This window comes from Oncorhynchus tshawytscha, linkage group LG01 (genome assembly GCF_018296145.1).
Source record: "Oncorhynchus tshawytscha isolate Ot180627B linkage group LG01, Otsh_v2.0, whole genome shotgun sequence".
NCBI classification, from domain to species: Eukaryota; Metazoa; Chordata; class Actinopteri; order Salmoniformes; family Salmonidae; genus Oncorhynchus; species Oncorhynchus tshawytscha.
In genome coordinates this window covers 20,198,123-20,329,287 of record NC_056429.1, presented here as the reverse complement: position 1 = coordinate 20,329,287, position 131,165 = coordinate 20,198,123, and the positions used below count along the sequence as shown (strand labels likewise).

Here is a 131,165-nt window from a genome sequence, read left to right as displayed (position 1 = left end):
CCTGAGGGATCTCCTCTCAGACCTGGACTAAAGCATCCGCCAACTCCTGGACAGTCTGTGGTGCAACTTGGCGTTGGTGGATGGAGCGAGACATGATGTCCCAGATGTGCTCAATTGGATTCAGGTCTGGGGAACGGGCGGGCCAGTCCATAGCATCAATGCCTTCCTCTTGCAGGAACTGCTGACACACTCCAGCCACATGAGGTCTAGCATTGTCTTGCATTAGGAGGAACCCAGGGCCAACCGCACCAGCATATGGTCTCACAAGGGGTCTGAGGATCTCATCTCGGGTACCTAATGGCAGTCAGGCTACCTCTGGCGAGCACATGGAGGGCTGTGCGGCCCCCCAAAGAAATGCCACCCCACACCATGACTGACCCACCGCCAAACCGGTCATGCTGGAGGATGTTGCAGGCAGCAGAACGTTCTCCATGGTGTCTCCAGACTCTGTCACGTCTGTCACATGTGCTCAGTGTGAACCTGCTTTCATCTGTGAAGAGCACAGGGCGCCAGTGGCGAATTTGCCAATCTTGGTGTTCTCTGGCAAATGCCAAACGTCCTGCACGGTGTTGGGCTGTAAGCACAACCCCCACCTGTGGACGTCGGGCCCTCATACCACCCTCATGGAGTCTGTTTCTGATCGTTTGAGCTGACACATGCACATTTGTGGCCTGCTGGAGGTCATTTTGCAGGGCTCTGGCAGTGCTCCTCCTGCTCCTCCTTGCACAAAGGCAGAGGTAGCGGTCCTGCTGCTGGGTTGTTGTCGTCCTACGGCCTCCTCCACGTCTCCTGATATACTGGCCTGTCTCCTGGTAGTGCCTCCATGCTCTGGACACTACGCTGACAGACACAGCAAACCTTCTTGCCACAGCTCGCATCGATGTGCCATCCTGGATGAGCTGCACTACCTGAGCCACTTGTGTGGGTTGTAGACTCCGTCTCATGCTACCACTAGAGTGAAAGCACCACCAGCATTCAAAAGTGACCAAAACATCAGCCAGGAGGCATAGGAACTGAGAAGTGGTCTGTGGTCACCACCTGCAGAACCACTCCTTTATTGGGGTTGTCTTGCTAATTGCCTATAATTTCAACCTGTTGTCTATTCCATTTGCACAACAGCATGTGAAATTTATTGTCAATCAGTGTTGCTTCCTAAGTGGACAGTTTGATTTCACAGAAGTGTGATTGACTTGGAGTTACATTGTGTTGTTTAAGTGTTCCCTTTGCTAAAAAAATTGTGTATATACTCAGTGTCCAGTTTATTAGGTATACCCATCTAAATCCCTGTCGGACACCCCTTTGCCTCCAGAACAGCCTGAATTATTTGGGGCATGGAAACGTTGCTCAATTGGTATCAAGGGACTTAATATGTGCCAGGAATACACTAGTCACACCATTACAACCCTGCCATGTTTGGTGCCTCCTAAGAAGAGGTAGGTGCAGGAGTCAGGAGCAGGAGAGCAAGGAATTTCCAGTGGCACAGTCGTTTATTATAAAGTCCCAAAACAACAACAGGTGGGGAAACACACCCCAACGAAGTCGCCACACATAGGGAAAATCACGAAGCACATGGAGGAGAAACCTCTACTCCTAATACAGTACCAACGGTACAACGACTGTGAGATACAAAAAGCCTGTGGCGCAAACACGCACCCCTAACAAAGCAAACACAGCAAAATAATCCCACACAAAGACTAGCAGGCAGCGGAGGTTAATAAACCCACCGAAAATGAACTAATAGGACACAGGTGTAAACCAAAACAGACAGACACAAACGAAAAGGAAAAATAGATCGATGGCAGCTAGTAGGCCGGCGACGATGACCGCCGAGCACCGCCGAACAGGAAGAGGAGCCACCTTCGGTGGGAGCTAGTAGACCAGGCGACGACGACCGCCGAGCACCGCCGAACAGGAAGAGGAGCCACCTTCGGTGGGAGCTAGTAGACCAGGCGACGACGACTGCCGAGCACCGGCGAACAGGAAGAGGAGCCACCTTCGGTGGGAGCTAGTAGACCAGGCGACGACGACCGCCGAGCACCGCCGAACAGGGAGAGGAGCCACCTTCGGTGGGAGCTAGTAGACCAGGCGACGACGACTGCTGAGCACCGGCGAACAGGAAGAGGAGCCACCTTCGGGGGGAGCTAGTAGACCAGGCGACGACGACCGCCGAGCACTGGCGAACAGGGAGAGGAGCCACCTTCGGTGAGAGCTAGTAGACCAGGCGACGACGACCGCAGAACAGGGAGAGGAGCCACCTTCGGTGGAAGTCGTGACATGCCACCAGTTATTACCGTTGACACCAGGCAGGATGGACTCACGCAGCTTATGCAAAATCCTGTCTCAACAGGAACTGGGATTTGTCCGACCAGGTGATGCTTTTCCACTCCTCAGATGTCCTGTGTTGGTGATCGCTTGTCCACTGGAGCCTCTTCTTCTTGTTTTTAGCTGATAGGAGTGGAACCCATTGTGGTCGTCTGCTGCCCATCTGTGACAAGGTCTGACGAGTTGTGAGTTTTGATATGTCGTTCTGCACACCACTGTTGTAATGTGCCGTTATTTGCCTGTTTGTGGCCCGCCTGTTAGCTTGCAAGATTCTTGCCAGCTGTTTTTGCCCACAGGACTGCCGCTGACTGGATGTTTTTTGTTTGTCGCACCATTCTCGGTAACCCCTGGACACTGTCTTGTGTGATAAGCCCAGGAGGCCGGCCGTTTCTGAGATATTCAAACCGTTTTACCCATTCTAATGTTCAATTGAATAGTAACTGAATGCTTCAATGCCTGTCTGCCTGCTTTATATAGCAAGCCACGGCCACGTGACCCACTCTCTGTAGGGGCGAACCATTTTCGTGAATGGGTGGTATACCTAATAAGCTGTCCACTGAGTGTATACAGTACACACATAAAATAAGATGTGCATGCATATTATACGTACAAGTACATTGACATGCAGAGAAACAGTGGGTCCCTAGGTCAAAGTCCCTCAGATCATTCTATAACACCAATAATGTCAGTCGCTTTCAACCTAAGATGCATTTATGTCATGTGCATGTCCATCAGGAGTGTTGCTGCTTTGTACTGTAGTTTGAAGGCAGGATGTGTTTCATGTGTGAGCCAACCCAGTCTCCGGAACAGTAGTTCCATATCCCCAGCCTGTTCTATCCCCTACTGCAGCAGCCAGCATCCCATTAATAACTGCATGTTTCCAGTCACCACATACCCGCCGTCACTGACACCGCGTTGGGTTTGAAAATCAATAACTCCACCGCTGAAAGGCCTGCCAATTTGTGAGCACGGGCATAGCAAATCCATACACTGCCAGTGTTTTAATGAAGAGAATCTTAACTATTGTGGCTTTTCATTATGCCGGCCTACTCCGAGCCAGGGTCCATGGGGGGAAGAGAGGGAGAGAGGGCAGGAGGGAGCGAGAGAGGAGATGGAAGGTGGAGGAATGAAGGGAAGGAATCAGAGGGATATCTCTGGAGATGCAGAGAGAGACAGGGGAAGATTAACGGACATGCCACTGGAATGGAGGAGGAGAGAGGAAGAGCAGATCAGGGAAGCGAGGGAATAGAATACGGGGCTGCAGATGAATGGAGAGATATGGGGAAGATTAACGGCAACATAGAAATGAAAGAATGTGAGCCCTGTAGCTTGGTGAATACACAGAAAAAAACAAAAACAAATAGATGGCAGTTAGTTAGTCGGCCTCCGTAGCTCAATTTCCCTCCGCTTGGCCCATTTCTCCCTACCTCCAGCTCTAACTAGGCTTCTCCTGCCTCCGCGCTTGTTCTCCTGTAATTGGAGCTGGAAGCCCAAGACGTGCTCAGCGTTCGTCAGGCTGACAGTCAGGGCGGCTTCCATTAAGGTTTAATAAGTGAGTCGGCGAGGAGAGGGTTGCTGTCAGCCTGGTGGGGCAGAGAGAGACCTGCCCCCCTCCCCTCTCTTCCCTCCTCACCCCTCCCTGCTCCAGCTGCTTTGTCTCCCCCAGCCACGGCCACAAAGCAGAGTGGCCCCAAAAGCGACACTCACTAATGGCCTTTCAGACTGCGATGTGCATCGTCTCTCTGTGAGGAGAAAGAGAGAGACACATTGGGGCTGAAGGGGAGGAGAACGTGCTGCTCCAGATATGGAAGATGCATTTCAATGGTGGTTCATTCTCATTACCAGGAAAGGGCAACCCTCATTGCAACATTCTCCAGCTGAGCCATGGAAACACAGACACTCATCGGGACCACTCCCTCACACCGAGACCACAGCATATTATTGCACCGTACACAATTTAATGTGAAGCGCCATAGTGAACTCCGGACATGCATTGGTAGGACCCAACTTGCTAACAACCGTCAGGTCACTAATGGTCTGGTACTCAGGGCTCTACTGTCCCTCCATCAGGTCCTAACTGTCTGGTACTCAAGGCTCTACTGTCCCTCCATCAGGCCATAATGACCTGGTACTCAGGGCTCTATTGTCCCTCCATCAGGTCCTAATGGCCTGGTACTCAGGGCTCTATTGTCCCTCCATCAGGTCCTAATGGCCTGGTACTCAGGGCTCTATTGTCCCTCCATCAGGTCCTAATGGCCTGGTACTCAGGGCTCTATTGTCCCTCCATCAGGTCCTTATGGCCTGGTACTTAGGGCTCTAATATCACTCTATCGGGTCCTAATGGCCTGGTACTCAGGGCTCTATTGTCCCTCCATCAGGTCCTAATGGCCTGGTACTCAGGGCTCTGTTGTCTCTCCATCAGGTCCTAATGGCCTGGTACTCAGGGCTCTATTGTCCCTCCATCATGTCCTTATGGCCTGGTACTCAGGGCTTTATTGTCCCTCTAACCACTCTGATATCAATGAAAATGCAATTCAAAATCACATCAAACACTTATCTTCAACACAGTATCATCATTTTAAAACTAAGCTTGCTGTGATGATCAATTTGAAGAAGTTCAACAACAGGTTGAAACTGAGTGGAAAACATGGTTGTTGTGGATGTTGTTTCAAAGCCTGAACCCAAAGAAATACACATATTAGGGCTTATACATATGCATAGACCGATATATATATATATTTTTTAAATTATTATTATTAGATTAGAACCTATAACCTACTATTATAGAACCTATAACCTATTATAACCTACTGCATATTACGCACAGTAGAAAAACATTTATTAAACTGTTTAAAGATGTCTTTGATACATAATTGGTCTAGCCTATACTCAAAAATTAAACAAATTCTTGTAATCGAGTGTGGACTGTATTATTATGCATACTGGATTGACAGGTTTCCTTCTACTATACTCCAGACTTTCTATCCATGAGTCTGGGAGAGAACGTCTAGGCCTAGGCCATGCTGTTGGTTGTGCAGGGCGGCTGACAGAGTTAGTCTACAATAGTGAATTACCATTTGATTTTGAATAGTCTAGTTATAGGGCATATTCTATACATTCATAATGAATAGGCTGACACATTACCTTTAGCTACAGAATATCTCACCATCGGGAGTTTCCATTTCTCTCTCCTTCCTTCCTTTCTCCAGCGTGCAGAGAGAGGTGCTGTCAACAGTTCAATGAAATATGTTTCGTTGCGAAAACATTTTACTCTCGATTTTCCCGAACTGATTTCACTTGCTCCCAAATTAAGCCCTGGGTAGCTGCAGGACCAGGGTTGGAGAGCCCATGGCGTACAGAGATTGGGCGGAATATCCCCTGTCGCACAGCGAGAGGCTGTATATGCTCCTCGAACAGTGGTTGATGCGTGAAATAAGTGTTTTCTTTAAGCCCAGACATTTCTACGTGCAATAAAGTTTATCACTTGATGAGACATCAGCATGTGCAGACTGAGGCAAGGAACAGAGCGTGAGCTTTTTTTGCAACTTTCTCAAATCATCAATAGCCTATAATCACATCATGCAGCCCATATACACTGTGTGTACATAACATTAGGGACATCTTCCTAATAATGAGTTGCACGGCCTTTTGCCCTCAGAGGAGCATCATTTCGTTGGGGCATGCTTTTGACACTCTACAAGGTGTCGAAAGCATTCCACAGAAATGCTGGCACATGTGGACTCCAATGCTTCCCACAGTTGTGTCAAGTTGGCTGGATGTCCTTTGGGTGTTGGAACATTATTGATACACACCGGAAACTGTTGAACATGAAAAACCCAGCAGCATTGACGTTCTTGACACACTCACACTAGTGCGCCTGGCACCTACTACCATACCGCTTTCAAAGGCACGTCATTCTTTTGTCTTGCCCATTCACCCTCTGAATGGCACTCAAACACAATCCATGCCTCAATTGTCTCAAGGCTTTTAATATCCTTCTTTAACCTGTCTTCTCCCCTTCATCTACACTGATTGAATTGGATTTAACAGGTGACATCAATAAGGGATCATAGCTTTCATCTGGATTCACCTGGTCAGTCTATGTTCTGGAATGAGCAGGTGTTCCTAATATTTTGTTCACTCAGTGTATGTTATGGAATGAGCAGGTGTTCCTAATATTTTGTACACTCAGTGTATGTTATGGAATGAGCAGGTGTTCCTAATATTTTGTTCACTCAGTCTATGTTATGGAATGAGCAGGTGTTCCTAATATTTTGTACACTCAGTGTATGTTATGGAATGAGCAGGTGTTCCTAATATTTTGTTCACTCAGTCTATGTTATGGAATGAGCAGGTGTTCCTAATATTTTGTACACTCAGTGTATGTTTGGATTTCTAAGACATTCCAAGGTTTGTATCATTCACAAATAACTCTAAATCAAGCATACAGTATTATCACTTTTGCGCTCAACATACAGTAGCCACTTCATATGCTTACTCACTCCGGAATGGGAAAAATATCCATTATATTTTATTCAGCTAAGTTCAAATATATTCTTCTTACTATAAAATCATATAAAATAATGTCACGGGACTTATAAGCATATCCTGTCAGCTAAATGAACAAGCCTACAGCCTATGGCATGGAGCATAGCCAGATAACATACAGAAGGCCAAATCATATTCTGTTCTTCTGAAATACATTTCCTTCATATTACAATGTTTCTTTAGACCTGCCTAAAATAAATAATGGATTGGTGTATATTAAATGAACTTACTAGACTTTTTAAAATTCCAAAGGCGTGCATCAGCGGCTTATATGTGGCTTGTATGTGTGGAGGCGTGGAGATGCTAAACATGTTTATGTTAATAAATGGTCAATTATTGTGAGACTTGCAGTCTTTTGCTTGACAATAACTGGCTGACAAAATTTCATGACCACCAAGTATGAACATTTCCAGATGTGAATGAAATGATGGTCCAACGTTGTTTAGAGAGCCATCAAGGCTTGTGGTTTTTAGGAATTACCAAACCCAAGAACCAATTCATTACCTTATTGTTTTATTCCTAAACTAGAGGCCTCAGTAAATAATATGAGAGCAGCAGCACCATAGCCTGAGAATGACATTTATTCCACTGTCTCCTCTGCTGCCTGGCTGCCACTGAACATTGAGGAGCACAGTACTTTCCAGAGTTATGTAATAGATACTGCCCGTGAATCCAAGTTGAAAATTGTCCCGAAAAGGGAAAATAAATAGTGCATGAATCAGGGATATGTTTAGGCTGGCCAAGTGGTGATGCCAACAATGTGTTTATCTCTGCCTAAGGAGAGAGAGAGAGAGAGAGAGAGAGCCAATTAGCAAATGCCAGATTCAATATAAATATCACAGAATATGGGTGTTTAGCCGAATACACAAACACAATGGTAGGGACTGTGCTTAGCCAGCAGAACTATGAGCTCCCTATGTGACAGTTAGAGGGAAGGAAAGAGAAGAAAGAAATAGGAGGGAAAATCAGTCACGTTAATATGAAACCAAAAACACATACATCCACATTTACTATTTAGTATTTATTAGGATCCCTATTAGCTGTTGCCAAGGCAGCAGCTACTCTTCCTGGAGTCCAAACAGGAATAAAACAATTACATCACAACAAAACAATAGCCTACATCATAAATAAAACAGTACATAATACAAGACATTGTTACATTATTACTCTATTATTACAAATGTATAATATACAATTTACAATACTACAATAATACTATCTATATTGTGGATTTTAGTTTTTTAGTTTAGTTTATTAATTCAACCATTTAAAAAAAACAAGCACACATAAAACTTGAAAAAGCCATACTGTACATGAGTTAAATCATGGAGGATAACACACAAAGTCTGGGACTTTCCTTTGTGGTCCTCTTGAAACAAGATGGCTAGACAAGATCCAACACGGCTGAACACAGTGTGGCATTGAGATAATAAAACGTACAAACAAAGAAGAAGAACATCTATCTCATCATTGCAGTGACATCATAGGGGTCATTCATATGGGCACAGAGGACATCAAACTGTTTTTTACTTTATATTTAAAGCTGCCTAGATATGACGTCATTTCATGGGCAGAGGCAACTCATTCCACTCTGAGGCTCCAGTATACAAAAGGGTACCTTTCCTTTCCCAGCATTCCTCCTGAACATGTATAAGAACACATTAGCAACATCTGGTGCTGTGATTGTGTGCATCCCAAACATGGGGAAAGTAATCACTTAAATATCTGGGTGCAGAACCATAAAAACTCCTGGAACCCAAACTCAGTCTAATCTGGGACACCCTATCTTCAACAGGCAGCCATGTGAGTATGTGGACTCATCTTCAATACTACCCTGATTAGCTTATTCTGGGCTATCTGGAGCTTCCCCTTCATAAGCTTAGATAAGCTCCAAAACCAGGAAGTACTAGCGTAGTCAAAATGGCATTGAATGAGGACAGTGGCTAGCACTTTCATGGAGTCCTTATCAAACAGCTTGGACTTTCTAGCCAAAAACGTAGTCCTGGCATTAACCTTCCCTAGCACTTTAGTGGCCATGCTCATACCTTCCAAACTTCCATCAAGGATACATCCCAGGTAGCTAACAGAGGTTTTAGTAGTCAGCACCTCACCTCCTAACTCCACTCTGATTTCAGAGGACCTACACATTTTAGGTCTGGACCCCAAAATAATTGCTTCAGTTTTCCCTAAGTGCAGAGATAGCTTAATATCTCCAAGCCATTTGCTAATGTTAGTAAGCTCTGTGTTAAGTATGCTCTACAACATAGTTGTCCTATTGTGAGACACCAGAAGTGTATAGTCATTTGCATAAATGAAAAGACGGCAAGAACCAGCATCTTTCATGTCGTATATATACAGAACAATAGAGGCCCAAGCACACTCCCCTGGGTGTCCAATCTATGTCCAAAGTTGAAGATGGAAGAGACACACAAGCACATAATTCACTCACTGTAACTATGCTACCCAGCCATGCTCCATGTAACTCCAGGCTCTATTGGATAAGTGATAAAACACTAATTAGAGTAGAAAAAGACATTGATTGACCAAGATAGCATCTTGATTAGTACTAAATCATTTTCACTGTGGCCTGTTGAGTGACCCCTTCTATTGTTGTGGTGTTTAATATAGGCCGTCGCCATTCCCCTGCCTCGTGTCAACGCATGGAGAATAATACTCTGTCTCGCCAAGCCCCAAAACCCAGTCATTAACTACTAGCTAGTTTCTTCTACCTGCTCCTAATTCTTGCCATTTGTCTCCATTAAAATAAATGAGTCCGACGATAACGTTCTGTTAGTTTAAAGTAGACCGCTGCTCCTTGCATTTTGGAATGTTCTTTCTCTTTTTTCTGGGCCGGGTGAATAAGTGACTCTCAACACCGATTAATGACATCTATCTATTTCCTGTGGGGCCCGCTTTTATTTATCTGGTCCTCTTCTCTCCCAGACACACGCATCACCATCCCTTTGCTGTTGGAGTAATTTAAGAAACATTTACTGTGTTTGTCTGGAGCCTCAGTAGTCTGCTGTAGGCCTTTTCCCTTCCCTTCTCTCTCTGTCTCTCTCTTTTTTCCCACATTTCTTCCTCTGGCTGGGAGTAAGCTCTTTGTTTTCTATTGGTGTTGTCCCTGGTGCTTGCACTGCAAAGAACATGTTTTCTCCTGACATTTTCTTAATTGATCCATGGCAGCAGCTTTGTGCTCTCCTGTTTTTCACTGCTTTAATAATTCATATATTCCGTTCTCCAGAGGAGCTTCTCTCATGTTCTTTGGGGGAAAAGAAACATATTGTCTTAGGCCTTTTTTCAGATGTGCTGTCAGTGATTGTAAACATTGTGAATAATTTCTCATACCGTTAGAAGAAATAACTTTGTGAAGTTCATTTGTAAATACAGTAAGGAACTTAAAGCAATTATTCACTATTAATTCCAGAGTGTACAGACATTCTTCCGCTGCAAAATTAATGTTCCGCATCGCTTCGGGGTTGGGAGATATTCTCAATCAGGAAGACAGTTATTATAGCCATTAAAATAACCATCCACTTTAGGTAATGAACACAATTAGCCGTTACACCAATAGCATACCTTTGCAGGAGAGCATTCCTCCCCACCCACTGAGGCACAGATAAATAGGCCACTTTGTCAAGCTGTAAACTCCCACATGTTTACTAAGGCCAGGGCAGAGATGCTTTGTCTAGCGACTTTAGAACACTAATGAAGGCTAAAAACAGAAATGGATTGTTGTTTTATAATGTATATTTCTTTTCAACATCCATTGTCCTACAAGAGTGTCTGAACACTCTCACATATCCACTGTATCCAATTACTTACTGACATCCTTGTCTGTCTGTCTGTCTGTCTGTCTGTCTGTCTGTCTGTCTGTCTGTCTGTCTGTCTGTCTGTCTGTCTGTCTGTCTGTCTGTCTGTCTGTGTCTGTCTGTCTCTCTGTCTCTCTGTCTCTCTGTCTCTCTGTCTCTGTCTCTGTCTGTAGGTCTTCTTCAGGAGTCTTTCATTGACGAACCAGACGGTCTGGTATCCGTCAACCTGCTGGTCGTGTCTGCAGTCTCAGCCTTCGCCACAGGGGCGGTGCTGTCTGGCCTGGCTGTCTGCTGGATCATGAGTCATCGCCACCGCCACCGCACGCGAGGGGCAGGAGCCAACAATAGGAGCCGTAAAGGGGACAAAGAGCAGAACATGCTAGGTCAGGGGCGGAGTGGCTCGGTGATGAGTGTGACCCGTACCAGTGGCAGCGAGAGGACCCGGTCACATTCCCAGGCAGACAACCCGTTCGTAACGCCCAATGGCTGGCCTAAAGGAGAGATAGACCCAGGCCTACCTACTCCAGAACAGACTCCCCTGCAGCAGAAACGGCCTCCACCCAGTATGAGGCTTCCAGACGGAGACTGGGACCAGAGCCAGACCTTCCTCAACTCAGTGGGCATGCCCTGCCCAGCCAACTCAGTCATCTACCTGAGCTCCAAGTTCCTGCAGGAGAGAGGGGGCAGGCACGAGGACCCAGGGAACGTGGGGCCCCCCAACACGGAGCGAACACGTTACCTGGTCCTGGCCAACCACAGGGAGCCCCACGGAGGACAACCCAGGACCACCCTGAGGAACTCTGCGGGCGAGTACAACTATCCAGCCACACCGCAGGACTCCCCAGACCGCAGGAGGGTGGTCTCAGCCCCCAGCAACCAGATGGACTTTGGGGACGCCCCCCGCTGGACCCATGAGGGGCTCAACTATAACAGCAACAACGGAGTGCCCTACCACTCCCAGCGCCCGGGGCTGATCCGGGCCAACCACCATGGCCTGGCCGACTTCAATCACCTGATGGGAAAGAGTGTGGGCGAGCATACCCATAGTGGCCAGTGAGAAGAAGAGTGCCATGAACCCCCCTCTCTGAAACCCATTTCCCCTCAGCAACTGGAATACCCCTCAGACTCTCCCATCCCAAATCCTGCCCTGTCTGTTCTCTCTCACTGTCATTCAATGTTCTGACATCCCCTGGCGCGTAGCCTGGCTGCCTGACTGACTGACGGAAGAGACTGGGCCACCAGAATCCAGCAGCTTAGAGAGAGAAAGAAAGAGAGAGAGTTAAAGAGAGGAGGTTATTCTCCTCATGGCTACTGCTCTGCTCTCGCCCTGAGAGGTGCACCCCTCTGCTCCGTAAGTGGTTTAACCTGTGGAGCTGGGGCTGGACACAATGAGACCAATCTCAAGGACTAGTAAGCGGTGCAAGGGAAGGAACATTTTGTGAAAAAGGAATTTAAAAAACGGACAACCACTTCACTGATAATTTAGCATTCAGCTTCAGTTGTGAAAGGTCTCCTTCTACTATCTTGTGCTCTGCAAGTCATTCATGTTGTGTGACATTTTTATTTCTGCTTTACTTTTGTGCCAGCATCCAGGAGACAACCATGTGTTTGTCCTTGGTTTTCAGGCCAACTCTATCACTCAGCTCTATCCGTCAGCTTGAGTTTGGTAGGTATTAGCAATGCCAGAGAACACTGAATCACACATTAAAGGAGAGGCTTCCTGTCTTAATGTGAGCATACAACACACTGGAGCTTCTTATAGGAATCAGCTTGATAATGATGTCAATGATTATTCCCATTGTGTTAACCATCATGGAAAAAACACACATTTCTAGTGTTTCTGAAGCTCTATTAAGTGTTTATAAATCAGACCGTGTAATGATTATATCCCCACCCAAATCTTCAGCTCAGAACTATCAACGACAGCACTGGACTTGAACATGTCAAAAACCAGGAGGGAGGAGATATGAAGATGGTACCTTCTCATTTGATAAAAAGTGGAGGGAACAAGGAAAGAGGGCAGAGAATGGTATGAGAACTCCCTCCCCCTCCCTCTCTCCTTCTCTGTCTCCCTCCCCCTGGGTCTGTGTGACCTGACCTGAAGCCTAGGCTGCCCGACCTGGTGGAGAGGAGAACACACAGCCCATGTAGGGGAATGTGAGCATGGCTGTGGGAGATAGCGGGTCCTGGACCCTGCCACTGGGGAGTTCCATCCAGGCTCCTCTCCCTGACACTGAGTCTCTTTGTGTCCTGGAGCAGGAGGAGATGGCTACAACAAATAGCGGTTAAGAGTCAGGGCAGGCAGGACAAACCCAGCTTCTTAGCCCAGCGGAATATCAATGAGGAAAGCAGCACTCCCCTGCCCGTCCCTCCGGCCCCCTCACAGACACGGGCACCGTTTGGGACTGGGGCTGGGACCAGGCAGGGTGGTGGGCGCACGGATGGGTTGATAGGGCTGGGACCAGGCAGGGTGGTGGGCCGACGGATGGGTTGATAGGACTGGGGCTGGGACCAGGCAGGGTGGTGGGCCCACGGATGGGTTGATAGGACTGGGGCTGGGACCAGGCAGGGTGGTGGGCCCACGGATGGGTTGATAGGACTGGGGCTGGGACCAGGCAGGGTGGTGGGCCCACGGATGGGTTGATAGGACTGGGGCTGGGACCAGGCAGGGTGGTGGGCCCACGGATGGGTTGATAGGACTGGGGCTGGGACCAGGCAGGGTGGTGGGCCCACGGATGGGTTGATAGGACTGGGGCTGGGACCAGGCAGGGTGGTGGGCCCACGGATGGGTTGATAGGACTGGGGCTGGGACCAGGCAGGGTGGTGGGCCCACGGATGGGTTGATAGGACTGGGGCTGGGACCAGGCAGGGTGGTGGGCCCACGGATGGGTCGATAGGGCTGGGCCTGTCAGACTGGCATCATTCAGACTGCAGATCACTATATCCCTGCCTTTCAGCGTCTCCCATTAGATCTCTGGCCCAGCCGCCATTATCAATCCCCAAACATTTACAAATCCGTGTAAACTGCATCCCTGCGCTGGGCGCCGGGTGGCAACATGCATGGGAGCGCATAGACTGGCTTCATTAGTGGGTCTGTGGGCTGGGAGGAGCAGAGGAGTAGAACTGGAGAGAGATGTACTGAGGCTGGAGGGGCATAGGAGGAGCAGGGGCTGGGCTTTGTATGACTGGCAGAGAGTGGAGCAGCACCAGTGCACAGCAGCACCAGTGCACACATGTAGATATGTACAGGGCTTAAATACCGAGTTATGCTGACCTGCAGGGGGAGCAGATGGCGAGGGAACCTGGCCTGTATAGAGCCAGCTGTGTGGTGGGCTGAGGAGAGGAGCCAGGCTGGGCGGTGGGTTTGTTTGTCTTAATGTGAAGGGCTAACCCACTGAGGTAGAATACTAAATGAGATTAATGTAGTGTAAGCACATGATCTAGCTGGGTAGAAATGCCAACACATGGCTGGGTTCAGGGAAACAGCTCAACAACTGAAAACGAGTGTGTGTGTGTGTGTGTGTGTGTGTGTGTGTGTGTGTGTGTGTGTGTGTGTGTGTGTGTGTGTGTGTGTGTGTGTGTGTGTGTGTGTGTGTGTGTGTGTGTGTGTGTGTGTGTTTGAGTGCGTGTGTCTGTGCGTGTGTGCTTGAGTGCGTGGGTGTTTGTTTCTGTACTTGTATTACAGTAGTAACGAGTGTTGCCATGAATGAGTAATGTAGTGGGCTGGGGAGAGGGGGGGTTATAGCATTAGCACAGTGAAGACATTCTTTACATATTCCATACTATAGTAGACAACCCCTCCTCCTCCTCCCATCTCCATTGTAGCCCTGAGAGGACTGTTGGTTGAGAATATGGGGCCTTGACAAAGTTTTGACCCCCTGTTGCCCCCTCTCCTCTCTGTCACCCCGCTAGTTGCGTCCCCTAAGTGCAGTGTGTGATTGAGTCCTGCTCTGCCTGCCCAGCCAGCCGTGCTCCAGCTCCCTCTCTTACACTGTTTCACTAAACATGCTTGATTAGGCAAAGTACATCCCATCCCCTAATGGTGTGATGAGCCCCTGAGAAGATTACTACAGACACATCGAGAGGGAGACGAGCACCCACTCTCATCTCCAGAAATCACCCCTGCATACACACACACACACACACACACTCACTCGCACACGTGCACACACACACACACACACACACACAGCACCCTAACCAAATTCAGGATGTAATTTAATTACGATCCGCTGTCATCACCAGGCCAGGGAGGAGGGAGGCTTGTGGCTCAGACCCAGAGATGTGCTCTTTGGAAGAGCCACATGATAATATGATTCTCTTAGTCCCCCATGACTATATATTAAAGAATCTAGGGTTCCCCTTTCTATAGCGCTTCAGGCTTGCACACAGACGGACACACACACACACACACACACACACACACACACACACACACACACACACACACACACACACACACACACATACGTGTTTCACACACACAATCAGTCTCTTCTTCTCTACCCCATGATGTATAATCATGCTGTGTCCTTCTGCTGTTTAGCTGCTACAATCAAACAGAGGCAGTTTTTAAATGTGTCAACACCAGAATGAGAAATCTATGTAATTTACTGTGAAGTGCTCCAAAATCTTTGCTCTTTGAAAATCAGATTTGAAATGTTTTAACCATTTTTTCATACATTAGCAATCCTCTGATGCAGTAAATTGTTTTCTTTGGCAGCCATTTCTTTCTGCTGGGAGATTTTTGTTTGGTTCTGTTTGATATGTAGCTCACACAGTGCCGCCCCCTCCCTCCCCCTCTCCCACATGACCCGATCTGTGTGTATAAATATCATGGACTGTGTGTGTGTGCCTGAGGCCATGCCATTGTCTGTTGTTGGCTCGTTTTCCTCGGTAACCCAGTGATTAGCTAATGGCCCCCGGCCAGGAACTGCCATGTCGGGATGGGACACCCTAGAAAGAGCCAAACCAAATAAGGAGACATGTAACCCAGTCTGCTGAGGAATTAACACAGGCAGCAGACATTTTACTCATCCAGCGAAACACATCGAAGGATAAGCACAAAAACGTTTGCATTTTTGTAAAGTTGTAGAGAACATTCTATTTAGCCCGCACTGATCATTCTTGTCATGTTTTCATTATTTTTAATTTTTTTTGTCTCTATGGTAATATTTGTTTGGGTTTTTGGGGTTTTGTTGTATTGGATTTTGATTTGCTCTCTGGTGTGTGAGTTTGATGATGATGATGATGATGAAGAAGATGATGATGATATTGATTAGGAGGAAGATGATGGTGATGATGATTAGGAGGAAGATGATGATGAAGATGTGTATGACGAAGAGGATGAGGATAATGAGGATTCTGTACTGTGAACAGCATCTCAGTATTTGCTCCCACTCTGATGCCTGAGTCGTGTCTGAGAGGTGGAGAAGAGGAGAGGAGAGGAGAGGAGAGGAGAGGAGAGGAGAGGAGAGGAGAGGAGAGGAGGGAGAGGAGAGGAGAGGAGAGAGGAGAGGAGAGAGAGGAGCTGGCAATACAGACTGGCGATCACGATGAAGTGAACTTTCCCACAAAGAGAACTTTCCCACTCGAGTCTCCTGCTACTGTGACAGTCCTGTGGCTCTCACCAGAGGCTGTCTGTCCCTGTCTGTGACCAGGGACACTGTCATTAAAAAACACCACGTGTCCCTGTGTGTACATAATCTCAATGCTTAAATGTAATTTAAGTGCAGTAGCTGCATGACACAGCCTCTGTGTGTACATATGTAGAGACATGTGAATTTGTACAGTACATGCAAGTGTGTGTGCTTGTGTCCGCAAATGTCCATCAGACAAACACATGCATGCACCCTCAAGCAACTGCACAAGACACACACACACCCTTCAGCAGTTGAACACCATTTCCACATCATCCTCAGCGCTGCCTGTCACTTAGCATGGAGACTTTGCTCTCTGTCAACTTTCTTATTCTAATAAACCACTCAGACATTGACCATCTATCTACCTGTGACAGTTTTTGCTCTGGTAATTACTTTTTCTTCTCCTCCTAAGGGGATGACAGTATATATATAGGCAGTATATAACTAATTACTTGTCTGTGCTTCAACTTTATTTGTAAGATACACATTTAGTACTTTGCTATCAATTGAGTGTCAAATGCATTAGTACACTTCTGTTTAGCCATGGTGTAGTTAGAAAATACCACCACTGTCCAACAGAGAGTGCTGTTTCTCCAACAATGGCCTGGGACAGTCGTAAAATAAGGTCTGAAACCATGCCTCTCCCTCTGCCATGGCAGTCCAGTGCGGTCCTCCGCTTTGCCATAATGAGTAATACCGCATTTGACTATTGTGAGCATTAACCATCCAAAAGCATCAAAATGAACAATATAAATTAACTCAAATAGTGTTTTTTTTTCTCTCTCTCTCTCTCTCTCTCTCTCTCTCTCTCTCTCTCTGTGTATAAGGCAGTAACACATCTGTTGACAGGTAAAGGAGTTGTGAGGCCTGTCAGTGCTTGATGGGTCCTCATAACTGGCAGTGAGGTGCTGGAGCCACGCACCCCTCCCTCACTCAGCCACCTCATCCCTTGCTGGTGTCACCTGTTTTCATACATTTTCAGAATCAATCAGCCGAGCCATGGGTACATTCATGTGATGAATCTAATTCATGAATGGATTGGACCAATGCCAGCCCAGCAGACACTGTCAGGTTGACTTACATCTAAGCTCACTGCAGGCTAACAGTGAGACACAGCCCTGTTATGTGTATTCAGATTCCAGCCACAACTTGTCTTTTGGCATTAATTACAGGGCTGAATTGTGTAAACATCCTGAATATAATATAAGACACAGGGTGTAATTTGAGGGCCCTCTAGCCGACATATTCATCAGGCACCTCAGAGAGAGAGAAGGAGAAGGTAATTCTATTTAATGCTCTGTCTGTTTGCTTTCAGGCACCAACACAGACACGGGGGCTGCCTACGCAGCACACAGACATACAGATCACACACACTCAAGCACAGAGGGCGCAAATGACTGTAAAATTATACAATCACTATCAGTATGGACATTGATCAGGTCTCTATTTAACTACCACAGTAGTCTCCTGGGACAGAGACCATCCATATAATATTACTCTCTACAATGTTGACCGTATATGATTTCTATAATAGGGCATTTCTATTCTGATTTTAGATGCCTTTTCAATATCAATTTTCCAATACAAACACGGTCAATATTGATTATTCAATATAAACATTGTCAATATCTATCATCCAACGATGGGCGGCAGGTAGCCTAGTGGTTAGAGTGTTGTGACAGTAACTAAATGGTTGCTAGATCAAATCCTTAAGGTAAAAATCTGTTCTGGCCCTGAACAAAGCAGTTAACCCACTCTTTCTAGGCTGTCATTGTAAATAAGAATCTGTTCTTAACTGACTTGCCTGGTTAAATAATGGAAATGTACTCTATTTTAGCATAAAGAACCGAGCAGGGTGTGATGACCAGCCTGAACACATGGGGGAGACATTAGCTTGCCAAAAAGTTAGGTCCAGAAAAGAACCACATTTTACGCTTCCTTTCAGTTGTTAGAAAAGACGACACCAGACACCTAGACAGTAGGAAAATATCTATATAATTTATATATCGTATAACCATCCGAATATTTTTATGATACTTCAAGTGACAGCATTCACTAGGCCAAAACAGAATATAGAGTAGCTGAAAATTCCTCTCCATTCCTACCTATACAGTTCTAGAGAGAGCAGTTCTCTCTGAAGAGGCTTCTTGGTTCTCTCTTTTGTTAACCTCCCTGGAATCAGTTCCTTGCGGAACTCCTTCACTAAGAAGAAATATCCAATAGCATCTAAACAGCAGCTTGTTGTGGCAATCCCTTCTGAGACATGATAGAAGTTACGCATTAAATTATACTGTTGGCAGTCAAGGGGGACTTCGGAAGCAACATAGAATTTCATGAAAAATGCAATATGGATAGGAGTGTAACAGATGAAAAAGACAACCAAATTGGCTGATATTATTCTAATACTTTTCCTGTTGTGCTTATATGAGTGCGTGTCCTTGTAGGCCAGCAGAGTGCAGATCATCTGACATGAACAAAGCAGCATTGTGAGAAGAGGAACCACATATCCCAGTATCTCCAGAGTCACAATAAAGTCCAGTGGAAAGGGACGGGTGTCTTTCTCAAAGCAGGCCAGTCTGTGCTCAGGCCCATTGGGCTCCCTGAATATCACACATAGGACCACAATAGTCACCCATATCATCACACACACTACAACAGCCACTTGTTTTTTGGAGACACTTCTCCTGGAGTGGAAGGGAAACTGAATGGCAATGAATCTCTGGACACTTACAGCTGTAACAGTGAAGATGCTAGCGTACATGTTGGTGAAGTGGATCAGAACAAGAACAGCACAGAGGCCTGGAGGGTCCAGGGTGAAGAAAGTGTGGTAGATCCTGAAGGGCAAGAAGGTGATGAGGACACAGTCGGCCACGGCCAGGTTGAACATGTAGACGTGTGTGTCTGTCCAGCTGGCTCTCTTCCGATAGAACATCCTCAGTGCAGAGAGATTCAGGACCAGACCCAGAACAAACACAGGGCTGTACACAACCCTCTGGAACAGCCGTACCTCCTCCGTCATGTTGAGGTTACAGAGGTGCTGTCCGTGTGAATGGTTGGACATCCTTCTCACTAAAATGGAGAGTATGAACATGATCATGATGTTTGTACTGATTACATCAAAAATTAGGAACATTACATTCTTATGAAGTTGGTAATGTCTTACTATTTCAAGTGTGTATTACTAAAAGTGAATCTACTAAAAGTTACAATCAGTTAGTAGCAATCAATTGCTGTTTTAGGGCTCAGAGGCTAAAGTTTGTATAGTGACATACTGTACCTCCTCATTGTACCCATCATTGTGACACTTTTAACTTGGTCTATACATCCTGTTCAATTGAACACACATCGTTCTTTCTTTTGGTTTTGACAGTTTATAAATGTCTTACCTTAAATTGAGAGGAGCTCTGACAAAGGCAGTCTTTTTAATGTGATTGCCACCCACCAAGCCTGCAGATGTTTTTCACCTGTAAATGAAGTCTCCACTTTTACTTTCTACTTCTTGAAGCTGCATGAGAAGCTTGACATTTCTCCTTGACAACAGAAAAATAAATCTGCCTTTGATAGGCTGCGGTCTATTTGCATTTCAAAGTGTAAAACTGGGAGTAACAGTTTGACACGATGACATTAAAGCGTAAAAACATCTCAACAATAAAGAGAGAACAGGAAAATAATCCTGCAGCAACATGAAATGTCAATTATTTTATGGATAATAATTCATTCCTATTTTTGTACTGGTTTTGTAGGGGTTGATACATTAGAAACGGCAAATCAAGTCTGACGTTTTAAAGTGGAAATTACAGAAATTTTAGAAGCCTTTTTAAACCTTGAATACATGACATGTTTGCCTTTCCTGCTGTACAGGGCATTTCCTGCAATAACAAAGTGATCAAATTAAGATCCTTCACTTGTATATGCTACGTTATGCACGTACATGTCTATTTGCACATTCTCAAACCACATACAGTGCCTTCAGAAAGTATTCACACCCTTTGTTTTTTTCCACATTTTGTTGCATTACAGCCTGAATTTAAAATGGATTAAATTGACATTTTGTGTCACTGGCCTACACACAATACCCCATAATGTCAAAGTGGAAATGCGTTTTTAGAAACATTTATAAATTAATACAAATGAAAAAGCTCAAATGTCATAAGTAATAAGTCTTCAGACCCTTTGTTATGGCAAGCCTAAATAAATTCAGGAATAAAAATTTGCTTAACAAGTAGCATAAGTTGCATGGACTCACTCTGTGTGCAGTAATACTGTTTAACATGATTTTTGAATAACTACTTAATCTCTGTACCCCACACATGCAATTATTTGTAAGGTCACTCAGTCGAGCAGTGAATTTCAAACACAGATTCAACCACAAAGACCAGGGTTTTCCAATGCCTCGCAAAGAAGGGCACCCATTGATGTGTAAAAAAAAGCAGACATTGAATATCCCTTTGAACATGGTAAAGTTATTAATTTGCCGGAGAGTTGCCGGAGAGGAAGGAAACTGCTCAGGGATTTCACCATGAGGCCAGTTACAGAGTTTAAAAACAGTTACAGAGTTTAATGGTCATGATAGGAGAAAACTGAGGATGGATCAACAACATTGTAGTTAAGCCACTATACTAACCTAAATGTCAGAGTGAAAAGAAGCAAGCCAGTACAGAATACAAATATTCCTAAACATCTATCCTGTTTGCAGTAAGGCACTAAAGTAAAACTGCAAAACAATGTGGCAAAGAAATATACTATATGTCCTGAATACAAAGCTTTATGTTTGGGGAAAATCCAACACAACACATCACTAAGTACCACTCATATATTCATCTTTCAAGCATGGTGGTGTCTGCATCATGTTATGGGTATGCCTTTCATTGGCAAGGACTATGGAGGTTTTTAGGATAAATATATACAAAATAGAGATAAGCACAGGCAAAATCCTGGAGGAAAACCTGGTTGTCTGCTTTCCAAATTTCCCTTTCAGCAGAACAATAACCTAAAACACAAAATATACTGTACACTGGAGTTGTTTACCAATATGACTTTGAATGTTCCTAAGTGGCCTAGTTACAGTTTGGACTTAAATTCACTTGAAAATGTATGGTAAGACTTGAAAATGGCTGTCTAGCGATGATCAATAACCAACTTGATGGACCTTGAAGAATTTAAAAAATAATAATGTGCAAATGTTGTACAATCCAGGTGTGCAAAGCTCTTTGATACTTACACAAAAAGACTCACAGCTGTAATCGCTGCCAAAGGTGATTGTAACATGTAATGACTCAGGGGTGTGAATACTTGTGTAAATTAGATATTTCTGTATTTCATTTTCGATAAATTTGCAATTTAATCCATTTTGAATTCAGACTGTAACACAACAAAATCTGGAAAAAGTTAAGGGGTATGAATACTTTCTGAAGGCACTGTAGGTCTACAGCTGTCCTTTGCTGATACAGTTTCAGTTTCAGTTTCACGGACACAAATTGTTTACTGCTATTCATCCCTCAATCCTCTAGATCATTTGAAATAGTGAGATTTTGGTTAAAATCACTGATTAGGGCTCCCGAGCGGCGCAACGGTCTAAGGCACTGCATCTCAGTGCTAGAGGCATCACTACAGACCCTGGTGTGATTCCAGGCTGTATCACAACCGGTCGTGATTGTGAGTCCCATAGTTCGGCGCACAATTGGCCCTGCGTCGTCCGAGTTAGGGTTTGCCGGGTTAGGCCGTCACTGTAAATAAGAATTTGTTCTTAACAGACTTGCCTCGTTATTATATTATTTCAAATAAAATAGGCTTACTGTACCTTTCATAGAAAAGGACAGACAGAAAAGTACCAGACTGTTGATTTGAAACATAATCTATTCATTGGGCATAGATACTGGAGATACAGTATATGCACATGTTATGTCCTGATGTCTTGTTTTGACACTCTTTGTCCCTCTGTTACATGAGTTGTACTTCAACCTCTTATGTTGTACTGACAATGCTTGTAGCATGGGCGTCAAACCGACAAACATTTTGTGGTGAAAGGGCCCCGAGGGGAAGAAGAAAGCACGCTCCCTAAAGGGGCTTTGACGGACTTCATCTTTGTTCTTTTCAGAGCCTCTAATCCCTCACCATTTCCAATTTTCAAAGAAAATGATTGTCCTCATTTTTACATCCAGTCACACTAAGGTGTTTATCTGTTATGTGACAAACTGTGCTTACTGGCAGCATCTGCCTTTGTCTGGCCAAGCAGGTTGGTGTGGAAACCAAGAATCGTCATGGAGACTGGGTTCAAAGGTCAGGTTATTTCAGAAGTGTGACACAGGAGAGAGAAAATGGGAGAAAAAATAGTCTGTTTCTGAAATTATTTGGAGCAAAGTTAGATCATTCACTATTCTCGCAAGCGTAATGCTCATGAGGCCCACTTTGTTTGACATTTTTCCTGGCTTCTTCTTATAATTTTGTGCTATCAACTCAATTGCACGGCCCCTCTAATCAATCTAAAGACCACAGAACCACACTTCTGACCATAGGCTACAAACAATATTTTTCTGACCAGGTAGTTCTTTGTTTCAATAGATGTTCTAGACTGCTGCTGCCCTGCCCTTTCTGTTCCCGGTTTGTCTGGTTTACTGTACATCTGTCTTAATTCTATTCCAACTACACTCATTGATATTCATGGACACACACACATAATGACTCACTCACTCACTCACAATAGAGTTAATTAAAGATCAGTGGTGTTAAGGCTGCTGTAAATGTGTGTCAAGGCTTGTGAATAGCACTGAGTGCTGTCGTGTTGTAACCTAATGAGGGTTAGAGTAATTGAAAAGCAATCCCTCCGATTCATCAGGATCATGAGATGTGGTGCACCACGGTTTCCACATAAAATGTAGGAAAGAACATTCAGAGGCCAAAGACTTTAAAGGGGGAAAAACTATTGTGAGAAACACTTCGTTTTTTCTCAGAACTCAATCTCCCATTGATCAGTATTTGATTGAGTGTTTGCTGTTGTAAAGCATCCTCTCAGAAAAAATATATAAAAATACAGACTTTCGGACATTTAGATTCATTCAGATAAAGTTTTAACCGGCAATAGCAAACACCCACATAGAAGATGTTTTGGTAGCGTCGGAGGTGGAACTGCATTGGAGCCGTCAAAACGGTGATCATTGAGGGAATTTGATTAATCTGGCCGGGGTGCCCGGGTTGGCGTGTTTTGCGCCGTGTGAAGGTTCATTGCATTTGTTTTGGAACCGGGCTGCCTCCTAGGAGTGAGCCATGTGCTCCATTCAAAGCCCAGGTGAAGTCAGCTCAAAACAAAAGTGATGTCATTAAACAAGTGGAGTAGGCCTAATGAGTATGCTTCTGTGTTTTTACATGCAAAGGTGATTGCTTTGATGAAAAAGCTTTGTCTGCCAACCCATGAACACTAGTTAGAAAATGCAAACATACAGTATATTTCATGGAAAGATATGTCGTACAGTTGAAGTCAGAAGTATACATACACCTTAGCCAAATACATTTCAACTCAGTTTTTCACAATTCCTGACATTTAATCTTAGTAAAAATTCCCTGTTTTAGGTCAGTTAGGATCACCGCTTTATTTTAAGAATGTGAAATGTCAGAATAATAGTAGAGAGAATGATTTATTTCACCTTTTATTTCTTTCATCACATTCTCAGTGGGTAAGAATGTTACATACACTCAATTAATATTTGGTAGCATTGCCTTTAAATTGTTTAACTTGGGTCAAACGTTTCGGGTAGCCTTCCACAAGCTTCCCACAATAAGTTGGGTGAATTTTGACCCATTCCTCCTGACAAAGCTGGTGTAACTGAGTCAGGTTTGTAGGCCTCCTTGCTGGAACACACTTTTTCAGTTCTGCCCACAAATTCTCAATGGGATTGAGGTCAGGGCTTTGTGATAGCCACTCCAATATCTTGACTTTGTTGTCCTTAAGCCATTTTGCCACAACTTTGGAAGTATGCTTGAGGTCATTGTTCATTTGGAAGACCCATTTGCGACCAAGCTTGAACTTCCTTACTGATGTCTTGAGATGTTTCTTCAATAAATCCACGTAATTTTCTTCCCTCATGATGCCATCTATTTTGTGAAGTGCCCCAGTCCCTCCTGCAGCAAAGCACTCCCACAACATGATGCTGCCACCCCCGTGCTTCACGGTTGGGATGGTGTTCTTCGGCTTGCAAGCCTACCCCTTTATCCTAACATAATAATGGTCATTATGGCCAAACAGTTGTATTTTTGTTACATCAGACCAGAGGACATTTCTCCAAAAAGTACGATCTTTGTCACCATGTGCAGTTGCAAACCGTAGTCTGGCTTTTTTTATGCCGGTTTTGGAGCAGTGTTCTTCCTTGCTGAGCGGGTTTCAGGTTATGTCGATATAGGACTCGTTTTACTGTGGATATAGATACTTTTGTACCTGTTTCCTCCAGCATCTTCACAAGGTCCTTTGCTGTTGTTCTGGGATTGATTTGCACTTTTCGCACCAAAGTACGTTCATCTCTAGAAGACAGAACACGTCTCCTTTCTGAGCAGTATAATGGCTGCGGGTCCCATGGTGTTTATACTTGCATACTATTGTTTGTACAGATGAACGTGGTACCTTCAGGAGTTTGGAAATTGCTCCCAAGGATGAACCAGACTTGTGGAGGGCTACAATTTTTCTTCTGAGGTCTTGGCTGATTTCTTTTGATTTTCCCATGATGTCAAGCAAAGAGGCACTGAGTTTGAAGATAGGCCTTGAAATACATCCAGAGGTACACCTCCATTTCACTCAAATTATGTCAATTAGCCAATCAGAAGCTTCTAAAGCCATGACATCATTTTCTGGAATTTTCCAAGCTGTGAATTATAAGTGAAATAATCTGTCGCCCATTGAACAGATGAGCCACTCTCTAAGACAACTGCTGGAAGTTGAACCAAAAGCTGACAGGGGGATTCACACGCACACAAAATTGATAGATGTTGGAATCAAAGGTCTTACTTAGGTCATGTAGTTCATTCACAATTCACAAGATCATCAAAATGTTTTTTTTTAATTCAATGAACTATTAAGCAAATCTTTATAATGGGTCTTCAAACATTTGGCTGTCATTCAAAAACCATGTGTACTCTAAATACCATGCATTTAGTCTGGGCTGTGGAGAGACATATCATCAATGATTGAAGAACCCCAGTGGAGAGTCAGCAGAACAGGACTGCAGCCAGCCAGCAAGTTCATAGTCCCATCTTGTTGAGGTGTGAATCGGAGTCATTCTACCTGCATGCTCCTGAAGACCGTGTGAGGGAGCCTTGGCTCTCCTCCAAGGTAGTTTTATGAGCTGGCCTGTAGCACTGTTCAGTGTTAGCTGTCATTTCATTAAAAGCTACTCTCAGTGTCTGGTTACCACAGGGGTAAAAATGCCTGCTCATGATCCTCTGGTGTTCCTTAAAGGCGTTCACCAGAGGTCTGAATGATAATGCTAGCCTGGCCCCATTTCTGGGAAATTACAAATGAACATGACTCAAGTGTTTTGTCACTATAACATAACATTACATACAGTAGAGTGCAGAGGACGCTGGTGGGAGGAGCCATAGGAGGACAGACTCATTGTAATGGCTGGTATGGATTTAATGGAACAGAGTCAAACAGGTGGTTTCCATATGTTTGATGTGTTTGATGCCCTTCTATTTATTGCATTCCAACCATTACATTAAACCCATCCTCATATAGCTCCTCCCACCAGCATGCTAGCAGATACCCATAGACTTCCAGTTATTGCACTAAAGCTAGTCAGCATTGGCTCGCTAAACTACCTCTAAAGCCTTGTTCACACTGCAGGCCTTAATGCTCAAATTAGTTTTGTTTTTCAAATCCGTTTCGATTACTGACTGTCCAAACATGTTACAAGTGACCAACTCGGATTTGTGTGTGTTCAGACAGCAGCCATTTGCTGACAAGGCTACACTAGTTGTCATAATAACAACGGGTATGTGCAGTGGTGTGGGCTGATTGGTGGTGGTGCTTGTGCTTCCTCAGAAGTTATGTAGCAAGCTAAGTTGACAACAATGCCTGACATGGGCATTTCCCAGTTGCTTTGAGTGTTCAAAATCACAGAGTAAGAACACTTTTAAAGCCTCAAAAGATAACATGATCCAACTTGTAAAACAAGTTATTTTTACCTATAGCAGTCAACTAGCTAGCTAGGTAGCTGTTTAGCTTTCAAGCACATTCACTAATTTGTTTGTAAACATTTAACAAGCTAGTTAGCTACCACATGTTCTTGTCAAACTGTCAGCAGAGTAGCTAGCAAGCAACAAGATATGCTAAATAACAGTCTAAAAAACACTTGAGGGCAAACCTCCTACAAAGGTGATTTGAAATGTGACTTGAAATATCTGATTCCATGTGCTTTTTTAATGTTCAGGCTGCAGGAAAAAGAACAGATTTGAATCAGACATGCAAATAAATAGGATTTGAGTCACTTCAAACTGTCAATGTGAACAGGGCTTAACTTCCTTCATACAGGACACAGGCACATAAAAATGGTATCCACTAGTTCATCTGACTCTGGGGAAGTAGATAAAGGGCATCATTACCAGAATCCCGAAGTATCCATTTAAAGCAGCTTCTATTGATACACACCTAGAAGATAAAGAAAATATGTTTTATTTTCACATACACCAGATAGGTGCAGTGAAATGTGTGGTTCTACAGGGTCAGCCATAGTAGTACAGCACCCCTGAAGCAAATTAGGGTTAAGTGCCTTGCTCACGGGCACATCAACACATGTTTAACCTTGTCAGTTCAGGTATTCGAACCAGCAACCTTTCAATTTATATTTGTTTTTATTATGGATCCCCATTAGCTGTTGATAAGGCAGCAGCTACTCTTCCTGGGGGGTCCAGCAAAATTAAGGTAGTTTATACAATTTAAAAAACATTATGATACATAAACAGATTTCATAACCAACTGTGTGCCCTCAGGCCCCTACTCCACCACTACTACATATCTACAGTACAAAATCCATGTGTAGGTGTGTGTATAGTGTGTATGTTATCATGTGAGTGTATGCATGTGTCTGTGCCTATGTTTGTGCTACTTCACAGTCCATAAATTTGATCATCTTGCCAAATAAAAAATCATTAAAAGTAGTGAGCAATATCAGTTGGTTTTGTGATGAATGAGCCATCTGATTCAATGAATGATGGAGCTGAGTTTGCCTTTTTTCCCCAAAGTATTTTAATTGCTCCAATGCTTTTTACTATCATTCTTTATGTCATTTATCTTTGTTTCTTAGTGTAGTTTCTTAATATTTTTATTCAGTTTAGTCACATGATTTCTCAATTTCCATTACATTTGCCAATCGGTTGTGCAGCCAGACTAATTTGCCATTCCATTTGCCTCATCGCTCACAACCACACATTTTTTAAATTCCTTATCAATCCACTGGGATTCAACAGTTTTTACAGTAATTTTCTTAAAAGGTGCATGCTTATTAGTAACTGGAATAAGCAATTTCATAAATGTGTCAAGTGCAGTGTCTGTTGCTCAATTACTGACTCAATTACTGGCCCAATGCTCTAACCGCTAGGCTACCTGCCGGCTGACCTGTCAGTCTGGGAGGGAACTGATGCCATTTTCCCTCACTAGCGAGTGTGTATGAGAGTAAGTGAGAAAAACTGTTGAAACACTCCCAATCATCCAAAACAAGTGAAACTCAATACTGTGAAACAATTTGCATTTATTTTATGAAATTGACTTTGAAAGGAAAAGCATGCAGCAATTCCTCTTGTCAAATCACTCATTCTTCATCTTGTTGGAGGTGTGTTTGAATGGGTTCCTTCTGCCTTTGGTCATGGCTGAGAAGACCCTGACAATGAGGGGGAGTTTTTTAGTCTTCTCCTCCGACTGAGAGATGGAGGGAGAAATGTCTCCAACTGAAGACAGCACCATGAGGCTCAATGTTTTTTATTTATTTAACTAGGCAGTTAAGAACAAACTCTTATTAACAAATTTACAATGATGGCCTAGCCCGGCCAAATGCGGATGATGCTGGGCCAATTGTGCGCCACCCTATGGGACTCCCAATCACTGCTGGATTTGATACAGCCTGGATTCGAACCAGGGACTGTAGTGACACATCTTGCACTGAGATGCAGTGCCTTAGACCGCTGTGCCACTTGGGAGGAATGAAGGCATGAGAGAGGGGGTGGTGGGGGATAGAGGAGAAAGTGACGGGAGTTGGGGGGGGGCAGAGAGTAAATTCATGAGAGCGATGTATTCATTCATTATGCTATGTTGTAGTTTTAAGGTCTGTTTACATGTTCCACACACTTCAACAAAACTACAACTCTAGCTACAGTAGAGCTCTGAAATATCCTTACAGTGGCAATGTCCACCAGCAGAGGAAATCATAGTCTGCTCCTGGATGGACTGGCAGTCCTGCTTGTTTACTCTTTTGCGACGCTAGCAGTTGAAAGAGAAAGAAAATTACAAAGAGAATATGTAAATGACCTAAAAGCTATTGAGGATGGTAGCTGGCTCTATAGCCACTCCTGTCATATCTTTAATCTGAGCCTAGAGGAAAGTCTTTGTCCTCAGGCCTGGAGGGAAGCCAAAGTCATTCTGCTACCCAAGAGTGGTAAAGCGGCCTTTGCTGGTTCTAACAGCAGACCTATCAGCTTGCTGCCAGCTCTTAGCAGACTGTTGGAAGAAATGGTGTTTGACCAAATACAATGCTATTTCTCTGTAAACAAATTAACAACATACTTTCAGCATGCATACTGCCCTGACACAAATGACTGATAAGTAGTTGAATGAAATTGATAATAAGAAGATTGTGGGAGCTGTATTGTTAGATTTCAGTGCAACCTTTGATATTATTGACCATGACCTGTTGTTAAGAAAACATATATGTGTTATGGCTTTTCAATCTCTGCCATATCGTGGATTCAGAACTACAGTATTTATCTAATAGAAATCAGAGTTTTCTTTAAATGGAAGCTAAAGTGTGGTGTACAGCAGGGCAGCTCTCTAGGCCCTCTACTCTTTTCTATTTTTACCATTGACCTACCACTGGCATTGAACAAAGCATGTGTGTCCATGTATGCTGATGATTCAACAATATACACATCTGCAACCGAAGTCACTGAAACCCTTAACAAAGAGTTGCAGTCTGTTTTAGAATGGGTGAGCAGTAAAAAAAACTGGTCCTGAACATCTCTAAAACTAAGAGCATTGTATTTGGTACAAATAATTCCCTAAGCTCTAGACCTTAGCTGAATTTAGTAATGAATGGTGTGGCTGTTGAACAAGTTGAGGAGACTAAATTAGTTGGTGTTACCTTAGATTGTAAACTTTCACGGTCAAAACATAAAGATTTAATGGTTGTATAGCTGGGGAGAGGTCTGTCCGTAATAAAGAGATGCTCTGCTTTTTTGACACCACACTTGACAAAGCTAGTCCTGCAGGCTCTAGTTTTGTCTTATCTCGATTACTGTCCAGTCATATGGTCAACTGCTGCAAAGAACGGCCTAGTGTCAGTTCTTTGTCAGTTGGCCCAGAACATAACGGCATGTTTTGCTCTTCATTATAATCAGGGGGCTAGCATTAATACTATGCATGCCAGTCTCTCTTAGCTGAGAGTTGAGGAAAGACTGACTGCATCACTTCTTGTTTTTATAAGAAACGATGTTGTTGGAAATTCCAAATTGTTTAGATAGTCAATTTACACAAAGTACTGACACACACTTACTCCACCAGACATACTACCAGGGGTCATTTCACAGTCCCCAGGTCCAGAACAAATTCAAAGAAATGTACAGTATTATACAGAGCAATGAGTGCATGGTACTCCCATCTTATATAGTGCAACTGACTAGCAAACCTGGTTTGAAAAAACAATAAAGCAACACCTCAAGGCCTCTCCCCCATGTGACCTACTTGTTGTGTGTATGTACTGACATGTAACTGATAGATGCACACACACACACACACAACATGTTCATGTTTTTGAATGTACAGAAATTGTAAAGTCTTTTGTGTGTAATGTATTTTTCGTTATGTGCCGGACCACAGACTAGCTGTCGCTATTGGCGTTGGCTAATGGGGATCCTAATAAATCAAATAAAACAATTATCTGAACCCCAAAGCAACAATTTGGTGTTGAATAACAGATATATTGTAATGAACACGAGGGAAGACAGAGAGCTGGTTTCAAGCGCAGGGCACAGCAGGTGTTTATTGCAAAGGACCACAGGAGGAGGCAGGTAGCTGGGTCCAGGGTCAGGCAGAAGGTCATACACAGGAGGAGGCAGGTAGCTGGGTCCAGGGGCAGGCAGAAGGTCATACACAGGAGGAGGCAGGTAGCTGGGTCCAGGGGCAGGCAGAAGGTCATACACAGGGGGTCCAAAAGAGCAACAGTACAGGCAGGGAAAAGGCTAGTAACGTAGTCCGGGAGATCAGGCAATAGTTAGATAACGGGAAATCCAATAGGCTAAAGTACAGGCAGGGTACAGGCAAAAGGCGTCGTTGGTGAGGCAGGAAAAAACTATCATACACGGGAGGAGAAACTCACGGGTCACAAAACAAACAATACCTCACAGTGATGGGGTGCAAAGAACTGAACTAAATAGTGTGTGATAGTGACATATATGTGTGTGAACAGGTGATTAGAATTCAGGTGATTGGGATCTGGAGAGTGAGCTGCGTTCAGGGGATCTAGGTGTTTGAGAGTGTGAGCTGGAAAGTGGGCTGGAAAGTGAGCTGCATTCAGGAGATCTACGTATTTGAGAGTATGAGTTGGAAACAGACGTTACATACATCTCATGTATTTGTCTCATCCATACCCACATCAATAACACCAATATCATAATAACATCAATAACAACATCAATATCACCCCCTAATTGAAACAAAAATACAACAAATCTCTCTGCTGTACCTTGAAGTTGATCCTAATTTTGGTAATTGGAAAACAAAGGATGCTCCCTCGTTTCTGCTGAGCCTCCATCTTGCATTAGTCTGGGTGGCTACAGGAGGCTGGTCTGCTGGGTCAGTTGCAGAAGATCTCGAGGCCTCAATGTATTCCCAGGTATTTTACCAGAACTCTCTCGAAAGCACGGTCCTGGGCGGCCATGGCTGCTTGGAGGGGCTTACAAGATCCACATTCTTCCAGTAGGTCCTTATTTTACAGCCCTGAACACCCTGTGGATACTCATGTCCTGGGGATGTGCCTGAGACATGGAGCAGCTGGATGCAGAGCAGAACTCAGACAGGACTTGTCTGACAAGATGCTGAGATGTAGCTGTCATGTCTGATGCCTGTTGGGAGGGTCCATCTAGGGCTGATGGCCTAATTTTGGATAGTAGCCAGTATGCTGACCAGGCAGATTAAATCATGTTGGCCAGACTCTATAAGGACTTCAGAAGGAATACAGTGGCAGTGCTGACGTCTGGGGTGGTTGAGACTTCCCTCAGGTGGCCAGAGCTGCTGTCAGTATCAACTCCTGTTAGTACTCCAGAGGTCCCCATGCTGCCAGAAGGAGTGGAGGATCGAGGCGAGGCTTTGGCACTCGATGGTCGGCTGCTGTTTGTGTGTGACAACACCTCGTCATGTTCTCCATAGTCTACATCCTGGGCTGCTGAAGTGGTCTACATGACCTGTTTCAACATCACCCTAGTGAAAAGGCTGACTGTATCTTTGTAGGGAAACGAAAAGGGGATACCTAGTCAACTGAATGCATTCAATCGAAATGTGTCTTCTGAATTTAACCCAACCCCTCTGAATCAGAGAGGTGCGGGGAGCTGCCTTAAGCTAATAGGCATCCATGTGATCAGCACCCATGATGAGCTGAAAGAGCTGGTAGTGGTGCTCTGCTCCAAGGCAGTTGAAGAGTAAAAGGAATTACCTGGGATGATTGACATGCTAGTGAACGATCCTTCCTGATCCAACCCCCATGATGAGGGGAGAATTAGCGAAGCAGCAAATGGCGCTTCACAGACACTTCTGACACTTCTGTGAAGGATTATACAGTGTATTCGGAAAGTTTTCACACCCCTTGACTTTTTCCACATTTTGTTACGTTACAGTCTTATTCTAAAATGGATTCAAAATCTTTTTGCTTTGTCATTATGGGGTATTGTGTGTAGATTGTTGAAGGGGACGACGACTATTTAATCCATTTTAGAATAAAGCTTTAACATAACAAAATGTGGAAAAAGTCAAGTGGTCTGAATACTTTCCCGAATTCACTATATACCAATAGGTCTAGATAGTAGATTTGAAAAGTTTTACTGTCAATTGCAAATTGCCTTGGCGTACTGCATGATAGTTTGCCAGCAGTTGTTTGTGTGATACTGTATTACAGGCTCTATTTCTACAGAAACTACTGATAATCATGTCCCTCATCAAGAGACTGGTGTGGTATACAGGCTCTAACTACTGATGATCTGTTGATGATCATGTCCCTCATCAAGAGACTGGTGCGGTATACAGGCTCTAACTACTGATGATCATGTCCCTCATCAAGAGACTGGTGCGGTATACAGGCTCTAACTACTGACTACCGTAAGATCTGCACTGCCATCTCTGGGTGGACAGCCTCCATTAGGGTGTCCGCGATTGTCATCATGTTCTTTCTCTTGTCATTGATGGATGTTCGTGGAATGATAAAGTCCCTGGTGTCAATGATAGAACTCCTTACGATGGGAAACTTCACATCAGGCACCTCATTGGGGATGGGAGTGTCAGGGAGGTTGATCTCTAACTGTGTCTCTGTCACCCTTTAGATCTGGACAAGCAACTATGACCCCTTGAAGATGTGGACAATGATGATTGGGTTCTGGGTGTTTCTTGAACTTGTTAACTGTCACCCTCACTTCTCTCTTCCTCCTTCAACATCATTCCCACCATGTCGTTGATCTGAAGAAGCTCCCTGGGTGTATTCATCAACCATTCTCTGGATAGTGACCAGGAATTGTATAAGTCTCTTTGGAAGAGGCCTTTGAAGCCTTTGCTGTTTGTTTAGGACCTGATGGCTTCAGCCCTGTGAGGAAATCATTATGTTTATTCTGCACATTGGTGCAGATGGTCTTAGTCATTAACCAAAGCTTTTCCTTTGATGTTCTCACAGTAAATCCCCATGAGACCACTGTTGAGGTCTTGAAACTCCATCACTGTTTTCCAGTAATACAGACTCTGTCCATAGTCTCCACAGTAGCATTAAGGACCTCATTGGTCAAAGGGTCCATTAGGGGCTTAATTATGTTCACGCTGCATGGTGTGACTGAGTATTGAACCTGGCTCATCCGTGATTCTGAAGACCAAAATGAGCACACTGATGGTTTATCATGCCAGTGTAGTTAACCAAACAACCTCCACTACATACAGTGCATTCAGAAAGTATTCGGACCCCTTGACTTTTTCCACATTTTGTTACATTACAGCGTTATTCTAACATGCATTAAATAGTTTTTTTCCTTCATTAATCTACACAAAATAGCCCTTAATGATGAAGCAAAAACAGAATTTTAGACATTTCTGCAAATGAATTAAAAAAATACAAAAATGAAATATCACATTTACATAAGTATTCAGACCATTTACTCAGTACTTTGTTGAAGCACCATTGGCAGTGACTACAGTCTCGAGTCTTCTTGGGTATGAGACTACAAGCTTGGCACACCTGTATTTGGGGTGTTTTTCCCATTCATCTCTGCAGATCCTCTCAGGCTCTGTCAGGTGGGATGGGGAGAGTCGCTGCACAGCTATTTTCAGGTCTCTCCAGAGATGCTCGATCAGGTTCAAGTCCAGGCTCTGGTTGGGCCACTCAAGGACATTCAGAGACTTGTTCCGAAGCCACTCCTGCATTGTCTTGGCTGTGTGCTTAGGGTCGTTGTCCTGTTGGAAGGTGAACCTTCGCCCCAGTCTGAGGTCCTGAGCGCTCTGGAGCAGATTTTCTTTTAGGATCTTTCTGTACTTTGCTTCGTTCATCTTTGCCTCGATCCTGACTAGTCTCCCAGTTCCTACCGCTAAAAAACATCCCCAGAGCATGACGCTGCCACCATCATCCTTCACCGTAGGGATGGTGCCAGGTTTCCTCCAGACGTGAAGCTTGGAATTCAAGCCAAAGAGTTCAATCTTGGTTTCATCAGACCAGAGAATCATGGTCTGAGAGTCACCTCCCTGACCAAGGACCTTCTCCCCTGACTGCTCAGTTTGGCCAGGTGGCCAGCTCTAGGAAGGGTCTGGTGGTTCCAAACTTCTTCCATTTAAGAATGATGGAGGTCACTGTGTTATTGGGGATCTTCAATGCTGCAGAAATGTTTTGGTACCCTTCCCCAGATCTGTGCCTCTATACAATCATGTCTCGGAGCTTTACGGACAATTCCTTCGACCTCATGGCTTGGTTTTTGCTCTGACATGCACTGTCAATTGTGGGACCTTATATAGACTGCTGTGTGCCTTTCCAAATCATGTCCAATCAATTGAATTTACCACAGGTGGACTCCAATTAAGTTGTAGAAACATCTCAAGGATGATCAATTGAAGCAGGATGCACCTAGCTTAATTTCGAATCTCATATCAAAGGATCTGAATACTTATGTAATAAGGTACTTATTTATTATTATTTTATTTTTTGGGATGCTAGGATCGTAAAATAATGTAGAATGCGATGTAGAAACATTACTGTGAACATACCTCTTACGGGAGTAACATGGTGATGTGGATTTATGAAAGGATCTTGAGCGACGCCCTCCGCTGCCGTTCCTCATTATCTCATTAGACCAGTTTTTCATCTCACGAGCCAGCAGCCTTCCATCCTCTAGGCTGAGGACAGAGGAGGTGTCAGACCCTGCCAGAGAGCACTGGAACTCTGGGGAGGTCTCCCCGCTCCTCAGATTCATCCCAAGGATACAAGCCAGCACCGGCAACAGAATCTTGAGGGCCGTCTGGGTCACTTTTCTTAACTATCTTCAGGCACAGCATGGAGAGCTGCTTGAATGCCAGCTGTGCCCAACAAACAGTGTTGTGTTTTGTCAGTATCTCAAATAAGTCTAGCCTCTCAGATAAAATCCTATTCCCCATATAATGCATTACTTTTTCCCAGAACACTATGTGAAGAGACTTACACTGAGTTTACAAAATATTAAGGACACCTTCCTAATATTGAGTTGTACTCTACAAGTTGACTCCATAAAGTTGTCGAAAGAATTCCACAGAGGCGCTGGCCCATGTTGACTCCAATGCTTCCCACAGTTGTGTCAAGTTGGTTGGATGTCCTTTGGGTGGTGGACCATTCTTGATACACCCAGGAAACTGTTCAACATGAACAATCCAGCAGTGTTGCAGTTCTTGACACAAATCGGTGCGCCTGGCACCTACTACCATTCAAAGGTACTTAAATCTTTTGTCTTGCCCATTCACCCTCTGAATGGTACACATACGCAATCCATGTCTCAATTGTCTCAAGGCTTAAAAGTCCTTATTTATCCTGATTTAACAAGTGACATCAATTAGAGATCATAGCTTTCACCTGGATTCACCTGGTCAGCCTATGTTATGTCCTTAATGTTTTGTACACTCAGTGTACATTATTCTTCATGACATGCTGGGAAACGCTCCATTGGCTGGATAAGAAAATAAACATATTTAAGTTAGTGTTCACTGGTGTTAATGAAGTTACGGAGTCACCAGATAGCCATTATGTAAACAAATAAATTATAATAAGTAGAACAAATGTGTCTATTCCATTAAAAGTGATTACCAAGTACACAGTTTGTTTTTGGTTAGTGTTAGAGCTGGTATGTTGTTTTATGTAAGGTTAGTGAAAGACATGGGACATACTCATCAGTTAGACTCGGGAAGTTGAGGAGGACTGGAGCGCAGCCTCTCTCTATATTAAGAGAAGGCATTACAGTCCTCTGAGCCTCCTTCTCCAGCTGCTCAATGATAGACCTCAGGTCCACGAAACCACACCTGGGTACCTGAGAGGACTCTGGGGAACCACAAAGAGAAATGTAAAGTTGAATCTTAACTAATTTGACTTATTGGTGTGACTTCCACCATATTGCTTTCACTTATCATATCTTCTCTGATCAGTGCAGATGAAGGGAAGGAGACAAAGACATTGAGACTCACACATTTATCCTCTTTTTACCTACTGTGCATTTCAACACAACCTGCACCCAACATAAAACAACCATCTGACCTGCACCAGTGGTGCTGTCCTGCTCCACTGAAGTCTTCTTGGCTCGGCCACTGGTCTTCCTTTTGGCCTAGAAGACAATAGATTACAGGTCTCATAGCAGATCTAAGGTTAGTTTAGTGAAGGTACTGTAGGCTTATCCTAGATCTGTGCCTAAGGGGGCAGGCAGACAATGTGTCAAGTATAATTGAAGAGTATCATTCCAAAACGCTATACCCACCAATTTTTCACATTTCTGTTTTTTCTCATAAAAGGTTATTGCTACTAGGTACCTTCATGTGTGTGTAAAATATGACTGTTCTCAGATTTGTATTAATAGATTAGACATGTATTAAAATGGATTTAGTTGCAAAATACTATAAATCCATTGTTTCGCTCGAATGGAATGTTTCTATCCTATATATTTGACTGTGATATGTGGTTGTCTCATCTAGCTATCGGAAGATGAATGGACTAACTCTAACTCTCTCTGGATAAGACCATCTGCTAAATGACAATACTGTCAAATGTAAATATTTTACATACAGATCTCATACTACTGTATTGATTCATATAAAAAAGAAAATATTATATTGATGTCACAAATGTATCATTTGTACAGTTCTTTATTAAAAATGTAGTTATTTATCACGTTTGACTGAGTACAACCTAGCAGTACTACTTATTTGAGAGTGAGGCAGATATACAGCAATCAAATGTATTTATAAAACCATTTTTACATCAGCAGATGTAAAGATCCACAAGCAGCAAACAATGCAGATATAGAAGCACGGTGGCTAGGAAAAACACCCTAGAAAGGCTGGGACTTAGGAAGAAACCTAGAGAGGAACCAGGCTCTGAGGGGTGGCCAGTCCTCTTCTGGCTGTGCCAGTTGGAGGTTAAAAGAGTACATGGCCATTAAGGCTAGATCGTTCTTCAAGATGTTCAAATGTTCATAGATGACCAGCAAGGTCAAATAATAACCACAGTGGTTGTAGAGGGCGCAACAAGTAAGCACCTCAGGAGTAAATGTCAGTTGGCTTTTCATAGCTGAGCATTCAGTGGTCGCGCCAGTAGGTGCGGTAGAGAGTGAGAGTGTGAGAGCGAGAGAGTCGAAAACAGTAGGTCTAGGACAAGGTGGCACATCTGGTGAACAGGTCAGGGTTCCATAGCCGCGGGCAGAACAGTTGAAACTGGAGCAGCAGCACATCCAGGTGGACTGCGGACAGCCAGGAGTAATCAGGCCAGGTAGTCCTGAGGCATGGTGCTAGGGTTGAGGTCCTCTGGGAGGGGAGGGAGAGAGGGAGAGAGAATTAGAGCATACTTTGCAACCAAACATTATTAGTTAACTCTCTGAAATCAAGTGATAGATGTCTAACAAATACATGTCCCAATGTCATGATTAGATAAACAATAAAAGCTCATTTACAAAAATGTCAGAAAATGTATTGTGACGGTCCCTCCCTGCTCTGTCTACTGGATTTTGCAGTGCTTACTTCCTGCAGGAGATTTGTGGGCGGAGTAGGAGAGGTGGGCGGAGCTGGGAGGGTCATCAGTGCTGATGGGTCACACCTGTGAAAGCTCAGCTGTGGCATAAAGCCACTGTTTCCCCATTCAGCAAGTGATTCCGCTCTCCATGCATACCTTTGGTTGTTTTGTTGTGGCTTTGGCAGTTGATACCTAATTTACTGACCTTCGTGCCTCATCTGATTACTGTTGTGTGTTTACTTTATTTATGGAATAAATTAATTTTGTTATTATGTTACTCAGTGTGTGGTTTCCCATTGTTTGTTACAATCTTGAGCCAGGTTGTAACAGTATACATAGCTTTCTGGATCTTTTTGGTATCTTACTGTCTTGGTTTTCTTGGCCTCATTCTTTGTCTCTGTCTCATCCTTAATCATCATATCCTCCATCGGGTTCATTTGACAATAAGGAGAATCCTCCCCTCTCAAGCTCTGGTGGACAAATGGTAGGGCTTAGTTTGTGACTATTAAAAAATAAAATGTACAATATCTAATTTACACCAAAAGGTAACAGCAGTCAGCATGCAGTCCATTGGTTAGCCTATACCAGTCAGTAGCCTAGGCCCTAGGCCTATTGGCCTAAAATATTATCACAGTAACATGCTGACACACTGCTTGCACGCGCGTCTGCGTTGCCAAGCGCTAAAATAGAAGTTAGTCCTAATTGTGACGCGGTGCAAGTCCTGCCTCTCCCATCTCCTCATTGGTTTATAGAAGCAGATACCCATATGCCACCATTGGTTATACCCACGTGGGTGATTGAAAGATGAACTGAGGTCGGTCGGTCATGGTAATATACCTTATTATGAAAGTAGATGCCAATCTCCATATGAAGTCCAAAGAAGAAAAAGCCTGGAAGGAGGAAAGATGACGAGAAACGGTTCTATTTACCGTTTTACGTGTGGATTAATTGTCGGAGTAGGGGACCTTGTGCATTTCAGGTAAAACAACAACTCAACGTTTATATCCCAGGACAAATTAGCTAGCAACAGCAAGCTAGCTAAATAGGACAAATTAGCTAGCAACTGCAAGCTATCTAGCTAAGTTACCATAAATGTTTAATGCTTTTTGACCTGTCCCCAAATTAATAGAATTGGTTCAGAGTTTGTTTCGATATTTCAACCTGCGTGTCGTGATCACGTTTGGTGTGGGGGGACTAAATCAATTTGCGCACGATGGCTCACGATGGTGCACATGCTCTTCCGGTTTGGGCATGGTGTAACTCAATCGGCTTAAAAAAACGAACCCTATCTTGATGTCCTCTGACATTATGTGTCACCTACTGTAGGCTATTTAGACTCCTATTAATTATGGTATTACAAATAGCTACGTTCAAAACTCATCTGCGAACTGTCCCCAGGCTCAATAAACTTAACTAAGACATAACAACATTTTACACATGACATCACAATTAAAATATGTCTAGATTCATTGTCAACATCATCAGAAAAATAGTATTTGATTTTGAGAGCCTGATTCTAAAGTGTACTGTTTATGCACTTGTTTAGGTTATGGTTATCAGGCACTGTTCTCCTCCTCTTTAACGTTGCTACTTGGTCATTCTGTGACTGCATTGGCCGTGCAACATTTACGGTCTCTGCAGAAGTCAGGGTATTCATACTTCTGGCACTTCTCGAAGCAGCACAGAGCTGTTGTGAAGGAAGTTGTCAAGGAAGTGTGTTTGTGTTTATACAGGACTTCCCGCCCTCATCTACCGTCAACCAATAAACGTCAATAATAATGTCAGAGCCCTCCGCATTGTTACAAAATGTGAGAGGCGCACTGCGATGTGGTACAGAGCTCAATTTGGCCTTTGCCTGCAATTGAGTCACACCATCCATCCATATGGCACCTCCGACCACATATTCGGATCAAGCCTAAATAGTCTCTTACCTATCATCATTATCATTATCAGCAGCATCATGCTCCCTCACGCTCGTCATCTTTTGACACAAAAAAGTGACAAGCACAACTCTGCATGGCTGGCTCCCTACCAAATCACCGATCTAATCACTGGCCTACCTAGTTTATCACGTTTTAAAGGCCGACACCTTCATTCAAAAGACACCCGAAGGGCAGCCCCCCAGTTGGTTTAGCCTACTATAGGCCTAACGCTGTGGGGTGGAGCTGGAGAAATGTAGCATGGAATTTAGCATTTAGCATTATTTAAATGATAAAAATGTCTGTAAATATCATAGAGTGGGCCATCTGTAGCAAGATCAGAAAAGGACCTGCCCCTTTAGGGCACAAAATAGGCTATTTGTTTGGGGCGCCTGCCCACAGCCCCTTTGATTAGGTCGGTGAAACCCGGATAGTAGCAAACTCAGATACTCTTCTCAGGTGTGGTCTACTCACTCAGTTGTAAGCACTTTATATTAAGTTTTAGTTCCCTTTGCGATGTTATACCAATTCTTTATAGACCCTAGGCCTACTGAAGATTTAAATCCCTTTATAGTGGCGGTTAGGATGTTCCCAGAGCAGGTATTCCTATGTGTTTGAAGCCTACATGGAATAACGTGGCTCTTTTAGGCCTAGCTATGGTAAATAAATAATCATCTTTTTCAAAAGTGGAATTATGTTTTGTTTTTTTTACATTAAAAAAAATATTGAATATTCGAAACAAACAATATACTTGCAGTGATGCCACTCAACAACTACATCATACCAGTCATTCAACAGATTCCCATTCAGAGTGACACAGAAGCATCCAGGGTCAATGCCCTGGTCAAGGGCACGTTGACAGATCTCCCACCAGGCCAAAAAACGTGAACCCGTACCCTCCAAGATCCCCCCACAGTTACCCAATAGCTGTCCCTCAACCATTCGAGACCCCTCCCACATTCCCCCCACCATAAGAATAAAAATAAAAAATACAATTATTCAATTCCCCACCCCTAGGGACCCCCCAATGCACCAACAACCAAGAGAATAAACTAAAGAGAAAAAATAAAAAAGACAGAAGAAAACAGCAAACAATGCAACAAAATGTTATTTTAATTTTAAAAAGGACAATTAAAATCATAACAGCAATGCCAACTGTATATGTTTGTGTGCCTTCTGGCACTATTACATGTATGTGTATGTTGTTGTATGCATTTATTTGAACAAGAGTGTGTGTATATGCATGTGTACAAACACCTGCATGGCATCAGCCTCAGGCAAAATGGCATTTGCTGTAAAAACACTGCCACTCAGTGTCATTCAAACATACTTTTTATTATGTTTTATTTTGACTTTATTTTTTACTTTTATCTTTGACCATCATTCTATCTCCCGCACATTAACTCCACTCCCACTTGGCTCCAATTATGTTTATACATTTTTTTTTAAACAAATTGATTAAAAATGAAAAGCTGAAATGTCTTGAGTCAATAAGTATTCAACCCCATTGTTATGGCAAGCCTAAATAAGTTCAGGAGTAAAAATGTGCTTAACAAGTCACATACTAAGTTGCATGGACTCACTCTGTGTGCAATAATAGTGCTTACCATGATTTTTAATTACTACCTCATCTCAGTACCCCACACATACAATTAAGTGACAATGCCCTCGAAGCCGGTGTTAGCAAACCGTGCCAATATATCCACCAAACACTGGCTTTGAGGGAATTATCACTTTTATAAAACGGGTTACCAACATATTCAAATCATTATTGACATATTTTCATAAAAAACGTTATTTTGATGTATTTAATCATACTATTTCATACTTCCACAAGATATAGTCCTGACACAAGTCTAAGGTTGCTTCCCAAGCCGGCTGGTCGTTCGTTCTATTGGTTCAGTTTCTAGAGATGCGACCCAGTCGTTCCGTCTTTTTGTTCTGTATCTATGGACGTGACCCAATCGTTTGTTCTAAATGTTCCATTACCATATAGTTGCTGGCAATGTTCTTATCCTTTGTTTGCTAGCTAGCCAACTACGGCTAACGTACAGTCACCTCAATATGTGCAGCCAGAATAACATCAAAATAGCTGCATTTGCATTTGTTTATTTGGACACATCCATAACAATGAGCTAATGGGGCGCGATTTCGCCTGGCATAGAAAATGTCAGGAAACTGTTGTTCAGAGGAGCTAACCAAAAACACAGCTAACACAATCACATAAATGGAAACTGGAGAGACTGCAAACTAGCTGCACTTTGTTTCGTTTGACCTTTTTTCAATTGACATTTCTTTGTATAAAAATTATGCTGATTCATGATTTCAACTGGTTGAGAAACGCTACCTGCCTGTCTGTCTCGTCCTGACTCCCGACACGTTCATTACTATGGGACAGCTGGAAATCGAATTTGAATATTCAAACTATGTTTCAAATGTCAGAGAGACAGACAGCAAGGTTTGTATAAATCTCTGCTGTTGAAAACTAAATGTTAGTCTTAAAGAATGTGAGACAATGTCTAAATGCTTTTTATAGTGGAGATCAAGTTTATAAATTGCTTAGCTGGGCTGATGAGATGGTGCATTGCGCAGTCAGATGGAACAGAGTAAATAGGCATTTTAACATCATAGATTTAGCCGCTGGTAACTTGTGGAATAGACACCGCCTGGAATGCGGTTTTAACCCATCCGTTGTATAATTATCTGTACAGTCCCTCAGTCGAGCAGTGCACTTCAAACATGGATTCAACCACAAAGACCAGGGAGGTTTTCCAATGCCTCGCAAATAAGGGCACCTATTGGTAGATGGGTAAAAATAACTTCCTAACTTAATTGAGGAAGGAAACCGCTCAGGGATGTCACCATGAGGCCAATGGTGACTTTAAAACAGTTACAGAGTTTAATGGCTGTGATAGGAGAAAACTGAGGATGGATCAACAACATTGGAGTTACTCCACAATACTAACCTAAATTACAGTGTGAAAAGAAGGAAGTCTGTACAGAATAAAAATATTTGTATGTTTGTAATAAGGCACTAAAGTATAACTGAAAAAAATGTGGCAAAAATGTTTACTTTAAGTCCTCAATCCAACACAACAAATCACTGAGTACCACACTTCATATTTTCAATAATGATGGTGACTGCATCATGTTATGGGTATGGTGGCATTGGCAAGGACTATTTTTTGGGGATAAAAAGAAGTGGAATAGAGCTAAGCACAAAATCCTAGAGTAAAAGCTGTCTCAGTCTGCTTTGCTGGTGTGTTTACGGACATATTCAATTTCTCCCATATCCCAGTCTGCTGTCCCCAAATGCTTCAAGATGGTCACCATTGTTCCTGTACCCAAGAAAGCAAAGGTAACTGAACTAAATGACTATCGCCCCATAGTACTCACTTCTGTCATCATGAAGTGCTTTGAGAGACTAGTCAAGGATCATATCACCTCCACCTTACCTGTCACCCTAGACCCACTTCAATTTGCTTACTGCCCCAATCGGTCCGCAGACGATGCAATCACCATCATACTGCACACTGCTCTGTCCCATCTGGACAAGAGGGATACCTGTGTAAGAATGCTGTTCATTGACTATAATTCAGCATTCAACACCATAGTAACCTCAAAGCCAATCATTAAGCTTGAGGCCCTGGGTCTCGACCCCGCCCTGTGTAATTGGGTCCTGGACTTCCTGATTGGCTGCACCCAGGTGGTGAAGATAGGAAACAACATCTCCACTTCACAGATCTTCAACATTAGGGCCCCACAAGGCTGCGTGCTCAGCCCCCTCCTGTACTCCCTGTTCACCCATGACTGCGTGGCCATGCACGCCTCCAACTCAATCAAGTTTGCAGATGACACAACAGTAGTAGGCTTGATAACCAACAACGACGAGACAGCCTACAGGGAGGAGGTGAGGGCTCTTGGAGTGTGGTGTCAGGAAAATAACCTCTCACTCAACGTCAACAAAACAAAGGAGATTATCATGAACTTCAGGAAACAGCAGAGGGAGCACCCCCCTATCCACATTGACAGGAGTGGAGAAGGAGTGGACAGCAGTGGAGAAGGTGGAAAGTTTTAAGTTCCTCGGTGTACATATCATTGACAAACTGAAATGGTCCACCCACACAGACAGTGTGGTGAAGAAGGCGCAACAGAGCCTCTTCAACCTCAGGAGGCTGAAGAAATGTGGCTTGTCACCTAAAACCCTCACAAACTTTTATAGATGCACAATTGAGAGCATCCTGTTGGGCTGTATCACCGCCTGGTACGGCAACTGCACCGCCCACAACTGCAGGGCTCTCCAGAGAGTGGCAAACTACATGCCCTCCAGGACACCTACAGCACCCGATCATCAAGAACATCAAGGCCAAAAGGATCATGAAGGACAATAACCACCCAAGCCACTGCGTGTTTACCACCCAGAAGGCGGGGGCAGTACAGGTGCATCAAAGCTGGGACCGAGAGACAGCTTCTCTCAAGCTTCTATCTCAAGGCCATCAGACTGTTAAATAGCCATCACTAGCACAGAGAGGCTGCTGCCTTCGTGCAGACGTAAAATCATTGGCCATTTTAATAAATGGAACGCTAGTCATGTCACGTTCTGACCTTTATTTATTTTGTTTTGTATTTATTTAGTATGGTCAGGGCGTGAGTTGGATGGGCAGTCTGTTTGATTTTCTATGATTTGGGATTTCTATGTTTCGGCCTAGTATGGTTCTCAATCAGAGGCAGGTGTCATTAGTTGTCTCTGATTGAGAATCATACTAAGGTAGCCTGGGTTGCACTGTTTGTTTGTGGGTGATTGTCTACGTTAGTGGCTTGTGTCAGCACAGGTGTCATTTGTAGCTTCAAGGTCGTATTTGGTTTATTGTTTTTTTGTTACTCTTTTGTATAGTGTTCAGTGTTCTCTTTATTAAAATTCACAATGAACACATACCACGCCGCATATTGGTCCTCTGATCCTTCTCGCCTCTCCTCTTCAGATGAAGAGGAGGAAGGCCGTGACAAGTCACTAATAACGGCACTTTAATAATGTTTACATATCTTGCATTACTCATCTCATATGTATATACTGTATTCTTTACTATCTATTGCATCTTAACCTATGCCGCTCTGACATTGCTCATCCATATATTTATATATAATCACTTATTCCATTCCTTTACTTATATTTGTGTGTATTAGGTATTTGTTGTGGAATTATTAGATATTACTTGTTAGATATTGCTGCACTGTCGGAACTAGAAGCACAAGCATTTCACTACACTCGCAATAGCATCTGCTAACCATGTGTATGTGACCAATACAATTTGATTTGATTTCCAGTAACAGTTGTACCCTCTATTGAAAACCTTCTTCTTGAGCAGCTGTTGAACAAACTAGACACCAGGGATCAGTTAATGATGGGCTTTGTTATCTCATTGGTAAGCACAGCTACCCAGAAGCACTTGGCCAATTAGTGAAGTATTGTGTCATTGATCCTCATGTTACTTCTAATTACCCGGACCACCATTGACTGCATAAGGCGCAGGCTGAATGACCTAGTAACAGGTGTATTGTATAAGACAGTGCAGAGGAGGTCAGAGAGAGAGAAGGGGAGAAAGAGGGGGAGGGAGGGAGGGGGGGAAGAAAGAGAGAATGGGAGAGGGAGTGGAAAGAAGAGTGAGTGTGAGAGAAAGAGAGAGGTACAAAGAGAGGGAGAAAAGCGAATGGATACCCTGTTGCTCTGAAGACAATACTGAGAGAAGATGACTTGTAGTAATACGGGAAGTTTGAGTGTAGGGCTGTGACGGGGTCCTCTGTTTTATCTAATGTAAACCAATTATTACCTTCTTTCCTCTGTTCATCCCCACTTCGTTGCACTTTTTATAAGAAACTCACTGATGCCTTTTTCACTTGTCTAAAACTGTTCTATGGGAACATAGAGTACATTCTGTTTCCTGTGCTTGTGGTTTGGGTGTGTGTGCTGTAGGTTCATGACCTTCTCGCCTCTGAGCCGAGGAAGCCGTTGAGGTTTGCCCTTTCACACCCCCACTCCCCTCTCCTCTTTCACTGAAGATGAATGACATAGTCTGCAGTGATTAGTACATTCAACGCTACGTGCATTTAGTCACAGACAGTAAAACTGATCACAAGGTCTGATCACAAGATTCCTCTAAACACAACATAACTGACACAACAGTGCAGCCTTTGCTGTCTTGTGTATTCTCATTGCTCAGTGCCAGCCTGTCAGGACTGTGCTACATTTCACATAATATTGGATATGATCTATTTTATGACATACATTGTAGAGGAACTAAAAGGGAATGAGAGTGCATGGTGTTATTTTAGGACCTCAGGATGATCCAGAGGCCTTGACAAATAAGGAAATCCTGGTTATACGAGCCATTCTTTGACCGCACCAATGTATTATTCAGAGCTTTTGGCAAGGTGTGTGTCGAGCCACACTAATTAATCTATTGTTTATTTAGACGCTGTTGCGTGAGCGGAAATTTTACACTAATAATGTAAATAATGCTTACATCCGCTAGAAGCTCAACGCACCAGTGCTCTGGAAAATGTCCCTATGTCCCTTGACTACACAAAAGTGTAAACTACACAGCACAGTGTGTGTTTCTCGATAAAAGGCAAGTGGAAAGGATAGATCACATAAAAGTGAAAATACAAAATTAGTGTCACACAGTGAAGTAAATAAAAGTATCTCTTGGTTTTCTGTGTCAGAAAGACAGATACAGTATATATATACAGGTGTCTGTTAGCTGCAGATAGTGAATGAAAAAGACAATGAAGGGTCTGAAGTATCACACAAAAGGGGAGCATTAAGTATGCTTATTACAGAATGGGAGCATTGCGTTCAAGGGACATAAGAGATACCCAGATCCCCCTAGTCTACAGTTTCCTGTTGGCTGTTAACCAGTTGCTAAGCAGTTGCTAGGGACTCTAAAATAAGCTAGTTGGCGAACTGAAAAAGACAATAAAGTGGACATAGTGTCACTGGGGATCTAATCTCGTTCTAAATTACATTTCCCCATTGAGGATTAGATGAATCCCTCTGGGGACATTTCTGACGTTAACCAAAGGATTCATGAGCAGGAAATTACATACCCGACACAATTGTTTTTGTATCAAATGTTCTCTTTAACAGACAGAAAAAAGCATCTAGAAAAAAGAGAAGCAGCTCAGGTGGGACTTTTTATTAATAGCATTATTACCACAATTGAATGCAGAAACAAATGTATTAATAAGCTATAAATGGGGTATGGAAAGAAGGGGTAACCTAGCTTTTTCAGTTGTCCAATAATGATGATTTCACAACAGCACATCTAGAATTGCTTTTGCAGCTGGACAAGTATAAATCCTGAAACAACAGAGTTGGAAAAGTATTTTGCAGAAGTCTATTGAGGCCATCCATTGACCAGTGTGGGTGTGTGTGTGTGTGTGTGTCTGTCTGTGGGGCGGTTGGGGGGGGTAGGTTTAGGTCCCCACAAGGACAAAAGTTATTTTAAGTTTAGGGGTTAGGTTTAGAGTTAAATTTAGGGTTAGGTGTTAGGGGTTAGGACTAAGGTTAGGGTAAGGGATAGGGAAAATAAGTTTTTTTATGGAAATTAATTTTAGGTTAGTAAAATATATGGTGTGTGTGTGTGCGTGTGTGTGTGTGCAGGGACGGGCACAGAAAGGGCTCAACCTGTCCAGAGCACATCCCCCTTCCAGTCTCTAAAGCTCCATTTTGGCTGGTGGTATAATTTCCCCAAAATGTTTTGTCATTGTTCTTTGGAACCCACTGCCTGCAAGTCGTTGTCAAGTTCTCCACCCCCCACCCTGCACCTGTTGATTTGCCCTCTACGAGCATGTGCACACCCGGTTGCACCTTTTTCCCAGTCTGCCCTCTACTGAGCGTGTGCACGCCCGTTTGCACCTTTTTCCCAGTCTGCCCTCTACTGAGCGTGTGCACACCCGGTTGCACCTTTTTCCCAGTCTGCCCTCTACTGAGCGTGTGCACGCCCGTTTGCACCTTTTTCCCAGTCTGCCCTCTACGGAGCGCGTGCACGCCCGGTTGCACCTTTTCCCAGTCTGCCCTGTACAGAGATTGCACATGCCTAGTATCCAAATATGCATGGCTTGAGAGATGTGGTCACTGGTGGAGTGTGTGTAGCTAGATACCTAGTTTAAATATCAACAGTACTGACACCGCAGCATAACATGATTAACACAGGATCGTGTTTTGGAAGATGCAGCAAAAAACTAAAAAGACTTCAAACATGAAGTGTCCTTTAGAATTATACACATATCAGTTATGCAAGCAAACAACCTGCATAGATAACAAGCTAAAACTACCTAGCTAACTAGCTAGCTCACAAGACTAGCCAAGTTAGCTGCGTTGTTCCTTGAATGCGATTGGCCCTGGTCTTGGGGGCGACACACAGCCTGAAAGACAGTGCTGCCTGTCAGACGTCATTCAGGGGTTAAATTCCCCATGAGCACATTCCGTTCAATGCCACAGGGCTCCTTCATGAGGTAATTAGCTTGCATCTGAACAAATTAATGATTAGCTCGGGATCTCGACAAAACTTTCTTATGTAGTGATAACAAGAAAATTCTCTTGATCTCGACAAAACAACTTTTGTTATGTAGTGATCATGAGATATAAAATAAGACATTATTATTCATGTCCTCTCTGTAATAAAGATATAGAGAGGTAAATCACAATCAGTAAAAGAAATCGAACTAACAGATTTACATCAATCATCAACATCAATGATCAGCTGATAGCCCTCGCTCTTTTCCCCATGCCAGTCGTGTCTTTAGGAGGCACTGTAACTAGCTTTTTTACAATTGGTGATGATGAGTGTGTTGATGCAGAAATAAATAGACACAAAAAATACTACAGAGGCATTTGGTATGTTATGAATTTCGAGATATGAGATATGAAAGTAAAAATGAAAAATAGGGCGCAGTGGTCTAGGGCACTGCATCGTAGTGCTAGCGGTGCCACCAGAGACTCTGGGTTCGCGCCCAGGCTCTGTCGCAGCCGGCCGCGACCGGGAGGTCCATGGGGCGATGCACAATTGGCCCTAGCGTCGTCCGGGTTAGGGAGGGTTTGGACGGTATGGATATCCTTGTCTCATCGCGCACTAGCGACTCCCGTGGCGGGTCGGGCGCAGTGCGCGCTAAACAGGTCGCCAGGTGAACGGTGTTTCGGAAGCGCGCTGTGTTAAGAAGCAGTGTGGCTTGGTTGGGTTGTGTGTTCGGAGGATGCATGGCTTTCGACCTTTGTCTCTCCCGAGCCCGTACGGGAGTTGTAGCGAGGAGACAAGATAGTAACTACTAACAATTGGATACCACGAAATTGGGGAGAAAAAGGGGGTCAAATTAAAAAAATTAAATCCATTTTGAGCACCTGCCGCCTGAAAGGCCTTTGCACAGCTCTGTGTGTGTGTGTGTGGGATGGTGCAGCAGTGTGGTAAGTTTCCCCTTATTGTGTTGTAAGTAGGTCAGAGCAGAGCTCCCCCTCCCCCCTCTTCCTGTCCCCTCCCTCCCTGTGTGATGTGTGAGACCATACTTCCACTCCATTTCACACTTTTCCACTGAGTTTGGGAAGCAGGACATGGTGTCTCCTGAAGTGCACCAGCACTTGTCTCCTGTATCTCTCATAGCAAACCCCATTACACCCACTTTAAACATGCAGACCTATTTACTGAAGCAAACAGTGAAGTTTAACACACTAAATCAACCTCTCAGTACAGTACATGTATTTCCATCTGGTAAAGTTTGCTCAAGTCTACAATCTGTTTCATATTACTGGGAGTCTGTGTTTTCTCCTGTCATACATGCTGTGTATACATTATTGAGAGGAATGACATTGTAACTATTGCCTGAACAATTGTGCTGACTGGTGATTCTGAAATTATTTTGAAAATTCGAGTTGACATTAACAAATGAGCTCTTGCCCCCAAAACCCCTAACCGATGCTTGAGTTTCTGTTTTGAAAAAAAGAGTGCAAATCAAAGCCAAAACTAAATTTATACAGCTGGCTCCCACAGAATGTATGTTGCATAATCAGACACATTTTTTATCATGCCTAGAGACTAGATAAATCAAGCCAGGAGAGTACATTAAGTCACTATTTTTTTGAATATTCTATAGCTTTAATGGTCTCATTTGAATCATGAGTCTCATATCATATGATCTCATTTTATGTCTCGCAGTGTGTCTGCACAGACAGGCTGCTGGGGAGGACTGGACTGGTTAAATGTCTAATTAGAGGAAAGTGCATCACAAGACTCACCACCAGGGGTCTTTGTTTCCCCATTTTTCATTGGTTATCAAAACACCACCACATGATTCTAATAAAACTAGAGAAAAAGCCAGAACATAAACAGAGCTATGCAAGCACCTTGTATGAGCCAGAGAGGCAAGAAGGGTTGAAACAGCTTACTGAAAATACTGTGAAGTCTATGACAATCCTTGAGCCACAGAGTATGACAGAAGTGGAGACATACCAACTAAGAAACAGAACAATTATAATGAAAATAGAAAGTGTGTATGGAGTTAGAAAACTAAACTATAAATCAGGCGAGACATTTTACAATGATATGACATTGCTGCAGTCTAATTGGCTCACTTGACAGGACAACTTTGTTGTTTGGGTACCACATTGTAATTACAGGGATTTGAATAGCCAGGTAAACACATAAACTGATAGAGTAATTTGATTGCTACAGTAATTGTCACCAAGGGCCGATATGGAGGTCAGTAAACAGATAAAGTAGTAAGTGGAGAGTATATGGCTGCTTTGTGGGGAGAGAGGGAGAGCGCAGGCAGCTGAACAAAATGGAAGGCCAATTATTGAGAATGATAAGGGATGAAAAGAGAGGTAAAGGGAAATCGAGACCAGATCTATAGATGAAAAGAGTTTGTTTCACCCCATGGTGCCTCCTCCGAGGCGGAGCGGGTAGGAGGGATAGAAGAAATAGGCCACCAGGCCAGAGAAGGCGAGGGATAGAAGAACTAGGCCACCAGGCCAGAGAAGGCGAGGGATAGAAGAACTAGGCTACCAGGCCAGAGAAGGCGAGGGATAGAAGAACTAGGCTACCAGGCCAGAGAAGGCGAGGGATAGAAGAACTAGGCTACCAGGCCAGAGAAGGCGAGGGATAGAAGAACTAGGCTACCAGGCCAGAGAAGGCGAGGGATAGCAAAATGTAGGGATGAAAGGAGAGGAACTGAGGAGGGGGCAGAGAAGCCCCTAGTGATATGAAAGTGAAAAATCCACATCTATTTTTTCTTTCTCTTAAACCGCTTTGCCCATTGGCTCTCCTCAGTTTCCCTTTTAATCTCTGCATCTATGTACGCCTATCTCTCATTTCCATCCCTAGATCAGTTTTTTATCCATGTCTATGTGTGTGTGTTTTGTGAGAGTGTGTGAGCGTGTGAGCGTGTGTACATTTGTATATATGAGCATGTAACAGTAAGCCACTAGGCTGACTAACATTGACTACTGAGAGAGTGCTATTGTTTTTAGTGTCTGAGCGAAGGTGTGTCAGTATGTTAATGAGAATATGTGTTTGTCTGCGTATGTTCCATAGTGAGTATGTTTGTCATCTTGGTAAGTAGGTCAGCCGTACATGTCATATCATGCTGATTCATCTGAGATAAACAAATCCCTATCACCATGGCAGCGCCCCCGCTGCCCACCTTGGTCATGGATGGATCAGGACAAGCCGCCATTTAACAACAACAAAAACTGTGCTAAAGTGCTGAGAAATCATACTGTGGCCTACTCTCTGACCAGGTGAATCCAGGTGAAAGCTATGATCCTTTATTGATGTCACCTGTTAAATCCACTTCAATCAGTGCAGATGAAGTCAGGTTAAAGAAGGATTTTTAAGCCTTGAGACAATTGAGAAATGGATTGTGTATGTGTGCCATTCAGAAGGTGAATGGGCAAGACAAAATATTTTGTGCCTTTGAACGGGGTATGATACTAGGTGCCAGGCGCACCGGTTGGAGTGTGTCAAGAATAGTTGAGCCAGTGTTCCTGTGTGTTAATGCAGTGAGTCAATAGCAAGCGTGTGATTTACTCTTTATCAGTCAGTGTAGTTATTGTTCTCAGCTGTAGCTGGCAGAGAGGAGGATTAATGGCATTCCATACAAGACTCCAACAGGATTAGACCTGGTAAGCCTAGGGTGTATAGGGGGAACGGCCTCACCAGTACCTCTGTACAACGCTGTTTCAATGATATTGTAGAGGAACTATAGGGCTACAAAGACAGTGAGAATGAAGTCAGCACATACTAAACAAAAAGGACAACAAGCATGTAAGGAATATAAAACAGTATTTTTGTGAGAAGGACTAAAACCAATGACGGTCTTACATAACTTCAGCCTTCCACTTTGTAATATTTACTTACACACAGCATATGGCTGTTCCCTTTCTCTACCAAGAAAGCAGCTAAGCAGCATGCTTGTGTTCCACCCTATATGCTCTAAACGCCCAAAGAATGAAATCTAATATGTTCTGAGGAGAGGAGAACAAGCATGGCCGTCTCAGCTAGATTACCTTCAAGCCAGATTATTCATTACTGCCAGACCACAGGACGGCCGATGTCATGGAAGCCTGCTGGAAAGAGATATCCCATCAGTATCATCTTCAGAGCAACAAGCTGTCGACTCGGTTCTCCCTCCCTCTCTCACTCTTTCTCCACAGTACTCTATCGCAGAACCAACTCCCTTGCCCCCTGCATGACCTCTGACCCCTGCAATGGCTGACATGTTTCCTGGTACTTGTCCATTCCATTCTACCCCTTGAACTTGACCTCCTCACTGACTTGTCCTATCTGGTTGTTGACAGAGTGGATGCCTGGTGAACTTGATGGATGTTAGGCAATGTTATCCATTGAGGGAACCCAGAGGTAGGAGTAAGGAGAATAGCAGCCAATGTAAAGGACGTCACGCTGCTTGCTTAGTGAGTACCACTTCCTCCTGATTCGGCTCATATTGAGGTTCACACCCAGGATCTCTGGCTTGCTAGCACACGTGACCGCGCTCCTGAAGCATATTACCAGTCAGCGTCACGCGAACATCTAGCTATTCGCTGGCGCAAGTAGGGACACTTTAGGCTGAGAAGTAAGCTTCACACATCCCAATGTGCTACACCAAGAAGGACTTCAATTTACAATGGAAGTTGTGTGTCCAATGTCTCTATGAAATGCTATATCAATACTGTAGGTTGATAGCTCATCATTTGTTTATTAATGACGTGGCCATTAAATAGGAATGTACAGAAAGAAAGGAAGAAATTAAGGAAGTGGTTAGCCAATTCAAATCAAAATGTATTGTTCACATACATGTGTTCAGCAGATGTTATTGCGGGTGTAGCGAAATGCTTGTGTTCCTAGCTCCAACAGTGCAGTAATATCTAACAATACACAACAATAAACACAAATCTAAAAGTAAAAGAAGGAATTAACAAATATAGAAATATTAGGACGAGCAATGTTGGAGTTCGGAGTATTATTATACTGTATATATACACTACCGGTCCAAAGTGTGGACACACCTACTCATTCAAAGGTTTTTCTTTATTTTACCATTTTCTACATTGTAGAATAATAGTGAAGACATCAAAACTATGAAATAACACATATAGAATCATGTAGTAAACAAAAAAGTGTTAAACAAATCAAAATATATTTTATATTTGAGATTCTTCAAAGTAGCCACCCTTTGCCTTGATGACAGCTTTGCACACTCTTGGCATTCTCTCAACCAGCTTCACCTGGAATGCTTTTCCAACAGTCTTGAAGGGGTTCCCACATATGCTTTTTGAGCACTTTTTGACTGCTTTTCCTTCACTCTGCGGTCCAACTCATCCCAAACCATCTCAATTGGGTTGAGGTCGGGTGATTGTGGAGGCCAGGTCATCTGATGCAGCCCTCCATCACTCTCCTTCTTGGTCAAATAGCCCTTACACAGCCTGGAGGTGTGTTGGGTCATTGTCCTGTTGAAAAACAAATTATAGTCTGACTAAATGCAAACCAGATGGGATGGCATATCGCTGCAGAATACTGTGGTAGCCATGCTGGTTAAGTGTGCCTTGAATTCTAAATAAATCACTGACAGTGTCACCAGAAAAGCACCCCCACACCATCACAGCTCCTCCTCCATGCTTCACGGTGGGTGCTTCACCTACTCTGCTTCTCACAAAGACACGGGGGTGGGAATCAAATTCTCAAATTTGGACTCATCAGACCAAAGGACAGATTTCCACTGGTCTAGTGTCCATTGCTCTTGTTTCTTGGCCCAAGCAAGTCTCTTCTTCTTATTGGTGTCCTTTAGTAGTGGTTTCTTTGCAGCAATTCGACCATGAAGGCCTGATTCACGCAGTCTCCTGCGAACAATTGATGTTGAGATAGGTTAGTTACTTGAACTCTGGGAAGCATTTATTTGGGCTGCAATCGGAGGTGCAGTTAACTGTATTGAACTTATCCTCTGCAGCAAAGGTAACTCTGGGTCTACCATTCCTGTGGCGGTCCTCATGAGAGCCAGTTTCATCATAGCGCTTGATTGTGTTTGCGACTGCACTTGAAGAAACTTTGAAAGTTCTTGAAATGTTCGGGATTGACTAACCTTCATGTCTTAAAGTAATGATGGACTGTCGTTTCTCTTTGCTTATTTGAGCTGTTCTTGCCATAATATGGACTTTGTCTTTTACCGAATAGGGCTATCTCTGTATACCACCCCTACCTTGTCACAACACAACTGATTGGCTCAAACGCATTAAGAAGGAAAGAAATTCCACAAATTTAATTTTAACAAGACACACCTGTTAATTGAAATGCATTCCAGATGACTACCTCATGATGTCACGCCCTGACCTTAGAGAGCCGTTTTATTTCTCTATTTGGTGAGGTCGGGGTGTGATGTGGGGTGGGCATTCTATGTTTTGTATTTCTTTGTGTTTGGCCGAGTGTGGTTCCCAATCAGAGGAAGCTGTCTATCGTTGTCTCTGATTGGGAGTCATACTTAGGTAGACTTTTTCCCACCTATGTTGTGGGATCTTGTTTTTGTACAGCTCTTGTAGCCTACAGAACGGAATGTTCGTTTTGGTTTCACTTTGTTATTTTGTTGCTGGTTCTCATTTAATGAATATGATGACCACAAATTACACAGCGCCTTGTTCTCCTTCAAACAACGCACGTTACAGAAGATCCCACCACAAAAAGACCAAGCAGCGTTTTCTGGACGAGTGGACATGGGAGGAGGTACTGGAAGGAAAAGGTCCCTGGGCGCAGGCTGGAGAGTATCACCGTCCAAGGGAGGAGATAGAAGCAGCTAGAGCGGAACGGCGAGGATACGAGGAATTAGAGGAACAGCAACTGTACAAGGGGTCAAGGCTGCCAAGGAAGACCGGGAAGCCACTCAAACATTTTTTTGCGGGGGCACAAGGGGAGGTTGGTGTGGTTCCGAGTGTGGTTCCCAATCAGAGGAAGCTGTCTATCGTTGTCTCTGATTGGGAGTCATACTTAGGTAGACTTTTTCCCACCTATGTTGTGGGATCTTGTTTTTGTACAGCTCTTGTAGCCTACAGAACGGAACGTTTGTTTTGGTTTCACTTTGTTATTTTGTTGCTGGTTCTCATTTAATGAATATGATGACCACAAATTACACAGCGCCTTGTTCTCCTTCAAACAACGCATGTTACACATGAAGCTGGTTGAGAGAATGCCAGGAGTGTGCAAAGCTGTCAAGGCAAAATGTGGCTACGTTGAAGAATCTATAATATCAAATATATTTTCATTTGTTTAACACTTTTTTGGTTGTGTTATTTCATAGTTTTGATGTCTTCACTATTATTCTACAATGTAGAAAATAGTCAAATTAAAGAAAAACCCTGGAATGTGTGGGTGTGTCCAAACTTCTGAGTGGTACTGTACATATGAAATGGGTAAAACAGTATGTAAACATTATCAAGTGACCAGTGTTCCATGTCTATGTACATAGGGCAGCAGCCTCTAAGGTGCAGGGATGAGTAACCGGGTGGTAGTTGGCTAGTGACAGTGACTACATTCAGGGCAGGGTACTGGGTGGAGGCTGGCTAGTGATGGCTATTTAACAGTGATGGCCTTGAGATAGAAGCTGTTTTTCAGTCTCTCGGTCCAAGCTTTGATATACCTGTACTGGCCTCGCCGTCTGGATGATAGACTACTTCTCCATTACTTCACCCATTTCAACCAACAAATAATGGACATTTACAACCAATCTCATCACCAATTTAGGAAATGGAAGAATTCACAGACCCTCAAAGGATTTGTATTTTTCATTCCTTATCTTTCCTATTACTAATTGGCTCTTTTTTTAGGTTATTTTCATAGCAAACAGTAAGTTCCATGTATAGTAACTGTCAGTTTTGATGTTGATCAAGATGGAGCAGAAACAGACTGACACAGCCTGCCACACAAATTAGCCTGGTCCCCCGTGTTGGCGAGCAGCTGCTTTCCATCCCAATATGCCTGTGCCAGACGAGCTCATCAAGATGAAAACAATATGGATTGTTTTGACAAGGATAAAACCCATATTGATCTCAGGATAACTCGTTGCTGATATCTCAGACACCGACAGCTTTTAGCAAGATGGATGGATATCAGGTTTCAATCAGTCTGAAAGCTTCAGGATGTTTATGGCTGATTGTTACTCAACGTCTGTGACGTCCAACCTTTTCTCTTCTGGCCATGGAAGAGACAGGCTGTGGCAAAAACATGTCACTTCTGAGATAAACCTGCTCCTAGTCAAACGAACAGCCCCCCGTTTGGAAGAGATTAATAACAAACTGCCAAAGCATATTCTCTTGTAGACGACCCACGACCCACAAACCCTTTGGTTGTGGAGGAGTGACATGAGGTGCTCCGAGTTGCTGGAGTTTGGCCCACTGACCTATTGGTGTGAATTGAGAGCAGGATCTTAAAATAATCCTGTGCTTCATCCACTGTGGAGTGGTGGGTAGCACTCTAGTCCCCCTCCAAACTCATTTCATCCTCTGTCCTCTGTCGAAGCCTGCATCTAACCTTTTGCACTGTTTGATGTCCACTATTTTCGCCTTTGCATTGAAATCACTCTCTCGTGCTGCAATCTCCTCTCTCTTTCTTTATCTCTACAGTGTATATGCTGTAATCTTTCTCCCTATCTTTTCGCTTTCTCTCCCTCTGTTGTAATCTCTCTCGCTCTCATTTTTCTCTGTGCTGTAATTTCTCTCCATCTATCCCTCTTACCCTGTCTATATGCTGTAATCTTTCTCCCTCTATTTTTTCTCTGTGCTGTAATCTCCCTCACTCTCTCTATCCGTTTTTCTATGCTGTAATAATCTGGAGAGTTTTGGCCTATGCGCCTGTGTGTTGTTAAACTCCTCCCTCCTCTCTCCCACTCTACTTAGGTATCACCATGGTTATATAAGATTCAGGGTCAATGGGTCAATGACATCGCCTGTGAATGCAGGATAGAGACTGTCTCTGTGGCTGCCTGCATAGGAAAGAGAGTCAAGAGTCTAAGGATACGTAACCGAGGAAGCAGGATAAAGAGGACTAAACATTCGGCCAGAAAGGAAAACATAACCAGACAAGAAAAATAGGAGGAAGGAGAGGTTTAGAAAGAGCAGAATTAAGAAATTCTCCAGTGCTTTTGTTTTCACAACTGTGTTTGCAAATGTTGCAAAGGAAGCACTCTATGCTAATAAAAACCAGTGGTGTAAACTACTTACGTATAAATACTTTAAAGTACTACTTAAGTAGTTTTTGGGGTGTGTGTGTCACGGCCGTCATGGGAAGAAGTGGATCAAAGCGCAGCGTGGTGAGCGTACATTTTCTTTTATTTGTAAAAAATGTCGCCAACAAAACAAGAAATAACAAAAACGACCGTGAAGCTTACAAAGGCTATAGTGCCCTTAACAAAGACAACTTCCCACAATGACTAAAGGGGAAGTTGCCTAAGTATGATTCCCAATCAGAGACAATGATAGACAGCTGTCCCTGATTGAGAACCATACCAGGCCAAAACATAGAAACACAAACATAGAAATCAGAACATAGAATGCCCACCCAAATCACACCCTGACCAAACCAAATAGAGACATAAAAAGTCTCTAAGGTCAGGGCGTGACAATATGTACGTTACTATTTATATTTTTGACAACTTTTACTTTTACTTCACAACATTCCGAAAGAAAATAATGTGCAAATGGGTAACCATTTGATTACCTGTTCAGGAGTCTTATGGCTTGGGGGTAAAAACTGTTGAGAAGCCTGTTTGTCCTAGACTTGGCACTCCGGTACCGCTTGCCATGCGGTAGTAGAGAGAACTGTCTATGACTGGGGTGGCTGGGGTCTTTGAAAATTTTTAGGCCCTTCCTGACACCGCCTGGTATAGAGGTCCTGGATGGCAGGAAGCTTGGCCCCAGTGATGTACTGGGCCGCACGCACTACCTACTGTAGTGCCTTGCGGTCTGAGAATTAGTTCTTATCAAGACAACACGTGGTCATCCCTACTGCCTCTGATCTGGCAGACTCACTAAACACAAATGCAGCTTTTGTAAATTATGTCTGAGTGTTGGAGTGTGCCTCAGAGGATGCGCAGACCAGCTGGCTGGTGTGTTTACGGACATATTCAATCAATCCTTATCCCAGTCTGCTGTCCCCACATGCTTCAAGAGGGCCACCATTGTTCCTGTTCCCAAGAAAGCTAAGGTAACTGAGCTAAACGACTACCCCGTAGCACTCACTTCCTTCATCATGAAGTGCTTTGAGAGACTAGTCAAGGACCATATCACCTCCACCCTACCTGACACCCTAGACCCACTCCAATTTGCTTACCGCCCAAATAGGTCCACAGACAATGCAATCGCAATCACACTGCACACTGCCCTAACCCATCATGACAAGAGGAATACCTATGTGAGAATGCTGTTCATCGACTACAGCTCAGCATTTAACACCATAGTACCCTCCAAACTCGTCATCAAGCTTGAGACCCTGGGTCTCGACCCGCCCTGTGCAACTGGGTCCTGGACTTCCTGACGGGCCGCCCCCAGGTGGTGAGGGTAGGTAACAACATCTCCACCCTGCTGATCCTCAACACTGGGGCCCCACAAGGGTGTGTTCTCAGCCCTCTCCTGTACTCCCTGTTCACCCACGACTGCGTGGACATGCACGCCTCCAACTCAATCATCAAGTTTGCAGATGACACTACAGTGGTAGGCTTGATTACCAACAACGACGAGCCTGCCTACAGGGAGGAGGTGAGAGCCCTCGGAGTGTGGTGTCAGGAAAATAACCTCACACTCAACGTCAACAAAACAAAGGAGATGATCGTGGACTTCAGGAAACAGCAGAGGGAGCACCCCCCTATCCACATCGACGGGACAGTAGTGGAGAGGGTAGAACGTTTTAAGTTCCTCGGCGTACACATCACGGACAAACTGAAATGGTCCAATCACACAGACAACGTGGTGAAGGTGCAGCAGTGCCTCTTCAACCTCAGGAGGCTGAAGAAATTTGGCTTGTCACCAAAAACACTCAAACTTTTACAGATGCACAATCGAGAGCATCCTGTTGGGCTGTATCACCGCCTGGTACGGCAACTGCTCCGCGCATAACTGTAAGGCTCTCCAGAGGGTAGTGAGGTATGCACAACGCATCACCGGGGGCAAACTACCTTCCCTCCAGGACACCTACACCACCCGATGTCACAGGAAGGCCAAAAAGATCATCAAGGACAACAACCACCCGAACCACTGCCTGTTCACCGCGCTATCATCCAGAAGGCGAGGTCAGTACAGGTGCATCAAAGCAGGGACCGAGAGACTGAAAAACAGCTTCTATCTCAAGGCCATCAGACTGTTAAACAGCCATCAGTAACATTGAGTGGCTGCTGCCAACATACTGACTCAACTCCAGCCACTTTAATAATGGAAAAATGTATGTAATAAATGTATCACTAGCCACTTTAAACAGTGCCACTTTTATATGTTTACATACCCTACATTACTAATCTCATATATGTATATACTGTACTCTATACCATATACTGCATCTTGCCATCTTGATGTAATGTATCACTAGCCACTTTAAACAATGCCACTTTTATATGTTTACATACCCTACATTACTCATCTCATATGTATATACTGTACTCTATACCATCCATTGCATCTTGCCTATGCCATTCGGCCATCACTCGTTCATATATTTTCTTATGTACATATTCTTATTCATTCCTTTACACTTGTGTGTATAAGGTAATTGTTGTGAAATTGTTAGGTTAGATTACTCGTTGGATATTATTGCATTGTTGGAACTAGAAGCACAAATATTTCGCTACACTCGCATTAACATCTGCTAACCATGTGTATGTGACAAATAAAATATGATTTGATTTGATGTATGTATAGGTAAATGCAGATATTGAAAAGGAGCAACTCAATAGGTCCTTGTAAAAACAAAAGTGGAGTATAAAAGACAGGAACTGAGAGAAAAGGGTGGCGAGGAACTGAGAGAAAAGGGTGGCGAGGAACTGAGAGAAAAGGGTGGCGAGGAACTAAGAGAAAAGAGTGGCCAGGAACTGAGAGAAAAGGGTGGTGAGGAACTAAGAGAAAAGGGTGGTGAGGAACTGAGAGAAAATGGTGGTGAGGAACTGAGAGAAAAGGGTGGTGAGGAACTGAGAGAAAATGGTGGTGAGGAACTGAGAGAAAATGGTGGCGAGGAACTGAGAGAAAAGGGTGGCGAGGAACTGAGAGAAAAGGGTGGCGAGGAACTGAGAGAAAAGGGTGGAGAGGAACTGAGAGAAAAGGCTGTATGGAGAGAGGGAATGCCGGACTTTGTGGTTCACTATGAGCAATCAAACACACAGGAAGTTGAAACTTTACAATTCTACCAGTGAAATTAAAATGTGCTAGTTCTAGCTTGTGATCTGGATAAAAATAAAAACATCATGTTGTTAATATAGTAGTGACTATTTGCTGTGGCAGAGCCCGGGTAAAATTCCCCTTTAAGTAGGTCTAGAAGTTACATCATAGCACTTTAGTCTTAACCACGCTCACCACATTTCTATTTTCATCACCCGTATTAGCATTGTTTTTGGCTTGATTAGCCTGCTGAACAGACATTAGCTCATTGTAAGGAGCTCCCACACATACACACAAATAAAATAAAATGTTCTTGGTGACATTAACATATTTAACATACACACATACATTTCGAATGAGCATGTATTAGGTTGTGTGCCGATTGTGCTCTGAGCTAATTGACATAAGGACTCCCACCCCTGAGTCAATACAGAGTCACCTTTGACAGAGATTACAGCTGTCTTTCTGGGTAAATCTCTAAGAGATTTGCACACCTGGATTTTACAATATTTGTATAGTATTCTTTTGGAAATTATTCAAGTTCTGTCAAGTTGGTTGTTGATCATTGCTAGACAGACATTTTCAAGTCTTGCCATGGATGTTCAATCCGATTTAAGTCAAACTATAACCAGTCCACTAAAGAACATTCAATGTTGTCTTGGTAAGCAACTCCAGTGTATATTTGGCCTTCTGTTTTAATACTTCTTGCGACTCTCAAACCCGGATCCGGGAGCGTAATCATCGCCTCAAACTAATTAGCATAACGCAGCGGACATAAATATCCCTAGAAAATCTTCCTATTCATGAAAATCACAAATGAAATATATTGAGAGACAGCTTAGCCTTTTGTTAATCACACTGTCATCTCAGATTTTCAAAATATGCTTTACAGCCAACGCTAGACAAGCATTTGTGTAAGTTTATCATAGCCTAGCATAGCATTATGCCCTGCTAGTAGCAGGTAACATTTTCACAAAAATAAGAAAAGCAATCAAATTAAATAATTTACCTTTGAAGAACTTTGGATGTTTTCACTCAGGAGACTCCCAGTGTCACACCCTGACCATAGTTTGCTTTTTATGTTTCTATGTTTTGGTTGGTCAGGGTGTGATCTGAGTGGGCATTCTATGTTGGATGTCTTGTTTGTCTCTTTCTATGTCTGGCCTGATATGGTTCTCAATCAGAGGCAGGTGTTAGTCATTGTCTCGGATTGGGAACCATATTTAGGTAGCCTGGGTTTCCCTGTGTGTTTGTGGGTGATTGTTCCTGTCTCTGTGTTTTGCACCAGATAGGACTGTTTTAGGTTTTTGCACGTTTGTTGTTTTGTTAGTTATTTCATGTCTAGTCCCTTTATTAAAGTACAATGAATAACAACCACGCTGCATTTTGGTCCGCCTCTACTTCACCTAAAGAAAACCGTTACACCCAGTTAGATAGCAAATGTTCCTTTTTTCCAAAAATATTATTGAGAAATCTACCGGAAAATGCGGTCACTACAATGCAGAACTTTTTTCCAAATTAGCTCCATAATATCGACAGAAACATGGCAAACGTTGTTTAGAATCAATCCTCAAGGTGTTTTTCACATATCTATTCAATAATATATCCACCGGGACAATTGGTTTCTCATTAGAAGCGATTGGAATAATGGCTACTTCTGTACTTTACGCAAGATTTTCTGCGGGAGCCATCATGTGACCACTTGCTCAATGTGGTCCCTTACGGCTATTCTTCAACATAAATGCGTAGAAAGACGTCACAATGCTGTAGACACCTTGGGGAATACGTAGAAAGCGTAGCTCATTCGTAGCCCATTCACTGCCATATAAGGAGTCATTGGCATGCAGCGCTTTCAAAATATGGGGCACTTCCTGATTGGATTTTTATCTGGGTTTCATCTGTAACATCAGTTCTGTTGCACTCACAGACAATATCTTTGCAGTTTTGGAAACGTTAGAGTGTTTTCTATCCAAAGCTGTCAAATATATGCATAGTCGAGCATCTTGTCGTGACAAAATATCCCATTTAAAACGGGAACGTTTTTTATCCAAAAATGAAATACCGCCCCCAGAGTTCCTTAAGTTATTGTCCTGCTGAGGGGAATTTGTCTCCCAGTGTCTGTTGGAAAGTTTTTTTCGGTTTTCCTTCAGGATTTTGCCTGTGCTGAGCTCTATTCCGTTTCTTTTCATCCTAAAAAACTCATAAGTCCTTGCCGATGACAAGCATAACCATAACATGATGCAGCCACCACCATGCTTGAAAATATGAAGAGTGGTACTCAGTGATGTGTTGTGCTGGATTTGCCCTGAACACAATGCTTTCTATTCAGGAAATAAAGTTAATTTCTTTGCCACATTTTTTTGCAGTTTTACTTTAGTACCTTGTTGCAAACAGGATGCATGTTTTGGAATATTTGTATTTTGTACAGACTTCCTTCTTTTCACTGTCATTTAGGTTACTTTTGTGGAGTAACTACAATGTTGTTGATCCATCCTCAGTTTTCTCCTATCACAGCCATTGAACTCTGTAACTGTTTTAAAGTCACCATTGACCTCATGGTGACATCCCTGAGCGGTTTCTGTCACTACAGACACCCTGGTTCGAATCCAGGCTCTATCACAACCGGCTGTGATTGGGAGTCCCATAGGGCAGGCGCATAACTGGCCCATTGTCGTCCGGGTTTGGCCCGGTGTAGGCCATTATCATTGTAAATAAGAATTTGTTCTTAACTGCCTTGCATAGCTAAATAAAGTTTACAAAAAAATGCATATAAAGGTTCATAGCCTACATATTTTCTCTCCAAGACATGCTGTTTTGTATTTCTTTACTTGTGTTACATGATGGATGCATATTGCTGCTTTATAATTAATAGTTGTTATGCTCATAGGTTCTCACTGAAGAAAAATGTCAATGAATTAATGATTTCAAGTCTGATAATAAAACATTTTTAAAAATTGATGCAACAAGATACGTTTGATATTAGACAGGTTTGATTTTTGAATACAGAACTATCAATGTACATATAGCCTATGTAATAAAGCGCTTATTATTTGATCACAAAATAGCCTTGTAGTGGGAGAAGAGAAAAAAGCAAAACGCACAATCAGAGCACCGCTATGCTTACGTCTACTTGAGACAGCCTACTTTTTAAGAATGTATTTTAACGAGGAAAAGAAAAGCCTCGTAGGAATATTTCCCACGATGTTGCTCCTGTGACACACTGCCACACTTTCCCACGCAAGTGAAAGCCCGATCCTCCTTAAGCGCGCGGGGCCGCGCGCTGTTTCGCGGGAAAAAGGCAGGCCAGTCGAGCAAGATCATGTGAGAGCCCACGCGCCGAAAGAAGGTTACAGCAGCGATCGATAAGAGACAGTGAGCACCAGTACAGGAACGAAGTGGGAAGACCAGGAGTTCGACACAATATCTCATTGTGAACAGTCACAGGAAGAATACTTGTGCTACACGGAGTAAATACGTTAACAAACTTAACCTATTCGTTTGATATTTTGTTTGTTTCACATACCAGCTATTAGAAAACATATTAGGATTTGTTGTTTTTACTTTCAACAGCTCCTTTTCGGTGTGAAAAAGCGTATATAATCTTTATATTCTTTCGTTTTATTTTCTTTACGTTGAGTTTTGCGACTCAAAAATAATAACAGCAAGAATATGAGAGGTACGTTCTACATTCTAATAATTACAAACATGTATAGCATATATGTCTATGTCTGTGTTTTGCTCATTAAAGTGACAGTTTTGTATGGGAGTAATGTAAACTGTGATAGACGCATTACTTTGAAATAGTCTACTGAACTGTCGGACCGGGGTGCATGTGTTGAAACTGGGCGCGCTTGAGAATGAACGACGACATAGGTCTCAAATAACTCATGTTTGGCCATGAGATATGACAAATAATCAAGTAACCCACTCTATGTGCTTCGTCAGGATGTTTTACAAAGTTAATTTAGAAGAATAAAAACACTGCACTTTTAAATCTGCACATTTAAAAAGTACACCAAACTCAAGTAAAAATGTCCCATAGGCTATTAGCAGATGAATGTAGATGGTGATTTGTTTGTCTTTGCCAGCAATTGGCAGCAAGCATTTTTTGTTATGTAAGAAAAGGGAGGTGGGAGAGTGATTGAAAGACTTATTAGGCCTACATATGATCTTTGTTCAGCTCTGTTTTTCATTCTGGACGTTTGGTTGTATTTGCATTAGTACTGTTGGCCATAATTAACTTGATCATATAAAATATATTATTAATATTATATTACATTATATTTTTCCCCAAATGCTCAAAACTAATGCTAATTTCGTTTCATTCCTACTCGTGGTGCGTGGGCGGGTGTTGTTGTTGTTTTCTGCATCCAGTCATGGCGGGCTGTGTGAGGTAGAGTCCGCTGTTCCATTGACCTAGTTCTGTCATTGAGGATTACACCGCGTTCAGAGAGGGTGGAGGATGGGCGGGTGGGGAGGCATGGTTTCTGAGGGTTCTCGTCATTAACATTAACAGCAACCCATTAACATATATATATATTTTTTTTTTAACCAGGCAAGTCAGTTAAGAACATATTCTTATTTTCAATGACGGCGTAGGAACAGTGGGTTAACTGCCTGTTCAGGGGGAGAACGACAGATTTGTACCTTGTCAGCTCGGGGGTTTGAACTCGCAACCTTCCGGTTATTAGTCCAACGCTCTAACCACTAGGCTACGCTGCCGCCCCAACATGAGCCTATTATTACTTCAATCTGAGGACATTATCAGTGAAAAAATAACCAGTGGTTACTAGGGGATGGCAGAGCAGAGGTTTCATGGCATGTGCAAACCCATGCGGTTGACTGTCAAAAACAGAGCCTTTTCTGGTGTACAAGCAACCTTCTTTACCTACAAGGCATATTAAACCATTTATTGTAGGCCAGTTATTATTTGGTATGATTTTTTTTGCATCATATGGCAAATCATTTATTTACAAAAGCCAAAAGACCACATGTTGGTCTTTCATACTTTACCAGACAGCTGACTGTGATTTTAGATTTTTTTTCTGCAAATAATTGTAGGCCTTCATTGTAAATAGGAATTTGTTCTTAACTGACTTGCCTAGTTAAATAAAGGTTAAATATTTTTTTTAATGTAAAATCTTTTATCCAAAATATTCATCCGGATTTTACATTTATTATGCAATTTCTATGCGGAGTCGCAGCAGGATATGGGGACCAACAACCAGTAGCCTACATTCACCTCTCAGCAGGACACCTTAAGCCCTCACTCAGTTTCCATTGTGAGTTTAGCTACTTGATTACATTAACCATAATCTATGTCACCCATTTGTTTTCAAGTACGGCTTGCATCAATATATAGTAGAATCGATTATATAGGGTAGGGTATAGTTTTAGGGTATAGTTTTAGCAAGGAATCAAAGACAAAGTAGAGCAGTGATGGCAGCTCTCTGCTCCCAAGGGCACTGTCGATCAAGCGCAAAGTCACTATCTGTCAGGAGATGTTCACAGTGGGGCTACAGTATGTGTGAAGGTGCCTATCTTTGACAACTAACTGCTAACTTTCCACTCCCTGAGCTTTAACTCCCTGCTGGATGGCATCATCCTTTGATTCCCTATACAGTATGGAAATCCTCTGGGCCCCAGATAAAGCCTATAGGCTACAATGGAAAAACTGCTGACCCAAAGCACTATTTGTCTGGAAGCAGAGCCAAATAGACATGGATTTATATATGATGTTGTGTGGAACTGTGGTTGTAGCACAACCCTAAATGTGTTTCAGTGGTTGGGATGAGCACCCCATACCATATGGTTTATTTCAGGACTGATATATAGCAGTGGAGTAAAATACATAAAGCGCAAAAGAGAAATTGATGTTTCATATGCCAAAAATAAAGACACTAATGAAACAGAAAAACAGTACCATATTTATTAGAAACACAGTAACTAACACAGATTGTTAACCTAATGTAACTAGGTTAGATCATCAGTCACCATCATTGGTGACTGAGGGCGTTCTGCATTAGCATCGAATAGCCCCCGTGATATGAAACTTTTCTTTGATAAATATTTTTGTTGTATTTTACCCCGTTTTCTCCCCAATTTCGTGGTATCCGATTGTTTAGTAGCTACTATCTTGCCTCATCGCTACAACTCCCGTACGGGCTCGGGAGAGACGAAGGTTGAAAGTCATTCGTCCTCCGATACATCACCCAACCAAGCCGCACTGCTTCTTAACACAGCGCGCATCCAACCCGGAAGCCAGCCGCACCAATGTGTCGGAGGAAACACCGTGCACCTGGCAACCTTGGTTAGCGCGCACTGCGCCCGGCCCGCCACAGGAGTCGCAGGTGCCCGATGAGACAAGGATATCCCTACCGGCAAACCCCTCCCTAACCCGGACGACGCTAGGCCAATTGTGCGTCGCCCCACGGACCTCCCGGTCGGGGCCGGTTACGTCAGAGCCTAGGCACGAAACCAGAGTCTCTGGTGGCACAGCTGGCGCTGCAGTACAGCGCCCTTAACAACTGCGCCACCCGAGAGGCCCTGATATGCAACTTTTCAGGGAAGTTAGGAACCAATATACACCGGCAGTTAGGAAAGCTAAGGCTAGCTTTTTCAAACAGAAATTTGCATCCTGTAGTACAAACTCAAAAAAGTTCTGGAGAATAAGAGCACCTCCTCCCAGCTGCCCACTGCACTGAGGCTAGGAAACACTGTCACTACCAATAAATCCACAATAATTGAGAATTTCAATTTCATTTTTTCTATGGCTGGCCATGCTTTCCACCTGGCTACCCCTACCCCGGTCAACAGCCCTGCGCTCCCCACAGCAAATCGCCAAAACCTCCCTCACTTCTCCTTCACCCAAATCCAGATAGCTGATGTTCTGAAAGAGCTGCAAAATCTGGACGCCTACCAATCAGCCGTGCTAGACAATCTGGACCCTCTCTTTCTTAAATTATCTGCCGAAATTGTTGCAACCCCTATTACTAGCCTGTTCAACCTCTTTCGTATCGTCTGAGATTCCCTTAGATTGGAAAGCTGCCGTGGTCATCCCCCTCTTCAAAGGGGGAGACACTCTAGACCCAAACTGCTACAGACCAATATCTATTCTACCCTGCCTTTCTCAGGTCTTTGAAAGCCAAGTTAACATACAGATTACCGACCATTTTGAATCTCACCGTACCTTCTCCGCTATGCAATCTGGTTTCAGAGCTCAAGGTCCTAAACGATATCATAACCGCCATTGATAAGAGACATTACTGTGCAGCTGTATTCATTGACCTGGCTAAGGCTTTCGATTCTGTCAATCACAACATTCTTATTGGCAGACTCAACAGCCTTGGTTTCTCAAATGATTGCCCTGCTTGGTTCACCAACTACTTCTCCGATAGATTTTAGTATGTCAAATCGAAAAGCCTGTTGTCCGGACCTCTGGCAGTCTCTATGGGGGTGCCACAGGGTTAAATTCTCGACTCTCTTCTCTGTATACATCAATGATGTCGCTCTCGCTGCTGGTGATTCTTTGATCCACCTCTACGCAGATGACACCATTCTGTATACCTCTGGCCCTTCTTTGGACACTGTGTTAACTAACCTCCAGATGAGCTTCAATGCCATACAACTCTCCTTCCGTGGCCTCCAACTGCTCTTAAATGCAAGTAAAGCTAAATGCATGCTCTTCAACCGTTCGCTGCCCGCACCTGCCCGCCTGTCCAGCATCACTACTCTGGATGGTTCTGACTTATAATATGTGTACAACTACAAATACCTAGGTGTCTGGTTAGACTAAACTCTCCTTCCAGACTCGCATTAAGCATCTCCAATCCAAAATTAAATCTAGAATTGGCTTCCTATTTCGCAACAAAGCATCCTTCACTCATGCTGCCAAACATACCCTCGTAAAACTGACCATCCTACCGATCCTCGACTTCGGCGATGTCATTTACAAAATAGCCTCAAACACTCTACTCAACAAATTGGATGCGGTCTATCACAGTGACATCCGTTTTGTCACCAAAGCCCCATATACTACCCACCACTGCGACCTGTATGCTCTCGTTGGCTGGCCCTCGCTTCATACTCATCGCCAAACCCACTGGCTCCAGGTCGTCTACAAGTCTCTGCTAGGTAAAGCCCTGCCTTATCTCAGCTCACTGGTCACCATAGCAGCACCTACCCGTAGCACGTGCTCCAGCAGGTATATCTCACTGGTCACCCCCAAAGCCAATTCTTCCTTTGGCCGCCTCTCCTTCCAGTTCTCTGCTGCCAATGACTGGAATGAACTGCAAAAATCTCTGAAGCTGGAGACTCATATCTCCCTCACTAGCTTTAAGCACCAGCTGTCAGAGCAGCTTACAGATCACTGCACCTGTACATAACTCATCTGTAAATAGCCCATCCAATCTACCTCATCCCCATACTGTATTTATTTATTTATCTTGCTCCTTTGCACCCCAGTATCCCTACTTGCACATTCATCTTCTGCACACCCTACCATTCCAGTGTTGAATTGATATATTGTAATTACTTCACCACCATGGCCTATTTATTGCCTTACCTCTCTTATCCTACCTCATTTGCACATGTTGTTTATCTATTTTACTACTGTATTATTGATTGTATGTTTGTTTATTCCATGTGTAACTCTGTGTTGTTGTATGTGTCGAACTGCTTTGCTTTATCTTGGCCAGGTCACAGTTGCAAATGAGAACTTGTTCTCAACTAGCCTACCTGGTTAAATAAAGGTCAAATAAATAAAAACAATTTTTGCACCATCCACTCCTGCCTTAGGGCCTCTCAGTCAACTCCTGTTACTCCTACAGAGGAATTACTCTCTCCTTCTGGCATATTTAAAGAGTGGGGCTCTGTATCAGCCATACCCTCTCACAGAGTACTTTGTGTCTGTAGGTCACACTGAAGTGGAGAGAGAGAGGGATAAGTTATCACTATCCACACAACTGTTTAGAAAACAGGTGCAAGCTAGGTACTGTAGTTGAAGGCCCCATCAGCAGCCCAGCCTAGAGAGAGGGTTATGTTTTAAGAACTAAATGTCCCCTTAACCCTGCAATTAAGCTCTAGGACAAGAGGACCATATTATATATACCTTAAAGCACCCTTATCGCATATGCAATGTAGGTTAAACGCTCTGGCTGTAGCGTTTGTGCTAAAGTATATCGCTATGCGGTACTACTTCGAGGTTAAACATACAGCGTGTCAAGTAAATACAAAGTAGAAGGTAAATAGGACCTTCGGACTCCCTGTGAGCTGTTTGGTTAGGTAAGATAAGAGAGAAAAGTCTCTGTGACTGCAGGCTTTACTGCTGGGACAAGCAAACTGGCTGACAGAGACAGACAGTTTGCTTGTCCCAGCAGTAAAACCTGCAGTAAAGCCTGCACCTTTCAAACCAAGACGTTTTGCCAGCAACTTTTTGCTGACTTATTGCAGGCGACAAAGCCTGTACTTTTGTTTCCACCAACTGACCTAGTATGCCCCAAGGTTCCAAGGTTCACCAAAGTATACGTTGTCTGGTCTTTGGTGCCCAAATGTAAATAGCGTAGCCGGCAATACACTCCTAATCCCCTGCGACCAGTGACTACATAAAACCAGGGGCTAGTACCGGTTCATGGAACAGAACTGAAGTCTAGAAAATAACAACATCTTTCAAGGAACATAATCAGAACCCGAGAACTAAAGTGATCTAAACTGTTCCTGAACAGAACCATTGTTTTAAAAGCATGGGAACTGGTTAATAACGCTATTTTATGTTCCGGGCATTTTATTCCAGTCACACAAAAAAAAAACACAGCAAGCACCTATGCAAAGCCCTACCTCTGTCAATCAGAAACTTCTTCCAGTGTCTGCCGGCCAGCTGAACATCTTTGCCAGTGTGTGTGTGTAGGCTACCTGCCCCTCCCCCTCTGAAGCATAGCTGTAGCCTACTGAAGTTACAAGTGTGATTCAGATGAGAGAGATTTGTAATTAGAATGGATTAACTTTTTCACTGCTAGTTAGGGACACTATAGTTATCACATTTCACACTGGATTTATTAAAAGTAAGATGTTTTTTTTCATTCGGGTGCCACTGTGCACACACAGCTAGCTTCTCTGGTCCAAAGTTAAGCCAACTGTGAAGTTAAAAGACCTTCAAAGATCCTCCATAGAAGCCGCTCCTCCGTAGGTATAATTCTGTGGTCCAAATTCAAATACCCCCATATGTACTGTAAAATTTGGTGGTGCATCTTCCATTTGAAAATCGTTGCCAGTGTGTGATTTTAGGCTACCTGTCCCTCCCTCTCCACTACTGTCTTGGGTGGCTATGTGTTATGTACCGCATTCAGCCAAACAGGTTGCACCAGTCTGTTGTTTACCCCTGCTAGACTAAACGTCCAAAAGAATCTAGCCACCATAGCATGGGGGAGGAAAAGGTTGTTTTATTAAGACAGTATGCATATTTTTCCAGATTTTTTTGTGGGGAGTTAAGTAGGAAATTGACGCCTTTGCAGCCTGCAACAAGTATGTCGAACTGCTAACTTACTGTTGTGAATGTGAAGAAATGAAAGCAGTGCACTCTCTTCTGTCCTATCGGAGGAATTTAGAACTTGATGATGCTGCTTTCTGTCATGTCAGGTTACCATGACAATGATCGAAACAACAGGGTCAAAGTTGAATTTCTCTTGCTCAGTTGTGAGTTGCAAGGCACCATACCCTGATAGGGTATTTTTTACCCCTTAATCATATAACAATAAACTTTTACCAGACTTTTCTAAGACTTTTTTGTATTAACATGTTCTAGAAGTGTGTTGTAAAAGTATGCAAATTAGGCAATATCGCATTAAATATGCACATATTTGCATATCGCACAAAAAGTTTTGGGGGGGACACTGGATGAAGTCAGCCTAAAGTTTCATTTTGTTAAAATACTCCAGGATCTGAGTTGTCCAGAGCAGATTTTGATAAATACATTTTTCATCTTTCTATCTGTAGAATACTAAAGACATTTTTGGTTCATTTTTCCAAAGAAAATGTTATCTAGAATAACATATCAACAATTTTCTCTGTGCAAGTCTGGAGAATATATCTTAGGATAACCACAGAAAATTTGGTGAATGCAAATGCTTTTGAACCTGAGAAAAATACATTTGTGTGTGGGAAGAGTCTGACTTTTGGGAAATAGCAGTTAAAGACAAGTACACTGTATTTAGGCTACCAAACAACTATTTAGACCCAATCATCATCTCTTCAAAGTAAGTTACTGAATATAGTCCAGTTTGTAACATTCTCTATGAAATATGCTTTTAAATTATGTGTAATTTAATGTAGTGAGATTGCAATTATTGATTTATGTCCATTTTAAAGTGGTTAAAATTCATAAAAATGTTGATGACGGTAGTATGATAAACTAAATTTAAAAAAATACATTTTATTCAAGTTTGACATTTTTATGTTTACTCCTTGAAAATACTGATATTAATGGACGAACATACGAACAAATCTTAAAATTGATAAGTACAGTTGAAGTCGGAAGTTTACACCTTACCCAAATACATTTAAACTCAGTTTTTCACAATTCCTGACATTTAATCCAAGTAAAAATTCCCTGTCTTAGGTCAGTTAGGATCACCACTTTATTATAAGAATGTGAAATGTCAGAATAATAGTAGAGAGAAGGATTTATTTCAGCTTTTATTTCTTTCATCACATTCCCAGTGGATCAGAAGGTTACATACACTCAATTAGTATTTGGTAGCGTTGCCTTTATATTGTTTAACTTGGGTCAAACATTTCAGGTTTAAGCTTCCCACAATCATTTAGGTGAATTTTGGCCCATTCCTCCTGACAGAGATGGTGTAACTGAGTCAGGTTTGTAGGCCTCGCACATGATTTGCTCGCACACGTTTTTCAGTTCTGTCCACAAATGTTCTATGGGATTGAGGTCAGGGCTTTGTGATGGCCACTCCAATAGCTTAACTTTGTTGTCCTTAAGCCATTTAGCCATTTTGCCAAAACTTTAGAATTATGCTTCGGGTCATTGTCCATTAGGAAGACCCATTTGCGACCAAGCTTGAACTTCCTGCAGCAAAGCACCCCCACAACATGATGCTGCCACCCCCATGCTTCACGGTTGGGATGGTGTTCTTCGGCTTGCAAGCCTCTCCAACATAACAATGGTCATTATGGCCAAACAGTTCTATTTGTGTTTCATCAGACCAGAGGACATTTCTCCAATAAGTATGATCTTCGTCCCCATGTGCAGGTGCAAACCATAGTCTGGCTGTCTCCTTCCTGAGCGGGGTGACGGCTGTATGGTCCCATGGTGTTTATACTTGCACACTATTGTTTGTACACCTGAACGTGGTACCTTCAGGCATTTGAAAAATGCTCCCAAGGATGAACCAGACTTGTGGAGGTCTACACATTTTTTTCTGAGGTCTTGGCTGATTTCTTTTCATTTCCCCATAATGTCAAGCAAAGAGGCACTGAGTTTGAAGGTAGGCCTGAAATACATCCACAGGTACACCTCCAATTTATTCAAATGATGTCAATTAGCCAATCAGAAGCTTTTAAAGCCATGACATAATTTTCTGAAAATTTCCAAGCTGTTTAAAGGCACAGTCAACTTAGTGTATGTATACTTCTGACCCACTGGAATTGTGATACAGTGAATTATAAGTGAAATAATCTGTCTGTAAACAATTGTTGGAAAAATTACTTGTATCATACATAAAGTAGACGTCCTAACCGACTTGCCAAAACTATAGTTTGTTAACAAACAATTTGTGGAGTGGTTGAAAAAGGAGTTTTAATGACTCCAACCTAAGTGTATGTAAACTTCCGACTTCAACTGTACATAATAAAAATGTCACTTCAGCCTGTGGTGCCAGCCTTAAGCAATGGCTATATAAAAGTTGAATGGCCTGTTTGTAAGGGGGTCATATAAACATTGCCCTTTTTTTTACAGGCAACATATCGTAAATCCTATGTGAAAGATGTCTGACAGTTCCACTAACTGCTTCACTACTAACTGCAAAATATTTCCCACCTTCAATCACAATTGTCTGCATATTAAATAAAGCATGAATGTTGTCAGCACTTTTTGAAGCAGTGTGAATTTGCTAGCTAGTATTGTACGTTATTATCGCCAGTTGTGTGTCCAGAACATTTTGAATGGGGTGGCCAAGGTGGTGCACAGACCCAGTTTAGGGGGATTTTTTCAATATAATAACTGCGCGTACGCAACATTTTTTTTAAAAATGTGTCATGAACTCATCCAGTCATGATGTTTTCATCTGATTGTCAAACAAATCACTTCAAAAGTAGGTTAAGTAGGTTACCTGTGCACATTTAATGGAAAGGGACATATATTACAACCACCATAAGTGTAATGACATTCAACCTAGTTCATGTTTCAAGTTTTTTGAGTCATATGTACTGGATACACATGGTATATACTCTCCAACAAAATGCTTACATGCAGGTTCCTTCTTGACAATGCAGCAACAATAAGAAATAATTAAAGATAAGAATATGTGTCAGCGATTAGTTGAATGGATAAGGCGGAGTCAGGCACAGGACACAGGTATTAGTAATAATCAGAGAATTTACTCAAAATTAAGCAATGTTCCAACAAGGAAAAACACAAATATCCAGAGCACAGGGGATGAAAACCGCCCACTCCCCCGGCTGGTCCTGGCAATAGGACCGCAGAAACCTACCCACATCCTGGTTGACTCTCTCCACCTGCCCGTTACTCTCGGGTTGAAAACCTGAGGTGAGGCTGACCGACACCCCCAGGCGTTCCATAAACGCCCTCCAGACTTTAGACGTGAATTGTGGACCCCGATCAGAAACTATATCCTCAGGCACCCCGTAGTGCCGAAATACGTGGGTGAACAGGGCCTCCGCAGTCTGTAGAGCCGTAGGGAAAGGAAGGAGACGGCAGGACTTAGAAAACCGATCCACAACGACCAGGATCGTGGTGTTGTCCCGTGACGGGGGAAGATCCGTCAAGAAATCCACCGATAGGTGTGACTACGGTCGTTGTGGAACGGGAAGGGGTTGTAATTTCCCTCTGGGCAGGTGTCTAGGTGCCTTGCACTATGCGCACACCGAGCAGGAGGAAACATAAACCCTCACGTCCTTAGCTAACGTGGGCCACCAGTACTTCCCAGCAAGACAGCGCAGTGTCCATCTGATCTGGCCCAACAGATCAAACGAACGTGCCCAGCCCCCTCAAGCCAATGTATCCACGCCTTCAGAGCCCCGACAACAGCCAATAGCTCCCGGTCCCCCACATCATAATTTCGCTCCGCCGGGCTGAGCTTCTTTGAAAAGAAAGCACAGGGGCAGAGTTTTAGTGGCGTATCCGAGCGCTGAGACAGCACAGCTCCTATCCCAGCCTCGGACATGTCCACCTCTACTATGAACGCTAAGGAGGGATCCGGATGAGCCAGCACGGGAGCCGGGGTAAACAGAGCCTTCAGGTGACTAAAAGCCCTGTCCGCCCCAGCTGACCACTGCAGTCGCACCGGTCCCCCCTTCAGCAAGGAGGTAATGGAAGCCGCTACCTGACCAAAACCCTGGATAAACCTCCGGTAGTAGTTGGCAAACCCTAAGAACCGCTGCACCTCCTTTACCGGGGTTGGAGTCGGCCAATTACACACAGCTGAAATGTGGTAATTTTCCATCTCCAACCCTGATACGGAAAGGCGGTACCCTAGGAAGGACTGTTGGAAGAACAGACATTTCTCAGCCTTGACGTACAGGTCATGCTCCAACAGTCAACCAAGCACCCTGCGTACAAGGGACACATGCTCGGCACGTGAAGCGGAGTATATTAGAATGTCATCTATATACACCACTACACCCTGCCCGTGCAGGTCCCTGAAAATATAATCTACAAAGGATTGGAAGACTGATGGAGCATTCAATAACCCGTACGGCATGACGAGGTACTCATAGTGCCCAGAAGTGGTGCAAAACGCCATCTTCCACTCATCCCCCGCCCGGATACGCACAAGGTTGTAAGCGCTCCTGAGATCCAATTTTGTGAAGAAGCGCGCCCCATGCAATGACTCTGTCATACTGGCTATGAGCGGTAGCGGGTAACTGTATTTTACCGTGATCTGATTTAAACCTCGATAGTCAATACACGAGCGCAAACCTCCATCCTTCTTCTTCACAAAAAATAACCTAGAGGAGACAGGTGAAGTGGAAGGCCGAATGTATCCCTGTCCCAGAGATTCGGTGACATATGTTTCCATATCCGTCGTCTCCTCCTGTGACAGAGGATACACGTGACTCCTGGGAAGTGCAGCATCTACCAGGAGATTTATCGCACAATCCCTGCGTCGATGGGGTGGTAATTGAGTCGCCTTCTTTTTACAGAAGGCGAGTGCCAAATCGGCATATTCGGGAGGAATGAGCATGGTGGTGACCTGGTTTGGACTTTCCACCGTAGTTGCACCTAAGGAAACACCTACACACCTCACTGAACACTGACGGGACCATCCCTTGAGAGCCCTCTGTTGCCACAAAATAGTGGGGTCATGAGAAGCCAACCAGGGAAGGCCCAACACAACAGGAAACGCAGGAAAGTCGATCAGGAAGAGACTAATTCTCTCCTCATGACTGCGTTATCATACAGAGTTGAGTTGTGACCTCCCTAATTAGCCCCGACCCCAAAGGACGACTATCTAAGGTATGTACAGGGAAGGGAACTTCAACAGGAGCAATAGGGATCCCTAATCAAAGTGCAAAGGAACGGTCAATAAAGTTCCCAGCTGCGCCTGAATCAAATACTGCCTGGGAACGCGGGGAAAACTCAGGAAATCCTATATGCAACCACATGTGTGCAACAGGGAGCTCTGGGTGAGTTGTGTGCCTACTCACCTGGGATGATCCACCAGTGCTCCGCCTGCTACCTCGACCCCCGGGGAACCTCCCCAGCACCGACCAGCAGTGTGCCCTCTGTGGCCACAGGTGGTGCAGGGAATGGTCCCCCCTCCGGTCCCCCTCATAGCAGCACCTCCCACCTCCATTGGTGTTTGATCAGAGGTGCTGGGGGATGGAACTGACGGACCCCGATCCGGACGTCCGTGGGAGGCCAACAGGTTATCCAGCCAGATGGATAGGTCCACCAGCTGGTCAAGGTTAAGGGTGGTGTCCCTGCATTCTAGCTCCCTATGAACGTCCTCGTGTAAACTACACCTGTAGTGGTCGATCAGGGCCCGCTCATACCATCCCACGCCAGCGGCCAGAGCTCTAAAGTCCAGCACGAACTCTTGAGCGCTCCTCATCCCCTGTCTTAGATGATACAAGCGTTCCCCCGCTGCTCTCCCTTCAGGTGGATGATCGAAAACCGCCCGGAAGCGGCAGGTGAAATCCTCGTAATTGTCCAACGTCGGGCCTTCCCTTTCCCAGATGGTGTTGGCCATTCCAGTGCTTTACCCATCAGACAAGAGATGAGGGCGCTCACTCTCTCGGGTCCTGAAGGGGCCGGCTGGACGGCTGCTAGGTAGAGCTAGCACCCGGCAGCTGTTCCGTCATACGCTCCCGGGAGCGAGAGCCGAATCCGACTGGATCCTGATGAATCATTGGTGGACATCAGTGTAGGTTGTTATGGGAGCTGGGGTGATGATGATGGGTTAACCGGAAAACCCCCTTTCTCCCATCGGTCCATGGTTTGCAGCACGCGATCCACGGCTGTACCGAGACTCTGTAACATAGTCGCATGCTGCTGGACGCGCTCCTCCACTGGAGAGGAGGGCTGGTTGCACCTGCTGACTCCATTCTATGGTGCGTGATTCTGTCAGCAATTAGGTGAATGGATAAGGCGGAGTAAGGCGCAGGACACAGGTATGAGTAATAATCAGAGAATTTACTCAAAATTAAGCAATGTTCCAACAAGGAAAAACACAAATATCCAGAGCACAAAATAACGAAACCACATGACAACGACAATCACGCACAAAACAGAAAGGGAAGCCAGAGGGTTAAATAAGGAACATTGATTATGGAATGGAAACCAGGTGTGTATAATGAAGACAAAATAAAACGAAAATGAAACATGGATCGGTGGTGACTAGAAAGCCGGTGACGTCGACCGCCGAACGCCGCCTGAACAAGGAGAGGGACAAACTTCGGCGGAAGTCGTGACAATATGAACATAAAGTAAATAGCTCAGTAGAATAGAATCAACATTTTAGCATAAGTATGATACATTAAGGCACACTTTCTAGTCTAATATTTACACGTGTTTTGGGCAAGTGTTTAAATTGTGCAGTATTTAGCAATCATCATTTTTCTACAAGGTGGCGTGTGTTCATGGATACCAAGGGAAGCCAGGCTTCCTCCAAAATGTTAACAATAAAAAAAGAAACAAACTTATAAAATATTTCAAGTTCGTGTCCATCCGTGTTTCACAATGTCCCTTCAATTCACAAGAGGCTGAATCTATTTCACCAGAGAAAGCATCCGAGCAAGGCAAACAGGACCCCTCTGTCTTAGTATCTGTAGCCCATGTATCTGATGCTGTCTGGCCAAAAATAAACATGTCATACTATTTTATCCAGACAGCATCAGATACATAGGCTACACATACTAAAACACAGGGGCGCGGTTTTGCTCGCTCCGATTCTTTCTCCAGTGAGCTTGATGAGTCTTACTGTCGGTGCGCATCTTGTTCGAAATAATCAATATATTCATAGACGACCTATCAGATTTCAGAATTTCTAGGTGTGGGCAATCAGATTTCAGGGGAGGCTGTGGCCACCCTGGGCCACCCCCTGGACACGCCACTGAGTATCGCGGTGCTTGTTTTAAATTAGAGTATCGCCGTGCTTGGTTTGAATTAGATTATACATGAAGAGTTATTTGTCAACAATTTCACAACACTCCTCTCCCACTTAGTAAAAGGCTATTGCAACATAAAGACCCTCCCTTAATATGAATACTTTTTAAACTGGTTCCTCTATATGTAGACTATATCATCTTATCTTACTCATATTGGTTACACTTTATTTTCTGCCCACTAATTACCTAGTATTTACCATGGGACAATGGCTATTACATAGTTATTACTTGTTGTTTTCCATGAGATAAGTCTTCCTAGAGAGAGTTAATTTATGAGTGTAAAGGACTAAGTCCTTTGCTTAAACTTGTTGGCAGAGGAAGACTTCAGGTCAAACATCCCTGATCCACTGACCAAACCAGAAAAGTAAGGCACACGAGAACTTGTCATTCTTGAAACGATGTCCAGGAACTTTGCTGACATTCTGCAGTGCTCCTTAGTGCTACATACTGCGTGGTACTTTGTGTACTTTAAATGCCATATTCTTTCACGTGATTAAAATGTCCTGAAATGAATTAGAGTTGTGTAAAAAGGGTTCAGGTGTTGAAGCCATGACCCATTATGTAACTGACTTGTCCAGACAGCCCATAACACTCCTGCAGGACTCAGTGGTTATGCTAGGGGTAGAACTAGTTTTATGAACTGCTCCGAGACAGCTGAAACTGCAAAAATACCTGACATGCTTCCACAAGTTGAGCACCAGTGTAAGTTACAATCAGGGCCCCTTCAGAATATACTGCAGACATGTTTAAAATACTCTCACACTCCCTGGTGTTACATAAGTGGAACATGGATGTCGATACACTTGTATTTACTCTACAGATTCTAAAGTGATAATCAATCTTTCACTAATCAAACATGGACTGTTTTTTTTAGCCTGTGAACATTTCCATTCCCCTGTCAGTGATTGAGTCAGATTTGGTTCCACCTTAAAACAGGAAAGAAAGAAATCAGATGAATTGCCAGGGATGCCAACCAAAGCGCCTCCCCTTGCTGAATTGGAAAGTGTGTCAGTAGAACAGCTCCTCCTCTCTCATAGCCTGACTGTTCCACACAGCTGAGCAGCATGTCAGTTAACATATCAGAGACAAAGCTATGCTCCCAGGAACCTATGGGAGCGATAAGAGAGGGAAGGGGTAGGCTCGTCACGGCGTTGCTAGGGTCACCTCCCCTGAATGAGTGTGTTCGTGAAACTCGGCCAGACAGCAGTTATATAACAGGGAGAGGGTGGGGGCCAGGGGCGCTAGATGGGGTAGAGAGAGAGAGCGGTTTTTTTCCACTGCCTTTATATATTTATTTCCCTATTTGCTTTTTGTAGGTCAGTAGGAATTATATCTGGGAAGCCACTCAAATATCTCACTCACATTATGCAAAAGACTCCCACTCACAAAGCAGTTATAGTTGAGCATTCTCCCTTCCTATCTATGATGCTGAGATTTCAACTTTATAGTTTAGTCATTTGCTTTGCTCCCCGTGTGTGACGCACTTACTGTATCTAGACACAGGCTCACTCGGGTGATTGGTTGGGCTGGTAAAGGGCCGTTAATACAGTTGCTACCTGCAAAGTAAATGTTACATAACGCCTTGCGTCACTGTAATACAAAATAGTTTTGAGAAAAAAAGATTTAACACACCCAGCAGTCAAAGCGAACACAGAAAAACAACCATTTGTTTTTGAGCGTAGCCATTTTATCTTGTGTAGCAGAGGAGGCTTTCCTGAAGCAGGGGCTTTTGTTAACCTCTTCTAACATTTAATTCACCCTGGAGGAGGAACAGTGAAACGTTATTACCCCAGGCCCAGTAAATGCAATTAACCTGCTACTCTGGTATGATGTAAATAATAGCCTGTTCCAGGGAGAGAGGGCTCAGGGCTTTACACACACTGTTGCACATACTGTTAAATGTTCTGTTCATATGAATAAATTCTATATTCGTATCACCAGTATGGAGTTTTTTTTCCTGCAAAATGCTGCAAATTGGCTTTTGACTCTGATAGTGCCAGTCGGTATTAGATGAAACGTCACGTCCCCGCACGTCTGTGGGGAAAACAACCTGTGGTTTACCCCATTGGCTCACAGCAAAAACTTAACCTTTTTCTTGTTGTTTGTTTGTTTCAGTCAATTACAAAACTACATTCAAGAAAAGTACAACATGTCTAAAGGATACTTTTCAACATTGCCTGCTTCTGCCCAAGCGTTCTCACTACTTAGAAAAACATCATATTGTATGGCTTCCCTCATGCCCCTTTTCATGACAGTGCTAGAACATTAAGCTAGCCAAGACCAACAACAAAAACAAATGGACTATACAGCTACAAGTAGTGAGTGGCGATACAAACAGACTATACTAAACAAGTTAAATGTCTTACCTGTGATTACATTTTTTCCACAGGTATAGTACCAGTCAAACGCTTGGACACACCTACTCATTTTATTTTTACTATTTTCTACATTGTAGAATAGTAGTGAAGACATCAAAAGTATGAAATAACACATGGAATCATGTAGTAACCAAACCAATCAAAATATATTTCATATTTGAGATTCTTCAAAGTAGTAGCCTACTTGGGCACTGGTTCCCCACATTTCCCACTCTCCCACGCCAAATAGCCTGAAGCCACAGGACTCATCTCGCAGGCTCTATTTCTCTATGTGGGAACATTGCGAACCGTAGATCAGGATTTTTGGGCTGGTTAAACAACACAGCAGTTTTTCTGCATGTAATTCATATATAACAAAACATTGACGATGAAGTTGGCTCATATACAATGGGGGTCAATGGGAAAGAATGTTTGTTTTCCCCAATTTGTGGGTGTTGTCAAGGGAAATTCCTTCGTATGACGTGGATACCGACTCGGAGTATAGTGTTTCTGTTGAGTTCAAAATCAGGGCAGTTGGGAGCAAAGATTGAGCAGATGTTTCTATCCCTTCTTATTTGATAGGGTAGGTATATCTACACCTGTCTTGCACTTTCTCAGACAGTTCTGGCACAGTTTCTAAGGACCATATCATGAAGAGTTCAAAACCCAAGTCACCATCAAGTTATATTGTATTATCTAGTCTAGTGAGTCTTTAGTGTTTAGTATGCAATGTACTAAATGTTCCTCCTCTCTCTCTACTTCCAGCACAAATTGAAGTAATACCCTGCAAGATCTGTGGGGACAAGTCATCAGGGATCCACTATGGTGTAATCACCTGTGAAGGCTGCAAGGTGAGCTACCTCAATCTCAGAGATATACTTACTCTTAGTGTTCTATTTTAGTTCTGCCTACTGTCATCCCTCTAGAATACCCACAGCAAATTCAATCAGTTTAGACTATTTATATATTGTATGCCCTTGCCCAGTGCCCATCCATCCCTGCACCTGTATTCATGGTCAAATAGCTCAAGCTTATGTGTCCTGTTTCACACTTGTGTAACCTGTACAATTGTGGAACCTGTATAAGTGTTTGGTATGAAATTGAAATGTGTTATTTGCAATTCCCACTCCCCCTGAGAGTGGGATCACGGCCAGGGATCAGCCATTATTGATGGCAACCCTGGAGCAATTATGTTTAAGTGCCTTGCTCAAGGGCAGCGCAACAGATTTTTCACCTAGTCGTCTCGTGGATTCGAACTAGCAACCTTTCAGTTACTGGCCAAACGCTCTAACCGCTAGGTTACCTGCCTCCCTGATGGTGTTTGTGCTTGTGTGTGTGTTTGCAGGGCTTCTTCCGACGCAGCCAGCAGAACAATGCTATATACTCCTGTTCCCGGCAGAGGAACTGTCTGATTGACCGCACCAATCGGAATCGCTGCCAACACTGCCGGCTGCAGAAGTGCCTGGCCCTAGGCATGAGCCGTGATGGTGAGTGTGAAACACACACACACATACACACACACAGCAAGGTCAGTCCAGAGGGGACCCCTGTCTGTCTCTTCACCGGACGCTAGAGCTCTCTGGGTCTTATTGAAAGGCCAAATGTGGAGTTGTGTTACACTGTGTAAAATCACTCCTGGAGTCATGCCTGAGAGACAGCAGTGATGCCATGAAATGAAATTATCAGTGGATTTTCTTCTATATTTGCAATTGTTCAAGTTCCATATTGGCTCCATATGGACTTACTATATGAGCTCATAATTCATTCCCTGATTATTTACTGACTCTATCCCCTTTCCTGGTACAGCGGTGAAGTTTGGCCGCATGTCCAAAAAGCAGAGAGACAGCCTGTATGCTGAGGTCCAGAAGCACCAGGCGTCCCAGGAGTTAACTGCCGCCCGTGAGGAGGGAGGCGAGGTCGGAGGTCACAGCCGGGCATACAGCAGAGGCTCCAGTGCCGCTCTCAGCGACCTTGATGACATCACCCTGCCAGACGGCCTGCTGTGTGACCTGCCCCTGACACCAGAGGGCGCTGAAAGAGAGTTCTGCAATCTGGAAATGATGGGGGGAAGCGGGGGTAGCAGCTCCTCCTCTCAAAGCTCACCAGAACAGAACAGACTGGACTTCGGAGACAGCAACCACCACATCAAGCACGAGTACCAGCTGCTGCACGAGTCCGGCCTGTTCACACACGCGCTGCTCAACCCTCTACCCGAGGGATTCTCCATGCTCGAGATTGGTAAGTGGAACAGTCACTCTATCACCATCTGCTGTATGTCACTATAACCAACACTAGATCATTTTTTCATTGAGTGTGGTTGATAGCTAAACCATACATGTCTTGTCCATTTCCAGAACGTATAACTGCTAGTGTAGTAAAGTCTCACATAGAGACCAGTCAGCATGGCAGTGAGGAGCTGAAGAGGCTTATCTGGTCCCTGTACACCCCTGAGGAGACACGCAGCTTCCAGAGCAAGGTAAACATCAATGTCCTGTACCAAGATTAACTCAGTGACCTGTGACCTATTTACTCTTACACGACTATGTGCTATTCCCAATGTTATATCTAACATGGGCATCCCTTTGTTCTCTCTTTCAGTCTGCGGAGGTCATGTGGCAGCAGTGTGCCATCCACCTCACCAATGCCATCCAGTACGTGGTGGAGTTTGCCAAGCGCATCACTGGATTCCTGGATCTCTGTCAGAACGACCAGGTCATTCTTCTCAAAGCAGGTCAGTACCTATTGTTAGGACATAAGATGAGTGCATTTCACAACTCTATTCCATGGCCTCATACACCAGCTTTCTCTGACCTCAAAGCACACAGTGGGGTCTGATATTAATCACACCCTTGATAAAGATGAGCAAAAATTATTGTATAAAATAAATAATTCAAATACTGAGCTATATTGTATGCAAGAAACATTGGGGAAATGATATTATTTTATACTAATACAATTTCTCAGAGAAAGAGATTTTGTTAAACAAGTAACCATTATTTTTCTCAAAAAGGTAGAGGTCAAAATGATTGACATCCCTGATTTCACCTTACGAGAATAACGTCCCTGTGCCTTTTTCTAAAATGTTTTATGAGTTGGAGAACGCATTGGGAGAGATCTTAGACCATTCCGCCATACAGAATCCTTCCAGATCCTTGATATTCTTTATCTGCGCTTATGGACTGCCCTCTTCAATATAAACCACAGGTTTTCAATGGGGTTCAAGTTTAGAGACAGAGATGGCCATTGCAACATGTAGATTTTGTGGCCAATCAACCATTTCCATGTGGATATTGATGTGTGTGAAACAGTTAATTGGCCACAAAAATCTACATTCGCAATGGACATCTCAGTCTCCGGACTTGAAACCAATTGTAAACCCTGTGGTTTGAATTGAAGACGGAAGTCCAAAAGCGCAGACAAAGGATATCAAGGATCTTGAAGGATTCTCCAATCTCGTCTCATTGATTGGACTCCAGGTTAGCTGACTCCTGATTCCAATTAGCTGTTGGAGAAGTCATTAATCTAGGGGTTCAAACCTACACTGTAAATGTTTAAATTATGTATAAATGATGTATTCAATATAGACAATATAGATGAAGATCAGATCTAAATGTATGACCAATTTATGCAGAAATACAGGTAATTCCAAAGGGTTCTCACATACTTTTTCTTGCCACTGTATTATATACAGTCATTTTTGCTCATCTTTATCAAGGGTGTGAACAATTTCGGAGCCCACTGTAGTTCCTGTTCAGACAACCTGAGCATGTAAGCATTAACTGCATTTCCATGTGTCAGTACTACAGCATTCATACACAATAGTATATTTGACAAACATGTGTGTCTGCAGACAAACAAACTTCGCCACTTAGGACTACATTTTAGAATATACAATCAATTTAACCTTATGTGGCAAAGACCACATTCTGTTTCCAACGATGTTCAAGAAAAAAGTTATTATTCTAATGATGGCTCTTCTTGTTTTTCTTCTCGCTCACCTTTTCTTTTATGTGCTGTTTGTTCATCATCTTTGTTTGAATTGTAACAAATTGTATTGTAAAAATTATTTAATTTATAATTAATTGAAATACATTTGATGTTGTGATATGAAATGGATGTATTCTATTGACTGACAACATGGAATTCATGTTTTATTTCATATTGTTTGTGTGTACGTGTTGGAGCATCCTTTGTCCCCCTTTTCTCCCTTTTCCTCTTCCTCTCTCTCCCCCTCTCCATCTTTACGGTCTCTTTACGGTCTCCTCTTCAGGATGTCTGGATGTGCTTCTGATTCGCATGTGTCGTGCCTACAACCCCATCAACAACACTATTCTGTTTGATAGCAAGTTTGCTAGCGCACAGACCTTCAAAGCTCTTGGTGAGTCCCCTCTTTATGAAACCAAAGCATTAATATTTCATCAGAGTATATTCACACACACAAAAAAAAGTATATAAATATATTCACCCACCCACATAGTCGAAAAATGCTAGGTCAACCCTTTTTTATAGCTTACTTTTTAAAAAAGTGAACCAAGTCAGACGTTTCTGTTTTGAAGACACGTGTTTTTCCCCCCTCTTTCCTTGAAGGTTGTGATGACCTTGTGGGTGCTGTGTTTGACCTGGCCAAGAGCCTGAGTCGTATGCAGCTCTCTGAAGAGGAGATGGCTCTGTTCAGTGCTTCTGTTCTCCTGTCACCAGGTAATCCTCTCACACTGTCTCCCGTTGACTGGGGTGATGTCTCAGCTCTGAAACAGACACTAAGTAATATGTAAGAAGGAAAACCAGCAGACTGACTGTGGTTGTTGCTCTTTTTTCCCTCCAGACCGACCATGGTTGACAGACAGGCAACAGGTACAGAAGCTTCAAGAGAAAGTATATCTGGCTCTGCAACATTGTCTACACAGAGGTGGCTCATCAGAGGAGAAACTGGCAAAGGTACATATTGGCAGACGATGATATATTCCTTTATTCCTCAAACAGGCTTTTGTTAAAGGATTTGGGGTGGAATGTGAAAGATACAAATGTTCTATCCTGCTTTTTCCTTTCTCTGTGTCTCTTCTTCTACCTCTAAGATGGTGTCCAAGCTTCCCATGATGAAGTCCATCTGTAATCTACACATTGACAAGCTCGAGTTTTTCCGTCTGCTCCACCCGGAGACTGCATTCAATTTCCCCCCTCTGTACCGTGAGGTGTTCAGCAGTGAAATCACCTTCCCAGACTCCACAATGGACTAAAAATCTGTTTAGATATGAAAGTGATTCATATAGAGACAAAAAGATGTAGGGAACGAGAGGTAGGGAGAGGAATGTGGCAACAGCGAAGTAACCAGCAGCTCTGTGACAACCCTGCACGCTACACTTTAGGACATACTACTCTCACCTCAGACCTCCACCTTATGGAGTTGCTTGGACTGTAAGCCAGTGACAGGCTACAAAATTCAACACTAGGTGCTGGGTACTATATGCATGCTGCCTATTTTGGGGGGAGTAAAACGGTTCTGAGAATGTATTTTTGCAATCTCAGATGGTTTTTCTAAGAGCTTGAGAGCTTGAGATCTCCCTTAAGCTGAAGTCCTCTGTAAAAACAGTTTAACTTATTTTCCAGGTCTCAGTGTAAGTCCTTGTAAGATAATCTTGAATGTACCCCACAGACATGCAGCACAGCTCAAGGCACGAGACTGAATGTACTATACAATCCTGCCCCATTGGAGGAGATGGTGTGTAGTCTCTTTTTTATCTTATTGCAGTTTGACAGCTCAATTGTTTTTCTCCAGTTTCTTATTTGGTAGTGCCCATACTTTGCAGTTTTGTATCCCATGAACAAACTGTTTAAAGGGACCAAGATCAAATGGATAAGTGGGCACATTTTTTTGCATGCAAGACATGGACGATGCAACTATTACCATGCATGCAGACTTGCACACACAGCACTAAGACAAAGCACTTATGCTGACCTATACATGTATTTTTACAGGCACACATTCAGACACTGATATTTTTCAGCTCGACTTACATTTTTTAGGTGCAATCAAAGACCTCAGTCCCACTACATTTTCCCTTGCAAATGCCACTTAGAGAGAGAGCAAGAGAGAAGAATCACATAAGTATTTTTAAATGTTCTTTACCTATACACTTATATTTACTCATGTAAAAATAAAATTAGACAGGGATTTAAATATATATATACATTGAGAGGGAGGGAGAGGGGGAGATGTATAATACGTAAAAATGATTCAGGTTGTTATTGTAAAAGAGAATGTGTTATCAATGACTCAGCTGGTTAAATAAAGGCAAATAAATAAATAGATTCGCCAGGACTGCGTCTTTCAAAATATTTCTGGTCATATTCTGGGGTACTGGGATGGAAAATGATTAAATGAATAGCACTTACCGACAATGAGCCCTCCCTCACCCAATCTGGACACTTTTCTCGTGCTACAAATAATCTCAGGGTTCCAGCTCAGAGACTGACGAACGTCCTCCTGAAACTGACAGAAGTGGGACATCCTCCTGCCTCAGACAGGCAGGACTAAAGCAAATGAGATAGAGAGTTCCCCAGGAGATGAAGGATCCCTCAAACCAGGGGTCTGTAGGTCCAATACAATACTTTGTTCAAGAGGGAAAGGAAGCAGATGATAAGAAGAAAACAAATAGGTAGTGAAAACACTTTCCAGTGCTCCCAGCTCGGCACCAACAACAATTTGGAAGGGGTGTTTAGAGTTTGAGCTTTGACCAGTATGGGGAAGGTGGGGACTCAGGCTCCCTCTGTATGTTTTTAGGCAGTCAACTGTTTCAGACTGAACTGAAAGTGTGATGATTTGTTAATGATGCCTTCTCTCCCTAACCCTCCCCCGTTTACCTCACCCTCTCAAAAAACACTCACGGCATAATGAAGGGTTAACAGAGCCATCAGCTACCCCCCAGAGTTAGGGATTTCAACATTTAGATTATAGAGTATTTAAGATGTCAGAATTTATAATGCAATTTGAAGGATGATGATAGTGTACAAAAATATGTATTTTATGTTTATATATTTTTCCACACTGTTTATTTGGGAGCATTAAATCTGCCCCTCTGTCTTCAATGAGAGCACAGATTTTTATTAATCTATACCAGGAAGTTAAAGTTAGATTAATATCTCTTTTTATGGAGAGGGACATTGGGTGTGGCAGGATATTACTTTTGAACTATTCTTAAAGGGGCTTTTGGGATTTCAAAAAACTCTCAACACCCTCAGTACAAAGCTTGTACATAGACAAGCTGCAGTGTGAAAGGTTTGGTCAGAGCAGAATACTTGTATTTCTTTTACCACAATAAGAGAGAATCACTTACGGGCCTTGAATATTTTCTGTCTAATTATATTTCAATAATCACATGTTTCACTTTGCAATGCTGGAACAGTGCGGTTCTTCATACTGTATATATAAAAGTAGTTGGTATTTAGGGGGATACACTTTTCTGGGAGCTTACCACTGTGTCATATTGGGACTGTGCAATAATGTCTTTCCCGATTTCAGTTAGGAAGGTCTTAACAGCCCTGGTTAGATGTCTCAGTAGACTTCATAAGCAATCCAGCCTGAGACCCCTTAAAAGTACAGCACAAGAGGTTTTTAATTCTCTCAACATAACAACACTCAACTTTTACACAGAACTAGTTTAACTGACTTGAGTTTATGGTTCGTAAGGCAGAGGAGATTCTATTAAGTGAAATGCTTTGTAAGTGTTTAGAACTTAGATGGTTATGTATTTGCACACCTAAAACTGCTTTTCTTTCTTTTAAGGCAGTTCGCAATGTGTGCAGTTACATTTCCTCTCAGTCACTCAGGGAGATAGCTGGGCTCTCTGTTCCAGTGTTTTCATCAGTTAACCTAGTCCGACACCTTGCGCGTAATAGAAGAAGACCTTAAAACCTTGATCACAGTGTACATGTTCTTGTGAATGTTGTTCACAAAAGTATCAAAGGTTTGATCCCAGTCTAATATCAATATTATTACAGCACTTTTGAGCCTACATTTTTGAATAAATAGGATCTAAAATGTAATTACATTTAAAGATGGATTTTAATCTATGTATCCTGTGTTGGTTTTGTTGTGATCTTTTGTTTCTTAATTTCTATCGTAGTCTGTCATATTTTTTCTTATCAGTTTAGTGTCCTCCTTTTTGTCTTGGAGAGTTGTTATTCTATTTTTTCAATAATATCTCCCTAAATCTTTTCATGATACTTCTATTTATCATGTTTTCATTCTATTTTAAGATGATTATTGAAATCAATCTAGATTTTAAAAATATATAATTTAGGATATATTATGAATATGAAGCCTAAGAGTATTTTTAAACACATTTAAGAGTTCTTGTTGTAGCAACAATGGAGACACAATATGTGGATTTAAGAATGTAATAAAAGTCATTTTACAATAAGTTGATGTTGTTTGTGTGCTTACTCATGTACAGTATTTAAACTTCCTAACCATTGGAATTGGGTGATCCACACCAGTTTATTAGTTTTACAGATAGGAATATCAATCATATGGAATAAAGATAGGTCAATTGTTAAATATTTAACAAAAGATATACAGTTAAGTAACATCTGTTGACAACAGAACAACCCAAAAACATGTACATTACCTTTCAAAAGTTTGGGGTCACTTAGAAATGTCCTTGTTTTTGAAAGAAAAGCAAAACTATTTGTCTATCAAAATAACATCAAATTGATCAGAAATACAGTGTAGACATTGTTAATGTTGTACATGACTATTGTAGATGGAAACGGCTGCTTTTTAATGGAATATCTACATAGGCGTACAGAGGCCCATTATCAGCAACCATCACTCCTGTGTTTCAATGGCACGTTGTGTTGGCTAATCCAAGTTTATCATTTTACAAGGCTAAGTGATCATTAGAAAACACTTTTGCAATTATGTTAGCACAGCTGAAAACTGTTGTCCTGATTAAAGAAGCAATAAAACTGGCCTTCTTTAGACTAGTTGAGTGTCTGGAGCATCAGCATTTATGGGTTCGATTACAGGCTCAAAATGGCCTGTAATCGAACAAAGTACTTTCTTCTGAAACTGGTCAGTCTATTCTTGTTCTGAGAAATGAAGGCTATTCTATGCGAGAAATTGCCAAGAAACTGAAGATCTTGTACAACGCTGTGTACTACTCTCTTCACAGAACAGCGCAAACTGGCCCTAACCAGAATAAAAAGAGGAGTGGGAGGCCCCAGTGCACAACTGAGCAAGAGGACAAGTACATCAGAGTGTCTAGTTTGAGAAACAGACACCTCACAAGTCCTCAAATGGCAGCTTCATGAAATAGTACCCGCAAAACAACAGACTCAACATCAACAGTGAAGATGCGACTCCGGGATGCTTGCCTTCTAGGCAGAGTTGTAAAGAAAAAGCCATATCTCAGACTGGCCAATAAAAAGAAAAGATTAAGATGGGCAAAAGTACACAGACACTGAACAGAGGAACTCTGCCTAGAAGGCCAGCATCCCGGAGTCGCCTCTTCACTGTTGACGTTGAGACTGGTGTTTTGCATGTACTATTTAATGAAGCTGCCAGTTGAGGACTTGTGAGGCGAGCAGGGGTTCCCACCTAGGTCTGATGCCAAAAAAAGGAAATTCTTGTCAATTTCACCCAAAATATTTTATTTTTTTTGCAAAATAAGTAGTGTGTAGTTTCAGTTATTATAGCTATAGTACTACATACAAAAAAAGTAATGAACTACCGAAAGCACTACCAAGATTTCAATGTTCAACTATACCACCAAGCTACTGCAACATGCAGTTTAATTACTAGTTAGACTACATGTAGTTCACCACTCCCCAACACTGAGCATGAGTGAGTTTGAAGTGGTTTTCAACTAAAGTACTTGAGACTGAAGTAGACACATCGACAACTATTGAAAAACATTATGCCACCCTGTGGGGGAAAAAAAGTGAACACAGACCATATTGGCCTGCTCCTCTTGTGTGCGATAGAGGGCGCTGCACGTTTGTTTATGGAGAGACAACTTGGAATGTGCAGCGAGCGCAATGATATGTTGGAGGTGTCGAGTTAACGGTTTGGTGCAGCTAAAAGTGTACACTGTGGATATACTCATACCTAGTCCTAGAGTCTTTCAAGACCTATATGCACTTTATAGAGATCTGCGCCCTTGTTCAATAGCATTTCTAGTCACAATCGTGAACAGCAGGACATCCTCGTCGGCGTGTACTGTAAAGGAGAACGACTTTAACGCAATCATATGACCGTGGCGTACAACTATTTTAGCTAGTAATAGTTATTATATCAAATTTAATCCTATTACGGCAAAGGTGAAAGACCGGTTCCAAGATGTCTGTAGCGGGCTTCAAGAAGCAGTTTTATAAAGCCAGCCAGGTTAGCAAACAACTTTCCTCCCCTCCTAATACAGATTTGTTTCAATAAGTATTAGCTTGCTAATGTTAGTGATTTTACATAACAAACGGTTTAAAAAAATACATCATTTTATCTTAGTTTGCTAGGTAGCTAGCTTGCATGAACCTTTATGAAGTTTAGCTTGCTAGCTAAGTTACTGGCTCGGCTCAACTTGTAACATTAGCTAGTTATACATAGCTCTCTTTTTTTGTTAATGTTTTTGTAAGTTATTTAGCTAGTTATCAGTCTTAAATAATTTCATGGGCAAACTAAAGTTAAAACGTGGCCAGAACCTTCAAAGAATGCCATGATAAACTTGACAGCTAACGTTAGCGAGCTGGCTGGCTAGCTAACTAACGTTAGTTAGCTACTTTTTATGTAACGTTACTTAGCTAGAATTTCAAGAAAAACACTTCGCAGGTAGTTAGCTATCCTAGTACCCCCAGCTAACAGTACTAGTCTAGATAGTACACGTGTCATGTCTGTCAGCTGTCACTCAACAGGTAAGTTGAGGGTGTACACACCTTCAGGTAACCCATTCCAATGTCCCTACTGTTACTAGGCTATCTAGCTGTACCCTGGGGATACCAGGGGCAACATGCTGTTGTGGTTTTGTTAGTTGGCTTGTAGAGCAGGGGTTCCCAAACGTTTTCACTCAGCCTCCCATTCTGCCGACCGTTGGCCCACACTTTGGAACACTCTTGTAGAGTATAGGCTATCTCTGCTGTAACTGATTTGATTAAAATTCAAATTTCAGAGTGTCAATATCTTGTTGGTTATGTAGACAGAAGATGGATTATTTAAATTTGTTTTCCTCAGTTGGAGCCCTGGCTGACCTGTTCTGAGGGTTGATACTGCTATTACTTTATTTTATTATTTCATTTTATTTGTTTTAGCATACTGAGACCAAGGTGTCTTTTACAGATGAGACCTGAATTACAGAAAATACATATATAAAAATACTAAATGCAAGCAGAAAGAAAAACACGGTAAAAAGGTCAATCAGCGTTCTGAATTTGCCTAGAGGCACCAAAACATCAAATTTCCGAGCATTTAGATTGTTCCACAAATAAGGTGCAAAAAACTAAAAACTGATTTAAAAAAAAACCTGAGACCAAAGGAATTTCCAGAGTTAACCATCCCTTAGACCGGGTGTGGTAACTTGTATGTCTAAAGTGTAGTGATAAGTACAGTGGGACTTTTTGTAAAGGGGCTTTATAAATGAAAACATAGCAATGTATCAACCTACTTTTGAGTCAGTCTCATCCTGTCCCTGCTGATCTCAGCAAGATTTTTGCTTTATACCCCAATATCCTTTTAGGAGCGGGCTCAGATCCCCTTTGTGGGGAGATATAAAGAGGAATTTGAAGAGATAGGGAAAAGAGTCAATCCATTGGGAAGACAGAACGTCAAATAGGAAAGGAAGGGCCAGAACTGCAGTGTTTGTGTGTGCATGTATGTATGTATTTACTGTATTTTTAAAAATTTGTTTGCGTGCATGTGTTACAGGGGGCTAAGAGAGAGAAATTATGTGCGTTCTTCCTGATTGGACTGCAATGCAGTTTCATAGGAGTCAATAATGCCTGACGCCAACAAGAAATAGGACTCTCCCCTGTAAGGCACAAAATAATATGCTTATTCAGAGCATGCAGTTGCGTTGTCACTAGCAATTATTACATGTGATTGTAAATAGGCCTAGTTGTAGGAATTGGTTTCATATGTTTTATGCAGCACTGTTTTTCTGTTCTTATGGAATGCAGGAAGTTGGCTTTAGGAAATGAATATAGCTGCAGCACCCTGTAGCACACGCCCATTTTTTACATTTTTTTTACTATCCCCTTTTCACCTTTTACAAACCTGTCAAACATGGCCTACACATTATTCAACTTGTGTACGCACACATACCAAGTGTCATGAATAATACTTAATGTGACTATCGATATCTGAATGACATGCCTTTCATTGTCCTGCAGCATCACTAGCATACTTTGCAACATGTATAGGGAAGTTGGTGGGAATGTGAGAGGAAATGGTGGGTCAGAGTAGAATCTGCAGATGGCTGATCCTATCATATTCGCTCACAAAGGGAGCAGTCAGCTGAAGGATAATATGCCGCTCAAAAGTTTAAGTTAACATGTACAGTGGCATTGGCCCCTGTCACTTATAGGCTAGTTACATATACTCTTTACAGACAGACTTTACATTGTTACCACATTCTTGCCAGGGTAAGCCTTTTATTTGTCCCGTGCGCATGCCAGCAAGTGTGGGACTACTTTTATTTTAATAAAACCATTGACTATACACCATCACAAAGAAATCCAGCATTAAATTGTTTCTGGCAGGTCCTAAGAAACATAAGACTAATAAAATGTATTTCCAAAAGAATAAATGTATTTTAAGTTGAATTATGTTACTGGTTTGAGCAGCCTGTATGGCCATGCACATGAAATCAATAATTTTGGGCTACCCTGATCAAATTCAACACACACGCATTATAGGGTAAGAATATGATCTATAATGGAATAAAATACAAATATTTTTCCCACACATCTTGCGTCACAGCAGCAATGTAGAACTGCTCACATATATTTAACTTTTTTTTAAATTAAAATGTGAGATTTTGAAATAAAGCCCAAGGCAAGCCCATACTTTTTTTGATCAAACTTTCATCAGGCGCAGGATCTTACACTCAATGTGTCTTCATGATACCAGTGATAGAAAAGTACCCAATTGTTATACCTGTGTAAAAGTAAAGATACCTTAATAGAAAATGACTCAAGTGAAAGTCACCCAATAAAATACTACTTGAGTAAAAGTCAAAGTATTTGGTTTTAAATATACTTAAGTATCAAAAGTAAATGTAATTGCTAAAATATACTTAAGTATGATGAAAAGTATAAATCATTTGACATTTCTTATTTTTATTTACTGACAGCCAGGGGCACACTCCAACACAGACATAATTTACAAACAAAGCATTTGTGTTTAGTGAGTCCACCAGATCAGAGGCAGTAGATATGACCAGGGATGTTCTCTTGATGAGTGTGTGAATTTGACCATTTTCCTTTCCTGCTTAGCATTTGAAATGTAACAAGTACTTTTGGGTGTCAGGGAAAATGTATGGAGTAAAAAGTACATAATTTAATTTAGGAATGTAGTGAAGTAAAAGTTGTCAAAAATATAAATGGTAAAGTACAGATGCCCAAAAAAACAACTTAAGTAGTACTTTCAAGTATTTTTTACTTATGTACTTTTCACCACTGGCAAACATTTGGCGTGATGCTAAAGTTGGTGGGAAAATGCCTTGGTTTGAAAGGTGTATTACACACAGAGCACTAACTGATCAATTGTATATTTGGATGCAAATTTCTGAAAATTTTGCTGCCAACTAACTGACCCTCATTAACCGGTCAACAAATGGTTACATTTTTCCCAACTGGAAAATTATGTGACCAACTTAAAATGCTATGCATGCATACAAGGAAGGGACATCTTTAATTAAGAGCTTAATGGAAACATTCAACAATAGGAAGCCTATCGTCTTGCAGTCGAAAGGTTATAGCCTATTATTGAGCATGCAACTCCTGTAATGGAAGTAGCTAATATACTGAACAAAAATATAAATGCAACGTGTAAAATGTTGGTTTCATGAGCTGAATAAAAAAAAACTGACATTTTCCATATGCACAAAAGGCGTATTTCTCATGTTGTGCAGAAATTTGTTTACATTCCGGTTAGTGAGCATTTCTCCTTTGTCAAGATAATCTATCTACCTGACAGATGTGCCATATCAAGATGTTTAAACAGCGTGATCATTACATAGGTGCCCCTTGTGCTGGGGACAATAAAAGGCCACTCTAAAATGTGCGGTTTTGTCACACAACACAATGCCACAGATGTCTCAAGTTTTGAGGGGGCATGCAATTGGCATGCTGACTGCAGGAATGTCCACCAGAGCTGTTGCCAGAGAATTTAATGTTAATTTCTCTACCATAAGACACCTGAAACATCGTTTTAGAGAATTCTAACGGAGATGAAAATCTGTTAGAAACGTAGAGAGGGGAATTTAATAGCAACAACTACAATAGGCTGCTAATATGACTAGCATTATTTAGAGTAAAGTAAAATGTTTAGGTTTCAACAATTATACTGCCTCAAGCTCACATTGCAGAGTGGAAGGTGACGCGCTGATAGCCTGCCTACAGTTGACTGTCGCCTAGGCACTCGAATGGCGAATGGGATGCACGCTTTAATTATGAGTTGAGATTGAGAAATAAAATAGTTTTTAATTGTGGCTATCAAAACAGTTTTTACCATGCGATTGCATTTAGAATTATTTTTTACGCAATAACTTGGCTTATAAAAGCGCGTTTCACTCCAGTACAAGCTTTTTGAGGAGCTGCTCTTATGCCATCTTACAGGGGATGGGCTATTCTGCTTCTCAAACTAGACTCTGTATGCTGTGTGCATGTGATAACATGCATGACAACTAACGAAAATACACAAGCACCAATTGAATACCACAAAATTATGCAAATGTACCATTTTTATGACTCTGTATCCAGTATTGAAGAACTTGCTATTCCCAAGGACTTCCAGTCATTGCGCTAATGTTAGTTAGCAATTTATGTAACGCTAGAAAAGCCACTTCCTTCAAACTGAACGCAGACACAAAATGGTATCTACAAGTTCTTCTGACTCTGGGGAAGTAGATAAAGGTGCTTCATTGCCAAAGTCTCTAACTATCCCTTTAAGAGTAAGCAAGCCTATATGAAGTGAACAAGCCTATATGCCAAACAACAACTACATTTCTGCTGTAGGCATTGGAGACCTCACACTATAAATCGCACATGCACAGCCATGTCTCTCAAATACTACATTCTTTGTAGGATGCTTTATTTCTAAATTCTCACATGTTGCATAATCTCACATTGTGTGACTACATCAAGATGTATAGGCCTATCATGACATTGTATGTTCATTTGATCAGCAGGTTTCCATTGTTCTTCACGGCCAAGTTGTCCCCTCAGGGTCTTTGGGGCCAGTGTGAAGCTGATGATCAGTGTGTGATTCCTTTAGGTGTCAGTTCAGTTCTGAAATGTTTTTCTATAATTTGTTGTGTAAAAGGAGAAAGCCTGGCAGCGGTTGGCCCATTGTTAAGGAGGCAGCTGACTGACTATCACGTAGTCTTGCTCACAATAAGATTACAATCACACCATTATCTGTGTAAAAGAGATGCTATTTTCAGGCGTCAGTGATGTGCTCTCCTCCCTCTTTAGCTAGCAGTAGCAGCCGAGTATGTGGCCTTGTGTGTCTGCCTCACGGCATAGCTGAAATGAATCAATTTCTCTTGGTGTAGAGTTTAAAAAATAAATAAATGATATACTTAAAAAAAACAGCTGTAGGCCAAAATATTTTATTCTAAGAATCCCCCCCAGGTCTATGAAAGGCTAACACAGCCACCATCCATGATGTTTTGACAATGTAGCAGTTTTGTGGTTAGGAAGACTCGAAGAGTTGAACACTCCCACCTGTTGATGGAAAGCAAAAAAATTATGGGCTAAGACATAGATTCTATTAGCTCCAGCACGGTAACTGTGGCTGTTGCTCTTTGTCCCTGCTCAGATTCCTCTATATGAGTCATGTTCCCCTCTCCTATATCCCTCAGTCAGTGAACTTTCTACCCCAGATGCTGTGTGGGTTCAGGTTATCCGTTCTCTGGCTTACACATTAGGTCCGGGATCAGTAGCAGCATGCACATTAAGTCATCACTTTGTTTGCTGCGTGTCCATTTCTACCATCAGATCTGACACTCAGTGTAAAAGCAGTGTACAAGTGTGGTAACAACAATTGGTACTATGAAGTACATATTTTCTGAACTGCCATAGTGCTTTGTTCACTCTGTGGTTTGCATTGGGCAAAGAATGTACCAATCATGTCCTCTCCCTGAAGTAGATTGGCATAACTCATTGTGGACTGTTTCAGTAAACCCAAATGCCACATGATCATCGTGTCACAGAACCGAAAATATGATAATCTTGCTCTCACCAAGCTCACTTTTTTGTGACTGTATTGAATGTTAGTTTAATTTAAAGCTGCAATATGAAACTTTTTGGGCGACCCAACCAAATTCACATAGAAATGTAAGTTAGAGATCTGTCATTCTTATTGAAAGCAAGTCTATGAAGCGAGATTTGTTCTATGTGTGCCATTCTATGCTTCGCGGTCTTAAGTTGATTTTTTTTTGCATCTTTTACTTTCGGCTTTGTACACCAGCTTCAAACAGCTGAAAAAAACATCATTTTTGGTTATGTAAAATATATTTCACAGCGGTTTAGATGGTACAATGATTCTCTACACTATACTTACTTGTTTTGTGTCACAAACTGAAATTAGGCGAACTATTAGAATTTTAGCAACCAGGAAATGGCAGAGCCATTTCTTCATAGTGCATCTTTAATTACTATAATCTAAAGGCAGGCTAGCTTCTGCACCCACCAAGTGCCTATAGGCAAACTAGTTACATTTGCAAAAAGGCTGAGAGGTGGAAATGCATAGCCTAAACATCTCCCCTAGTTAGAGTGAAGCCCCTCAGTGGGACCAGTACGAAAATATATACTGTACACTCACTACTTACTGTAAGTCGCTCTGGAAAAGATCTGCTAAATGACAAAAATGTAAATGGCTGGTCATGTATTGGCCTCAGAAAGGGCAGGAGTAGTGGGTAGATGTTGTGCCTTGTCACTGGAATTGTCTGCTGCAGAACCATCCCATTGTCCCCACGTGCAGTTGTTTTTTCCTGCTCATAATTGAGTAAGCTAGACCTTCCAAACATGTTTAGGACTGACATGGCAGAAAGGAGAGAAAATGTATGCTACTTACATGACAAAGAATTACCGGTAGCCTATGGGGAAATAAAAAGCATACAAACTCATGGCATATGATGTGCCACAGAACGTTTTTAAATTGGGATGGCTGACTACAGTACGTGACCTAAAACATGTTGCATATGTACTAAGTTTCCTCTTGAAAGGGTGCCTAATATGATTTAAATTAGCATAGTGGTTTACGTCACTTCAAAAACATTGGTATTGTTCAAATAAACATTTCCAGAAAGGGGTACAATCAAGACATCCAATTGCCCTGTGTGTCTTGATATACATTCATATTTGTTGTGCAACTGTGATGTCATGGTCGTCATATGGAACTTGCAACAGGTCGAAGCTGAAAATGATTTATTGACGACTTTACTACATACTGTATTGTAGTCAGATACAGTAGTTTAGAGAAGATAATCTCTATTGTACATTTTATGAGGGAGGAAGCAAAACTAAACCAGAGAGGAGCGGTGGGATAGGGTGAATTTGTTTTACATGTGTAACGTGCAGGTATATAAAGCAGTCTTTTTCCACAAGGTGGAAGAAAGAGATAGCGGAAGCTAAGGTAAACGTGTAGGCTGCATTTACTGCTGGATGGCCTGCCCTGCACACATATTGGTGTCTCACACGACAAGTTACAACATGTTGGGATGAATGTGACGAAGGTCCTGTAGCCTGTGTTGAAAGTTATGAGATGATTCACTACTCTACAGTACATTGTCAATATAGAAATAGTCCTAAAAGAAACTGTACAGGATTCCAGCATCTGGTCCTTCTCCTGCATCTCTAGAATTCCACTTCAGAATCTGTACATGGTTGATGGAGGCAACAATGATCTACAATGTCTACAATGGTCTTTGTCTCTGCACAGGGGTGTATCTTTGTATGAGAGAATAAAGAACTTGTTTTCTACAGGGTTGTGTTTGATGGTGTCAGTCAGATCAGATTGATGTCAGTTAAGATTAAACTGTTTTGTCTGCTATTAGAACCTAGACTCTTGTGAATGGTGGAACTGGCAAGCTGTATTTTCTTTAAATATGAGAAGTAAGAGAACTATCATGTGTGAGGGATCTTTCTGATCCACTTTTATGAACTGCACATGTATTGTGTAACAATGACCCTTTTCTCTCCCACTCTCTGCGCAGATGGTCAGTGAGAAAGTCGGCGGTGCAGAGGGAACGAAACTGGATGAAGACTTCAAAGATTTGGAAAGGGTATAATGCCTCTGACTGTACATTTAAAGACCAGTACCTGAAGTAGGCTAGTTACTTAGAATTCAATATATTAGGCCTATCCAGAGCCATATATATAAAGAGTTGGGCCATTGTGTTTTCTGTTTCAACATTCCCTTTCTCCTCCATAGACGTTAAGAACAAATTCTTATTTTCAATGACGGCCTAGGAACAGTGGGTTAACTGCCTGTTCAGGGGCAGAACGACAGATTTGTACCTTGTCAGCTCGGGGGTTTGAACTTGCAACATTCCGGTTACTAGTCCAACGCTCTAACCACTAGGCTACCCTGCCGCCCCAATAAGCCAAATACATTTAAAATCAGTTTTTCACAATTCCTGACATTTAATCCCAGTAAAAATTAATTCCATGTCTTAGGTCAGTTAGGATCACCACTGTATGTTAAGAATGTGAAATGTCAGAATAATAGTAGAGTGATTTAGTTCATCACATTCCCAGTGGGTCAGAAGTTTACACACACTAATTAGTATTTGGTAGCATTGCCTTTAAATTGTTTAACTTGGGTCAAATGTTTTGGGTAGCCTTCCACAAGCTTCCCACAATAAGTTGGGTGAATTTTGGTCCATTCCTCCTGACAGAGCTGGTGTAACTGAGTCAGGTTTGTAGGCCTCCTTGCTTGCACACTCTTTTTCAGTTCTGCCCACAATTTTCTTTATAGGTTTGAGGTCAGGGCTTTGTGATGGCCACTCCAATACCTTGACTTTGTTGTCCACAACTTAGGAAGTATGCTTGGGGTCATTGTCCATTTGGAAGACCCGTTTGCGACCAAGCTTTAACTTTCTGACTGATATCTTGAGATGTTGCTTCAATATATCCACATACTTTTCTTCCCACATGATGCCATCTATTTTGTGAAGTGCACCAGTCCCTCCTGCACCAAAGCAACCCCACAACATCAAATCAAATCAAATTTATATATATAGCCCTTCGTACATCAGCTGATATCTCAAAGTGCTGTACAGAAACCCAGCCTAAAACCCCAAACAGCAAGCAATGCAGGTGTAGAAGCACGGTGGCTAGGAAAAACTCCCTAGAAAGGCCAAAACCTAGGAAGAAACCTAGAGAGGAACCAGGCTATGTGGGGTGGCCAGTCCTCTTCTGGCTGTGCCGGGTGGAGATTATAACAGAACATGGCCAAGATGTTCAAATGTTCATAAATGACCAGCATGGTCGTATAATAATAAGGCAGAACAGTTGAAACTGGAGCAGCAGCACGGTCAGATGGACTGGGGACAGCAAGGAGTCATCATGTCAGGTAGTCCTGGGGCATGGTCCTAGGGCTCAGGTCCTCCGAGAGAGAGAAGGAGAGAATTAGAGAACGCACACTTAGATTCACACAGGACACCGAATAGGACAGAAGTACTCCAGATATAACAAACTGACCCTAGCCCCCGACACATAAACTACTGCAGCATAAATACTGGAGGCTGAGACAGGAGGGGTCAGGAGACACTGTGGACCCATCCGAGGACACCCCGGACAGGGCCAAACAGGAAGGATATAACCCCACCCACTTTGCCAAAGCACAGCCCCCACACCACTAGAGGGATATCTTCAACCACCAACTTACCATCCTGAGACAGGGCCGAGTATAGCCCACAAAGATCTCCGCCATGGCACAACCCAAGGGGGCGCCAACCCAGACAGGATGACCACATCAGTGAATCAACCCACTCAGGTGACGCACCCCTTCCAGGGACGGCATGAGAGAGCCCCAGTAAGCCAATGACTCAGCCCCTGTAATAGGGTTAGAGGCAGAGAATCCCAGTGGAAAGAGGGGAACCGGCCAGGCAGAGACAGCAAGGGCGGTTCGTTGCTCCAGAGCCTTTCCGTTCACCTTCCCACTCCTGGGCCAGACTACACTCAATCATATGACCCACTGAAGAGATGAGTCTTCAGTAAAGACTTAAAGGTTGAGACAGAGTTTGCATCTCTGACATGGGTAGGCAGACCGTTCCATAAAAATGGAGCTCTATAGGAGAAAGCCCTGCCTCCAGCTGTTTGCTTAGAAATTCTAGGGACAATTAGGAGGCCTGCGTCTTGTGACCGTAGCGTACGTGTAGGTATGTACGGCAGGACCAAATCAGAGAGATAGGTAGGAGCAAGCCCATGTAATGCTTTGTAGGTTAGCAGTAAAACCTTGAAATCAGCCCTTGCTTTGACAGGAAGCCAGTGTAGAGAGGCTAGCACTGGAGTAATATGATCAAATTTTTTGGTTCTAGTCAGGATTCTAGCAGCCGTATTTAGCACCAACTGAAGTTTATTTAGTGCTTTATCCGGGTAGCCGGAAAGTAGAGCATTGCAGTAATCTAACCTAGAAGTGACAAAAGCATGGATAAATTTTTCTGCATCATTTTTGGACAGAAAGTTTCTGATTTTTGCAATGTTACGTAGATGGAAAAAACTGTCCTTGAAATGGTCTTGATATGTTCTTCAAAAGAGAGATCAGGGTCCAGAGTAATGCCGAGGTCCTTCAGTTTTATTTGAGACGACTGTACAACCATTAAGATTAATTGTCAGATTCAACAGAAGATCTCTTTGTTTCTTGGGACCTAGAACAAGCATCTCTGTTTTGTCCGAGTTTAAAAGTAGAAAGTTTGCAGCCATCCACTTCCTTATGTCTGAAACACATGCTTCTAGCAAGGGCAATTTTGGGGCTTCACCATGTTTCATTGAAATGTACAGCTGTGTGTCATCCGCATAGCAGTGAAAGTTAACATTATGTTTTCGAATAACATCCCAAAACGGAACCTTGAGGAACACCGAAATTTACAGTTGATTTGTCAGAGGACAAACCATTCACAGAGACAAACTGATATCTTTCCGACAGATAAGATCTAAACCAGGCCAGAACTTGTCCGTGTAGACCAATTTGGGTTTCCAATCTCTCCAAAAGAATGTGGTGATCGATGGTATCAAAAGCAGCACTAAGGTCTAGGAGCACGAGGACAGATGCAGAGCCTCGGTCCGATGCCATTAAAATGTCATTTACCACCTTCACAAGTGCCGTCTCAGTGCTATGATGGGGTCTAAAACCAGACTGAAGCATTTCGTATACATTGTTTGTCTTCAGGAAGGCAGTAAGTTGCTGCGCAACAGCCTTTTCTAAAATTTTTGAGAGGAATGGAAGATTCGATATAGGCCGATAGTTTTTTATATTTTCTGGATCAAGGTTTGGCTTTTTCAAGAGAGGCTTTATTACTGCCGCTTTTAGTGAGTTTGGTACACATCCGGTGGATAGAGAGCCGTTTATTATGTTCAACATAGGAGGGCCAAGCACAGGAAGCAGCTCTTTCAGTAGTTTAGTTGGAATAGGGTCCAGTATGCAGCTTGAAGGTTTAGAGGCCATGATTATTTTCATCATTGTGTCAAGAGATATATTACTAAAACACTTGAGCGTCACTCTTGATCCTAGGTCCTGGGAGAGTTGTGCAGACTCAGGACAACTGAGCTTTGAAGGAATACGCAGATTTAAAGAGGAGTCCGTAATTTGCTTTCTAATAATCATAATCTTTTCCTCAAAGAAGTTCATGAATTTATCACAACATGATGCTGCCACCCCCGTGCTTCACGGTTGAGATGGTGCTCTTCGGCTTGCAAGCATCCCCCTTTTTCCTCCGAACATAACGATGGTCATTATGGCCAAACAGTTGTATTTTTGTTTCATCAGACCAGGACATTTCTCCAAAAAGTACGATCTTTGTCCCCATGTGCAGTTGCAAACGGTAGTCTGTCTTTTTTATGGCGGTTTTGGAGCAGTGGCTTCTTTACTGAGGGCCTTTCAGGTTATGTCGATATAGGACTAATTTTACTGTGGTTATAGATACTTTTGTACCTGTTTCCTCCAGCATCTTGACAAGGTCTTTTGCTGCTGTTCTGGGATTGATTTGCACTTTTCGCACCAAAGTACATTAATCTCTAGGAGACCGAATGCGTCTCCTTCCTGAGCAAGTTCCACAGACATATGACTAACAGAAATGGAATAATGTGTCCCTGAACAAAGGGGGGTCAAAATCAAAAGTAACAGTCAGTATCTGGTCAGTATCTGGCCACCAGATGCATTAAGTACTGCAGTGCATCTCCTCCTCATGGACTGCACCAGATTTGCCAGTTCTTGCTATGAGATGTTACCCCACTCTTCCACCAAGGCACCTGCAAGTTCCCGGACCCTTTGGGGGGAATGGCCCTAGCCCTCACCCTCCGATCCAACAGGTCCCAGACTTGCTCAATGGGATTGAGATCTGGGCTCTTCCCTGGCCATGGCAGAACACTGACATTCCTGTCTTGTAGGAAATCACACACAGAACGAGCAGTATGGCTGGTGGCATTGTCATGCTGGAGGGTCATGTCAGGATGAGCCTGCAGGAAGGGTACCACATGAGGAAGGAGGATGTCTTCCCTGTAACGCACAGCGTTGAGATTGCCTGCAATGACAAAAAGCTCAGTCCAATGATGCTGTGACACACCGCCCCAGACCATGACGGACCCTCCAGCGCCAAATCGATCCCGCTCCAGAGTACAGGCCTCTGTGTAACGCTCATTCCTTCGACAATAAACGCGAATCGGACCCTCACACCTGGTGATACAAAATCACGACTCGTCGGTGAAGAGCATGTTTTGCCAGTCCTGTCTTGTCCAACGACTGTGGGTTTGTACCCATAGGCGACGTTGTTACAGGTGATGTCTGGTGAGGATCTGCCTTACAACAGGTCTACAAGCCCTCAGTCCTCTCTCAGCCTATTGCAGACAGTCTGAGCACTGATGGAGGGATTGTGTGTTCCTGGTGTAACTCGGGCAGTTGTTTTTGCCATCCTGTACCTGACCAGCAGGTGTGATGTTCAGATGTACCGATCCTGTGCAGGTGTTACACGTGGTCTGCCACTGCGAGGATGATCAGCTGTCCATCCTGTGTCCCTGTAGCGCTGTCTTAGGACATTCCAATTGATTACCCTGGGCATCTTTCTTTTGGTGTATTTCAGAGTCAGTAGAAAGGCCTCTTTAGTGTCCTATGTTTTCATAACTGTGACCTTAATTGCCTACCGTCTGTAAGCTGTTAGTGTCTTAACGACCGTTCCACGGGTGCATGTTCATTAATTGTTTATGATTCATTGAACAAGCATGGGAAACAGTTTTAAACCGTTTACAATGAAGATCTGTGAAGTTATTTGGATTTTTACGAATTATCTTTGAAAGACAGGGTCCTGAAAAAGGGAAGTTTATTTTTTTGCTGTGTGTGTGTGTGTGTGTGTGTGTGTGTGTGTGTGTGTGTGTGTGTGCGTACCAGTCAAAGGTTTGGACACACCTACTCATTCAATCTATACAGCCACATTCACAAAACATTACTAGAACATGGGTTAGGGTTATAGTCTAGACAACCATGCACTAGAAGGTGTTACATCATGTGTTGCTGTAGACTGAAATATTGTCAACTCTTAGTGAACAGTATCAGTTTGCACACTGTATACAGTGTATCAGTATAGTATTCATGTGGGAGCCCTGTGTATAGAAACATGTTATACATAGAGGGAGTGGCAGATTGTCAGAGCACCTGCCTTTGCTGCTCCGGTCAACTGTCATGGAGAACTCCAACAATCAACAGCCAAAGCCATCACTTACACACCTTCAGTGAATGAACATGATTGGTTGTTTCACAAAGCAATTTTCATTTAGCAGTACAATACAGTGACAATATTTCATTACCTTTTTCATAGCCTGTTTGGTAACTAGTCTCATCACAAATAAAGGATTTGGAAGATGGGGAAGACATGGTGCATGTCCAAAATCTGGTTTACCCACTACTTACTTAAACTGAATACTGTGTACTAATCATACTACATACTATTTAGAATGTACTATATACTAAAAACCAATGTAGTGATCAACAAATATCCACATACTACTCAACCACACTGAGAAGGTGTCATCTAATGTGCAAACGCACTTCTTCCCTGCCATTCGTTACTTTTTGTAGAGCGCGTGCGCTTCCCATGTTCAGATTATCAGCTGTTGTCAAACACGTGAAACGACGATTCTCTTCCTTAACAGTGTGAAGCGAATTGTACTAGAGGAAAAGCCTAAATAAGTATCCTGGTGTTTTAAAGCATACTAAATTTCACATAGTATAAAACTTTATTTTTTGCATACCCAAAATGCCTACTATTTAGAATGCAAGTATGGCTATTTGGACACGGCCATGGCGTTTCATATTTCCTTATGGTTGTTAGTGATGTCCCCTCCCCTGTGTTTTGTAGAAAGTAGATGTGACCAGCAAAGCTGTGGTGGAGGTAATCTCCAAAACCTCTGAGTACCTACAGCCCAACCCAGGTGAGACTATGCACCAGGAAGAGACTGCATTAGTGTCTTATTTACTACTTCAATAAGAAATTAATATCAATTGTGTTATTGTGTAAAATGCCTTTTCTGCTAAATCACAGAAAAAATGTTTGGACACACCTACTCATTCAAGGGTTTTTCTTTAAAAAAATGTTCTACATTGTTGAATAATAGTGAAGCCATCAAAACGATTAAATAACACATATGGAGTCATGTAGTAACCAAAAAGTATATTTGAGATTTTTCAAAGTAGCCACCCTTTGCCTTGATGACAGCTTTGCGCACTCTTGGCATTCTCTCAACCAGCTTCATGAGGAATGCTTTTCCAACAGTCTTGAAGGAGTTCCCACATATGCTGAGCACTTGTTGGCTGCTTTTCCTTCACTCTGTGGTCCAACTCATCCCAAACCATCTCAATTGGGTTGAGGTCGGGTGATGGTGAAGGCCAGGTAATCTGATGCCGTACCATCAGTCTCTTTCTTGGTCAAATAGCCCTTACACAGCCTGGAGGGTCATTCGCCTGTTGATAAAGAAATGATAGTCCTACTAAGCCCAAACCAGATGGGATGGTGTATTGCTGCAGAATGCTGTGGTAGCCATGCTGGTTAAGTGTGCCTTGAATTCTAAATAAATCACTGACAATGTCACCAGCAAAGCACCATCACACATCCTCCATGTTTCACGGTGGGAACCACACATGCACATATCATCCGTTCACTTACTCTGTGTCTCACAAAGACACAGCAGTTGGAGCCAAAAATCAGACCAAAGGACAGATTTCCACCTGTCTAATGCCCATTGCTAGTGTTTCTTGGCCCAAGTAAGTTTCTTCTTCTTATTGGTGTCCTTTAGTAGTGGTTTCTTTGCACCAATTCGACCATGAAGGCCTGTTTCACGCCGTTCCCTCTGAAAAGTTTGTTTGTGTCTTACTTAAATTCTTTGAAGCATTTATTTGGGCTGCAATTTCTGAGGCTGGTAACTCCAATGATCTTATCCTCTGCAGCAGAGGTAAATCGGGGGCTTCCTTTCCTGTGGCAGTCCTCATGAGAGACAGTTTCATCAAAGAGCTTGATGCTTTCTGCGACTGCACTTGAAGAAACTTTCAAAGTTCTTGAAATGTTTCGTATTGACTGACCTTCATGTCTTAAAGTAAGGATGGACTGTCATTTCTCTTTGCTTATTTGAGCTGTTCTTGCCATAAATTGGACTTGATCTTTAACCAAATAGGGCTATCTTCTGTATACCACCCCAACCTTGTCACAACACAACTGATTGGCTCAAATGCATTAAGAAGGAAAGAAATTCCACAAATGAACTTTTAACAAGGCACACCTGTTAATTGAATTGCATTCCAGGTGACTACCTCATGAAGCTGGTTGAGAGAATGCCAAAAGTATGCAAAACTGTCATCAAGGCAAAGGTTGGCTACTTTGAAGAATCTTAAATATAAAATATATTTTGATTTAATCTTTTTGATTACTATGTGACTGCATATGTATTTTCATAGTTTTGATGTCTTCACTATTATTCTACAATGTAGAAAATAGTAAAAATTATTAAGAAAAACTCTGGAATGAGTAGGTGTCCAAACATTTGACTGGTACTGTATGACTAAGTACCACCTCTCCATCCGACTCTTTCTACATCCCATCCTTTCTCTGCATCCCTCTCCTCCATTACCCCTCTCAGCGTCGCGGGCGAAGCTGTCTATGTTGAACACAATGTCTAAGATCAGAGGCCAGGTGAAGAACCCAGGCTATCCCCAGGCTGAGGGCCTGCTAGGAGAGTGTATGGTCAAGTACGGCCGAGACCTAGGAGAGGAAAACAACTTTGGTATGTTGTGTGTGTGTGTGTGTGTGTGTGTGTGTGTGTGTGTGTGTGTGTAGATGGCACCAGTTATGTGGAGTGTTGTTTTTAATTTGTACATTTGACTAAGCTTCTGCTCTTGCTCTGTGTCAGGTGGGGCTCTAGTAGATGCGGGGGAGACCATGAAGAGGCTGGCGGAGGTGAAGGACTCTCTAGACATAGACGTTAAACAGAACTTCATCGATCCATTACAAAACCTGTGTGACAAGGACCTTCGAGAGATACAGGTACTGTATTACATTACACACTTATCCATCTGCTGCAGAAATCAACATCTTTGTCATCTCTAGAATTTACATCCCCCATAACTTCATCTCCCCTCTCCTCATCTACCCATCCCTTGTCCTCTCCCCATCATCCTCTCCTCCCGTCCCCCAGCACCATCTGAAAAAGCTGGAGGGAAGGCGTCTGGATTACGACTATAAGAAGAAGCGTCAAGGGAAGATCCCAGACGAGGAGCTAAGACAGGCCCTCGAGAAGTTCCACGAGTCTAAAGATGTGGCCGAGACCAGCATGTACAACATACTGGAGACTGACGTGAGTAGTACCTGTCTGTGGGTGGGGGTGTGATCCTGTCCCGTGATAACATTCATAATGTCAATGGAAACACCCAGTCTATTATCAACCTAATGTTTATGGTTTAATTATCAGTATTGCTGCTCTGGGAAAGAGACCAGGGGGAATCAGTGTCACCTCAAGGTCATTTGTTCAATAAGCTTTACTGGTTAAATCCACTCTTCGCCACCATAATGAGTGTCACCTGCAGCATGAATCCATTTAGGTCAAAATGAAATATAATCTATGTACAGTCCTAATCAGCAGAGCAGCTCCATGGCCTATGTGTACTATGGTTAGCCTGCCCTCCCATCTGTTTAGGGTGTATGTAAATACAATACTGTTTTCACTCACACTGTTAAACAGATTATATATTAACCACAATGTGATACTGGATATCCAGGGGAATGCCACTGTTACTACTCGTGTCTATCAAGGTAACCATGGGCCTGGTCCTTGCATGCTTGTATCTCGGTTTCTGTTTGAGTGTGTACTAGGGATGTGGCAAATGGAGAAAAAAATTCTTAACTTCTAAATTGACATTTTTTTAAATCGATTTTCAGTTAAAACATTTTTTTATCATAAAATTCCACATGAATTCACAATGCAGCTGCACTGCTGCCAGCAACAGTTTGAGTCTGATGGTGCACCCCTTTCAAGATGGTTAAGCATTGCACCTGTACTACTATTACTCTACCTCAATTCCACCTCGCAAAGTTTGCATTTCCTTCTCATTTAACTTCTCAAAGTATTGCCCTACAGGACTTTGCTGCTGTCGCTTGCCATTTTTCCAACTGTTAACGACGATGATGTAGGCCTAGTGGTGGAGAGTCGACTCCAAAATAATTGAAAAGTTGACTGTCCATTTCTGAGTGTCAAGTCTCAGTATTTTTGGAATGGACGAGACAGATTAGTTGCCGTACTTCCGAGAACACAAACACTTGCGTCTTTCATAGCGAGTTAGCAAGGGACGGAGAGCGAGGGGAGGGGCATAGTACAGGCAGGTTGGCCTACATGCAGACCGTCAGAACCATGCACTAAGCCTTTCTATTGGCATTCAAAAGCTGGATCTCGCAATGGAATGCTGGATCTCGCAATGTCTCACAACTTCAGTAAAGTCATCATAAATAGATAGGCTAGGATATTGAGATGAGCAACACTTTGCTCTTACACAGTCACACACAGTACCTGCGCTGTTCACAGTATCTGCGCTGTTTACAGCGTGTTGGCTAGGGCACCAAAACGGTGGCTAAGTTGAGCCTCATGCTTAAAGGCTCTTAAAGTGGAACTGACAGCGTTTTAGCAACATGAAATCGTATAAAACAATCTGTTAATATATTCCCACAGGAAGAATGATACCTTTTTTCTTTTTTGATTTTCTGACAATATATAGTGGCAAAGCGGCTGTGCTTTTGGACAATTAATAGGTATCGTAATAAAAACGTCTGTCTCGTCCAGGACCAGAGTTTACGCAGACCGATGTGCCATTGCCAATCAAAACTAGTAGGCCTTTATGCAAATAAGCCTGTGTGTTTACAGGTACTAGCAAAAGCGCAACTTTAGATCATTAGAACGTATTCGCCAAAAGCCACAAAATACACCTGAATATATTTCTGCAAATTCTGCAAAGTCGGAAGTTTACATACACTTAGGTTGGAGTCATTAAAACTTGTTTTTCAACCACTCCACAAATTTCTAGTTAACAAACTATAGTTTTGGCAAGTCGGTTAGGACATCTACTTTGTGCATGACACAAGTAATTTTTCCAACAATTGTTTACAGTCAGATTATTTTACTTATAATTCACTGTATCACAATTCCAGTGGGTCAGAAGTTTACATACACTAAGTTGACTTTGCCTTTTAAACAGCTTGGACAATTCCAGAAAATTATGTTATGGCTTTAGAAGCTTCTGATAGGCTAATTGACATCATTTGAGTCAATTGGAGGTGTACCTGTGGATGTATTTCAGGCCTACCTTCAAACTCAAAGTGCCTCTTTGCTTTGACATCATGGGAAAATGAAAAGAAATCAGCCAAGACCTCAGAAAAAAATGGTAGACCTCCACAAGTCTGGTTCATCCTTGGGAGCAAGGTCAATTACACAACTTTCCCCAAGCCCTTCATAGCCTTTCATCTAGTTAGACTATAACACTGAAAATAATGTTTTTTGATAACTGCACAATGATTTTTTTTTTTTTTTTGTGAAGAAAATAAAAATAAAACATTGTTCTTTGGTTAGATATTTTTCTTAACTTTAAGGATCCCAATTTCGTTTAAACATTTAAACGTTCACACCCCTAGTGTGTATAGTTAGTAACCATATCCTGCTCTTTGTGTGTGTCTCTGTGCAGATAGAGCAGGTGAGCCAGCTGTCGTCTCTGGTGGAGTCCCAACTGCAGTACCACAGGCAGGCCACACAGATCCTGGACGAGCTCTCAGACAAACTCAGGGACAGGTAGGTACACGTGTCTCTACTTCCACTGCCCATCTTTCCTGTACAGTCACTTCAAGCTTATGTGTGCAGTGTCATGATAGAGATACAGTAGGCCCACTCACCAATCCCAGCCCCGTGCCCTGCCCCTTTACCAGCCCAGCCCCCTCATACAGTCTAGTCACATCAGCCCTCGCCATAACTGTAAACTCTCCTTCCAGACCCATATCAAACATCTCCAATCCAAAGTTAAATCTAGAATTGGCTTCCTATTTCGCAACAAAGCATCCTTCACTCATGCTGCCAAACATACCCTTGTAAAACTGACCATCCTACCAATCCTCGACTTTGGCGATGTCATTTACAAAATAGCCTCCAATACCCTACTCAACAAATTGGATGCAGTCTATCACAGTGCAATCCGTTTTGTCACCAAAGCCCCATATACTACCCACCATTGCGACCTGTACGCTCTCGTTGGCTGGCCCTCGCTTCATACTCGTCGCCAAACCCACTGGCTCCATGTCATCTACAAGACCCTGCTAGGTAAAGTCCCCCCTTATCTCAGCTCGCTGGTCACCATAGCATCTCCCACCTGTAGCACACGCTCCAGCAGGTATATCTCTCTAGTCACCCCCAAAACCAATTCTTTCTTTGGCCGCCTCTCCTTCCAGTTCTCTGCTGCCAATGACTGGAACGAACTACAAAAATCTCTGAAACTGGAAACGCTTATCTCACTCACTAGCTTTAAGCACCAATTGTCAGAGCAGCTCACAGATTACTGCACCTGTACATAGCCCACCTATAATTTAGCCCAAACAACTACCTCTTTCCCTACTGTATTTAATTAATTAATTTTGCTCCTTTGCACCCCATTATTTTTATTTCTACTTTGCACATTCTTCCATTGCAAATCTACCATTCCAGTGTTTTACTTGCTATATTGTATTTACTTTTCCACCATGGCCTTTTTTTTGCCTTTACCTCCCTTCTCACCTCATTTGCTCACATCGTATATAGACTTGTTTATACTGTATTATTGACTGTATGTTTGTTTTACTCCATGTGTAACTCTGTGTCGTTGTATCTGTCGAACTGCTTTGCTTTATCTTGGCCAGGTCGCAATTGTAAATGAGAACTTGTTCTCAACTTGCCTACCTGGTTAAATAAAGGTTAAATAAATAAATAAATAATCTGTCTCAATGTGTGGATCTGCATGGTAACATTCAAGGCCCTTAATCACAGAAAAACTGACACACTGGTTGACCCAGGGGTTTAACGGTTAGCTGTAAAATATATCAGAAGCGTCAAGATAGCCATTCCCTTAGTTTCTTTTAAAATATTTTTATTATGTATTTTTGAGTACCCTTTCTAATATTGAGTCTACTGATAACTGAGATCTGCCAGGCTGCTCTATCTTTCTTCTCTTCAGGATGAACGAAGCCCAGAACCGACCACGTCGCGAGTACACACCTAAGGCCAAACCCATCTTTGACTTTGACAGTGACAACCAATCAACCAATGGTGGCTACACGACCTCAGTTGGCCCACCACCCTCCCGCAACTCAGGTAAGACGGTTGCACATGCTACCTACTGTGTATATCAGCTCATCGAAAAGGAATTTCTTTCAAATATTTCACTAATGCAGATTTAGAGATTCACTTCCATACTTTGGAGTGTGGTATGAATGTGTGTGTCTGTCATAGGATGAGTTGGTTGTCTGTGTGCGTGCTCATGTATGTATGTGTGAGCATGCACGTATGTGTGAGAGAGGGTGAATGAACAGGAGAGGGGTGCAGGCAGCTTTCAGCTGGTTGCCCTCTTTTCCTGTTGACCTTGTTTCTCTCTCCCTGTGATATCATCAGTCACCCTTCCTCCACACCAAGTTTTTACATTTTTTTTAATTGAACCTTTATTTAACTAGGCAAATCAGTTAAAAACAAATTCTTATTTACAATGACGGCCTACCAAAAGGCATAAGACCTTCTGTAGGGACGGAGGCTGGGAAAATATATATATATATATATATGTGTGAGATATATATATATATAGACGAGAGTGTGTTTGTTTGTCAGAGACAGCCGACCTACTTTTGTGAAATGGTAGATGCAATCCTATCAGTGAACTACATGTATCAAAAGCTCTAGAATGTAAGTTCTGTGATTGAAATTATCCATTATTTTGTACTCAAAATATTTGAGTAACAGGTCATTTTAAGAACTCATTCATTTGATTGGGTGCTTCATTGGGTTTGGTTGTTTCTCTGGTTGAAATGTTTACCAGCTATTTTTAGATACAATGCCTTGAGCTTTTTGATTGACAGTTTAATGACCTGCACTGACTGCCTCTGAAATGGCACACAGCCACACACATGCTGGTGGACCACCTCAGGCCATAGTCCTGTCACTACAGAGTTTGGACTGAACCCACTTTCAGTTCAATCATTAAATACCCCATAATGTCAAAGTGGAATTATGTTTTTCAATTTTTTTTACAAATCAATTAAAAATGAAAAGCTGAAATGTCTTGAGTAAATATTATTCAACCCCTTTGTTATGGCAAGCCTAAATAAGTTAAGCAGTTAATTTGCTGAACAAGTCACATAATAAGTTGCATGGACTCACTCTGTTTATGATAGTGCAATGATAGTGTTAAACAAAAACATTTTTAATGACTACCCCATCGCTGTACCCCACTCAATTATCTGTAAGGTCCCTCAGCCGAGCAGTGAATTTCAAACACAGATTCAACCACAAAGACCAGGGAGGTTTTCCAATGCCTCGCAAAGAAGGTAGATGGAACATTATTGTAGTTACTCAACAATACTAACCTAATTGACAGAGTGAAAAGAAGGAAAGCCTGTACAGAATAGGAAATGTTCAAAAATATGCATTCTGTTTGCAATTAGGCACTAAAGTAATAATGCTAAAAAGGTTGAAAAGCAATTAACTTTTTGCCCTGAATACAAAGTGTTATGTTTGGGGCAAATCCAACACTCTACATATTTTCAAGCATGGTGTTGGCTGCGCTTGTAATGGTTAAAGACTGGGGAATTTTTTAGGATAAAAATTAAAGTAATTGAGCTAAGCACAGACAACATCCTAGAGGAAAACCTTGTTCAGTCTGATTTCCACCAGACACTGGGGGAGAAATTCACCTTTCAACAGGACAATAACTAGGGTTTCTGTATTTTAATTTTCAATAAATTTGCAAAAATGTCTAAAAACATGTTTTCTCGTTGCCATTATGGGTATTGTGTGTAGATGGCTGAGGAGAAAAAAATTATTTTAATACATTTTGAATTCAGGCTGTAACAGCAAAATGTGGAATAAGTCAAGGAAAATGAATATACACACAGTACCAGTCATTCCAGAGTTTTTCTTTATTTTTACTATTGTCTACATTGTAGAATAATAGTGAAGACATCAAAACTATGAAATAACACGCATGGAATCATGTAGAAATCAGTGTTAAACAAATCTAAATATATTTTGAGATTCTTCAAAGTAGCCACCCTTTGCCTTGATGAAAGCTTTGCACACTCTTGGCATTCTCTCAACCAGCTTCATGGGGTAGTCACGTGGAATGCAATTCAATTAACAGGTGTGCCTTGTTAAAAGCTGATTTGTGGAATTTCTTTCCTCAATGCATTTGAGCCAATCAGTTGTGTTGTGACAAGGTAGATGTGGTATACAGAAGATGGCCCTATTTGGTAAAAGGTAAAAGTCCATGATATGGAAAGAACTGACAGTCCATTACTTTAAGACATGAAGGTCAGTCAATGCGGAAAATGTCGGAAGTTTCTTCAAGTGCAGTTGCAAACACCAAGCGCTATGATGGAACTGGCTCTCATGAGAAACACGGGCAATGGGCATTAGACCGGTGGAAATCTGTCCTTTGGTCTGATGAGTCCAAATTTGAGAATTTTGATTCCTACCCCCATGTCTTTGTGAGAAGCAGAGTAGGTGAAGCACCCACAGTGAAGCATGGAGGAGGAGCTGTGATGGTGTGGGGGTGCTTTGCTGGTGACACTGTCAGTGATTTATTTAGAATAGTCAGGACACCCGTTTAACGTCCCACCCGAAAGACTGCACTCTACACAGGGCAATGTCCCCAATCACTGCCCTGGGGCATTGGGATATTTGTTTATTTTTTACCAGAGGAAAGGGTGCCTCCTACTGGCCCTCAGCAGCATCTGGTCTCCCATCCAGGGACCAACCCTTCAGAAGCAAGCCAGCAGTGGGATGCAGGGTGGTATGTGGGATTATAATTTGTTTTTCAACACAATAATGACCCAACACACCTCCAGGCTGTGTAAGGGCTATTAGACCAAGAAGGAGAGTGATGATGGAGTGCTGCATTCGATGACCTGGCCTCCACAATCACCCGACCTCAACCCAATTGAGATGGTTTGCAGTCAACAAGTGCTCAGCATATTTGGGAACTCCTTCAAGACTGTTGGAAAAGCATTCCAGGTGAAGCAGGTTGAGAGAATGCTAAGAGTGTGCAAAGCTGTCATCAAGGCAAGGGTGGCTACTTTTAGAAATATCAAATATATTTTGATTTGTTAACACTTTTTTTACTACATGATTCCATGTGTTATTTCATAGTTTTGATGTCCTCACTATTATTTGACAATGCAGAAAACAGTAAAACAAAAAACCCTTGCATGAGTAGGTGTCCAAACTTTTGACCGGTACTATATGTGTGTGTGTGTGCGCATACATACATACATCACAACACACACACACACACAAAGATGAGAGGCCTGTAATTTTCATCATAGGTACACTTCAACTATGACAGACAAAATTAGAAGAAGAAAAATCCAGAAAATGACATTGTAGGATTTTTTAATGAATTTATTTGCAAATGATGGTGGAAAATAAGTATTTGGTCAATAACAAAAGTTTATCCCAATACTTTGTTATATACCCTTTGTTGGCAATGACAGAGGTCAAACGTTTTCTGTAAGTCTTCACAGGGTTTTCACACACTGTTGCTGGTATTTTGGCCCATTCCTCCATGCAGATCTCCTCTAGAGCAGTGATGTTTTGGGGCTGTTGCTGGGCAACACGGACTTTCAACTCCCTCCAAAGATTTTCTATGGGGTTGAGATCTGGAGACTGGCTAGGCCACTCCAGGACCTTGAAATGCTTCTTACGAAGCCACTCCTTCATTGCCCGGGCGGTGTGTTTGGGATCATTGTCATGCTGAAAGACCCAGCCACGTTTCATCTTCAATGCCCTTGCTGATGGAAGGAGGTTTTCACTCAAAATCTCACGATACATCGCCCCATTCATTCTTTCCTTTACACAGATCAGTCGTCCTGGTCCCTTTGCAGAATGCTGAAAAACAGCCCCAAAGCATGATGTTTCCACCCCCATGCTTCACAGTAGGTATGGTGTTGTTTGGATGCAACTCAACATTCTTTGTCCTCCAAACACGACGAGTTGAGTTTTTACCAAAAAGTTATATTTTGGTTTCATCTGACCATATGACATTCTCCCAATCTTCTTCTGGATCATCCAAATGCTCTCTAGCAAACTTCAGACGGGCCTGGACATGTACTGGCTTAAGCAGGGGGACACGTCTGGCACTTCAGAATTTGAGTCCCTGGCGGCGTAGTGTGTTACTGATGGTAGGCTTTGTTACTTTGGTCCCAGCTCTCTGCAGGTCATTCACTAGGTCCCCCCCGTGTGGTTCTGGGATTTTTGCTCACTGTTCTTGTGATCATTTTGACCCCACGGGGTGAGATCTTGCGTGGAGCCCCAGATCGAGGGAGATTATCAGTGGTCTCGTATGTCTTCCATTTCCTAATAATTGCTCCCACAGTTGATTTCTTCAAACCAAGCTGCTTACCTATTGTATATTCAGTCTTCCCAGCCTGGTGCAGGTCTACAATTTTGTTTCTGGTGTCCTTTGACAGCTCTTTGGTCTTGGCCATAGTGGAGTTTGGAGTGTGACTGTTTGAGGTTGTGGACAGGTGTCTTTTATACTGATAACAAGTTCAAACAGGTGCCATTAATACAGGTAACGAGTGGAGGACAGAGAAGAAGTCCTCTTAAAGAAGACGTTACAGGTCTGTGAGAGCCAGAAATCTTGCTTGTTTGTAGGTGACCAAATACTTATTTTCCACCATAATTTGCAAATAAATTCATTAAAAATCCTACAATTTGTGGCTGACTAAATACTTTTTTTGCCCCACTGTACATACATCACACACATACATACATTATACGAACATTATGCGTCCTCTCTTTCAGTGTCGAACTGCATGTAACTGTCATTGATCTCATTTTGCATGTGTGCCGAACAACTCCAGACAAATATCAGTAGCCTTCTCAAACTGCTCTCTGACCAACGCACGGTAGGTGTTCCTGATCTTGCACATCTGCGCAGCACCTTCAGCATTCAAATGCTAAAATGGCTTCCGTGATATTAGGCTTAATTAGTTGAGCGACAACCTATGTAATTCGCTAGGTTATTGACATCTATGCGCTGTTGAAAATGGTGTTTTACCGGAATAAAAGTAAGCTACCGGCAACACAACTTTCATCTGGCTTACACTATATTTTATTTTGATTGTTCAGGATCACAATCAGCAATAGTTTTGGTAGTTTTGCTTTAAATAATCAGTGTATATTGTCATTTTTAGATATACAGGGTTAAATTGATAATTTCATAATAAGCAATCACTTTTGGAATCGCACGGCCGACATGAGAGGAGAAGATCTCTCTGTAAACTTCCAAACTGTCAAAACCATTTGATTTTGAGATGATGTGAAGTCCAAGTTGTGCTATATAATCACTGGCTATGTCATAGCCAATTTGTAAATGATAAATATTGATACATTACTAACACTTCATCTGAAAAAATTACTAGTTAATTGGTGGGTGATGGTGATTTCAGAACCAAAGTGGGGAGACAAACTGGCTACATTTTCCCACCCCAATCTGATAGTGGGGTGGTAGATGCAATTCGTTCTCTAATCAAACTGAATCGCACCAAAACATTTCAAACTATACTGAACAAAAGTATGAACGCAACATGTACATAGTTGGTCCCATGTTTCATGAGCTGAAATAAAAGATCCCAGAATCTTTCCATAGGTACAAAAAAAACATCAACTTTTGTGCACATTTGTTTACATCCCTGTTAGTGAGCATTTCTCCTTTGTCAAGACAATCCATCCTTCTGACAGCTGTGGCATATCAAGAAGCAGCATTATTATTTGTGCTGGGGACAAGAAAAGGCCACTCTAAAATGTGCAGTTTCGTCACACAACACAATGCCACAGATGTCTCAAGTTTTGAGGGAGTGTACAATTGGCATGCTGACTGCAGGAATGTCCACCAGACATTTTTGTTCAGTATCCTTCCTGTGTCATATCGGAGCCCATGTACAGTGCCTTCAGGAAGTATTCATACCCCGTGACTTTTTTTTCTCTCACCATCTACACACAATAGTACCCCATAATGACAATGTGAAAACATGATTTTTTTTGGTGTGATTTTTGCAAATGTATAAAAAATGAAATACAGAAATATCTCACTTACATAAGTATTCACAGCCCTGAGTCAATATGTGTTAGAATCACCTTTTGACGGTGATTACAGCTGTGAGTCTGTCTGGGTCTCTAAGAGCTTTCCACGCCTTGATTGTGCAAGATTTGCCCATTTTTATTAAATTCAAAATTCTTCAAGCTCTGGTTGTTGATCATTGCTAGACAACCATTTTCAGGTCTTGCCATAGATTTTCAAGCAGATTTAAGTCAAAACTGTAACTTAGCCACTCAGGAACATTGACTGTCTTGGTAAGCAACCCCAGTGTAGATTTGGCCTTGTGTTTTAAGCTATTGTCCTGCTGACAGATGAATTCATCTGTGGGGTACAGAGATTACGTTGTCATTAAAAAATCATGTTAAACACAATTTTGCAAACAAAGTGAGTCCATGCAACATATCTGACTTGTTAAGCAACAAGCGCATTTTTACTCCTGAACATTTCAGCTTTAAATGTTTTATAAAAAAATGTAATACAAATAATAAACTAAAGTCCACATTGACATTTATGAGGTATTGTGTGTAGGCCCGTGACAAAAACATCTACATTTAATCCATTTTAAATTCAGGATGTAACACAAAATGTGGAAAATGTCAAAGGGTGTGAGTACTTTCTGAAGGCAATGTATGTACCCATAAAACATTGTGCTAAATGATGAATGCCCCTATTGCCCCCCCAAAAAAAAGTGAAAGCTACAATTCATGACAAAAGATGTTGACAGCCTGGGCAGAGGTGGTGGAAATGACTCATCTTTTCTGATATTACTTTCTGGTGGAGGAGCAGGTTAGCGTGTCTCTCTGTGACGCACACATGATGGAGCAGTGACTGAAGGATGAGGAACAGGCTGTCTTACCGTAGTGAGAGAGGTTATAGTCCTACATCATGAGCTGGGTAGAAGCAGTCTGCCTTCTTCAGAAGTGCTTAATAATTGCTTTATTTGCCTGTGAAATAATAGAACAATAAATAATATTGATTGTTAGATTTCTCATAAAGCGGGTGGAGAATAGCCTAGGCTTAAGCTATGAACTTTCATTCTTATTATTTTGAAATCCAAAACAATTTTAGGACAACACTGTAGGCTAGAATATTTATATGAACTATATCAGTATAGTTCATATATAACTATGAACTATACTGTTCATAGTTACGTATATGTTTTGTCCTTAAGTTTTTCTGATAGGCCTAGTAGGAGGATGGGTTATTGGCCATTTTGTTTTCGACCTCGCATGGAAGGATTTTCCCAGCCTGCATGGATCATTTCTTTCTTAATAAGCTTAAACTGTCATTAGATTTTTCTATAGGCTAATGATATTATTTTTCTCATTAATCCTTTGACTACCTTACATTTTTAGGATTTTCAAATAACTGTTTTGAGATGTTACTCTGTTAAATTAATTCGTTGACCAGAACAACACAGGGCTGTATGGGGGGCCAGGTCATCTTTCTAGCACTGTCACTCCTCACACTGTCTGAGCCTGCAGTGTGTTCATTTCACAACCCAGCCACACCTAATACTTCAACTACAGTGTGAACCATAAGCTAACCAACCATGTTATGTGAAAACCTAAAACCATAATCGGACGGTCCAGCTCTGTTAGCCAGCAGAAGGAGGGTGGGATGTATGGACAGAGAGAGATGGGATTAGTCTATCACTGTCTGGTATGATGTACACTTTTTCAACCTTCTCTGTTTTCCATCCCTCTCTCTCCTCCTTTCTCCTCTTTCTGTAATTCAGTTTCAGAACAGCCATGCTGTAAGGCCCTGTATGACTTTGACCCGGAGAATGAGGGAGAGCTGGGCTTCAAGGAGGGCGATATCATTACCCTGACCAATCAGATCGATGAGAACTGGTACGAAGGCATGTTGCACGGCCAATCAGGATTTTTCCCTCTCAACTACGTGGAGATTGTCGTCCCCCTGATAAACTAAAGAGTGCCTTAAGAGTACGTGAGAGAGGGAATGAGGAGCCAGTTGAATCTGTGGGAAAGATCCTAGAGTCTTCGTCCTCATCTTCACCATCATCACAGACGTACCTGTACTCTTGGGCACGGTTTCATCTTCACATTTGAAGGAGGAAAATGGTAGCTTCTCACATTCCAGTTCAAATAAAAAGAGATTTGAATATGATCCCCCTGCCCTACAAGCGAATACGGAAGACTGACATTCGGACACAGACATGAAGAACCTGACTCAACCAGACTAACATTTTAAAGTAACGTTTCTGTCAACCACAGATATCTCTACAGAAAATAGAAGTTTCAAATTAAATGTATCAAAATTTAAATGGTAACAATTTATTATTGAATGTAAAGTTACGTACCTGTAAGCAGAAGTCATTAACATCTGCAGTTAGCTGGTTCTGACTGTAAACTATACCACTTGTAAAGCCTTGTCTTTTTATTTTTCCTAGTTTCAAAACAAAAAATGTATTTCACACATCCCGCATTTCTCCAAGTCCCACATTTTAGTATGGACTCTGCTGAATATTCGCCTTATTTACAAGGCAAGTATGTCGGACACTGCAACTGCACAGCCTTGCAAATAGTGGCTTTTGTCTGGACTACATCTCTTGAAGCCCCCTGCTGGCCAGGCTAACACAACCATCCTCCTCAGTAAACAACTACAGCAATGCCTTGTACTAATGATCCATTTTACAGTCAGTTGATTTACAAAACGATGTACCTTCTGTATGCCTGAGCCACAGGAGAGCATGAAGGGCCTCAGACATTGTTTAGGTTTGCTATGGTCTGCATTTGATTTGTTTTGGTCTAAGCCTCATTTATTGTTTTTTTAATGTACAGCTAAACAGTTCAATTGCACCTTGGTCCTCCAATGAGATTGTTGATGTATGTGTGAGGGACTGTAAGTAATGTGTAGTTGGAGGCCTCTACTGAAAGGATGTTCAAACCCAGACCGTCAGAGACTGAAGCCCCTGAGGAGAAAACTGTTTGATTTTGGGTCTAGTTAACATTTATAAGAAAACATTTTCCCCAGGGGCTACTGGACATTTCATGACGTTAGCAACATTCGGGGCCTGTGTGTTTTTAGTTTTCCTGTCTGTCCATCTGTTCAATAGAGCAAACACAGCTAAAAATGCCAAATAGAATAGAGTACATGGTGTGTGAACCGTATGTGATCTGGTGAGGTGGGGGTTTTAGGTGTGTCATCATAGTGCCTGTCTGTTCAGCTTGTCCTTAGAACCTCAGCTTGCACATCCATAGACAACAACGCTGCTGGCAGTGTCTCCGTCTGTCTCCCACATAGTGCACATAAACGTGGGACTCTTTTCAGATACATGTGTGAGACTGAAGTTCTTTAGGATCAGGAAATCTCATTCATTCACGTCTGTATTAAGTATTATTTACTTCTTCGTTGGTTATCACACTCCCAGTGTCTCGTAGGAGGAGGGGTTGGTGTGTGCTGCTGGACAGGACTGCGTACGGTGTCAAATATAGTAAATACTGAATGAGGAAATGACTGGGAAACTGAATAATAATATGGTTATTTTATTTGTGATGATGGTTCTGTTAGGAAAAGCCCCTGCTACCAAGATGCATACTGTCAGAGCTTAAAGACCCCCCATGATTGATAGTTGTGGATATGATTGAGTCACACATGCTGCAGTGCACTTTTTCATTCACATATTTCTCTCCCCTCGGTGTTGAGGTCCAGGCTAACTTTAGCTACTATTCTCTCTTCCAGCCTGCTCCCTCCATCCACCACTCTGCTCTGTCTCTCACATCACCTCCTCTCTGGTGTTAGAGCTCTCCCATATGTTTACAGGCCTGGGTTCTGTTCATTTCAATGACAGGGTGCAGTGGTGGACTGATACAGAGCAACCTGGTGCTGACTGGATCACACACCAATAAGAGTCCAAAACAAACAAACAATTTATAGTTAGGGGTGCTTCAGTGCCTTTGGGAAAGACATTAGGAAAATACTAATACAACCAACCAAAATAACCAAGCTACTTACTATGGTCATGAATTTCTGTAGTAAGGGTTCTGTTCATTTCCAGCCTTGGCACTTTGCTGTGTACAGACAGTTGTGCAAGTGTACACTTGCTTTTGTGACACACTACACTTTTTAAAAAGGGTAATTTCTGTCTAATCCGTTGGAGAACCAGAAGTATCACTTGAACTAAAAAAGATAATTCTGGCACTCAATGGTATTACTTTTTACATTCACAAAAAAATGTTTTAAATTAATCTTTGCATGTAGGTCTTTGTTTTCTTTTTACTTTTGGTATGTCATTGTATGGTATGTCAAATTTAACTGCAATATATTGTCATGTATTATAAAAACATATTTGTACTTGCTTTTTCTTGTTTTCTGCCTTCTACTGTCTTTGAATAAATAAATGTCACCCAAGCATTTTTGTACTGTGTATGGACTGTTTTTGAAAATAATGTTTTGATCATAAGTGTAAATAAACTATTACTGCTTAATTGCCAAAATGTTAATGCATGTGAGGAGGTGGAATCTACACTAATGATAATTTTTTGTGTGTTTTTGATGGAAATGTTCAGTAGGTTGGTGGGACAAAAGGTGGCAGTGTAGTTCTTTCCAAAGCACCATCAACACTAACAGTGAGCAGACAGTAAAATACAATGTTTTATAAAATAGAAAGTTAAAATATGCAATATATTGTCTCGTGTATATATTGCATATTTTAACATTGTATTTTATTAAATATTGTGCTAGATCAGGATTTTACTTTTGATGATAATCTATGATTGTAAATGGTGTGCAATTAATTCTGTCTATAGCTAGGTTTCCATTCAATTGGCATCAGATTTTCATGCAAATATTTTAAAATCCGCATAAACCATACCGTGAAATGCTTACTTACAAGCCCTTAACTAACAATGCAGTTCAATAAATAGTTAAATATTTACTAAAAAAACTAAAGTAAAAAAATCTAATCAATCAAAAAGTAACAAGAAATATACATAAATATACATAACAATAACGAGGCTATATATACAGAGGGTACCGAGTCAATGTGCGGGGGTACAGGTTAGTCGAGGTCATTTGTAAAGTGACTGCACAGATAATAAACAGCAAGTAGCAGCAGTGTAAAAACACTGGTGTCGTCAGCAAACGTAATGATGGTGTTGTTGTCGAGCTTGGCCACGCAGTAGTGGGTGAACAGGTAGTACAGGGGGTTAATGTAAATAGTCCGGGTGGCCATTTGATTAGTTGTTCAGCAGTCTTAGAGACTCTGGTACTGCTTGCCGTGCAGTAGCAGAGAGAACAGTTATGACATGGGTGACTGGAGTGTGACCATTTTTTGGGCCTTCCTCTTAATTGCACACCATTTCCTCTGACACCACTAGTATATAGGTCCTGGATGTCAGGAAGCTTGGCCCCAGTGATGGTAGTGTGTACAGCCCAGTACCTCTGTCGCGCCTTATGGTCAGATGCTATACCAGGCTGTGATGCAACCGGTCAGGATGCTCTCGGTGGTGCAGTTGTAGAACTTTTTGAGGATCTGGGGACCTATGCCAAATCTTTTCAGTCTCTTGAGGGAGAAAAGGTGTTGTCAAGCCTTCTTCACGACTATCTTGGTGTGTTTGGACCATGATAGTTTGTTGGTGACGTGGACACCAAGGAACTTGAAACTCTCGACCCGCTCCACTTCAGTCCTGTCGATGTTAATGGGAGCCTGTTCGGCCCTCCTTTTCCTATAGTCCACAATCATCTCTTTTGTCTTGCTCACATTGAGAGAGAGATTGTTGTCCTGGCACCACACTGCCAGGTCTCTGACCTCCTCCATATAGGCTGTCTCATCGTTGTCGGTGATCAGGCCTACCACCGTTTAGTCGTCAGCAAACTTAATGATGGTGTTGGAGTCGTGCTTGGCCACGCAGTCATGGATGATCAGGGAGTACAGGAGGGGACTAAGCACGCACCCCTGAGGGGCCCCAGTGTCGAGGATCGGCGTGGCAGATATGTTGTTGCCTACCCTTACCACCTGGGGGCGGCCCGTCAGGAAGTCCAAGACCCAGTTGCAGAGGGAGGTGTTTTAGTCCCAGGGCCCTTAGCTTAGTGATAAGCTTTGTGGGCGGGCACTATGGTGTTGACCGCTGAGCTGTAGTCAGTGAACCGCATTCTCACATAGGTGTTCCTTTTGTCTAGGTGAGAAAGGGCAGTGTGGAGTGCGATTGAGTTTGCGTCATCTGTTGATCTGTTGGGGCGGTATGCGAATTGGAGTGGGTCTAGGGTTTCTGGCATGATGGTGTTGTGCTACGGGGTGGTAGTGCTATGGGACAGTAATCATTTAGGCAGGTTATCTTTGCTTTTTTTGGGCACAGGGACTATGGTGGTATGTTTGAAACATGCAGGTATTACAGACCCGGCCAGGGAGAGGTTTAAAATGTCAGTGAAGATATTTGAAAGTTGGTCCGCACATGCTTTGAGTACACGTCCTGGTAATCAGTCTGGCCCCTTCTGCTTTGTCAATGTTCACATCGGCTATGGAGAGCGTGATCACACAGTCGTCCGGAAAACAGCTGGTGCTCTCATGCATTCTTCAGTATTACTTGCCTCGAAGCGAGCATAAAAGGCATTTAGCTTGTCTGGTTGGTTTGCGTCACTGGGCAGCTCTCGTCTGGGTTTCCCTTTGTAGTCCATAATAGTTTTCAAGCCCTGCCACATCCGATGAGCGTCAGAGCCGGTGTAGTAGGATTCAATCTTAGCCCTGTATTTCCTGTTTGATAGTTCGTCTGAGGGCATAGTGGGATTTCTTATAAGCGTCCGGATTAGTGTCCCACTCCTTGTGGATGTTGCCTGTAATCCATGGCTTCTGGAAGGGAAATGTACGTACGGTCACTGTGGGGACGACGTAGTCGATGAACTTATTGATGAAGCTGGTGACTGAGGTGGTATACTCCTCAATGCCATTGGATAAATCCCAGAACATATTCCAATCTGTGCTAGCAAAACAGTCCTGTAGCGTAGCATCCGCATCATCTGACCACTTCCGTATTGAGCGAGTCACTAGTACTTTCTGCTTTAGTTTTTGCTTGTAAGCAGGAATCAGGAGGATAGAATTATGGTCAGATTTGCCAAATAGAGGGAAAGGGAGAGCATTATATGCGTCTCTGTGTATGGAGTAGAGGTGGTCTAGTTTTTTTCCCTCAGGTTGCACATGTGACATGCTTGTAGAAATGAGGTAAAACTGATTTAGGTTTGCCTGCATTAAAGTCCCCGGGCACTAGGAGCGCCGCTTCTGGATGAGCATTTTCTTGTTTGCTTATGGTCTTATACAGCTCTTTGAGTGCGGTCTTAGTGCCAGCATCGGTTTGTGGTGGTAAATAGACGGCTACGAAGAATATAGAGGAGAACTCTCTTGGTAGATTGTGTGGTCTACAGCTTATCGTGAGGTATTCTACCTCAAGCGAAGCAATAACTCGAGACTTCTTTAATATTAGACATCGCGCACCAGCAGATATTGGCAAATGGACACACACCCCTGCCCCTCATCTTACCAGACGTAGCTGCTCTGTCCTGCCGAAACACGGAGAAACCAGCCAGCTCTATATTATACGTGTCGTCGATCAGTCAAGTCTCGGTGAAACATAATATATTACTGTTTTTAATGTCCCATTGGTAGGATAGTCTTAATCGTAGATTGTCCCGTTTGTTTTCCAATGATTGCACATTGGCCAATAATACAGGCAGTGATGGTTTACTCACTCGGAGCAGCAACGAGAACTGCCCCTCCCTACCTTCAGGCTATGCTCAAATCCTACATCCCAACCCGAGCTCTGTTCCGCCACCTCTGGTCTCTTGGCCCTTGCACCCCTACGGCAGGGCAGCATCCACTCAGCCCAGTCAAACCTCTTCTCTGTCCTGGCACCCCAATGGTGGAACAAGCTTCCCCCTATAATTAAGACAGCGCAGACCCTGCCCATTTTCCGAAAACGTCTGAAACCCTGAAGAGTATCTTAAATAACTCTCAAAAAAGGTTGTGGAAATCGCACTGTAATTTCCTGGTTGCTAAAATTCTACACCGTTCACTCGATTTCAGTTTGTGAGAAAACAAGCACTGAATAGTGTATGGAATCATTGTACCATCTAAGTTGTTGTGAAATATCTTTTCAATAACAAAAAATATTGGTTTTATCAACTGGTGGACCCATAGCTGTGGGAAGTACAGTAGGGGTGCTGAGGTAGGCTGTGCTGGTAGGCTAGTCTACATTACATTATTATGGATAAGAGCAAAAATATTTATATTTGTCAAAAGGCAATCAAGCATTGCTCATTGTGTCACCAAAATAAGACCCTCAATATTTATTGGAAAGGAGCAGAAAGCTCATCACCTTGCACTGTCAACAGCCTGTGAAGTTCATCATAATTTATTTAATCTGTAGCCTAATAAACTGCATAGTTTCCAGAGTTGTAGTGGGAGGGCCACACACCACATCATGGCGTGACTCCAAGTTGACTTCGATGTGATGGTTATTATATCAATATTTGCGTATAGTCGTTTCCATTTCTCGCATAATCAATTTTACCAACACAAAAAGATCCCGCCATGTAAAACGAACACATTATTTGTCTGCATTTATTAAATTGTACTAAAACTTCCTGTTTCCATCACAACTGTAGTGATTTTTGTTCATATGACTTCACTAGCATAAAACTGTAGATGGAAACATGGTTAATGACTGCAAAAAAACAAGAATCTACTACTATTATAGAAACACAGAAGTAGTTCCACTATGTGTTTTTAATCTAATTGTATTGGTAACATTCACACTGGTAACATACACATATTTAGCAGATGTTATTGCGGGTGAAGCGAAATGCTTGTGCTGCAAAGTTGCTTAGGAGCTTGAAACAGAGCTGCCATGTCAGTGTGCCATCCTATTCTGTGTATTTAGCAGGTTCAAGGCATTGTTCTCATATCAGTACTTCCACATGTCACAGACCACAGTTTCGATAAATATATCACAGGTAATAGAGAAGAGGAAGACCCTTATTTCCATGTCGACTTCTGTAACAACAGTCTGATGCCAAGCACTGGCAGCAGACGCTAGGGAACACATTCACAGCACACAAATCATCACGTTATACTGTACAAACATTGTCAGTTATACAGACCTCACAGTCAGAAAAGGCCATGGAGACCAGTACACTCACCCTCCGGCTCTGGAGTCACCATCTCCTCCTTCAGGCCAGTGCACATTCAGCTTACAGTATGCCTGAGGCCATGGCAGCAGTTGTAAGACCACAGACAAAGGACAGAAATGACAACCTATTATCTGTGTAGACCCTATTCCCTACAAAAGTAGTGCACTACAGTATGGAGAATAGGATGTCATTTTGAGATTTTCATTTGAGATCAATGCATTATACACAAACTTGTTTCTCTTCCACCTTAGTGTGTGTTGATGACTTGGTTGTAGATGAGCTCCAGGATCTGAGAGTAGGTCTGGTCTTTGGGTGTGTGGCCTCTCAGAGAGCCCTGGGGGAGAGAGAGGGAGAGCGAAACCAAACAAGTAAGGAGGAAATCTCTGAGGGACAATTCCTAACTGGAGATAACATGCATGACTCGAACTTCACGCAAATGTATCGATGTCAATGAGAGATGTGAGATAATTTGGGTATCATGCGCAGATCACAAGTTAGCATCCGGCCCTAAGTGATTAACATGGTGTGGAATCTATGCTACTTGTGTTACATAGCAGTTTCCTGTTATAAATGGCTTATGTTTCACAGACCTTGATTTTGTCCATCATGGTGGTATCAGGACACCAGAACTGATGGAACTGTACCAGGTCAGGAGCTGCCCTGTAGAAGTCCACCAGCAGTATCTGTGGAACAATAATTGAATACAGTAAGAAGAACACAGTTACAAAATGGCCAATGGTCTACAATTTGAATGAATTTCCATAGGTATGGTTACTATGATGATAACTAAGTTTACAGACAATACCATCTCATTCAGGATGTCACTGGTCAGGAAGTTATCTTGTACATAGGTCCCACCACCACCACCACCACCACCACCACCACCACCACCACCACCACCACAGGGATGCCATGGTCATTGGGCCTTTGCTGTGAATGGTAGAATAGTGATAAGTTGGTGTTATAGATGTTTACCTGACAGACCTCGCATGAACAGATTCTGGCAGATCTGAAAGGTCATTGATTGTTTTCCACACAAACATCTGTATCATACTGTGGAATTGGCGTGTGTTGATCCATGTCCTGATACTATCTGCGTTACTCTGGCTTACCTCTTCCTCAACAGCAAAGGCCCAATCTCTATCTGCGACAGGGAAATGCTCTTAAACTGCAAGCAAAAAGGCACAACAACAGAGGTCATACATGTTGAAGATCATTACTGTAATGCCAGAGCCTGGGGAATGCAATGTCATACTTCTGACAATGCTCACTGTCTCTGCTTTTAAAGGAAATACTCACGTTGTGTGTTAGTGTCCTATCGTTCTCCGAGGTAGCCCACCACCTCACTGGTGGTCAGGTGACAGTGGAAATCCTGAGGACACATGATCATACATCTGTCATTTTCCCCCAATACAACGGACTCAAACTGTAGTTTTACATTTCTTATCTTACTACCACTGTATTACTTACCATGAGAAGCATCACATTGCTGCATACAGTGCATACAGTGGATTGAATGTCTCACCATGCAGCTCAGGTTTGTTCTTCCTGCTCTTGTCACCTGTCGGCAATGCCGTCTTTCCCTCTTCCTCATCTCCCATCGCGTCATCTTCTACCTCGCTCACTAAGCTCTGACATCACAGGACGAGGGAGGGTTTGAGATGCCAGTATTCTACAGTGCTTCTCTCCCTCCAAATCTCCCTCTTCCAGCATCCCTTCCTTTTGAGGCCTCTTTTCCTGTAGAGCTTTGTTTCCGTATCAACAAACATCCCTCTTTTTCTCCTCCTCACCATGTCTGCGCTGGGCTGGTACTTGTGCAGCCAGCTGGTCTTGTACTGCACTCGTTTCTGGCCCCTGTAGCGCACTGAGGCCCACCCACAGCCCGACTTCTTAGCAGGGTTGACCAGGCGCTTGCAGTGTGTGGCCCAGGCACTGGGAGAGTTGAAGGTCTGCCCCGTCTCCACCCAGCAGATCTTCCCATCGTTAAACAGGTCGCCTAAAAACTTTTTACCCGAGGGAGGGAGGGAAGGATGCAACTTTAGGCTGGTGTTGGCGACATTATGTAGTGAGGTCCATACAGAAGTGGTTTGTCGAGATCGGTGTGAAAGAACTGGCCTGCACAGAGCCCTGCCTCAACCCCATCGAACACCTTTGGGATGAATTGGAAAGCAGACAGCGAGCCAGGCCTAAACGCCAGGCCCTGACCTCACTAATGATCATGTGGCTGAATAGAAGCAAGTCCACACAGCAATGTTCCAATATTTGGTAGAAAGCCTTCCCAGAAGAGTGGAGGCTGTTATAGCAGCAAAAGGGGACCAACTCCATATTAACGCCCATGATTTTCGAATGAAAAGTTTGATGAGCATGTATCCACATACTTTTGGCCATATAGTGTATTTGTGTATGGACATGTATTATGATCAGTTACAGGTGCATTACCAGGTAGTAAATGGACAGCACTCCATCCCCAGGCTGTCCTTCAGCAGCACTCTCAGGGTAATGCCTCTCCTCCTCAGCAGGGAACCACAACCCGAGAGGGTTCTCGGGTCTGACTACGCTCCTCCTCTTCCTCTCCTCCTTCCTCCATTACCTGTGGAGACAAGGGTGGCTCAGAGTCTGTGAACACAGACACACTCACATATTTTAAGCATTATGCATTTGTAAGCCATTCAATAGAAAGGTGATCTCTTAGAGCCAAAGACTGCCATTCATCCACAAAAAGAAGTCCAACAAATGATTCGCTCTGAATTTGTTATAGGGGTCATGACATCTTTGAGATCAAGAAGTCACCCAGTGACCCACATAAATCACTGTCAATGTTGAAATGTAATAATCTGTTGTTGACGTTACATTTAAAGTTGTTTGACATAGCTAATTTGTTGTCACTTTTGATCATTTGTGATAGCCCTAATTAATGTTGTGGCTTTTGTGAGACAGCGTCTGTTTATATGGTTAGTAAGAAAAAAAGAAACGCAGAAGGCATTCCATATAGGGATAAAATAGTAGCCTACTGATTTGATCTAATTGTATTAATTACCACTATTACATTTAAAGATGGATGCACGTTGTTCTTTATTCTTGGCCATTGGTTATTCATCCGTAACTCGAGGCCTGCTCCTCGAGATGAATTTCACTCAACATTTTAATTAAAATCATGTATTATTCTCACCCATTTCCATGAAAGCGTTTGAGAGCCGCTAGAGATTTTCTTTTCACCCACTTTTGATCAATGCTCAGAAGGGTTCAATAAACACACTTTGCCACACTGGCTGGCAAGCTATTATGCAATTATGCAAAAACATAACATGAACGCGTCTGCAGTGTAGTGTTGTGGTGTTTTAATGTCAATTCCTCATTTTTCTTTCTCCCTCATTCCCGTCCTTGTCACTCTCCCTGTAAACTAAAGCGATGTTTCTTTGATCATATAGGTTATATCTCATTGTAAACTATTTGCTGTTCAGTCGCTATCAGACACCGTTTGTTATAGTCATAAAATATATTTATCTATCCATTAGTAATTACATAGTATTGAATCAGATATCAATTCCTGCTTCCGGAAAGATAGTGTCGCTCGGTGCTTTGAGATAGCCGCTATGTGGCCAGTGTGCCCATTCGATTTTGCTTCAAGCAAAAATAAAATATTTATCCCCCACTAGAGAATTTCCTCTTCCAGTCCCACGCATCTAATCAAATCAAATCAAATGTATTTATATAGCCCTTCGTACATCAGCTGA

General features: G+C 42.7%; 4 protein-coding genes and 1 pseudogene across 8 annotated transcripts in view; 3 read left to right on the top strand and 2 right to left on the bottom strand.

The window, feature by feature from the left end:
* Positions 1–16,677, top strand: part of LOC112261507 (semaphorin-6B-like) — a 131,119-nt gene extending 114,442 nt beyond the window's left edge. For all 5 annotated transcript variants that reach the window (XM_042308196.1, XM_042308174.1, XM_042308219.1 and 2 more), the window contains one exon: positions 10,856–16,677. In XM_042308196.1, the coding sequence (XP_042164130.1) occupies positions 10,856–11,739 (884 nt within the window). In that variant the 3' untranslated portion in view covers positions 11,740–16,677. The remainder of the gene's footprint in view (positions 1–10,855) is intronic.
* A 1,625-nt stretch (positions 16,678–18,302) lies between these two features.
* On the bottom strand, positions 18,303–20,214 carry LOC112221230 (G-protein coupled receptor 55-like). The gene is made up of 2 exons (XM_024383683.2): positions 19,711–20,214; positions 18,303–19,393 (listed from the first exon to the last, which is right to left on the bottom strand). Exon 2 carries the CDS (start codon positions 19,383–19,385, stop codon positions 18,426–18,428), a length of 960 nt encoding a protein of 319 aa, XP_024239451.1. The 5' UTR covers positions 19,386–19,393; positions 19,711–20,214; the 3' UTR covers positions 18,303–18,425.
* A 43,779-nt stretch (positions 20,215–63,993) lies between these two features.
* On the top strand, positions 63,994–89,427 carry LOC112238933 (nuclear receptor ROR-beta). The gene is made up of 10 exons (XM_024407493.2): positions 63,994–64,471; positions 81,774–81,859; positions 82,354–82,495; positions 82,815–83,246; positions 83,363–83,484; positions 83,607–83,739; positions 85,279–85,386; positions 85,596–85,706; positions 85,831–85,943; positions 86,081–89,427. The coding sequence occupies exons 1-10, from the start codon at positions 64,465–64,467 to the stop codon at positions 86,240–86,242; spliced, it is 1,416 nt and encodes a 471-aa protein (XP_024263261.1). The 5' UTR covers positions 63,994–64,464; the 3' UTR covers positions 86,243–89,427.
* Positions 89,428–91,030: 1,603 nt separating this feature from the next.
* Positions 91,031–122,677, top strand: LOC112238833 (endophilin-A2-like). The gene is made up of 9 exons (XM_024407403.2): positions 91,031–91,389; positions 99,431–99,499; positions 105,788–105,860; positions 107,559–107,702; positions 107,829–107,962; positions 108,114–108,272; positions 110,644–110,747; positions 112,156–112,292; positions 120,026–122,677. The coding sequence occupies exons 1-9, from the start codon at positions 91,345–91,347 to the stop codon at positions 120,217–120,219; spliced, it is 1,059 nt and encodes a 352-aa protein (XP_024263171.2). The 5' UTR covers positions 91,031–91,344; the 3' UTR covers positions 120,220–122,677.
* A 4,389-nt stretch (positions 122,678–127,066) lies between these two features.
* Positions 127,067–130,604, bottom strand: LOC112261372 (annotated as a pseudogene).
* Between the last annotated feature and the right edge of the window lie 561 nt (positions 130,605–131,165).

What these genes read in the sequence shown, in the direction of transcription:
- LOC112221230 (XM_024383683.2), bottom strand. Translation starts at nt 19,385, where the DNA reads ATGTCCAACCATTCACACGGACAGCACCTCTGTAACCTCAACATGACG.
- LOC112238933 (XM_024407493.2), top strand. An exon ending in TCACCTGTGAAGGCTGCAAG is followed by an intron (nt 81,860 to 82,353) that starts GTGAGCTACCTC and finishes GTGTGTTTGCAG; the next exon opens with GGCTTCTTCCGACGCAGCCA. An exon ending in CCTAGGCATGAGCCGTGATG is followed by an intron (nt 82,496 to 82,814) that starts GTGAGTGTGAAA and finishes TTCCTGGTACAG; the next exon opens with CGGTGAAGTTTGGCCGCATG.
- LOC112238833 (XM_024407403.2), top strand. Translation starts at nt 91,345, where the DNA reads ATGTCTGTAGCGGGCTTCAAGAAGCAGTTTTATAAAGCCAGCCAG. An exon ending in AGGAGAGGAAAACAACTTTG is followed by an intron (nt 107,703 to 107,828) that starts GTATGTTGTGTG and finishes GCTCTGTGTCAG; the next exon opens with GTGGGGCTCTAGTAGATGCG. An exon ending in ACCACCCTCCCGCAACTCAG is followed by an intron (nt 112,293 to 120,025) that starts GTAAGACGGTTG and finishes TCTGTAATTCAG; the next exon opens with TTTCAGAACAGCCATGCTGT.